Source organism: Carex rostrata, chromosome 7 (genome assembly GCF_964058835.1).
Source record: "Carex rostrata chromosome 7, lpCarRost1.2, whole genome shotgun sequence".
NCBI lineage: Eukaryota > Viridiplantae > Streptophyta > Magnoliopsida > Poales > Cyperaceae > Carex > Carex rostrata.
The window spans coordinates 5,489,941-5,606,205 of NC_135924.1; the positions used below are offsets into that span (position 1 = coordinate 5,489,941).

Genomic DNA, 116,265 nt, shown 5'->3' on the forward strand with positions numbered 1-116,265 from the left:
ACTAACGATTTTAGTTATTGCGTTTAAAATCCATATAACGACAAGTGGTTTATTGGGTCGTACACTGTACGGTATGTCAGTCACAAACAGAATCGGAGTGCGTATCCTCTGAGATATCTCAACTTTTGCGTGACGGACGTGTCCGGTGCCTATTCGGGAGTGATGTAGGGGGTCAGTATTATGTGTGCTTTGAGATTCGTGCGTATTTAAACCGTTGGGATTTTCCATAAAGTCACGCAAAGCTTGAGATATCTCAGAGGATACGAATTCATAGAATCGGCTACGAAATTTTAAAACAAAATCGATCGAGTTTACATGGAGAAACAAATCAATAAGACTGACTGACCGTAAACCAAATCCAAAAGATGAAACATAACACTAACGATTCCATTACATTCCAAGAAATGAAACGATCTAAATGAATATCATATAGAAAACTGACTGACTCTAAACCAAATCCAAAAGATGAAACATAACACTAGCGATGCCATTACATTCCAAGAAATGAAACGATCTAAATGAATATCATATAGAAAGACTGACTCTAAACCAAATCCAAAAGATGAAACATAACACTAGCGATTCCATTACATTCCAAGAAATGAAACGATCTAAATGAAATACAAAATGAAATATACGAAAATGTGATGAAATAAAAAACTGATTTAAATGGAACCGATCAGACAACCCCTTCCTTCCCCTTTTCGATCACCTTGGTTTCTTCCATCATCTTGCTCTCTGCAAGCACCTTCTCAAGTACAGCCTTGATGAACTCTACCTTGCTCTTATCGAGAGCTTTCTGAACCACATTTTTTATCAAATCTTGCTTCCTGTCTGCTGCAACATAACCACACGCGAAGCCACCCATAAAGGTCGTAGTAAGTACACTTATCCCTAGCAAAGGAAAACAAAGACTTGTTAGAGTTTTTCGATGTAAACTGAAGCATTCGCACAAGGAAAAAAATTACATAACAAAGACTGTTTTCGGGTCTGAGTGGACTGATTCGTCTGATGGGTTAGATGGGGCACCTACTCCTGAGACTGGGACATCTGTAGAAGAGAACTGGCATGACAATGCCCTAAACCAGTGTTGAATTAGTAAAGATTTTGATTTCGGCTCAAGCTAGTCTGCTGTTCTTGGACCCTTGTTTCTTTTGTCATTTTGTAATAAGGATTTAGCTGTGAGGTACGGATGTTTGTTCTAAAAAAAAATGATTCTTTTTAATTTCTTGTGTTCTTGATATATTTTATTTTTGTTTACTTTTTTTGGTTGATGGATGATATGTTTCTTTTGTTCTTGATACTCTGTGCAGGAGGAGCCAGTTACAACAGAAGTCAAGTTATCCATTAATAAATGAACTAAATTAATATATTTTATTTTATTGGTAGTTCCAAAATAACTAGAAAGCTATCCTTTAGTAATCTCCAATAACTCCCACAAAAAATTTTTGTCATATGACATCAATTCTCAAACTTAATGGATAGATTTCAAATGACTAATCTAAGACATTCAAACCCATTTACTTTATAAGTGATGCATTTAAATGCAAAAAAAATATTTTTTCGAGTCATTTTAATATCAAGTCAATAGGTCAAAAATGTTGAAAATGAATGTTTTAAAATTAACTCAAAAACTCCCACATTTGACTGCTTGACTTAATACTGAATAAATTTTACATTTAAATGCACTACTAATAAAGTTGATTGATTTGAACGATTTGAATTCACCATCTGAAGTCGATTCAATAGATTTTAAAGTTAATGTTATATAGGCTGGAATGGCACTCATGTGATACTAACCAGAATTGATGTACATATTTCAAGCTACAGAGGACGAAGAGCACTGCCAAACTTGTAGGTTACAATATAAATCAAATTATTAAAAATGAAGAAGACAAAAGATGAAGGTTTAATTAATTCAAATTTTAATATTCATAAAAATAAATTCGAATCAGATTATAAATGTATGACCTCGCACATAATTCTCATGACGACATGTTTTTGTTGCTTAAAATATTTAGCTTTCATTTGAATTATATGACAATTAATTAATATAGAGTGAAATGCATGCAAATTTAATGACCCAAACAAATAAAAAAGGCTGTAAATTTCATAGTTAGCATGCATTAGGAGCTTATTCATGCATCACTTTGCTCTTCTAAGGTGGATAATTACCTTCCAACTTTTTTTTATTAAAATATATTATTCAAAATGTTTGAGTTATTGGAGATTACTAAAGGATAGCTTTCTAGGTATTTTGGAACTACCAATAAAATAAAATATATTTAGTTCATTTATTAATGGCCAACTTGACTTCTGTTGTGACTGGCTCCTCCTGCACAGTATCAAGAACACAAGAAACATATCATCCATCAACAAAAAAAAAATAAACAAAAGAAACATATCAAAAACACAAGAAATTAAAAAGAATCATTTTTTTAGGACAAACATCCGTACCTCACAGCTAAATCCTTATTACAAAGATCGATGCAAGAAAGGCTCAGCAACCTTATTACAAAGATCGATGCAAGAAAGGCTCAGCAACCTAGGATCACACAAGTTAACCCGTCCCTCAATGTGAACATGCCGAAGCTGAAGCCTGGCCTACCTGCCAAACTCTCGATCGGTGAGCGTGTCTCTGTAAACTTGTTGATTGTTCGAATGCTTCAGTTTACATCGAAAAACTCAATAAGTCTTTTTTTCCTTTGCTATTGCTAGGCATAAGTGTGCTTAGTACGACCTTCGCGTGTGGCTATGTTGCTGGCTTCGCGTGTGGCTATGTTGCTGCCGTCAGGAAGCAAGATTTCATAAAAAATGTGGTTCAGAAGGCTCAGGATGAGAGCAAGGCAGAGTTGATCAAAGCTGTACTTGAGAAGGTGCTCGCAGCGATGTAAGAAACCAAGGCCAAGGCGATGGAAGAAACCAAGGTGGCCGGAAATAGGAAGTAAGGAAGGTGTTGTCCGATCGGTTCCATTTTTAAAGCATTAGTTTTATATTTTATCACATTTTCGTATATTTCATTTTGTTTTCAGATCGTTTCATTTCTTGGAATGTAATGGAATCGATTTGGTTTACAGTCAGTCAATTTGTTTTCATGTACTCAATCGTTTGATCGCTTTTGTTTTAAAATTAGCTATCCGATTCTGTTTGTGACTGACATACCGTACAGTGTACGACCTAACAAAGCCACTTGTCATTAAATGGATTTTAAAACGCAATAACTAAAATCGTTAGTAATTAAAATTGCCCAGTGAAAATCAATGAATTATAAAGGGAAGATTGTAAATTACGCAGATCTAAAAATATTGTTGTAAAAATACTTTAAATTTTAAGGAAAATCCATGAATATTGTAAAAATATTGTAAAATATTTTCACAATAATCCTTGAAATTTACTATATTTTAAAAATATTGTGAAAATATTGTAAATTTACAATATTTTAAGGATTTTACAATATTTTAAGGAATTTTGTAAATTTCAACTGTTGTAGAAATATTGTAAATTTTTTCTTAATTTTTCGCAAGGTTCTAAATAGCATTTATAGCAGAATAGCGGGGAGATTGTATATAGCGTTTGTACCGGTTTTAGAAATGATTTTGGAACCATTTAGTCTAACTAATTTACTTACAAGTAAAATTATTATAACACCATTTTTTTTTAACCAAACTATCCATCAGCACTGTTACACAAACCTTTAGTGAAATACTTAATTTTCATATTGTATGGGCATTCATTTTTAGGCTAATTTTTTTTTTCCTGACAATAGATAACATAGGAAAATTATTCTCACTCCTGTTAAATTCACTTTTACTATTAGCTGAGGTGTTTTTTTTTCTAGCATAAGATTAGGAGCGTGGTTACGGTACGTACCATGTGTGACCATGTCCATACCGGTTATTAAATTAACAAGATATGTGTTTTATCATGATTCGACATTGTCAGAAATAAAAATTTCTATGTGATATTAGATTAAGAATCATTGACTTGTACCGGCTTTAGAAATGATTTTGGAACCATAACTGATTAATTACTTACAAGTAAAATTATTAAAATACGGCATTTTTTTCTAAGCATCGAGTACAAAATTCAGTCTCAGAAATGTCTAAATTAAACTTTACCATCAATAGCAAGAACAAGAAGAGATCAAACAATAGCAAACCCTACATTCAACCATTGATCGCTATTCCAACTCTACCATCAAACACACACATAAACGAATCTACGTAGAAAATGTAATGAATATATACATTGTAGAGATAGTACCTTGATGATGAAGGAAGACTACATATGCCACCATTGCTCAAGCTCTATTAATTTTCATAATTTTGTGCGATACAGAAGTGGTTTTAAGTAAGGATTTGAGAAGTGGAGAAACTCGGGAGGGGAGGTTTTAGATAACCAACGACTCAACAAGGAATTGTATCACCCATGGTAACAGAATATTTCAATTTAGATCTCGACCATCAAATCGGAATCCGCACGATTATTAAAGCATACAGATCCCATCGGACGGTACTTATCTAAAAGGAAATATTTTGTTACCTCAGAGGATACGGATACAACAGGGAGGGGTTTTGGCTAATTATAACTGCTTGCACCGAAATAAAAACTGAGACCGATATTTGTCTTTCGGTGTACACATTAACTATTGAACCAGACTAAATTAAATCACGGCAATGGAGATGGAGATGTAAGTTATTAGTTGTAAAACAATTCAAAAAGTTATTAATCAATTTTCAAAAATGAAGAAAGTTAAATATCACTAGCATTTTTCACATGAAAAACTTAAATGTTATTAGTGCTTTAAATAACAATGGGACATGAGTTGCATGATAATATCATCCCAATGTGTTGAGGCATTGCTTGTTAAATATCATTTATAAAAAAATATTTTAATGAAAAATAAATTTTATATAACATAAAATAAGACATTTTATTATTTTATTTAACATGTAAATTTTGTGCTATAATGTTTTCTATTTTTTTTTCCTTTTGTGGTTTCACTGGTTTATTTTATTGTTAAATTAAATTCAAAAACTAATATTAAACCGCAACAAACATTTTTTTTTGTAAAATACACATGATAAAATAGGGATTTAATACGTATCAAAAAAAGAAATTAATTAATTTTTTGACGTACATGATTAAAATTTTAAGAATTATAAGAATTGACTTAATCATCCCACGCCCTTCTAAATCCGTCTCTTACTATAATGCACAACAAAAACTAGACATTATGTAACAGGAAACAAGTGATTTGGCGTTATAGTGGTTATTATTTGCTTTTTTAAATTTAATCACTTAACTATTTTTATATATATTCTACATGATAAAATAGAAAGCAATTAAATGCAAATTAATTTGTATATTGCTTATAATAGTGCAATAGTTGGAGGAGGCCGCGCCCTTCACCCAAGAAGAAAAAAAAAGTAGAAAAAAAAGGAGAAATCTTAGCCGTCACTGTTCTCTTCTTCATATTCCACTTTTTTCTATTTCATTCCTTCCATTTCTAGTTTTCTTCTCCGGCATATTGATATCCTTCTCTCTCTCTCTCATATGGAGAAGAGAATGAGGGATAGGGGAGGGAGCCGAGCCGAGCGGAGTCGATTGGAGTCGAAAATAACAAAAGAATGCTTCATTAATTTAATTTGATCTCAATCACTATCAAATGAAAATGACAAAAGCTAATTTACGTACCGTTTTGTTTCTTAATTAATGCAGGTGCCGAGAAGAGAGAAATGGTAATTTCATCCCTTTGTAATTTGAAAAGACAATTAATTATGTTTTCCTATATATGTTTCTTTTTTTAATAAATACCAACGTTCTAAATAGGTAACTATAGCTGTGCTATAGTTTTTTCGGACCTTAAAAACTATAACGCAATTAACCACTTTCTTCCTATCAGAGTTCTAAATAGCTATAGGTGCGCAATAGTTGCGCTATAGTTTTTTCGGACCTTAAAAGCTATAGCGCTATTAATGTTATTTAGAACCTTGATTAATACTGTATTAATTTTATTCTATCTTCATTTTAATTTTGATAATAGACAAGAACTCCAAGCAAGTTATCAGCACTATTCAGTGGAACCCAAGACAAATGCTCAACCTGTAAAAAGACTGTGTATCCCTTGGAAAAGGTATATATTTCATTCATTCCATTAATTAGTTTCAATCTAAATTTACAATGCTCAATTCATTAAGTGTTTGATCTAAAAAACTTCGCAGTTGAGCGTGGAGGGAGAGCAATACCACAAGACGTGCTTCAAATGCTCTCACGGCGGTTGTCTCCTGACGACCTCGAACTATGCAGCGCTCCAAGGCACCCTCTACTGCAAGATTCATTTCGCCCAGTTGTTTAAGGAGAAGGGTTGCTACAACCACCTTCTCAAATGCGTTTCCAAGAAAGAAATGATCGTCTCAACTGAAGAGGTTACACAAGTGGTGTCAGAGCCATTAGCTGCTTAATTGAGGGGATTAATTAATTAATTTCATTTGATAATTCGTCGTAATGAGTATCTTTGTATTATTTAGAAATCTATCCAATAAAATATCTGATATTTTATAAAGGCGTTATAGCATCGTGTCTGTGTGTAGCGAGTATGTGTGGCGAGTACGTTATATTATAAATGTCATATTAAATGACAAGTAATATTTCTTAAATGATATACAAAATATAAAGAAAAGAAGATATGATGAATCAATTATCAATCAATTTTAAAAAAATTAAATGATATTTAAAAAAAATAGAATGAAATCATGACCAATCAGAAAGATGACACAATTTACATAAAAAAAAGTATGTGTGGTGAGTACGTGTCTAAATAAATTTAGAATTTTACACGTAAAACAACATAAAAAAATGCATAGAATTAGAATATTTAATCGGATGGTTGATATTCAATTCGAATTTTTATCTTTTAATCAAAATTGTAACCAAATCAAGATATTTACGTGCTTAATATAAGAATGGAGATGTGTTACTATTAATCATTATTTCACATTAGAAACCAATCAACAAAAATGTCATCCGTTTTTCTCCAACATAAGATGCAAGAATAATATATTGGATATAGATACAAATTAATATTGTGTTAGTTATGATACAGATACTTACAACATTCATAATTCAAAAGTATATAATATACATTATATTATTCAATAATTCCATTTATCCCTCTTTTACCTAATTTTTTGACGTACATACGATTCCAGGAGCTGATATAAAATTACAACAAAATTTATTATTATAACACAAACGCTATTAAAATTACAACAAAATTTATTATTATAACACAAACATTATTAAAATTTTGTCGTGATTGACACTATTGTATTTTCGGCTTCGCTCGGCTCGTCTCCCTCCCCTCTTCCTCATTCTCTTCTCCGTTTGAGGAGATAGAGATGAGAGAGAGGGAAGGATATCAATATGCTGGAGAAGAAAACTAGAAGTGAGAGGAATGAAATGGAGAAAAGCGGAAGAGAAAGAAGAGAACAACTTTTTTTTTCCTCCTCTTTTTTTCTTCTTGGGTGAAGGGCGCAGCCTCCTCCAACTATTACTCTATTATAAGCAATATACAAATTAATTTGCGTTTAATTGCTTCCTATTTTATCATGTAGAATACATATAAAAATAGTTAAGTGCTTAAATTTTAAAAAGCAAATAATAACCACTATAACGCCCAATCACTTGTTTCCTGTTACATAATGTCTAGTTTTTGACGTGCATTATAGTAAGAGACGAATTTAGAAGGACGTGGGATGATTAAGTCAATTCTTATAATTCTTAAAATTTTAATCATGTACGTCAAAAAATTAATTAATTTCTTTTTTTGATACGTATTAAATCCCTATTTTATCATGTGTATTTTACAAAAAAAAAAATTTTGTTGCGTTTTAATATTAGTTTTTGAATTTAATTTAACAATAAAACAAACCAATGAAACCACAAAAGGAAAAAAAATTAGAAAACATTATAGCACAAAATTTACATATAAAATAAAATAATAAAATGTCTTATTTTATATTATATAAAATTTATTTTTCATTAAAGTATTTTTTTAGAAATGATATTTAACAACAATGCCTCAACACATTGGGATGATATTATCATGCAACTCATGTCCCATTGTTATTTAAAGCACTAATAACATTTAAGTTTTTCATGTGAAAAATGCTAGTGATATTTAACTTTCTTCATCTTTGAAAATTGATTAATAACTTTTTGAATTGTTTTACAACTAATAACTTACATCTCCATTGCCGTGATTTAATTTAGTCTGGTTCAATAATTAATGTGTACACCGAAAGACAAATATCAGTCTCAGTTTTTATTTCGGTGCAGGCGGTTATAATGAGCCAAAACCCCTCCCTGTTGTAACAAAATATTTCCTTTTAGATAAATACCGTCCGATGGGATCTGTGTGCTTTAATAATCGTGCGGATTCCGATTTGATGGTCGAGATCTAAATTGAAATATTCTGTTACCATGGGTGATACAATTCCTTGTTGAGTCGTTGGTTATCTAAAACCTCCTCTCCAGTTTCTCCACTTCTCAAATCCTTACTTAAAACCACTTCTGTATCGCACAAAATTATGAAAATAGAGCTTGAGCAATGGTGGCATATGTAGTCTTCCTTCATCAATCATCATCAAGGTACTATCTCTACAATGTATATATTCATTACATTTTCTATGTAGATTCGTTTATGTGTGTGTTTGATGGTAGAGTTGGAATAGCGATCAATGGTTGAATGTAGGGTTTGCTATTGTTTGATCTCTTCTTGTTCTTGCTTTTGATGGTAAAGTTTAATTTAGACATTTCTGAGACTGAATTTTGTACTCGATGCTTATAACAATGAAGAGGTAAATTTATTGAATTTTGTACGTACTCGATGCTTAGAAGAAAATGCCGTGTTTTAATAATTTTTCAAAATCATTTCTAAAGCCGGTACAAGTCAATGATTCTTAATCTAATATCACATAGAAATTTTTATTTCTGACAATTTCGAATAATGATAAAACACATACGATAGTGTGGGAAAAATGGCACGGTGGAGCCGGCTCCGTCACGGAACGGCATGGTTACGGCACGGCACGTGTTACTATTCCGTACCGTGACTCGCGTGACATTTTGGTCACGGCACGGCACGACACGTATTCACGCGAGTCACGTATAATTAGGACCATTATATATGTCTTAATCAAATGATGAATCATGAATAAACTAACTTAAATTATGAAAAATAGTTAAACGTGAGAAACGTGACCGGTTGCGTTTGGACACGGCACGTGAGTCACGCCATGACTCGCTTGCCGTGACCACCCCTTAACATTTTGATCACGGCACGGATCACTGTTCACTTGGTTACGGCACGGCACGTTTTTTCCACACTACACATATCTTGTTAATTTAATAACCGGTATGGACATCAGGACATGGTCACATGGTACGTACCGTAACCACGCTCATGCTAGAAAAAACAAAAACACCTCAGCTAATAGTAAAAGTGAATTTAACGGAGTGATAATAATTTTCCTATGTTATCTATTGTCAGGAAAAAAAATGAGCCTAAAAATGAATGCCCATACAATATGAAAATTAAGTATTTCACTACAAAGGTTTGTGTAACAGTACTGCTGATGGACAGTTTGGTTAAAAAAAAAATGATGTGTTTTAATAATTTTACTTGTAAGTAAATCAGTTATACTAAATGGTTCCAAAATCATTTCTAAAGCCGGTACAAAAGCTATTTAATTAGAATCTCCCCGCTATATATGCCTCTATAAATACTATTTAGAACCTTGCGAAAAATTAAGAAAAAATTTACAATATTTTTACAACAGTTGAAATTTACAAAATTCCTCAAAATATTATAAAATCCTTAAAATATTGTAAATTTACAATATTTTAAAAATATTGTAAATATTAAGGATTATTGTGAAAATATTTTACAATATTTTTACAATATTCATGAATTTTCCTTAAAATGTATAGTATTTTTACAACAATATTTTTAGAACTGCGTGATTTACTATTTTTCCATTAAAATTCATTGATTTTCACTGCGCAATTTTAATTACTAACGATTTTAGTTATTGCGTTTAAAATCCATATAACGACAAGTGGTTTATTGGGTCGTACACTGTACGGTATGTCAGTCACAAACAGAATCGGAGTGCGTATCCTCTGAGATATCTCAACTTTTGCGTGACGGACGTGTCCGGTGCCTATTCGGGAGTGATGTAGGGGGTCAGTATTATGTGTGCTTTGAGATTCGTGCGTATTTAAACCGTTGGGATTTTCCATAAAGTCACGCAAAGCTTGAGATATCTCAGAGGATACGAATTCATAGAATCGGCTACGAAATTTTAAAACAAAATCGATCGAGTTTACATGGAGAAACAAATCAATAAGACTGACTGACCGTAAACCAAATCCAAAAGATGAAACATAACACTAACGATTCCATTACATTCCAAGAAATGAAACGATCTAAATGAATATCATATAGAAAACTGACTGACTCTAAACCAAATCCAAAAGATGAAACATAACACTAGCGATGCCATTACATTCCAAGAAATGAAACGATCTAAATGAATATCATATGGAAAGTCGACTGACTCTAAACCAAATCCAAAAGATGAAACATAACACTAGCGATTCCATTACATTCCAAGAAATGAAACGATCTAAATGAAATACAAAATGAAATATACGAAAATGTGATGAAATAAAAAACTGATTTAAATGGAACCGATCGGACAACCCCTTCCTTACTTCCTATTTGAACCGATGGAACCGATCGGACAACCCCTTCCTTTCCCTTTTCGATCACCTTGGTTTCTTCCATCATCTTGCTCTCTGCGAGCACCTTCTCAAGTACAGCCTTGATGAACTCTACCTTGCTCTCATCCAGAGCTTTCTGAACCACATTTTTTATCAAATCTTGCTGCCTGACTGCTGCAACATAACCACACGCGAAGCCACCCATAAAGGTCATAGTAAGTACACTTATCCCTAGCAAAGGAAAACAAAGACTTGTTAGAGTTTTTCGATGTAAACTGAAGCATTCGCACAAGGAAAAAAATTACATAACAAAGACTGTTTTCGGGTCTGAGTGGACTGATTCGTCTGATGGGTTAGATGGGGCACCTACTCCTGAGACTGGGACATCTGTAGAAGAGAACTGGCATGACAATGCCCTAAACCAGTGTTGAATTAGTAAAGATTTTGATTTCGGCTCAAGCTAGTCTGCTGTTCTTGGACCCTTGTTTCTTTTGTCATTTTTTAATAAGGATTTAGCTGTGAGGTACGGATGTTTGTTCTAAAAAAAATGATTTTTTTTAATTTCTTGTGTTCTTGATATATTTCTTTTGTTTACTTTTTTTGGTTGATGGATGATATGTTTTTTTTGTTCTTGATACTCTGTGCAGGAGCCAGTCACAACAGAAGTCAAGTTGGCCATTAATAAATGAACTAAATATATTTTATTTTATTAGTAGTTCCAAAATACCTACAAAGTTATCCTTTAGTAATCTCCAATAACTCAAACATTTTGAATAATATATTTTAATAAAAAAAGTTGGAAGGTAATCGGACTTAGAAGAGCAAAGTGATGCATGAATAAGCTCTGCATGCTAACTATGAAATTTACAGCCTTTTTATTTGTTTGGGTCATTAAATTTGCATGCATTTCACTCTATATTAATTAATTGTCATATAATTGAAATGAAAGCTAAATATTTTAAGCAACAAAAACATGTCGTCATGAGAATTATGTGCGTCATACATTTAAAATCTGATTCGAATTTATTTTTATGAATATTAAAATTTGAATTAATTAAACCTTCATCTTTTGTCTTCTTCTTTTTTAATAATTTGATTTAGGGATCGACTAACAGTCCCCCTACTTCAGTCCCCTATCTGTCCCCCGCACTAAAAGACAAAAAAAATAGTTAAAACGTGCTAACTACCACCAAAGAGCAAGATTAATGCTATTTTATTAATAGTCAAAACGTATAGTATTCATACCTACGAATTTATAGTATTCATACTTATTATCAGAACCATTTGTCATATGTAAACACAAGCTAGAGGGGACCAGTAACAACCAGGGGGACCGCTGACGTCTTGTGACAGCCTGGATTGGGGACCGCAATCGTCTGAAAGCGACATTTGCCAAGATTGGGGACCACTACAGCGAAACTATATATTATTCATATCTAAATAAAGAAGTATTCATATCTAAACAAATGAAGTATTCATACTGACGATTATGAAGTATTCATACATGTTTGAAATAATTTATACAATTCAAAATTCAAAGTCAGATTCATCTCTCACCCCACCTCTTCCAAGAAGTATTCATACATGTTCAAAATAATTTATACAATTCAAAATTCATTGTCAAATTCATCTTTGTTACCCACCTCTTCCAAGAAGTATTCATATCTAACATGAAGTATGCATATCTAACAAATGAAGTATTCATATCTAACTAATGAAGTACTCAATATATAACAAATGAAATATTCATATATATAACTATTCATATCTAACTAATAAAGTATTCACACATGACACTAACAATATTAACATCTGACACTAATAATATTCACACCTGCCCAGATTGGGACCAAGAAATATTCTCAACAGACTAGTATGCATATCTAAAACAATGAAGTATTCATATCTAACTGAAGAATTATTCATACTGACGATTACGAAGTATTCATACATGTTCGAAATAATTTATACAATTCAAAATTCAAAGTCAGATTCATCTCTCTCATCCCACCTCTTCCAAGAAGTATTCATATGTAACATGAAGTACGCATATCTAACAACTGAAGTATTCATATCTAACTAATGAAGTATTCATATGTTGCATTGTGACAACCTTTGTTGGGCTAGCATGGACCCCCTCCAATGGTGCACCACGCTCTCCCCGCCAAATCTTGACGGTGCACCATGCTCTCCTCGTCAGATCTCGACGGTGCACCACGCTCTCCTCGCCGGATCTCAACGGTGCACCACGCTCTCCTCGCCACGTGAGAAGATTGAAGATTGAAGAGGGTGGGTTTTGACCACGTGAGGGAACAAAAAAGGAAAGTTGTTAGGGGGATAGATAGGGGACAGATTCAAGGGGGACAACATCTTTACTCTTTGATTTATATTGTAACCTACAAGTTTGGCAGTGCTCTTCGTCCTCTGTAGTTTGAAATATGTACATCAAGTCTGGTTAGTATCACATGATTGCCATTCCAGCTTATATAACATTAACTTTAAAATCTATTGAATCGACTTCAAATGGTGAATTCAAATCGTTCAAACCAATCAACTTTATTAGTAGTGCATTTAAATGTAAAATTTATTGAGTATTAAGTCAAGCAGTCAAATGTGGGAGTTTTGAGTTAATTTTAAAACATTCATTTTCAACATTTTTGACCTATTGACTTGATACTAAAACGACTTGAAAAAATATTTTTTTTTTGCATTTAAATGCATCACTTGTAAAGTAAATGGGTTTGAATGTTTTAGATTAGTCATTTGAAATCTATCCATTAAGTTTGAGAATTGATGTCATATGACACCGATATCATATGTCGCTTGATACAGTTGTCTTTTCAGTATTGAGAATCCATGCAAGAATTCCTATCTGTGCAAGAACATGGATGAGCAGGGATGGATGCCTATTTCTCTGATTGCTAGCTTCAATCAGGCTGGTTCTGTTTATCCTATCACATTCTTACATTAAAGCTCACAATATTCATAAACACCTACTTTCTCATAAGTCAACACATGTAGATCAATACTTGCTTGAGTTTATATTGATGCACAAATTAATTTTTGGGTTTTTTTTTTTTTTGAGTAAGAATACGAGTCATGCTCCTATTTTATTAACCGCAATTGGTTACATGGTTTCAAGGGCTTTGAGAAATAGCCCTTTGGTTTATATTCATTCTTTTTTGTTGCAATGAACGATATTTAGTATAAAGTTATATTGGAGGGAACAACCAATAAAATTGAATTCAAAGGGAACATATATCTTTTGTAAACATCATTTGAATAATTGGAACCATTAAGCTTAAACTTTCTGGTGGCCATCAGTCTTTGGACACGTATCCTCTGCATTAACGTACCGTTTGAGTTAATTTCTGAACTGTACGATCAGAATTCAGGCCAATCTGGCCCAAGCCTAATTGACCCGATCCTCCAAATGAACACTAACCTTTTAACATGCAGTAATGGCCATAGGGTACCAACCATAGTGACAAATGAATTATTCGGGTTCAGTTCGAAGGGGTCAAAAATTTGTGATTCGGGAATAATTCGGATATAATTCATGAATGATTCGGAATTACCTAGACCAGAGATCTCAATCCCGCAAGGGAGGGAGCCAAAAAAGAAATATATATTTTGGGAAAAAATCACGATTATGCTCTGATGCAAACTAATGTTGTAACATCTCGAACAGGGGCCTATCGTGAGGCATGTATTTGAGTCGGGCAAACCAGAAGCCCTCCTACACCACCTACGCAAAATAGTGAAAAATAAGGAAACCGAGATAGAGGAGCTGTGTAAGCTTCACCATGAAGAGTTCATTCTTGCAGTTGACGAATTAAGAGGGGGTTTTGATTGATGCTGACAATTTGAAAAGCAACTTGACTTTAGAGATCGAATTCCAGGTTGGAAGATATCGGCATCGGCCTTCTTGCGAAGCTCGAAGAGCTGATTGAGTTGTACTCAGTGAAGAGGAATGTTGCTGAGGCCATACTCGCCTTGAAGGTGATACAAGCTTGCTGCCTGTACAGGAACTTTACTAAATTGTACAATGCTTGGTTAAATACGAAGCTTTGTTGTGTACAATAAATATAGCACAACATAAATATACAACTTTGTTTCTTGTGAGAGGTGGAAGACAGGCTAGTTTTGGTTAGATTAAGTCATGTTTTATTTGCTTATTGGGCTACCAGGTTTTGTCCATTTTAGGTGTCTGGTTATTGGTTTTCAACTTTGGAGCTAATTTTTATTTTGGTTTTATCAGGTTTTGGTTCAATAGGATTCTGATGTGAATTGTTCATATCATGCACTAAGGATTTTAGTGGGAAGCTAGGGCTTGGGTTTACCAAGTGCACTACACCATTTTCATGGTCGGGCAACCAAATTTTTGGTTGCAATATGCATAATTTGGTTGTAATAAAATAATTTTGCAACGGACGAAATTGGTTGCCAGTTGTTGCAATAGGTTCCGTTGCAATATATTAGCAACCAATTTTTTATTGCAATAATGTTTATTTATTGCAACTATATTTCCGTTGCAAAATTACCGTAGCAATAAGATATTGCAACCAAATAAGCGGTTGTTATTGCAAATCTAACACAACAAAGAAATGGTAGTAATAAGGTAGTGTATTGCAACAAAATTCATTGTTGCAATTTATTGAATAAATGCAACCAAATTTTAGTTGTAAGAAATGCGTAGCAATAATTTGTTGCAACCAAATAAATGGTTGTTATTTAACATTTAACGCAACAAAAAAATAGTAGTAATAAGATAGCATATTGCAACAAAATTCATGGTTGCAATTTGTTAATTAAATGCAACTAAATTTTAGTTGTAAGAAATGCGTAGCAATAATTTGTTGCAACCAAATAAATGGTTGTTATTAAACATCTAACACAACCGACAAATGGTAGTAATAATATAGTGTATCGGAACAATTTTTTTTCAAAATTACATATCAAAATCTATTGCAACCATATGAAAAATCTATTGCAACCATTGATATTATTTCAATTAATAAATCTAACACAATGATAAAATATTTTAATGAAATTGGTATACTCACGTAATTAATCTATTTTCGTTCAATATATTGTTGCAATTAGCCATTCAAACATTAAATAACATTTTTTTAATATAAATAATAAATATTCTCGTATTTATAATATAAAATAAAAATACACAATTCAAAGAAAGCTTCATATAACATTATATTTATCTTTCAATTTTACATTAATAACAAATATGTCACCTCAAGATACATATTTCGGTATTTTACTTCTATAAACTAACTTTAACCGATCCATCATTCTCGCGTTTATTTCGCCCAACATATCTACCAACTGCTCTAGCTTGTATTTGCTTGCAGTATTGTCATCTGAAAAATAGAAGAAAAACAATAAATGAATTACGACATTCATAAAATTCTCATATCATGTCAAATTATATATTTTTGAGAAAAAATAAAATACCTAACTGAAAAAAAAATTTGTGAAAAGATGAGCGAGTCTTGGTCAATTGCGAAATGCCACTAAAAGCTTCATTAAGCAGCCCACAAGCAACGCTGCACATGCATAAACAAAAAAATAGTTAGTCTTCTATTTGTCTTTTTCGTTCAATAAATGAAATTATTTATTTTTAAAAAATAGCACAAAAAACTGTCCGCCAATAAATAGTTTTAACATAGAATTAAAAAAAATTACATGAAAACCGAGTTTATGAAATTGCAAAATGTGCTAGCAAAAACGACAGAAAAAAAAAATCTATAGTCCGAATTACCTCAATAACCTTTCTCTTTGTTAGGCAGAGAAACCATATGAAGCAAAGTTAAAAACTTTTTAGGTCCCATGGAGCGGTGAAATGGATTTTAGATGAATTTTTTTTATAAGCAGAGAAGCAACAATGAGAGGCACCAGGGGAGGCATATTAAAAGGACACAACAAAAATAAATAATTGGAAAGATATCATGGCCCGGGTGTCATTCCAATGGAAAATACTTAAATCATCTTTAATTCATTGCAAAAAAAATAGAAAGTATGTCAATTCAGGAAAATAATTGATCCCTACTTTTGCTGTCTTCCAAAATTGCCGTGGTAGAAAAGAAAAGAAAATTAACTATGCAATCCCAACAACCAATCAAATAATAGGGCATATAATGATGTTTCCAGAAATTAATGATTTGTTTCCAGTAATTTTGATAATACTATATCTGATTTATAAACCTAGAATGAGTGGAAGATCAAAGATCATACATCTTAACCAAATAAGATATTACTTACATATAATCCAGTCATATATCTTATTTTATGGTAAATAAGATCATATGCATGTCGTGACCTGTAACAATGTGTATATTAGCAAAGTAAAATTGTACCATGTAAAAATAATATTAAATAATATAATAAATAATTAATTAAATAAATAAATAGGTTATTATGGATGGTAATTTTAATTATTGACAATTATGAATGCTGACTAAATAGTTTTCTAAGTAATAAAAATAGAAAAACTAGAGTAACTTTCAATCTCACCACCTTCCTTGGAAATCTTAACTCCAAAATATATGAAATTGATTTTAAATGATGATTCTAAGTTGTTGAATTTGATCTCCTTCATGAATAATGTGTCTATATATTAAATTTATCAGTTTTTAAATTAATCTAGTATATGTCTTGTGGTAAAGAAAGTAGATAACTTAATTTTAATACGTTCATGTTTCATACATTCTCTATAAAATTAAAATTGCCCTCGTATCAACCATAACATCTTATGGGTCTTGAAACCCTCAATGAAAAATTTATATTTTTTTAATTGATCATAGTAACAAGTCGAGCAGTATAAAAATAATAAATTTTTTATTATAATATAGTTTTTAGTTATAAATTTTGTAAAAAAAATTATTAAAACCTTGTTGTTTGGTACAGACGAACATTATTTTTTTATCATTGTCAATACCTTACCTTAAGTATATTCCATATTCTAAAATGTTAAGGGAGAAAAATAAATTGAAGTATGTTCTGATTGAATGTATGCATTCCAAGGTTGTAAATAGTGATTATCACGTTATTGTGGAAAGGCTAAAAAAAAAAGCTATCGCGAATAGCGTAGTTATAATTAATGAAAGCTATCATACATAAAAATTTTTGTTTAAAAAATTATATTTTATATTTTTACTAATTATCAACATTATCTAAAGTCTCATAGAACAATAAGTAACACAAAATTGATTAAGGAATTAGAATATTCATATTGAACCTGTATAAAATCCAAATTGTTATTCGAACTATCCCTAATAATATCATAAATGGGCTATCTTTTTCTATTCAAAATAACCTTAGTATGCTCAAACTGTCCAATGATGAAGTATGCTCAAAGTGTACTTAATTATCTTTTTGAAACGTAAGATTCATGACTATATTGTTGTTTTATCAAGTATATTGAAAAAATGTCTAATTATTTGAGAATTTGATTACCAAGTTATGTATATTTCTAACATCATATACTATATTTTTTAATTATCAATATTATTAAATTAATTTGATTTGACAAATAATTATCAGATATTGTTAATACTGTAAAATAATATTACTTTTGACAAATAATTCTTAGATATATTCAGAATATTTCTCTAAAACCTTTGAGCTTCATACATCTCAGTATTTAATAGCATCATCTTCATATTAACAATAAACTTTTTTGTTATAGAGTAGGGTTAAAATGTCTCATGTCTTTCATACTTCATCGTGTCTCATCATTTCCTTTATCTATGTTTTCAAAGACTGAACAATCGATCCAAATATATTTGAATAGTAAAAGGTATTTAACTATTTAAAAATAATTGTTTTTAGACTATCCTAAACTAATGATTTTGTATCTACTGTTAAAAAATAGTGCAAAATTTCCAAAAAATTATAAACTTGGTCTCCAAGCATATTTTAATATAAAAATAATGTTGAGCGGTTCAGATTAATTGTTTGAACTTTGAAAAATGAATACATTAATTAATATGTACAAAAATATATAGGTAGATTTGCTCAGCCCTATCAAGTTTTGAATAAGACTTCGTTCATATTTTTGTTGTTATCAAGTAAATTTATACTCTAATAAAAAATCTAAGCTACTTGTACGCATCATTTAATAATAATAGAAACATAGATCCACAAAATATTTCTTTCGAAAGAAATAAATTCATCTTGGCGCGAATGAAATATATATTGTGCGCCAAGGCGCGCGATTGGTGCTAATAGAAACATAGTATCCCAAAATTTTCTTTCCAAACAGAGATAAATTCTCCATGGCGCGAAGGAAATATATATTCGCGCGAAATAGATAAATTCAGCTTATAATAGGACAAATTTTATTAAAACCAATGTGATGAAATCTATTGTCCCGGTTTTAATTTCTTTACCTGTGTGAATTTGATTAAAATTAGAAATATCCCAAATTCATTCAGGACCCCTTAAACGCCTCTCTCTCTCTCTCTCTATTTCATTTATAACCCCTTTAACGCCTCTCTGAGAAATTCGAGTCGACCCTCTAACGGCGCGCCCGTGCTCAACCCTCTAGCGGCGCCCCGTGCTCGACCCTCTAGCGGCGCCCTGTGCTCCATCTCTCTCAACCTGTTTAGGGTTTCTTGGTGTTCGGTGTTCCTCGGTGCTTGCTTGAGCTTGTGAGAACAGCAGCCAATCGGAAGCGAAGTGGGACCAATTGTCGTACCAACTTGAAGTACACTCTGGTAATTTACTAATTCTTTCCTTTCCATTTCTTTGGATTCTTGATTCTCCGTTTAGGGTTTTTCATGCATGAGGGCTGTGAGTGGGGTCAAATTATCTTTTAATTGTGGTACATGTGCATGGATGTTTGTTTAAAATCTCTTAATTAGGTGTCAGATTCTCTAGTACATTGTTTTCGACTAGGTTGTTTGCTGAAATGTTTAAAATTGTATATTTCACTGATGAATGACGATTTTACCCTTGGCTAAAGAACCTTAATTTGTATGAAATTGGCTGTTTAGACCGACAACTGGGAATCTGTTTTGGGTCTGATAAAGTCAATTTCGAATTACTTTTGGGTCTGCCAATTCAGATGTAGAATTTAGTAGCAGCAGTTTCAACATAATTAATTTTTTTGATACGACACATACCACCGTATTTGAGACTTTTTTCTCAATATGCAGAATTTACGAGAAATAAATTCTTTATTGCAGGTCACTAAGAAGTACATTATGATGGATAAGAGTTGGTTGCAGCTTGATAGAAGAAGCGCTGGTTATGTAAAAGGCATGAAGGATTTTGTTGCATTGGCTTTCTCTAAGGTAGCTCAAGCAAACACAATTCGTTGTCCTTGTACTGTGTGTAGAAATTGTCTTTTTAAGAAACGTGGTGAGGTAGAGTTTCATTTGGTTAAAAATGGTATGGATGAGAGCTGGTCTTTTTAAGAAACGTCGTTGTCCTCGAACTGAGCCGCCATTTGACTTAGGTCTGTTTGGCTCGGTGGAAGGTGACCAACAGGGCTTTCAGCTGGTCACACTTGGCAATGAGGAGCTAAATCAGATTCACTATTATGTGTTAACTAATTGTGATGGAATGTCGTATTGGATAAAGTAAGTCAAGTTATTTATGTTGATTTTCATACACTAGCACTTATTTTGCTTCTTAGTACTTTTTAATGTAATTGTACTTTTTTTGTTATATTCAGCAAACATAAGCAAGAACTTAATAATGTGAACTCACGCAATATAGAAAAACGACACATGGAAGCCTTTGCTAAATGGTTTCAGAACCAAGTAAGTTGAGTTGCTCAACCAATTTTCCAACATATAATAATATTTTAATAGATAACAGACTAATGATTTGTATGTTTTAATTGTGATAGGTCCCATTATTGCAAAATAACCATGATGGACAAGTAACTGACCACATGATTTCGTTAGCTTGTGGCCCAGATCCTCGAGTACGTATTTATAATCGATATTTAATCAATGGATTTTTATTTCGAACAAAAGATGCCGAGGAAAATTTGACTACACAAAATAGCGGTGTTGTTGTGAGTAGTGATGCATCCTCTGGCTCCGTAGATTGGTACGGTGTAATTAAAAAAATTATTGTTTTGGAGTACACGGGGAAAAGAGTAGTAGTTCTGTTCAAGTGTGACTGGTTTGAGAAGCAACCGCAAGGCAGGTACAAGAGTAGAAGCTACAAAATAGATGAATATGGTTATGTGAACATTGATGTGTCACGTCATTATTACCAAAATGAACCCTACATCTTAGGCAATCAGGCACAACAAGTTTATTACACCAAGGATGCTAAAAAACCCAACTGGTGTACAGTTGTGAGAACAAAACCGAGAAATTTATATGCTATGCCTACTCAAGATGTAGCACAAACCGGGGAGATGGGAGACGATAGAGATGATGGTGCTGGAGATATTGTGAATTGGACTAGAGATGATATTGCAAGAGTGAGTGTGGATGAGGATGCTGTAGCTTGTATCATTCGAGATGTCAATCAAAGCTCTAGTGACAATGAAAGTGATACTGACAGCGATGGCCTAATTTATTCTGATGACGACTCCATACTAAGTCTTTTTCCTCTTACTTATTTTTTCTTGTTTGATTTACAAGCTATTCTTTTTGGTACTATTTGACACTCTTTTTCTTGAAATTACAGACTTGTAGCATTTGCAACCTATGAAGGCTCATTTCAATTGATACTGGTACTGATTCTTTGCTGTGGTGAATGCAAGACTTTTGTTTGTTTTATTGTTTTTATAGGGTCTATTAGCTTTATTGTATGATGTTGTTCATGTTTTCTGATTCTGCTACTGTTTTAGATTGGCTACTTCATGCCCTTTTGTGTGCTAGGATATTTTTGCAACTTTAGGGGCTTCTCTGCAAAAACTGATATTGTTGTCAGTTTAGATAGCTACTTGGTGGTTGTTCTTGTGTTGTTTATTTAGTTAATTGATGCATGTAATTCAATTAAAGTTGATAATATCTGATTTGTTGCTATCTGTTGAATGTTATTATATGTTTTAGCAAGTTTTGAATATTTTTAAGTTCCCTTTGTCAAGTACCAAATATTTTGCTGTCATTTATTAATTATTTTTATTACATTCAATTATATTCAATTTCTGGAGCCGAACTATTTATATTCACCATTAAAAATAGAAACACATATAGCATCCACCGAAATACTTTTGACACAGAAATCTAGAAGGAAAATTATTACCGGAATATGTACCTCTTTACTACCATAACATAATATTTCTTTATTTTCCAACCAAGTGAATTTTGGCGCAACTTATTTTGACGCAGAGGGAATTTTGCCGCGTGAATTTTTTTTTTTTTGCAACATATGTCCGTTGCCATATCAAATAATTTTGTTGCAAAAAGTATTTTTCGGGCAACAATCTAATTTAGTTGCAAAAAAAATAATTGGTTGCAATATTTAACATTTATTGCAACAAATTAATTTCGTTGCAAAAACCTTAATTTATTGCTACTAATTCTTTTACCGTTGCAATAAGTTGTTGCAAATAGTCTATTTTGGTGTAGTGGTGAGAGAGAGAGAAAAGTGACAGATAACACTAGAAGAAGATAGGAAGAGGCACACCTGCACAAAAGATTCCCCAAAGAGAATGCTTTTTTTGTTTTGTTTTTTAACTGAGTTATATATAACTTGTCAAGTTATCCATAACATCGGAACCCTAAATAGACTTAAAAGCACTTGGGCAGCAACGAAATTGCCTAAAAAGTAAATATCCAGAAAGATGTGAAGCAAGCTTTATGAAATTGGAAAAGATACCTTGACAAACTTAACTAATTTGGCCCTATCTTAATAATGTCATCAAATCAGCACCATTTCTATTTTCTACCTAATGTTTTGTGATCATAATAATCTGAAAGAGTTTAATTTTGACACACATTTTTGACCAATGATTTGACTGAATGGACTAACCAAGAGTAAAGTTTGACTCAGTTTTGAGTATGCAATCTTATATTGAAGCACTGTAGAGAGTCAAGTTTGTAAGTAAACACGTTTCAGCAAGCAGCAATTGGTACCATCCACCAGGCACTGCTGTATCACTACAGAGTTGTTTAGAAATTGATTAAGTCTGGTGCATTAGTTTAGTATATTCATGAAAAATGATAAATTTGTTCTTGGTCTGGTAGGGGTAGGTGTCTTTACCAAATTTTGTCCAAAGGGTTACATTGCAAAGATGTCGTGCTGTATTACCAGTTCCTGGACTTGTACCAGTTAGCTCGCAATAGTTCTGGAACTAGCTAAACCTATCTCATTATATCCATTATAGTACTTACTTTTTTTTATAACCACAGGTATGTGTGCATGTGACCAGCTTGTGTCTTTCATGCAACGGTGACGTGTCCGAAGGCCGCTTCTACCCTGCATTGAAAACCCTAGACATTATCCAGAAAGATTACATCCATTCTATACCTGTTAAAACACTCCGACGGGTCATCTCACAGCAACTGCCTGCTATAAAGCTTAACATTGAGAAGAAAGTATGTGGGGAGTTCAATGACTGGCTAGTCTATATCAGAACCACCGCCAGGGAGATAGGACAGCTTTCAATCCGTCAGACTGCCACATCACGGCAGCGTGACGAGGAGATGCCGTCCCGTCAGAGAGAGGCTGAGGAACAGTCTTGCACTGGGTCCACTGCATTTAATGAATATGTCTACTCCTTAGACTCAACTGAACAAGCTGAGGAGGATGTCGTGTTGGATTTCAACCTATCCTCAGTGCACCATGCATATCACGTCTACTCATGCCTGGGGATCGGTGAAAAGTTTTGTGATTACTAGCACAAAAATCGGCTGGTGCAACTACAACTTGACCTACAAGTGTCAACCATGCAACCTTTTCTAGAATCGCACCAGCCTTTCCTTGCACAAGTTGCAGGCTTTTTTATTGTAGAGGATAGGGTATTGCGCGCAGCTGGTGGATTGCTAACAGAGGTGCAGGTCGAATCCACTTGGGACACAGCCATTGCAAAGATTACTGCCATCCTAGAGGATCAATTTACTTGGCTAGACACAGCCAGTCACCTGTTACTCATAAAGGACTATGTGAGCCTCCTAGGTGCGGCTTTGAAGAGATGATTACCGTGTGGATCCTCTGATGAATATACTTGATAAATCCCGGGATAAGTACCATGAATTACTTCTTACTGAGTGTAGGAAGCAAATTAGCGACATCCTTACTAACAATTCCTATGAGCAAATGGTTCTAAAAAAGGAATACGAATTTAGTATGAACGTGGTATCTTTCAATTTACAAGCTATGGATATGATTCCAGATTTTCCATATGTGGCATCCTTTTCTTCATCAGTACCAGACGTTTGCCGGATCATAAGGTCCTTTATAGAGGACTCGGTTAGTTATATGTCGTATGGTGGGGGCCTTATTGTCAATTTCTACGAGGTTGTGAAAAAGCACCTTGACAAACTATTGATTGCGGTTTTGAACAATACTTTATTAAATATAATACATGGGCCTTTGGTGTGCCCCAAGCAATGCAAATCGGGTCTAACATATCAGTTTTTGAACGGGCCTGTGACAGTTTCTTTCTCTGGCAAGCAGGACAGCTTTGTGGTGTTCCAAAACGGATTGTAGAGAGGCCACATTCAGGTCTGACGGCCAAGGCTGTACTAAAGGCAACACAAAATGTATCATATAGTAAACTCCTATACCTTGTTAATGACAAATTAGACAGCATAATGGGACAGATGTCCAACATTAATTGGACAGCAGAAGAGGTATCTGAACATGCAAATGACTACATGAATGAGGTTTTGGTATATCTCGACTCAGTTGTGTCAGCTGCACAAAAAATACTACCTCTAGAGGCGCTTTACAAAGTCGCAATTGGTGCACTATGCCATGTTTCAGATTATATCATGACAGCTTTTTGAGTGACAGTTTGAAACGTTTCAATGTCAATGCCGTGGCTGGTATCGACAATGATTTGAAGTTGCTTGAATCTTTTGCTAAGAACAGCTACAACAGTACAGGTGTTAAGAAAATTGGTAATGAGGCAACTTTTACGGATTGCTTGGTGGAGGTGAGGCAGTTGGTGAATCTATTGTTGAGTGACCAGCCAGAAAATTACATAAATCCAGTTATTAGAGTGAAGAATTATGGCGCTTTGGATCATAAGAAGGTGGCAATTATTTGCGATAGGTATAAAGATGCACCAGATCGGCTGTTTGGTAGCCTCTCAAATAGAAACACAAAACAGAGTGCGAGGAAGAAGTCGATGGATGTTCTGAAGAGAAGGTTGAAGGATATGAGTTGAATATTTAGGCTTTTCGGACTAATTGAATTTTGTTTCCATCTGATTTTTTTTTTTTTTTATATAATTGGAGGACATTTTTGCAAGGATAGGATTATGTGTAGCTATGGTAAAGAGGGCTTCTGTTTCTTCCCTCGTACTGGATCATATTTTGACATAATGCTGGTAGATTTGCATTTTGTTAATATTAATATCCTAGTTGGTACTTGGTTTTTTTTTTATGTGAAAATTTATTTTTAGGTCATTTATTTTTGCCTTATTGCAGAAATAAATGTATCCTGCTATTGTTGCTCGTTGCTTTTGCATATAGCAACACGGAATACATACAAGCTTGAAGAGCATTTCACAGGCTAATTTTGAGACTAACAGCTCCTTTAAAATTATTAGTTTTCTAGACTTTCAGTTAGGTTTACTGTAATGGGTTTTTAATATTTGAGTTTGTCATTATTAGTTCTGGCAATAATTAAAATGAAGTGGTTATGAAGCTTGATGTGTTAGTTCAGCCGTTTGCTCTGAGCAGTGTTGTAAAAAACTGTCGTTTAGGCCGATTAATCATTGGTAGTGATCAAATCGTTACAGATTTTTTCAAATAATTAGCCAATTAATTGTTTGGTGGTACGTCCATCCGACAAGTGCATACCATTATTTAAAACATTGGCTTTGGCTTTGATAATTGAACTAAGGTCATGGTGGTTTTGTAGATATAATTGAATTAAGAGTGAGGTTGTGGTAATATGTATAGCGCATATTAATCTGTATCATAAATAAATATTTCTATTTTTAAAATTGAAACAATGAACTGTTCAATATAATTTTTACATGAAATATACTTATAGATCAAAATTTATATTCTTTAGGATTTACTATCTTTTAAATAGGTAAAAATTTAGAAAATAAATCTGTTGTTATTCCAATGGAACTGCAAGTTCTGTTTAACATTTGAAGTGATTCTTCTAGCCGTTGTCAGTATCCTAAAGCAATCACTAGTACAAAAAACCCCTTCACCGACCCTTAATCACTGACTATTTTAAGCAAAGCATCAGTGTTGCTCATACTACACTGACTCTTTTATTAAATAACAGTCAGTGTTGCAGTTCAACACTGACGCTTTAAAAACAGTCAGTGTTTGTTATCAACACTGACTGTTTTTCAAAAAAGAGTCAGTGAAGAACACCAACACTGACTGTTTTAAAGCATCAGTGTTGGTACTCAACACTGACGCTTGAAAAAGAGTCAGTGTTGGTGTTCAACACTGACTGTTTTCTAAAAACAGTCAGTGTAGGTACTCAACACTTACTGTTTTCTAAAAACAGTCAGTGTAGGTACTCAACACTGACTGTTTTCAAAAAGAGTCAGTGTTGATACCAACATTGACTCTTTTGAGAAAACAGTCAGTGTTGAACACCAACACTGACTGTTTTTCAAGCGTCAGTGTTGAGTACCAACACTGACTGTTTTTCAAGCGTCGGTGTTGAGTACCAACACTGACTGTTTTTGGAAAACCGTCAGTGTTGATAATTTAGTGTAAGAATTCAGTTTAAAGTATGAGATTCATCGTTTATTTATCTAAATAGCAATGCAGTAAGAATATATTATTTTGTTTTGAACATAAATAGCAATACGATAATTTAGTGTAAGAATTCAGTTTAAAGTATGAGATTCATTGTTTTTTTTCAAATATCATAATTAAAAATATATTATTTTGTTTTGAGCATTTCATTGAACACATGTAATACATCAATTTATTTAATAATATCAAGTTAAAACTTAAAATCTTTCAAGTTTTTACAAATACGAATTTAATAATCACAAGATAATACAAGAAGACGGAGAATCCTAAAGAAAATCACGAGTTAATTATATGAAATGTGATTTCAACCGGGTTTTTGCTTTCATTGACAAATTTGATAACGGAATCCAATTAAGTAATTTGTGGATATTTTACAATACAATTAAGTCTTCCAAAATTTATAATATATTTTTAAACTTTGATTAGTTGTTAAGAAAGTATGTACATAAATAAATAATATGATAATATAGTTTATGTTGAAGAAAAAAAAATAAAAATATGTTAATTAGAAACTTAGAATTTTGTAAATTTAAATTGTAAATTTAAAAATAAATTGTTAAATAATTTTGACACATTAAATTATACAGCATTACATGCATGTTGCATATATGAATTTTGCATAAATTAAGGTACATTATTCTAAATTCAATTTAATTCTAACTTCAAATTTTGCATAAAATTATTCTAATGTTGTGTATATATTTATTGCAGAAAAAATTAGATTCACCCTAAAGGGAAGGCAACAGTTGAAATTATGTTAAACACAAGTAAAACAGAGAGCATATGTTAAGCCAGCACCAAATTTTCTGTCTGATCCCAGTATCCCACATACATGAGCCATGTATAAAGGGCATATTTGGTTACTTCTTTAGTTAAAATGGCTTAAATAATTACTCTTATTATTTGATAGAAATTTGTTACGCAGGTCATAAATTATTGTTTTTAATTGAAACACATTAATAAAGTCAGAGGTGGATTAACACTGACTGTTTTAAGGAAAACAGTCAGTGCTGGCAGTCAATACTGACTATTTTTTAAAAATAGTCAGTGTTAGCTAGCAACACTGATTGTTTTTTCAAAAAGCGTCAGTGTTGGTTATCAGCACTGACGGTTTTTAAACCGTCAGTCAGTGTTAATCACCAACACTGACCCTGTAAATTTACTGATTGTTTGTTTCGGAACCGTCAGTGCTAAGTTATTTACTGACTGTTTTGTTTGAACCGTCAGTGATTTTGTTTCCTTTTCCTATAACAGTTTAGGTTAGCCGCTTGTAAATTTCATTTCGCGGGTTTGTAACTCAAAATTTCGATCAGCCGCGAAGTATTTCTCCTCCTAATTTTGATTTTCCTTCTAAAAACCCCGAAACAATCGCACAACTCTAAATTTTCAGCTTCTTTGCTCTCCGCCTCAGCTTCTCAAGAAACGGTAAGGAACTCCGCCTAAGCTTCAGCTTCCCTTGCTCTCCGCCTTGCTGTCTCTCCCCCGCCTCAGCCTCCCTCGCCCGGAGCTCAAACCCTACCCCGCCTCAACCTCCCTCGCCCCGAGCACAAGCCCTACCCTGCCACAGCCTCCCTCTCCCCGAGCACATACTAGGCCCTGTCCCGCCTCACCTCTGGATACATGAGTACTAAGCACGCAGTTGTGCTCTTCAACCGATATTCAACTACACGTCAACTCTGAGCTTCTCAAGGTAATTAATTTCATTAATTGACAGGGCGTGGGGACAAGAAAGTAATTACAAACACTAATTTGGTCCGGGGTACTGGTACTGGTTTCATTGGATACTGGTACTGGTACTGGTTTCTTCTAGCCACTAATTTTTCCCTTTTGGATGCTGGTACTGGTTTCTTCTCAACACTAATTTTTCCCTTTTGGATACTGGTACTGGTTTCATTGGGTCATGGGTACTGTTTTCTTCTAGCCACTGGTACGGCTACTGGTACTGGTTTCACTGTTATTCCATATTGTACTGGTTTCACTGTTACTGTTACTGGTTTCATTGGGTCGTGGGGTGTAGCCACTGGTACTGGTTTCACTGTTATTCCATATTGTACTGTCATATTGAGAAATTGGTTTTTCCTAGATGCAAATTCAGATAGGTTGTTGTACGTTATTTCGGGATCCATATTGAGAAATTGGTTTTTCCATATTGTACTGTCACAGAATCCATTGCTGACCTTCTACAAGAGGGTGGTGAGCGGGATCCAAAGATCCTTGAACAGGTTTGACCTTCTGGTTTGACACATTGTGAAATAAAAAAGATATGTACCAGAATGGAAATGACTCCTTAGTTATGTACCAGAATGCATTGTTAAATGCATTTGTTCCTCTTGATTTTAATCTATGGATTTATGTAAGCTAGTAAAATTGTTGCTTTCAGATACTTAAGTTGACTACATCTCATATTTGCCCTTACCTCATACTAGCTTTTCTCATTTGTTAAATCCATATGCTTATTTTTTTTTTTCCTTAAAAAATGATAATATGAGTTGGGCTGTCTAAAACCTGTACATAATTTATTTATATTCTGTTTGTTCATTTCATTTTATTTTACTTTATGCTGTTGTATAGGTTCTTCTTTGTTACTGGTATGCTCTCATTTGGGGAAAACCGCCCAAATTGGTTGGTGGAAAGTTGCTTGCTTCTGGTTACTGGTATGATGTTTGACTTGATCATAATTTTTTTTTGTGAAATATTATGTTTCCCTTCCTAATAGAACAAAACACATCTCAACTGCACTAAAATTATATTTGCACTCTGTACCTTGTATTTTTATTGAATTTGAAAAATAATAATTAACTTTTGAGTAGGCTTCTGTCACGACATGTTCTTTTTCTTTCCTTTTTTGGTAATAGCTGGGGGTTTCCAAGCCTGCTTAATTAAAAAAAAAAAAACACACACACACACACACTATACTGAATTTCAATCTCCTACAACTTTGTTTATTCCTAAATCTATAGGTTCCCTATCCTTAACAATTCCTTTTAAGAAAGGAAAAAAAATCTCCTTGATTGATTCTATTTTTATTGTTTGATCGAATTATATTTTTCCGACATCCCTGAACTGAGAGAAATCAGTCCGTATGACTCACCTTTTTCCTAGCAATGCTTATTCATTAGTTCCAAACTAAAAGTCCTAATCCTCCCTGATTTGTTCTTCTACACCAATAGTAGGCCTTATTTCATTATAATAGTAATGAATCAATAACCAGTGGGCTGTATATTGCGTGAAATGCTTAGTCCTTTCCAAATTTCAGTGTGGATATTTGGAGGTGATTAATGACATTCTGTTAATACAGGTTGTGCAAAGGAGGTCAACTGCTTGATCGTATCCTTGCAAGGTACCTTTCAAAATTGCTGAGTTTGTTGTCAAAGCACACATGAAGTAAGCCTCTCTTGTCAAGCGATAATTGGAGCAATTTTGGGTAATTAGACTTCTCGTGTCCTTGCTTAGTCCAGTCAACTACAAGAATTGTATATTTTTCTTGGACAACTTCTAACCTATTTACAAGAAATACAATGTTGTTAATTTCAGTTGCATATTTTGTTTTTATGGGTTATGTAAATTTTGCTATAGTGTGGTTTTTTGTGAATGAATATGTTATGTTGTTAAATTGTGTTGCCTTTTATTTATGTTGTCTACATTATTTGCATGATATTCTATTTAATGTCAATGAATGTCGAATAGTTATATGGCTACCAAAATATGGAGGCTAGCCTCGATACAAGCGGAATCGTGCCAAAAATTTTATGCCAACACTGACTGTTTTTAGGACCTACACTGACTCTTTTTTAAGCGTCAGTGTTAAATACCAACACTGACTCTTTTTAGAGCGTCAGTGTTGGTGTTCAACACTGACGCTTGAAAAAGAGTCGGTGTTGAACACCAACACTGATTGTTTTTAGAGCGTCAGTGTTGGTGTTCAACACTGACGCTTTAAAAAGAGTCGGTGTTGAACACCAACACTGATTGTTTTTAGAGCGTCAGTGTTGGTGTTCAACACTGACGCTTTAAAAAGAGTCGGTGTTGAACACCAACACTGACACTCTAAAAACAGTCAGTGTTGTGTTCAACACTGACTCTTTTTCAAGCGTCAGTAAAAGGTAACTTTCACTGGTGCCGGCTTTACTGACGCCGCTATAACAGTTGGTGTAGGGGTATTTGAACAGTCGGTGAAGAAGTTTTTTGTACTAGTGAATATCCATTCAGAGTAGAATTTTTTTTAGAAACCATAAATAAGATTCTATCAAATTGTCATTTTGGTCCCTTTTTTTGTGACCGAATTGCTATTGAGGTCCCAGTCGTTTTCACAGATTTTGAGAAAAAAAAAATACGTTGAAAAATTGTGAAAATACTTCGGACCGAATTGCTATTTCGCCCCCCCCCCCCCCCCCCCCCCCCCCCCCCAAAAAAAAAAAAAAATCAGGACTGAAATGGTATTTCAGTTCTTATGGTTTTTGTAAAAAAAAAAAAAGTAATTATGTTGGTTTCAAAAAAATTGTTTTTTTAATTATGATTTATAAAAAAAAAAATTTCCAGAGAGTAGATACCAAAGTTTCTAAGTTTTCAACTTTTTTCTTTCTTTTATATTTGCCAATTAGTTGCATATGTGAAAACATCCACACCGCACAATCAAAATTCCTTTGAATTGGAAATAATTGCAAAAGGTGTATTTTGTGGGGCTTAGGTATAAAACATATGATATTTGATTTTGTAAAATTGTGAAAATCAAACTAGAGTCAGGTCCGTCTCGACTTCACGAGTCGGTATTGTTAACCCGCAACAAAAGCGTGAGTCGGCTCAGCTTGGTTAGTTACCGTAATTGCACTTGTAACAACATAATATTCGAAGCACAATCTAAAATAAAATAGCTTGGAAAATAAACCATATGTTATGGACAACAGGGTTGTAAAAAACGGTATGCGCTCGTCAGACGGACATGACACCGTCAAGTGATTAATCGGAAATAATCGAGAATAATTGATTATAATCAGTCGATTAGTCAGAAAAAATCCCTGATGACTTGATCATTGCCAACGACTAATCGGCCGATTAACCAGTCTAAACGACCGTTTTTAACAACACGAATGGACAATTTAAGCCAACTAGCTAACCTAGCTAGACTTAATGCCTTCCCTAATAGTCAACCACATTTATGATTTATATATGTCCCAATTCCTGAAAGGGCACCTTTTGTAATATTTTCTGGAATTAATACAATCGGGCTTTCGACAAAAAAAAAAAAAAATCCTATGATCATAATTCATAAACCAAGAGGCAAGAACAAATGATATAATGAAGCCAACATAAATCCTATCCGAATACTAAAAATAAAAGACAATTTCATTATGGTAGTATACCAGCCGCCAGTTCCAATCGGAGCATATAGATCCGTAAATAGATTTGTATGTATAGCCACTTCAGTTGTGCTCCTCGTTTCTCGAATGGAAAAAAAAGTATCTTCTTTCTGGGAACATGGTAAACCAGAAATTCTTATGTTCGTGATTCTTCATCCACCGATAAAAAGGAAGGTACTTTTTGGGCTATTTGTAACATTCTGAAAAATTGAGTCATTATTAATTATGTTTACAATTTTTTTTCATAATATAATAAAGGTTATAATTTCTTTTGAGAACATATATTAGTTATAATTATATTACTTTAAAGAAAAATACAAACATATAATCATATAGTTATTTTTTTTATATATTCTAAATTATTGATTTGACTAACTTCATTTCAATTTTTATTTGATTCTTAGGTCATTAATTTGTGTATTTAATTAGCCCTCTGATTCCTTCACACGATACACATTACTTATATGACAGTTACCATAAATTTTTATTAATTAAACTACTATAAATTCTCCTCATTAATTTACTATAAATATTAAAGGAAAAAAAAAAGGAAACGACGCCTTGTAAAAGGCGGTCATGCATGGTAACCTTCTTAATTATTTTTTTTTGTCTTCCTTTTGTTTCGCTAAGATTAATTATAACCGCCCTGTTGAGTTATAAAACCCCCTCCATTCGTACCCAAGATTCACATCATTCTTCTATGAAAATTCTTTTGGCTTTATCTATATCTACTTAGAATATCAACTACAATTGATTTATTCATCTTATATCATCAAAATCAACCACACCATAATCAGCCCCGAAAAAGAAGAGAAAAATGAGAGAAAGAGAAGAAATATTTTGTTTTCATATCAATTACCATATGCCCGTTTTGAAATCCTACTACGTCGCAGTGATTCTAAGTTATCATTGCAATTTGGTTTGAAATGCCGAATGTCTCACTATCAGGTAACCGGACTTCTCTATAATTGTGTTTTCGTTTTGTATGGTTGATTTGAATATTGGTGTTGCATATTGAATTATGATGGCATATTTAACGGAATAGCGGGTCTAAGGTTGGAATTTGATATGTGATTGTAGCCTCTCACTGTTGGTTGGATTTCCCAATGGGTTGGCAGTTTGAGGAATTGTGTTATGAGAATGTGGGAATCGCCTGTGACAGGGATTTCACATTTGTGAATATGATGTGACTTGTTTTATGGATAACCTAGACCGACGTGCTATCGCCGATTAAATATGCGTGCATAATTTGATGTGAATTTGTGTGGATTGATCCAGCCTATTTTAAATGGTTGTTAAATTAAGCTAATTATAGAGAAGCGCGTCGTTAAATAACCGGTTACTGAGCTTTGTAGCTGACTCCGTTTTGCTATTTTGTTTTCATTTCTGTTGGCGACGTAAGTTGACGGGCCAAGAAAAGATGTGAAAATGCTTATATAATCACGCTCCGGATGGTAAAAATCTGGGGTGTGACAGTATTCAAGTTAAAAGGGACGCCACTTTGGACTTTCAATGCTGATAAACCACAAATTCAAGTTTTGTATATTATGGCCTCGAAGAAAAATAAAATAATTTGTTGCTTCTTATATACTTGGTGTCTAGTGAGTTTTACTTGTCTTAATTGCAAGAAAACCAGGAATTACATGGGCTATCTGCACGCTTTTTGTAAGACAACAAATTATTTACCAATATGCATGATGAGTAGGGTTAAAAAGTTTCATTGGTTGTGTCCCATCATATCCAATGTCAGTATCTCTATTTTTAAAGTTTAAACAGTTGATCTGAACTGTTCAATATGATTTTCACACTAAAATGTGTTTGAATACAAAATTTTATATTATTTGAAACTTTTTTGTTATTTTTTGTCTTACCATATAACTATTAATTTCACATTTATCTCCTTACAGTTCGGACCATATATGCTATATTAATTTCATATGATCCACATAATTACCAACGAAAGAAAAAAGCTAACAGAAAATAAACAAATTAATATATATACATGACAAGAAAACAACTATGTACTTTTTTTTTATTAATAAACTTGTAAATTTCAGCAATCAACCTCTTTTGATCATATTCGGTCGATCCGAATCGCGGTTTGAGCCACTCCGAGGTATCCGCTTAGTACAATAAACCTCCAGTCCGTTTGATGTAGAAAATGCACTTCCTAAATGCTAGCTAAGCCCAAGCAACATGGCATTGGCATACGCATGTCGGAGTATCCGCTTAGTACAATAAACCTCCAGTCCGTTTGATGTAGAAAATGCACTTCCTAAATGCTAGCTAAGCCCAAGCAACATGGCATTGGCATACGCATGTCGGAGTCAGGCCAGTATCTTGATTGGAGACGAGATCAGAATCCGGCAAATCTTGAAAACCTGTCTCTTTGTCTACTGTTTTCGACCAAACATCATATTCAGTTGGAAGTCGGAATAGGTCATGTAGATGCAAGAGATGTTAAGGCCTTAAAGGTTGAGATGTGTTAATATTTTCAAAATACAAAAAAAAACTTAGCAGGATTTTATTGAAGATGTATATTGTTGCCTGTAATTAATTTCATACGATTTGAATATATTCAAATCTGTCTTATAGAAGGTCTGATAGAGTGTCTTATATGGTGTTTATTGAATAATTTGTGGTATGATTCTCCTACTTGAGTTCTTTTGTATTCATTAATAAAAAAAATTCAGTTCTAACAAATTCTTAATTTCAATTTTTCAGCGGGTAGACAAGGATCAAACCGAGCAATAGTGCTATTTTGGGCGGCAATAAATGAAAGAGATTGAGTCGACATTGCGTTAAAAGATATGGCCATAGTGATGAAGCAGCAGAATCGAGCTGAAGAAACAATCGATGCCATCAAGTCTCTCAGAAATCGCTGCTCTGATCAGGCCCAAGATTCCCTTGACAACATCATCTTGGATCTCTACAAGGTAATTCCTTCCCTGACATTTTTCTGAATTCTTACTGATCTCTACAGAGTATTAGACAAAATTCCCTTGGATTATTATAATGTGCTTTTATTGATGGCAAGATTTCACAAAAAAATGATGAATTAGAACTGGTATGATCTAGTAACAGTCTGGAATTTGTGGTTTGTATTTCGATATAACAGCAACAAATAATAGCAAATACTTTTGACTAAAAGTTTGGTCTACACCAGTTCGTAATTGTACACAGAATTACTATTTACTACATAAATTTAATGTGTGCATTTGTATGATTGATCTTGTGTAATTTTTTTTGTTTTTATTTGATTACGAAGATGTCCATATTATCATCTAAGATAAGATACCTCACTTGATTGCAGATACATGAAACAAGAAAAAAATTAAAGAAGTGGCAAGAGAGACAAGATCAAGTGTCTGGCACTAAACATTACTTGTTAGTAAGTTGTTTATTTAAGTTGATTGTGTCCTCAGGTTTTTTCCTCTAAAGATGATAACTATTTATATACTGGACACACATTGATTAGTTGAGTTGTAAATGTTGAAATTATCAATATGGATTTTGACCCAGGAAGTTCTACTGGCAAGGGGTCGCACTACAAAATTTCTGACAAGGGGGACGGGTATTTGCAAATTGTAGATTTCAACATACGATCAAAAACCAGCAATTAATAGTTGAGGTTTGGGGCTTCAGTGGGACAGGGTTGTGCGATTGCATTTCCTGAAGTATGATATGGGCATCCGGGACATAGGGTTATGGTGCTAAAAGAATAAGTGGACGTTCTTGGGGGATACTACCACTGGGAGGGGGCTCATACATGAAATGGTTACGACAATGTACTTAGACCTTATGAAAGGAGAAACAGGGGGTAGTTGCTTCAATGGATATTGTCATTCTGTATTTTTATCGCAGTGTTGTTCTCCTTGTAAATAATTTCAGTTTGTTTTTGTTGTACTGGTATTAGTTTTAAGTTTAGGTTAAGATAAAATGTATAGGCTTGTAAATAATTCCATGACCTCATTTTCTATATACCCCTAAAGTCATCTCCAATTTCTTATTTACCCCTCAAGAGTTGCATTTATCTTTTTTACCACTTAACTCTTCCAACCATTTCTTATTTACCCACCACTTAACTAAATCAAAATTATCTCTTATTAAATTATAAAAAATCCTAATTAACCCTTGATTAAGAAAAAACCCTGTATTAACAGTTGAATACACCCTGTATTAACCCTTCATTTTCATTTTACATTTACGTTGAGATCTATTGAGAGCAAAGATCCTGGTAAAACTCTTCGTCTCTTCCTGTCACCAAAGAAAAAAGAACATCAATTAATGGCCGCAACTCATCGTCTCTTGGGAGCAAGTGCTGTTGGAGTTTAGTAAAGAGAGAATCATGAAAATATTTTATTAATTGAACAGTAGAATGAAGCAAGGCCATGCATGGAAAGTCCCAATCATGAATGGACGTTGGAATTGGTCAGCCTTGATGCCTTCATCAGAATTCAGAAACGATGTACCCCAACCAAATATGGAAGTTATAAATTGTTTTCTTTTGTAACACGAAGAGACGAATTAAGAGTCTCAGCTTAAATTGAAAATGAAAGGTTAATTCAGGGGTTTTTCTTAATCAAAGGTTAATCAACATTTACATAATTTACTAAGAGGTAATGTTGATTTAATTAAGTGGAGGGTAAATAAGAAATAGTTGTAAGAGTCAAGTGGTAAAAAAGATAAATTCAACTCTTGAGGGGTAAATAAGAAATTGGAGATGTCTTTAGGGGCATATAGAAAATTAACCCTTTTATTTAAAAAAGAAAGAGCTGACATTGCTTCTTTTTTATTGCCTCTTATTCTAGTAATTGGAGATGGAAGCATACAAGGAAATTGACAAATTGACAAATTGTCAAATTACGAAGAAAAATTGTAGATGGATTTTTTTACATTTTTCTTGTTTTGAGAAAAATTGTAGGTGGATTTTTTACACTGATTGGATTTTTACTGATCATAGATATATGAAATTGTGTGTTGAATAATGAAATATTTTGAATTTGTAAATATGACACTTGGATATTATAATATTATTATTGTGTTATTTAGTAATATTTTTATATAATTTAGTATGATTAATGGAATTGTGGGTGTTATTGTACTAGTCTTATTGTTATGATTTATTATTTTCATCATTCAAAGGGGTATCTCAAATAAACAAAAATGTTTCTGTCTCCAGGAACTAAACTTTTTCAACGGTAGCATCATGGAAATATTATGTCTAACTATAAAATAATATAAACTGAATCAATAAAATATTTCCAAAGATGTGCTCCAGCATTTCCATGGGCCTCAGCATAAAATAATATAAACTGAATTAACAAAATATTTCCAAGGGTATTGTGCTCCATGATTTTCATGTGCCTCACTATAAAATAATATAAACAGACTTACCAAAATATTTCCAAGGGTAGTCCCTTGAAAATAATATGAGTTCTCAATAAAATATAGTATTCGTTCTGTTTAGCGGGTCATGGGTCGTGCAAAAGTATTTTCAAGAATGGATAACAAGCATTTCCAAGGGTTGGCATCAGGGATTTTCATGCGCTACTATTTCCAAGGGTCTACCCTTGAAAATGGTTAGATGTGTCAGCAAACTCAATTTTATTTCTAAGGGCCCCTCCTCCCCTTGGAAATACAAATGCTACCCTTGAAAAAAACAGAAATTCTAGTAATGAAAATTTGAGATTTCTGGTGAATAAACACAAGTATTATTCTCACTTTAAATAGTATTATACAAATTAAACTTGTAAATTAAAGAGAGCACACCAGCATGAAATATAGTAAATGCATTGAATAATTTTCCTACAAAATTGTTGTTCTTGAGAAGTACTAATATTGAATGCACGCAACAAATGGGCAACGTTACGTGGGTCTCAGCCACCTGCTGGTATTTATGGAAATAGAGAAACCTCAGAATATTTGAGGGAAAGGAGACACCACCTGATGTAATTGTGGCTTGGATAGTGCATGAAGCTACGATGTAGGAGAGATTTTGTAAAATCAAATTAGATGATAATAATAGTAGAGTCATAGCATAGAGGTGAGATAGGGGCTGTAGTAGGTTTTTCTGTTACTTCGCTGGTACTGGTGTCCTTATACTGGTATGAGAGTCTAGACAGGAAGTTAAACGATGTACTCTATCTCTATTTTATAAATAAATAGCATCAGAGTCTGCCTGATTTTGATAAAAAAAAAACGAGTACTAATATTGAATCTTCCTGAAGGACCTCAGCACACAAGGACCTCAACTCAGTTCTACTCCCTTTTTAGATTATCTATGCAGAAACCAATAATCATTTCTCAAACTCATATACGACAGCAAATCCCATGGCAAATTGAAAACTAAAAGCAACACAGAAAGAAGATAAATATCATACCTCGTTATTCAACCAAAAATCGTGAAATATATTGATAGTTTGTTTTTTTTGTTATTTAAGAATAAAGGTTTGTTAATTTCCAGCTAATATAGCTCCATGATGAGATCAAGATCTCTATAATAAGGGTGTCCATCAACAATGTTATATATTTAACAAAAACTTTTCCGTATATCATGTCACACTATATAAATATAGACTAATTTGGAACAAAATTAATTCAAGTTCTATTATTCGAAGGAAAATTGAAAATTTGTTACCTTTGGGCAATATTCTTTTAAACATTCTAATTGAGATTCTATCTCATCTTACTGTGCGAAGAATGAAAAGAAACTTTATATTCCTACGGGCCGGCTTGTTCAAAAAATATATATATATATATATATATATATTATGGTAATAAATATATAGTTTGTTTAATATGGAGTACAGATATATCATATTAAATGTATGTAAGTTTCTCATAAGGAGCGTTGAGAGTGAACTAACTAGCTGCAAAAGTATTATTCTTATTTTCTCAGAATTAATTTTCTGTAATCTTTTAGTACTCTTAATTAATTATAATTTTTTAAAAAAATAAGCACAGTTTATTGTTTCATATTGATTAGATTCAATGAAATCATGAGTAATAAATTAAATGTTTTATTTTTTTTTAGATAATTGTTTCTGAGGGAGGCTTATTGCGTTGTGCGGATCGGCCCCTATCATTGATATATGTCTTTGTTTTCAAAACTCAAGCAATCAATGTCTTTGTTTTTCACCGATTTCTAATTATAGATATGAAATAATCTTAAGAAATTAGTACTCACCTCTCCCTTTGGCCTGTCATCTGCTCTTCTTTGTAGCAGATTGATTTGGCAAAAATTTACAAGAAAACAAAAGGAGAAGATCAAAATTAAAGCTCTCCTAATTCCAATTAGCCATTTTAATTAAATAATTTTAATTCTTGGCATAATTTGGAATTGGGTTTGTTAATTCTTTTGTATAAAAAGAAAAAAAAAATGTCGTTCAGCGGTACAATGGACAAGTGCACGACTTGCGACAAGACGGTGCATTTCGTCGATCTTCTTTCCGCCGATGGCGTGCCTTACCACAAGACCTGCTTCAAGTGCAGCCATTGCAAAGGCACACTTTCGGTACGTAATCCACATTACATTGCATGATTGATGACATTCATGATATTATAGTTCTGGCTTCGGTAGCAGAATCACTAAGAGGCAATAGGGGTCAGTTGACCCCCATTTATTTTTTTAATTTCTATGTTTACAGAGCGGAGGTAGTAGTGTAGAATGGGGGTTCAATTGACCCCGATTTTTTTTTTTTTCAAAAACTAGTAATGAAATAGACTTTTGTTCTATAATTAGTAGTAAAATATTACATGTACAAGAAATTGACCCCATATTTTTTGTGAAATTTTATACTATTAACCACATTCTTTAAAAAAAAAGAATGATTTGTGTATAATTTGAGAGATTTCTAGCATTTTAGAACCTTTTTTAGTAAAAAAAAAAAAAAATCAAAAGCTCGCATATGACATTTCTTATTTTATATTATCTCTCTTACTCACCATTCTTATTAAAAGAAATTTTGTTGACCCCCATTCAAATAATTCCTGCTTCCACCCCTGTATGTTTATATGTAATTTTTTATATAGTTTTGGATAAAATACTATGGATAATGTAAAATTAACCTGCATAGTTTGAAAGTCTGACTCTCGGTATGTTGTATGTAAATGCAAAATGACCCGAGTCAATATATATCAATTTCATATCTTCTCTTTTACCCTTAATTGAGGATTTATATTTCGGAAGATAATTTTATTTGGACAAAGCATTTTTTTCTCATTATTTCTCATTTCCTGGGTGTTAATTAATACTACAGATGTGCAACTACTCTTCAATGAAAGGGGTGTTGTACTGCAAACCACACTTTGAGCAGCTCTTCAAGGAGACTGGTTCTTTCACCAAAAAGTTCCTTTCAGGTTCAACAACTGTTCCTTTCAAAATAACAAAAGAATGCTTCATTAATTTAATTTGATCTCAATCACTATCAAATGAAAATGACAAAAGCTAATTTATGTACCGTTTTGTTTCTTAATTAATGCAGGTGCCGAGAAGAGAGATGGTAATTTCATCCCTTTGTAATTTGAAAAGACAATTAATTATGTTTTCCTATATATGTTTCTTTTTTTAACGAATACCGGCGTTCTAAATAGCTAGCTATAGCTGTGCTATAGCTTTTTCGGACCTTAAAAACTATAACGCAATTAACCGCTTTCTTTCTATAAGAGTTCTAAATATATAGCTATAGGTGCACAATAGCTGCGCTATAGTTTTTTCGGATCTTAAAAGCTATAGCGCTATTAATGTTATTTAGAATCTTGATTAATACTGTATTTATTTTATTCTATCTTCATTTTAATTTTGATAATAGACAAGAACTCCAAGCAAGTTATCAGCACTATTCAGTATTTCAGTGGAACCCAAGACAAATGCTCAACCTGTAAAAAGACTGTCACTAGTGGAGAACTTGGAATTAGTGTCGGCTGTTTATGGGTATTAGTGTCGGATATTGGGCGACACTAATGGAGCTGATACTAATACTTTGTAAATGACCGACACTAAAAGTAAGGCATTAGTGTCGGCTATTTATTAAATGGCCGACACTAATAAGTATTAGTGTCGGTCATTTAACAAATAGCCGACACTAATAAGTATTAGTGTCAGCCATCAATAAATAGCCGACACTAATGCCTTACTTTTAGTGTCGGCTATTTAATAAATAGCCTACACTAAAGGTTTTTTTTAAAAATAAATAAATTTCAAAAATTCACTATAAATCTTAGAAAATTCCAAAAATGGAAATTTTTGTTCTGGGATGCTCATTGGAGTGTTGTTTATATGCATGTGCATTGGCTTGGCTTACTTCAACTTGGAACCATAATTTCTATCTCAAAAATGTTTACAGCTTACAAATAAGCCTCACTTTACCCCAACGTACAAATTTGATACTAAGTCACTTTACCCCAACTAACAAATTTCTATCCCATGCCAGCTGATAACAGAACAATGAAAAAATTATAAAACACAATATAGTGTCACTGCTGAGAACTGTTTACCCCAATCTAAAATTCAGTCCACAAAAGCAATCGAGCAATTAACTAGTTCAATCCTCATTTATAGGGACCTATTAACAGTCATTTATGTTGTTTGCTTCAGACAAACCAGTCATTTATGCAGATCAGTATCGCAACAGTAAATTAAAAAAAAAATCTCAACTTAGCCAAAATGGTGAACCAGATCAGTGGCCAGAGATGGAGATGCTGAATTGCTGAATCAAGGGACAATACACGTCTTTAGTATGCAATGTCCTGCAACAAATATAAGAAATCATAGAAAATTATATTGTGTCATGCGCTTAACTAGTGCTTGTGTCAATTTAAAAATATAAAATTATAGCCCAACATGCAAAGTATATATTTTTCGTACATTTTCATGTTCTGACAAAATCAACCTACCTATATGCTTAAGTTGTACAACATTAAGTTAACCAGAACTATAATATGCCTACTAGTAAAGTTATAAAACAAGCTTACGCCATCAGTTCTTCTCACGTGCAAGACTCAACGTTAAGTTGCTCTTTGTGACAACGGAAGACTCATCATGGTCCTTGGGTTTGATCGAAACCTATTTTGCAAAGTAAATCTTTATCATTCGAATAAAAATAATAGTTCCTATCAAGAACTCTTGAATTACACAATTGATAAAAAAAAAAATCATATGACCATCAAATAATGTTAAGCACATACCTCAAGGGAAATGTCATAGTTTTCATGTGTCTTTTCTGCCAAGTAAGGCAATGGCACAGGATCCTACATATATATATATATATGCCATATTAAAACCAAATATATATATAAAAAGAAATTTAACTTTTGCAACAGCATATGTGCAAGTACAAAATCTCAAAGGACCTGAGTTGGAGCTTCACAAGCAAATGGTTCAAGCGCATCTAAAGTAACAATCCATGGTGATACTGTGGTACATAAGATTATATAATGTTGCAAACCAACAATCAATATGACAATATCTTAATTAATTATTGATACATATTTTTTAAGGTTAACTATGCAAAAAGGTCTCTACCACTCCAATCATTTATTAAATTATATTAAAGGCAATACAAAACAAGAAAAAGATAAGCACAAGTAAGTTGTGTTTAAACCTGTTGGGTTCAGACCTGTGTGTAAACTTTAAACATGCTTTATAAATACAATAAAGATGAAAGAGTAATTCACTTGACGAGTAAAACAACTAATAATAAAGAAAATACTTCTGATGTCTCAGCATTGACCTCATATTTACCCTAATAAAAGATAAAATAAAGAGTAATTTACTTGATGAAATTCAATTAGGAGGTTGTTCGAAACCAAATATCTCTCAACTGACAAAGCAGCAATACATCCTGAACCAGCTCCATTGCAGCCTGCCTCCACTCATGATCCTATCATTTTGTATGAAAAGAAGTCAAATTAACAATGCTTCATATCAAGGAATTCAATCCTATACACATTCCAAATATAAAATCAAATGGTCCTGTTTTAACAAAACCAAACCACAATTAAGCCTCAATTGTGCAATTAAGCCTCCATTTAACCCAATTTTGCCTCAACTATCCCAGTACTCAAGTTTAATTTGACACAATTTACTCAATTTTACATGAGCCGTGAAATTGAGCATTAAATCAAGCCAATTATTTCACTGCTACCCTTGATACATCTGTCAAGAGCATTAAATCAAGCCAATTAAATCAAGCCGTGAAATTTCAAAAATCAGTGAGAACTATTTACTTACGAGGAGAGAGGAGGTTTGACTACGATTACCTTCCTCCAGTGATACATCTAACAAGAGCGACCTTCTCCTGAGTCTCCAGCTCAACTGCAATGCGAGAGATGAGAGGTCGGTGTCATCAAAATCGTCAGCGAAGGAGTTGAGCGACGGAGGGAGTAAACCCTAAGGTGAGCACCGGAGATACGCTAAGGTGAGCGGGAGAAAGAGCTGTGCGGAGGGAGAAAGAAGCGGTTTTGAAAAACCCTAGAGATGCGTGGGAGAGAGAGAGATGCGTGTTTTGATGAGTGAAAAATGGTGCGTGGGAGAGAGAGAGATCGGCGGGACTGAAAATAAAAATGGTGCTCAGTTTATTTGCAAAAATTTGTAGACGTAAAAAAATTAGTGTCGGCTATTTTTAAAAGTCCGACACTAATATATAACAATTAGTATCAGTCAATTATAAATAACCGACACTGAGTATTAGTGTCGACTTTTTATAAATGGCCGACACTAATTGTTTGTTATTAGTGTCAGCTAATTATAAAAGGCCGACACTAAAGTATTAGTGTCGGCTATTTATAAAAAGCCGACACTAATTATTAGTTATTAGTGTCAGCTATTTATAAACAGCCGACACTAATTGTATTAGTGTCGGTTTTTTGTAATCGACCGATACTAAGGTATTAGTGTCGGCTTTTTGAGGCGACACTAATTGTACGTTCTCCACTAGTGTGTGTATCTCTTAGAAAATGTACATATTCATCCATTCCATTAATTAATTAGTTTCAATCTAAATTTACAATTAATGCTCAATATATCCATTAAGTGTTCGATCTAAAAAACTTGGCAGTTGAGCGTGGAGGGAGAGCAATACCACAAGACGTGCTTCAAATGCTCTCACGGCGGTTGTCTTCTGACAACCTCGAACTAGTGCAGCGCTCCAAGGCACCCTCTACTGCAAGATTCATTTCTCCCAGTTGTTTAAGGAGAAGGGTTGCTACAACCACCTTCTCAAATGCGTTTCCAAGAAAGAAATGATCGTCTCAACCGAAGAGGCCCGTGTGGCTGCACCGGTTGAGACCGAGGCACCCGAGGTGGCCCCTGTATTGGGGGTGGCACCAGAGGTTACACAAGTGGTGGCAGAGCCATTAGCTGCTTAATTGAGGGAATTAATTAATTAATTTCATTTGATAATTCGTCGTAATGAGTATCTTTGTATTATTTAGAAATCTATCCAATAAAATATCTGACATTTTATTAAGGCGTTATTTCTTTATTGTTTTGATCCATATCAATGGACTAGTATCGTGTCTGTGTGTAGTGAGTATGTGTGGCGAGTACGTTATATTATAAATGTCATATTAAATGACAAGTAACATTTTCTTAAATGATATACAAAATATAAAGAAAAGAAGATATGATGAATCAATTATCAATCAATTTAAAAAATTTTAAATGATATTAAAAAAAATAGAATGAAATCATGACCAATCAGAAAAATGACACAATTTGCATAAAAAGAGTATGTGTGGTGAGTACGTGTCTAAATAAATTTAGACTTCTACACGTAAAACAACATAAAAAATGCATAGAATTAGAATATTTAATCGGATGGTTGATATTCAATTCAAATTTTTATCTTTTAATCAAAATTGTAACCAAATCAAGACATTTTCGTGCTTAATATAAGAATGGAGATGTGTTACTATTAATCATTATTTCACATTAGAAACCAATCAACAAAAATGTCATCCGTTTTTTTCCAACATATATAAGATGCAAGAATAATATATTGCATATAGATACAAATTAATATTGTGTTAGTTATGATACAGATACTTACAACATTCATAATTCAAAAGTATATAATATACATTATATTATTCAATAATTTCATTTATCCCTCTTTTACCTCATTTTTGCCATATATACGATTCCGGGAGCTAATATAAAAACAACAAAATTTATTATTATAACACAAACACTATTAAAATTACAACAAAATTTATTATTATAACACAAACACTATTAAAATGTTGTCGTGATGGACACTATTGCATTTTCAGTTTTGCTCGGCTCGACTCCCTCCCCTCTTCCTCATTCTCTTCTCCGTTGGAGGAGATAGAGATGAGAGAGAGAGAAGGATATCAATATGCTGAAGAAGAAAACTAGAAGTGGGAGGAATGAAATGGAGAAAAGTGAAAGAGAAAGAAGAGAACAGCGACAGCTAAGATTTCTCTCTTTTTTTTCTCCTCTTTTTTTCTTCTTGGGTGAAGGGCGCGGCCTCCTCCAACTATTGCTCTATTATAAGCAATATACAAATTAATTTGCGTTTAATTGCTTCCTATTTTATCATGTAGAATATATATAAAAATAGTTAAGTGCTTAAATTTTAAAAAGCAAATAATAACCACTATAACGCCCCATCACTTGTTTCCTGTTACATAATGTCGAGTTTTTGACGTGCATTATAGTAAGAGACGAATTTAGAAGGACGTGGGATGATTAAGTCAATTCTTATAATTCTTAAAATTTTAATCATGTATGTCAAAAAATTAATTAATTTCTTTTTTGATACGTATTAAATCCCTATTTTATCATCTGTATTTTACAAAAAAAAAATGTTTGTTGCGGTTTAATATTAGTTTTTTAATTTAATTTAACAATAAAACAAACCAGTGAAACCACAAAACGAAAAGCTATCCTTTAGTAATCTCCAAAGCAATATAACTCAAACATTTTGAATAATATATTTTAATAAAAAAAAGTTGGAAGGTAATCCGACTTAGAAGAGCAAAGTGGTGCATGAATAAGCTCCTAATGCATGCTAACTATGAAATTTACAGCCTTTTTATTTGTTTGGGTCATTAAATTTGCATGCATTTCACTCTATATTAATTCATTGTCATATAATTGAAATGAAAGCTAGATATTTTAAGCAACAAAAACATGTCGTCATGAGAATTATGTGCGAGGTCATACATTTAAAATCTGATTCGAATTTATTTTTATGAATATTAAAATTTGAATTAATTAAACCTTCATCTTTTGTCTTCTTCTTTTTTAATAATTTGATTTATATTGTAACCTACAAGTTTGGCAGTGTCCGATGGGTCTCAGATCTACTTTTGAGTCCAATAAGCTCCAATACCGTCTGATCTGTATTAAAATATGTGCATGGAAATTTAAGCAAATTTGCACGGATTTAAAGCAGAGTGTCCACATCTTAATACAAATCGAACCATAATTGAGCCCATCAAACAAAAGTAGGTCCGATGGGCATTGAACCCACTACGAATTCAAAATTAAATTGTACTTGATAATTAATTACCAATCTCGATATGATCAACACTCAAAAACTAAGTGAAGAGTACTATAACCTCTGTAATAAGAAAAAAGAAAACATTTACATTAAATTTAAGTGTAATTTATCTAATTTTTGAGGTCTGGTGACAAATGATAAGAAAGTGTCTTTTTATTTGACAAGTAGGTACAAGAACAACAATAAACGGCATATTGACCCAGAAAAGGTATTTTCGAAATGTGTGGATCCTCTGCTGCTCTATCCGTGCGATGCACAACGTATAGATGGATGGATGTTTAAGAAAGCTTTCAAGATTTGAGTTGCACGAATCTCAAAACGATCATGAATCGAATTATGTATAGTCAATTCGTCATGCTTTACACAATTCTTATCTAGAAGAAAATATAAAAGTGGTGGCTAATGTTGGAAGTACCCTGAACATAAAAGCTATATATATATATAGAGGAGGGTTCAAATGCCTCCATGTTTTTGTGTCTTTATCATGCCTCCATTTTTTTCCATCATTTTCAAAGTTCAAACAGTCGATCTGAACCGCTCAACCTAACCTCCATACTAAAATATGTTTGGAGACCAAATTTTATATTTTTTTAAAAAAATTTACTATTTTTTTAGATAGGTACAAAAATACTGTTTTTAGATGGTTCAGATTTACTGATTTTGTACCTATCTAAAAAAATAGTAAAAAAATTCCTAAAAATATAAAATTTGGTCTCCAAACATATTTTAGTATGGAGGTTAGGTTGAGCGGTTCGGATCGACTGATTGAACTTTGAAAATGATGAAGAGAGATGGAGGCATGATGGAGGCACAAAAACATGAAGGCATTTGAACCCTCCTCATATATATATATCATTGACTATGTGGCTTGGAGATTTCATCTACGTTTAAGCCCAATGAATTAGGTGTTTGGTACAAGATGCCATTACGTACCAACCAGTAAATCTTTTTTTCTATGATCGATCGATATAGCATTTAATTAGAGTAATTTTGCAATATTACATTAAACGTGGTATAAAAATAGAGTAAATGAGATATTTGCAACTCTTTTAAAGTGTAGAAATGCAAAAGGGTGTTTTTTTTTTTTTTGTTTCTTACATGGCCCGTAGGCCTGTTACAATTCCTCGATACAAAATACTTGTTCCTCAGTACCGGTTCTATTAAAAATAGAACCGAACTGAACCGAATTAGCATTGCAACTGAACCGAACTTGGCAAACTAAAGTTCGGTTTACAAAATGCCTTTGTCATCGGTTTTTGAGTAGGGGTGTTCATCGTTAGGGAATAAATGTATTTTTAAATCTTTGTTCAATTTGAAGTATCGATTCTCCTCCATCCAATTAATATCAATTATTTTAGAAATTACAAGTAATTGTTTTAGTAATTTTGACATCAATTAGTAATTTAAAAATTACAACCGACTCGATAGGCAGAGATGCAATTTGGTAGGCGGGTGGAGGCGAGAAGAGAATTATGGAGGCGATTAGAATCCAAATCCGTTCAAAAAAAAAATCTGAACCCGATTTCCGCCTACTCCTGACTCAAATCCTGGCTAAGCCACTGATTGTATTATTGTATCAATATGATCGTTGATCCGGACGAACACCTTCCACAATTTATTTATTGATAAATCAACTCAAAGCAAAAATAATGCAACGTGAACATCGTACTTTCAACCTAAAAATGCATTTTTCGAAGATTTTTCTATTTCTGACACTCCAGGCAGTGTCCCAAGAGCCCAAATTAGAATACGTACGCCAGTTGTTAACAGATCAAGACATGACCTTTCAAATAAATTTAGACTTTTATACGTAAGACAACATAAAATAAAATGATGCATAGAATTAGAATATTTAATCGGAGGGTTCATATTCAATCCGAATTTTTATCTTTTAATCAAGTTATTAACAGATCAAGACATCTAAGTGGTTAATATAAGAATGGTATTAAGATTTGGAGAATCAAGAGAATCAGGCAAGATATATGGTGTGCACATGTTAGCTGGAATGTTCTGATTTTTTCCTTCTTTTGAATTATTTCAATTAGTTTTCCTTCTTTGATAATTTGTTTGTATATAAGATGTACCAGAGCATTGTAAATTTCGAGATGAATAAACATAATTATAATTCCCAATTTTACATGGTATCAGAGCATCTTTTCTGAACCTGTGCAACTCGAAACTTGGTTTGACCATGGCACTTCAAGATGATCCAGAAAAAACATCAGAAAAACAACCACCAATCATCACCACCATTGAACCATCTTCACCGTACTATGTACACCCATCAAACAATCCAGGCATAATTCTTGTGCCTCAAATCCTGACAGGAGACAACTATGCAACTTGGAAGAGATCCATGACTGTTGCACTAGGAGCAAAGAACAAACTTGGCTTCATTGACGGGTCATTTCTAAAGCCCTCTAAACCAACAGATCTAGTGAAAGCTTGGGAGAGATGCAACCATATGGTCTTCTCTTGGTTGATAAACGCGTTGAGCAAAGACCTACGAGAGAGCGTGGTATTTGTTGACACGGCTCAAGATCTCTGGGCAGAACTTGAAGAAAGATTTTCTCAAGGTAATGGACCACGAATTTATGAAATTAGGTGTGTTATTGCCAATACCCGTCAAGAACAACTTAGTGTTGCTGCATACTTCTCAAAACTGAAGCAAAATTGGGACGAGTTAAACTCTTACTCAGCTGTACCGACTTGTACGTGTGGTACTGTGAAAGAGATATTGAAAGAAAAACAAACCGAACAAATTTACCAGTTCCTCATGGGGTTAAACGATGTATTTAGCACCATTCGTACCCAGATTATTGCCATGGAACCGTTGCCAGGCTTGGCAAAGGTCTACTCTCTTGTTCAACAGGAAGAGAAGCATCTGGGGATGCGGGCAAACCAAAGTTTGGAGAGCACCGCACTTGCTGCCAAGGATGGTGGCACTAGTCAAACTAGAGATGGCAAGCCAAACATGGGAAAACCAAAGCAGCGTCCAACTTGTGACCATTGCGGCAAGTTAGGACACATCAAGGCTCGGTGTTATGAGATTGTTGGTTACCCACCTGGAGACCGGCGGCGCGGTTACCCGGTTTCAAACACACAAATGTCGGGTACAAATGGGAATTTTTCCGGACAACGACAACAGTCTAAGAGCAGCCCGACAGGAAATGAGTCAGATAGATATGTTAAGGTGTTTGGAGCATCTGGCAATCAATCTCACAGAGAGGACTCCTTACCTTCCCTTACTTCTCAGCAATACAAGCAGCTGCTCTCTCTTTTAAATTCTGATGCACACAATTCAGCAGCAAACTTTGCTGGTAATGTCTCCTCTCACAATTTAAATAGAGCAAAACTTGATTGGGCAATAGATTCTGGTGACCACCCAAGCTAGATGATTATGTATGTACTAATGCCAATTTAAAATCACCCAAACAGAGCCGACTCCAACCAACTTCTAATTTGTCAGATACAGCTCATGCATTAAGTTTAGTCTTGTCTTATGACAATTTTTCACCTGCACATCGGACCTTCTTGTCCAGTATCACCTCCAACACTGAACCAAAAGGTTATTCTGAAGCTGTTCGGGATCCGAATTGGAGGAAAGCCATTGCAGATGAACTTCATGCACTTGAACTGAACAATACTTGGACTGTACAATCTTTACCACCTGGTAAGCGCCCAATAGGTTGCAAATGGGTGTTCAAAGTTAAGTACCTTTCAGATGGGAGTATTGAACGGTACAAAGCACAACTCGTGGCCAAAGGATATACCCAAGAAGAGGGTTTTGATTATCATGAAACATTTGCGCCGGTTGCTAAACTCACTACTATCCGCTGTCTTCTAGCCGTAGCTGCTGTTCGAAAATGGTATTTATGTCAACTGGATGTAAATAATGCATTTTTGCATGGAGACCTCGATGAGGAGGTATATATGCGAATACCTCCAGGTCTTGATTGTAAGGGGGAGAATCTGGTTTGTCGGTTGCGCAAGTCCTTATATGGACTTAAGCAAGCATTACGGAATTGGTTTCAGAAATTTTCCATGTCTCTCAAATCTGTTGGATATAAGCAATCTTTGGCTGATTACTCTCTCTTCACAAGGTGAACTAGTGCTGGTTTTGTAGCAGTACTAGTGTATGTTGATTATGTTATTATTGCTGGAGATGATCATGCATCTATTGAATGGCTGAAGAGGTACTTGCACTCATCTTTTCATATAAAAGATTTAGGCCGCCTCAAATATTTCTTTGAAATAGAGGTTGTTCATTCACCTGAAGGTCTGTTCCTTAGCCAGCGAAAATATGCACTAGACATCTTGAATGAAACTGGCATGATTGGTGCCAAGCCATATGGGTTTCCTATGGAACAAAACCACAAGCTCTCAACTGGTATGGGAGAACTACTTGATGACCCAGGTGCATATCGACGCTTAGTTGGGCGTCTCATTTATCTGACCATTACGAGGCCTGATATCACCTACTCAGTACATGTGCTCAGCCAATTCATGCAAAATCCGCGTAAGGGACATTTAGAAGCGGCTTATCGAGTCCTTCGCTATCTAAAAGGTTCACCAGGTCATGGAATTGTATTCTCTCGTACTTCTCCTTTATCTGTTCGAGCCTATTGTGATTCAGATTGGGCTGGCTGCCCAATGACTCGGCGATCTACTAGTGGATATGTAACCTTTATTGGCACAAGTCCTGTCTCTTGGCGCACAAAAAGACAAAGTGTAGTTTCACGATCATCAGCTGAGGCTGAATACCGCTCCATGGCCAATGCAGCATGCGAGTTAACTTGGCTTCGATCTCTTTTTGATGAATTGGAGGTTCCTCAGTCGGGACCTATGATGCTTTACTGTGATAATCAAGCTGCGCTACACATTGCTTCCAATCCGGTATTTCATGAGCGAACGAAGCATATTGAGCTAGATTGTCATTTCATTCGAGAAAAGATACAATCTGGTATCATTGCTACAGCATACGTACCAACCTCAAGACAATTGGCAGATATTGTTACCAAGGCATTAGGCAAATCTCAATTTCAAGCGATATTATATAAGCTAGGTGTTATGGCATTGCATACACCTGCTTAAGGGGGAGTATTAAGATTTGGAGAATCAAGAGAATCAGGCAAGATATATGGTGTGCACATGTTAGCTGGAATGTTCTGATTCTTTCCTTCTTTGATAATTTGTTTGTATATAAGATGTACCAGAGCATTGTAAATGTCGAGATGAATAAACATAATTATAATTCCCAATTTTACAAATGGAGATGTATTACTATTAATCATTATTTCACATTAGAAATCAATCAACAAAAATGTTATCCGTTCTTTCCAACATAAGATTCAAGTTATGCAAAGATAATATATAGCATATAGATACAAATTAATATCGTGTCATTCATAATTCAAAAGTATATAATATACATTAAATATCATTCAATTCAATCTATCCCTCTTTTACCTATATTTTTTTTTGGACATATATACGATTCCGGGAGAAGATATAAAAACAACGAAATTTATTATTAACACAAACGCAATTAAAATTTTGGAGTGGATGGACCCTATTGCTCTTTTATAAGCAATTACTTCTCTTGCTCCACTAATTATAGTAAATTTTAATGACCCTGCTTTTTCTATGTACTATGAACTCCTTAGTCTATTGGCCGAAATTTTTATTTATATCATTTCTTTTTTAAAAAATCACGTTTTATGTGGAATTCCAAAAACACTAGGGCCGGTAATTCATTGTGCGGCTTCATTCTTGGGAGGCCACATATTGAATTGAAAGCCCGCCAAAAACTAAAAAATGCAGTGTAATATACTTATATTTAGATTTTTGAGAGGCCTTCAATTCAATCTGCCCCCCCCCCCTCCCCCCCCCCCCCCCAAAAAAAAAAAAAAAATAGAAATGAGGCTGCATATTGAATTGGTGGCCCTGGTGTTTTTAAAATTCTCCAATTTCAAAGGTTTTTGATTTTTTTTAAATGGTATTAATAAAAATTTCGGGTCAATTGGTAACATTCTTATATTTAGGTTTTAATTTGAGAGGCTTCTAATTCAATTTGCGCTCCTCCCCCCTCCCCTAAGAATGAGACCATAGATTGAATTGGCGACCCAGGTGTTTTTGAAATTCTCTAATTTCAGAGGTGTTTTAATTTTTTTTTTTTTTTTTGGGAATGGTATTAATAAAAATTTCGGGTCTATTGGTAACCTTCTTCATGAAGAAAAAAAAAACGAATTTACATAACTTTTTGTAGCTCTTTAATGATTAATCTAATCAAGCTTACAATTATTTATTATTTTTTTTTTCTGAACAGATTAAGTAATATTGCATTAGTTTGTATATACGTATAAAAGTCAATTAATGATTGAATATTAACCCTCCGATTAAATATTAGTTTGCATAAAAATTTAGACTTTTTTCGTTCATTAATTGACATTTTTTCTGAACAGATTAAGTAATATTGCATTAACGGGTAATTGTTTATGGAAAGTAAAAATGTCAATTAATGAACGAAATATTGTATTTTTATCGGAAAACGTGGGTAGGAAAATCATGTCCATTGAGTCCATATGTTTATAACTGAACGGTCACAATTAAAATATGACTTTTTTTTTCAAAATTCAAATATTGTATATGTTTTTATTATGACCGTTCAGTTATGAACAATCGATAGTTATATAAATCAATAGTTCCCGGTGAAATTTTGAAGTTCATCGAGTGATTCTATCATATTGAAATTGCGAACTCTTACGGACCTTTTAAATCATATATTTTTATTAGAAAATTCAACTAAGGTAAAACCAAATCTCCTCAAATCACGGCAAAGAGATTTACAATTTTTATATTTTGAGTTTTTCCAAAAAAATGAGTGTATATGTTCCAAATATTTTCATATTTTCTCATTTCCTTTCAAGAAAATATTTCATTTATTCTCAGCTATATGTAGCATTAGTTTCTACTTTCTCATTTCCTAACCGCCTCTTTCTCTTTCTTTCTTATACTCTCTTCTTTGTTGCTGAATTGAAAACTATTTTCTCTCTTTTTAGACAGTTTCATTAAGGTAACCGGACTGCTCTATAATCTGTGTTTTCTATTTGTATGATTAAATTTGGATTTTTCCATAGAGTATTGAATTATGATGACATATTTGACATGTTAGGAAAAAGTTCGAAGATATTATTATAATCACGCTCCGAAGTATCGAAATACAATAGTATGACACTAATAAAGAGAGGTATTCAAATTTAAACAAAAATGATTAATGAGAAATAAAGTTGTCCACATAATTTAAAATTCTAGAGATGCTTTGTTAATAAGTATAACAGTACTAATACCAAACTTATGATAGTTACCAACTTAAATTATAAATTATATCTCCATTCTTATATTATGCACGTAGTTGTCCTGATCCGCCAACGACTGAGATTGAAAAATGAATTTTCGAATTAAATATTAACCATTCAATCACATAATTTATCTTCTTTTGATTAAATACATCTATCTTATGTGTAGAAGTTTAAATACATCTATCACATAATTTGTCTTCTTTTGATTAAAAATATACTCGCCACACAGATTGCTACATAGTTTATTACATTAATTGAATAAATCTCTAGCGATCCGTTTCCTTATTTCTCATTACAGCTATCTTTGATTCTTGCAATTAAATTATTTCCTTATTTCTCCATTTCCTCTGTTTCATTTCTCCTCTTTCTCTATAGTTTCAACAATGAAAATGGAAACAATCATATATTTCCAATTTTTATTTAGGGCAAATGTATCTTTGTGAATAGATGAATAGTATATCTTTTACTGATGGAAACAATCATATCTTAGATTTGGAGAGAAAATGAAGAATATCTAGAATTTTTGTGTAGAGAAATTTTCATTAAGAATATATATGTAGAGAAAATCCTTATTTGAAGCATTTAATTATATCTTTTCTAATTTTGTTTCTTTACAAATCATTTCTCCTCTAAATCGTTTAATGACCTATCTTGCTTGTAGAGAAAATTAGATATTAAATCGCAATTATACTTTAAGAATTTTTTTCATGTTATATTTGATTCTTTTTTTCATTTGTTGTTGTTTCTTTTATTATTATTTATTATTTGTATTTTCTTTTCTTTTTTCATTTAATTTTTTTATTTATTTTGTGTGAATGTCAAACCAAAAAATCTTTTCATATTCTATTCAATCTTATATTATGTCTCTGTTGTAACGCACTAGCACGATACTAGCATTCATAGATGAGTATAACATTTATTCATATTTAGGGACGGATATAGTAGGAGACTCAAGTTACAAAGTCATCCTCATAATTTTTGAAATCTTATTCATGTATATTAAAATTTAATTAATTTTTCCTTTTATATGTACCAGCTTCCTGTTTTATCACATAGAATATATAAATATAGTTCGGCTTAAGTGCTTAAATTAAAAAATAAAAACTAATAACCACCATAACGCCCCCATCACTTGTTTCCTGTTACATAATGTTAGTTTTTCACGTGCATTATATTTAGTCATATTTAGACACGAATTCAGTAGGACGTGGGATGATTAAGTCAATTCTCATAATTTTTAAAATTTTAATCATTCAAGTTAAAAATTTAATTAATTTAATTTTTTATACGTATTAGGTGATTAGGTCCCTATTTTATCATGTAGCTTATAAAAAAAATAAAACAATGTTGTTGGGGTTTAATATTAGTTTTTAATTTAATTTGAACAAAAAATAGAAAATATTATAGCACAAAATTTACATATAAAATCAAATAATTAATATCTTATTTTATGTTATATAAATTTTAATTTTCGTTAAAATCTTTTTTTAGAAATGATATTTAACAAGCAATACCTCAACACATTGGGATGATATTATCATGCAAGTCATGTCCATTGTTATTTAAAGCACCAATAACATTTATGTTTTTCATGTGAAAAATGTTAGTGATATTTAACCTTCTTCACCTTTGTAAATTTATTAATAACTTTTTGAATTGTTTTACAACTAATTAATAACTATCTCCATCTCCGCCGTGATTTTATCTAGTCTGGTTCAATAATTAACGTGTACACCGAAAGGCAAATCTCAGTCTCAGTGCTTTTTCGGTGCAAGCGGTTATAATGAGCCAAAACCCCTCCTTGCTGAATCAATCTCTGAAGTAACAAAATATTTCTGTTTAGATCAAGACCGTCAGATTGGAATATGTCTGGTTTAATAGTCGTGTGGATTTTAATTGAACGCTCAAGATCTAAATATAAATATTCTGTTACCTTAGGTGATACGAATTCCTCGTTTATCTAAAACCTTCCCTCCAGTTTCTCCACTTCTCAAATCCTTAAAGCCACTTTTGTAACGCCAAAATTAAGCGAAATAGAGCTTGAGCAATGGTGGCATAGACTTCCTTCATCATCAAGGTAGTATCTCTACTCTCTATTCTTTGTTGTTATTTTCTATGTAGATTAGTTAATGTGTGTGTTTGATGGCGGTAGAGTTGGAATAGCGATAATGTAGGGTTTGCTATTGTTTTGTCTCTTCTTTTTCTTGTTGTTTGTTTAGATCTGATGTAGCTAGACCTAAACTAACTTGATCAGAACTGTATTTTGAATTTATTGCCATAAAACTTCAGATCTGTAGTTGTTTTGGTTTTTTGTTTAGGGATCTTGCACTTGTAGCTTGGTACTAGATTAATCCAATAACTAATCCTTTTGTTTTTGTTTGAGATTGGGATAAAGTGAAAAAATGGAACTCTTACTAAGTAAGAGTAGAGATAAGAATTATTTTCTCATACCTTACTTTATCTCACTCCAAAACATGATCCTGATTCTTATCTAGGAGACAATACCACTTTCTGAAAGAACTAGTGTTTAATTTAGTTCGATTGTTGCTCCCTTGTGAAGCACAGTTATAGGTTACAAATTGACAAGTCTTGGTTGGTTATGTTTAACAAGGAGAAAAGTTTTGCACAATTTTTAATGCCACAAGTTATTGTCTTTTTTTTTTACAATACTTTTTCAAAATAAGAAGAATTCAAAATGTTGGTGTTAATATTCACTGTGAGAGTGGTGACGTGTTCAGGTTAAAAAAAATGTTGTGGAATGAACTAAAAAATATATAAATTTTGAAGTGCATGCAGCTTTTTTTTATGAAGGTTGATATAAACATATCTGTTTCCTTGTTTGAACTTTCTATTTTGACATAAAAAAAGGTGGTGGCAAATTTATGGCATACACAAAGTTGTGGCTCCTTTTACAAAAAAAAAAAAAAAAAAACAGCTTGTGATTTTGTTCTAACGTATTGGAGTCGTTGTTTGCTATTGTTTTAACTCCTGTTTATTTCTCTTGCAGCACAATTAATACTAGGTCTTCTTTCTATTTAGCCGAGATAGAATGGACGAAGCGGTCATGAAGGAGCTGTCACACAAGTTTTCTGACGTACCATTGGCTAAAAATCTGAAGCGAAAGTCGATATCAGTAGGAGAGCCTCTTGTTGTCGAGGGGCAAAACAGTAAATCTTTATTAGAGAATGATGGTGCGTTTGATCGGTGGTGGATGAGCTCAAAGGTGTACCCACCTCCTAAGAGAAGGACCATTTCTGCAATTCGTCGGTACCCACAGTGCTGTGGTCGAGATCTAGGTTTCACTGTGGCTGGTTTCGGTAGTAAAAGAGAACAATGTGAAAAGATTAATGGCATGAATGGAAACAGTAAGGAGGTTGGGATCAAGCACAACAAGGTGGTGAAACCAATTGAGTTAAAACTTCGGTGTAAGGAGAAAAAAGAAGAAGCATCTAAAACAATTGTACCATCTGTTAAGAGACCAAGTGAAAGAGCCAAGGAAAGAACAGGCATCAATAACCAACTCCCAAGCAAAAAGTCTCTCGTGAAAGTCATCTCTAAGAAACGGGTTGGCATCAAGCACAACCCCAATTTTCCCCGTATGTATAGGCATGAATCAGGGAATGAGGATCTGGAGGAGTATGGTAGGCGTGCCATTCGACAATCCCGAAATTTCTCCTCTAGGATCTCAGCGAAGAAATCTTTTTCAGCATTGTATCGTCATGTTCTATCAAACATCAAGCACCATCAGAGGATTGCTAAGAAAAGCACTACCTATTTTGGACCTAAGAAGGATGATAGACCGACAGACCCAAGAGCAAAGGTGAAAAGGTGCTTGCAGCTATTTCAAATAATATCCCGGCAACTGTTGCGAGAGGTTGAATCTGGTAAGCCTACAGATATTAAAAGAAACCGAATTGACCTGAGAACTTTCACTATCTTGAAAGAACAAAATGAGACACTAAACAGAGACAAACCAGTTGTTGGTGCTGTGCCAGGGGTTGAGGTCGGAGATGAGTACCGCTACCGGGCCGAGTTCTCTGTTTTGGGACTCCACCTGCCTCTCCGAGGTGGCATTGGCTGCACATTGTGGAATGGCATACACATAGCCACTAGTATTGTCGCTTCTGGCGGTTATTCAGATGATATAGAGAGTGAAAATGTGTTGATTTATACTGGTGCTGGAGGGAAGCCGACTGGGAAGCCCGGTCATACCGAGTATGAAGATCAGAAGCTAAGGGGGGTCAATCTCGCCCTCAAAAACAGCATAAAGACGAAAACACCAGTACGGGTCATACATGGGCAGAACATTGGCAACTCACGCAAGGAGACTTATACTTATGACGGACTTTATGAGGTCGAGACGTACTGGCCTGAGAATGTGACTCATATGGTTAAAGGAGGAGTACCAAAGACTGTAGTTGAGTTCCGGTTTCGGCTGAAGCGGCTGGAAGGGCAACCCGAACTGAACTGGAGCAAGTTGAAAAAGGTGCAGAGGAAGAAGGTGCGGGAAGGGTTGTGCTCAAAGGATATATCCCTGGGCCGAGAAAAACTTCCTATCAGTGTTATAAACACCATTGACACCGACAATTTACAACAGTTCCAGTACATCACCAAAACAGTACACCGGCCCTGGTTCCAGAAAAGCCGACCCAAGGGATGCAATTGCAATGGTCTGTGCTCTAATGCGAAAACCTGCTCCTGTGTGTCTAAGAACGGGGGCCAGATCCCGTTCAACTTCAACGGAGCTATTGTCCAGCCAAAGACGCTGATATATGAGTGTGGGCCCATGTGTGGGTGCCCTCCCTCATGCTACAACCGGGTCAGCCAGCACGGCATCAAGTTCCCGTTGGAAGTATTCAAGACCAAGAGGCGGGGCTGGGGAGTGCGTTCTCTGAGCTCGATCCCTTCAGGCAGTTTTGTGTGTGAGTACATAGGGGAGCTGTTGCATGACCAGGTGGCAGAGAAGAGGAAGAATGACGAGTACCGTTTCAACATCGGGTGGCCTAGCACTGACGAGGGGGGCAGCTTGTCAGAGGGGTACAGTATAGATGCTTTGGAGATGGGGAACGTGGGTCGGTTCATAAACCACAGTTGTTCTCCTAATCTGTATGTGCAAAACGTGTTGTTTGATCATGATGACAAGAAGATGCCACACATTATGTTCTTCGCGCATGAGAATATCCCTCCTCTGAAGGAGCTGACTTATGACTACAACTACGGCATAGGGGCGGCCTGTTACTCTGACGGCTTTGTGAAGGCTAAAGAGTGTTATTGTGGTGCGTCAGAGTGCAAGGGTAGGCTCTATTAGTTTGGTAGGTTCTGCTGTTCCCTTTTGTGTTTTCTCAGTTGGTGTTTGGAATATAATAGGTGTTAGAAATATGGCTAATATTATGTTTACTTTTTGTTATCTGTTGCTGTTACTTTTGCTAACTCTGACCCAATATATGTTGTTAACAGTAAATTGGTCTGTTGAACTTGTTTTTAGTTCTCTAGAATAGCCAGGAAGCACTTGAACAATAGCAAGTGTTCTTTGGCCTAATCCATTGTTTATTGGAACAATTGCATATTTGATGGAAACAATGTATTCTGATAATATTTTAAAATGGAAAGCAGGTGGTCATGCTTATAGGTAAAACATGTTAAATTAATCATTTAAATATATTATATACATCAATATCATAAATTCAGATATTTTATTTTGATTATGAAATCTTCGAATTAAACACAAAGTGTTTGTTTGTATCATATTTTAGGGAACCCTGCTCAGTATCAAAAAGCAATGTGATGTGATTATCAAACGTTAAGATATAATTTGCTTTGCCTTTCATAATATTAAAAAGAGGATGCACAGGCAATTTTTTTAGTTATAGTTAGTACCCTTTTGCACTATTTTAAATCCTTTAAATATAAAATTTTTCTACTAATACATGAATTTTCTCAAAAAATATTTATAAAATACACAAGGACTGTATTTTTTTTTTTTTTTTCAATTTGTGGAGCACAGTTGTATTATCTTTTGTCCGTAGAAGAGAGAGGGCCCGGGTCTCTAAAAATTAAAATTTTGAGTTTGAATTTGAATTCAGACCATCTGATAAGAATCCGAACAAATCAAGATAAATTTAAAAAAATCATAGGACCCTTTAATATTTCTGCCAAAGCTGATCAGATGATACATATTTAAATTCAATATTTAAGCTACCTTAGGGGATTTTAAGGTCTAAATTCATTTTAACATTTAAATCTCGTGATGCAATTTTGGTGCAAATTTAAGGCTATATGGGAGAGCTTGTTTGTTATTAATTCATGCTTGTAAACTATTTCAGTTTTAGAGAATAATCCCCTGACTTTGATTTAGAAAAAAAAATAGTTCAAATTTAAGGCACTAGTTATCTATAATATTGGCAAGTCCAAACGGATTTCCTCTTTTGCTAAGAAAGTAGGGCTATATTTTTTTTGGGCTTTGAACCATCCGATCTGAATTGAACGGATCAGATTCACATCCATCACAATCATTTTAAATTGGATGGTTCAAACTAAAAGATCAGGGTCCTTTTCATGCTTGAATGATAGGAAACGTAGTCACACAGACGCAAGTCATAAGTCCAACTACTAAATATTTCAAATGGATACAAAATTCTAACATAAATCAATGTACAGTAGACAGAGAAAGGGCCTGTTCGGCTACCACTGTGTCCATGGGGAAAAAAAATTCACTCAAAGTGAACTTTTTTTTCCCACGCGCATAATGTTTCGGCCATTCAAATAAGATCCGAATCCAAGCCCATTTTCATTCCCACCTGGCAACCGGACATACCCTAAAGGATGTATATATGTTTTGTGATTAGTCACGTCGTGACTTAGATTATGTGGGAAATGAATCAGTAGTACAATTGGCTAGAAAAAAAAATTCTAGAACTGTAGTTACTCAAAAGTCGAGAGTTCGAACTCCACTCACAACTTTACAGCTTCTACAAAACTTTTCAAAAAAATCAGATCACGTGCCGTGTCGTGATTGACATTTGCCAAAAAAAAAAAAAAATCAAATAACTGAATCAAAAAAGCAATGTCCACTTAATCGAATAGCAAGATAAGCAATGCATAATTGCTCATACTTAATTAATCAGTATTTCCACTTTCCCGAAACACCTTCAGCTTGTGCTTTAAGATTTATGCAGGTTTTATTTGCCTCAACTTAATTTATTGTCCCCCCTTAAAATCAACCCCTCCCCTTTATTAAACCAACTTATTAATTAAAGGTGTTTATTATGATTTATGAGCTCTGAATTATTGAACAATTCTAAAGTGAAGATTGTGGTTTTACTTTAGCTGCACTAGAACGGACACAGGAGGTACTTGACATCTCCAAGCCCAATAAAATCAGCTAGCTCAAATGGGCCCATTGGGTGGTTGATACCCAATTTCATGCCAGTGTCTGTCTTCTTTTATGGCAACACCTGTGAAAAGTGTATAGAAGGCTTCATCGATCATTGGCATCAGGATTCGATTGACAATGAAAGTGACCAGGGAAATTTTGCGAGCATATAACAATCTTTCCCATCCTACAAATGCAGAATAATATTCATATTAACAAATTGAACATGATATAAAGGGTCTAAAGAGATTGTGTTATTAGGATGTAAATTCTCTTTGAATTAACCAATATTGACTAGGAATAAATCATTAGAGGCCCTGAAAAATATCATACTCTTATTGAGAAATATATAATCACTATCGCTACTAACCTAATTTATGCCAAAATACCCATAATACCCTTCAAAGGAAAAAGGGCAATGTTAGCATCATCAAACAAAGCATATCGGTAACAAAGGAAAAATATAGGATATACTTTTATATTTTATACATTTATTCATAGTATATTTAATTCTGGACTGGTATTGCAGAATATTTATTAATGTTTCCCTGATCAAATTCCTAGGAGCAATTAAATAAATCATTCTGATTACTACTGGCAAGTGGGCCCCAAATGATATTACTGTGACAAACTAGCAAAAAAAATGACAGAGACAAACTTTTGACTAAGTTTGGCAGATGTTCTTATAATCTCGTAAATTACCTTTCAGATAAGCATTTAATTGTAGCATAGACCTCGTCTAACTGCTTTCGTACAATCTTCAGGCAGAATTGACACTACACGACAGTAAGAGGCTGACCTATAAAAAGCTCAGATTTGGCCGAAAAGAGGGTTCACAAATTTACACAGCACAAGGTGTCTAGAAATTGAGCCCGAACACCTTACACTCATTCCTCTCTACATCTCAAGCCAGCCTCGGGACGGTACGGCCTGTCACCCCAGGACATGACGTATCAGGTAGGGAAAAAAAACACAAGAACAGAGCAAATTTACTTTCTGAGTTCAGAATCATATGATTTTAGCAACATAACAAGATTGGCAACAGTAACCATTGTAATTCATTCAGTATTATCGAGTATGGCTAATATAACATCATTGTCATTTCAGTCTATATAACACCAACTTTAAAACCTATCAAATCAAGTTCAATTGGTGAATCCAAACCGTTCAAATTAATTTACTTTATGAGTGCTGCGTTTACATGCAAACTTTTTATATTTTCGAGTTATTTTAGTAACAAATCAAGCGGCAAAAAAATTCAAAAATGAATGTATTAAAATTAACTTAAAAACTTAAACATTTGACCACTTGACTTGATACAAAATAAACTCAAAAACTTATAAATTTTACATGTAAACGCACAACTAATGAAGTAAATCGGTTTGAACGGTTTGGATTCACCATTTGAACTCGATTTGACAGGTTTTAAAGTTGGTGTTATATAGACTGAAATGACACTCATATTATAAGTGGACTCTTCCAAGTCAGAAACCTACAAGTCAAAGGCATAGCAATTCGACTAAGCATGCTTCGACAATATTGACTCGACAACCCCTTGAGCGATGGGATGGTAGCAGTTGCGCGACTCAGCATATATCCCACGGGCCAGCATCCTGCCTTCATCAGAGCACTTGGCTAGAGCAGTGTAAAGCAGCCTCAGGTATCTCATCCTCCCCACTTGTTTCAGTGACCTCTCCGCCTCCGCATAGTACTCCTTGCACCCAGCTGAGATCGCCAACTGGAGGAACGCCACCTTCACCCCCCAATCCCTGCTCTCTGATAGCCTGTACCGTTCATCCAGTGCCACTACCTAAAAGGAGAAAGATAATAGCATTTTGGTGGGAGAGTGCAGGTAGTAAAAATTTTCAATGATTCTTTTACAATTGAAACAAAACCCACTACCAGTACCAGTACCAGTACCATTACCAGTAACTATTATGGCAGGCATATTAGAAAGGTCAATAATAAATAAAAACAAAACAAACAAAAATATGGAACCTGGGAAGGCTCAACATCAGAAGACAAGCTCTCCAAGTAAAGCTCCCACTCCTGGCCATTCCACTGGGCCACCTCATCCTCTCTCAGCATCTTCCCGGTTTTGAACTCCGAGGCCAGAGTTTTAATCTTGTTGTAGATATCCGAGACTGGTTCCATGGCATCAGGTGGGATTCCAGTTCCTTCGATCCACAAGCGAAGGTCAATCTGGTTCTCTATTCCCGGCACGTTGGCTTTGAGAAAGTCGATAAATGTTTCAGTGTCGATGGACTGGAATTTGAAGGTTGAGATGTACTTCTTGGTAAACTCGTCAAATGCTGGCCTCCCGATCTATAAAAATGTCTCACATGAGCAATTGTAAGACATGACGGTGTCACTAAATATGCAATAAATGATAAATACCTGGCGTTCAATGCGCCAGAGGAACTGGAAGCCTTTCTCGTAGGGGATCTGGGAGTAGACGTCGTCGGGGTCGACCCCTTGCATGCAAGGCTTGAGTTTGGTGAACTCCAAGTTGTCCTGAAATCTCTCCACCGTGCGGTTCAGTCCCCTCCATCCGATGCCCATGTTCAGTGCAGCCCTCTCTTCTCCCTGCACCACCTCCACTATCCTCCTCTCCGCATACATTGTGAATCCCTACCCCACCATGCAGTAGCATAATTAATTAATAATTAATATCTACGTTGTATTGTGTTGATGATAAATTCAAAATCAAGTATGAACTAATTGATGCAAACCTCATTGAGCCAGAAATCCTCATTGGTCTTGTTGGTAATTAGATTGCCTGTCCAGCTATGTGCAAGCTCATGGGCCACAACCTGAGCCCCCGAAGCATCCCCTTTGATTACAGTCGGTGTTAGGAACACCATCCTGGGGTTCTCCATGCCAGCGTAAGGGAAGCTCATGGGCAGTACCAACAAATCAAACCTCTCCCACTCGTACGGCCCAAAGAGCTTCTCTCCGGCCCGGATCATCTCCTCAGTCCCGGCAAACTCACTAGCAGCCTCGTCGACGATGGAAGGCCCCGCATAGACCCTGGTTCTAGGGCCGATGTCACGGTAGACAATCTCCCCAACAGCGAACGCGAATAGGTAAGGAGGGATGGGCTGATCCATGACGAACTGCTCGACAACACGGCCAGGAGCGCACCAGAGGGAATCAGGGCAGGCAACACCGGCTTCAGCAGGGAGGGGATCATGGTGGGAGACGTGGCGAGCGGCCATGACGGCAGAGAGGGAGGTTGGAATATTAAGAAGGGCAGAGAACCGGATGCGAGCAGCAGGGGTGTCATGGCAAGGAAAGAGTGAGCGAGCATGGATAGAGTGACACTGAGTGTAAGCATAAGGGAGAGAGGAGGCAGCCTGAGAGGGGGAGAGGAAGTGAAGAGCGGAGGATTTGGTGGTGGAGAAGGAAATAAGGATTGAAGAGGTGAGAGAAGGGAGGGAAAGGGAAAGGCAGGAGCCTAAGACGGTATCAGGAGGAGAGAGGGAGAAGGGAAGAGGGGAAGAGGATGAAGGATCGAGAGCGGAATGAATGGTGAGAGAGCGAGTGTCGAGGGAAAGAGAACCGATGTGGGGAGCGGAAAGGGTGAGAAGGGCAGAGCCGTGGAGAGAATAGGTGGCGAAGTCAAGGAAGAGAGTGAGCGCCACGTGGGTCACCAGCGGCGTGTCCCCGTCAGTGTACGAGTGTGGATCCACCGGAGCCATGGTTGCGATCTCGCCGCTGCTGGATCTGGTTCGAGAGGGGTCTGATTTATTCAACTGTTCGAAGTTTGCCCCCTCTGTATCGCGTTTCAGCCTTTAGGAATCATTGTTCTCTTTCCCCCTCTCTTTTTTTTTATTCTTTTGGAAAGAAAGGAAAAAATAGTGTTTAATTGGTCCTTTTGTGTAATTTTCGAATCTAGTCAGAAAGGTCATATTATGAGATAAACCAGTTTCACTGTATTCTATTTGGGATTGGAACTGATAGATAACATTTTCAGGGCCTGTTCAGCGTGCATGTAGAAATGAAAATAAGAATAGAAATATCAAATTTTTAAATTGATTTTTACTGTTTATGTGAAAGAAAAAAATTTAGTCTCAGTGAATTTTATTTTACCTATGTAAACAGTAATTTTCGAACAGGTTCTCATTATGCAAATGCTAATCTATTTGATACAATAAATCTTGTGATAAGAATAAGATAGAACAAACTTCTTTAAAAAAAAAAAAAATAAGATAGAACAAAGTCAACAAACCATATTGAGAAATGGACTATTAATTGCAATGAAGTCCACAAAAGTTACAAAAGAATTAAAATGTAAAAAGATAATTATTGCTTAAGACTCTTCCAGTAAAAACTAAATAAGAATTCATATTTTATTAGAATGTTAATTTGAACATTGAGAAATTTGGTAAACTAACACAACAGTGAAAACATCAGCACCCTAGTAAAAACAAATATAATTTGTTTTACTAGTGCACTACATCGGTACACTAGTAAAAACATCAATACTCACCACCAGCACCACAAATGCTAACTTGTAATTCTTCAAACAAAAAATATTAAAGTCTCTATATTATGTCATGTTATTTATACTTTTTAATTAACCGTTTTATTTCTGTTTTCTTATCCTATATTATTCTTATCTCTTCTTATTCAAATGAAATGTATGTGATGTGTCTAAGTTATAATATAATTATTAAAATAATATATTTTCTTTGTGTTCATCAGCTTTAATTATCGTGCGACTGTTTATCATTATAAATGTTTTTTTAGTATGTCAATGCACATGGGGATGTATATTTTGAAAAAAAAATTATAAAATTTATGAAATAATAAAATTTTACAGAAAATTTTAGTTGTAAATAAAAGAATTCAATTAGTACTAAAAGAATTTAAGATTTATTGAATGATAAAGTCAATATTAAAAATATGATGCATCATCCCTCTCTGTCATGCCTCCGATCCATAAATAATAGAATCGTTCTCCTTGTCTACGATCTTACTATATTGGTTGAAAACGAGATACACTTTCTGTTTCCCACGCGCACAATATTTCGGCCATTCAAATAAGATCCGAATCCAAGCCCATTTTCGTTTCCGCCGGACATGCCCTAAAGGATGTATGTGTTTTGTGATTAGTCACGTCGTGACTTAGGTTATGTGGGAAATGAATCAGTAGTGTAGTTGGCTAGAAAAAAAAAAATTTTAGAAATGTAGTTACTCAACAAAAGTCGAGAGTTCGAACTCTACTCACAACTTTATAGCTTCTGCAAAACTTTTCAAAAAAAAAAAAATTCGGATCACGTGCCTTGTCGTGATTGACATTTGCCAAAAAAAAAAAAATCAAATAACTAAATCAACAAAAGAGCAATGTCCACTTAATCACATAGGAAGATAAGCAATGCATAATTGCTCATACTTAATTAATCAGTATTTCCACTTTCCCGAAACACCTTCAGCTTGTGCTTTAAGATTTATGCAGGTTTTATTTGCCTCAACTTAATTTATTGTCCCCCCTTAAAATCAACCCCTCCCCTTTATTAAACCAACTTATTAATTAAAGGTGTTTATTATGATTTATGAGCTCTGAATTATTGAACAATTCTAAAGTGAAGATTGTGGTTTTACTTTAGCTGCACTAGAACGGACACAGGAGGTACTTGACATCTCCAAGCCCATTATGGAGCACTGTTAGTATAGAAAGACACATCCAACCCAATAAAATCAGCTAGCTCCAATGGGCCCATTGGGTGGTTAGTACCCAATTTCATGCCAGTGTCTGTCTTCTTTTATGGCCACACCTGTGTAAAGTGTATAGAAGGCTTCATTGATCATTGGCATCAGGATTCGATTGACAAATTGAACATGATATAAAGGGTCTAAAGAGATTGTGTTATTAGGATGTAAATTCTCTTTAAATTAACCAATATTGACTAGGAATAAATCATTAGAGGCCCTGAAAAATATCATACTCTTATTGAGAAATATATAATCACTATCGCTACTAACCTAATTTATGCCAAAATACCCATAATACCCTTCAAAGGAAAAAGGGCAATGTTAGCATCATCAAACAAAGCATATCGGTAACAAAGGAAAAATATAGGATACTTTTTATATTTTATACATTTATTCACAGTATATTTAATTCTTGACTGGTATTGCAGAATATTTATTAATGTTTCCCCGATCAAATTCCTAGGAGCAATTAAATAAATCATTCTGATTACTACTGGCAAGTGGGCCCCAAATGATATTACTGTGACAAACTAGCAAAAGAAATGACAAAGACAAACTTTTGACTAAGTTTGGCAGATGTTCTTATAATCTCGTAAATTACCTTTCAGATAAGCATTTAATTGTAGCATAGACCTCGTCTAACTGCTTTCGTACAATCTTCAGGCAGAATTGACACTACATTGTCGTAAGAGGCTGGCCTATTACCAATACCCCCTAAAATAAGGATCTTCATGTGGTTAGTTTCCCACAATTTAATTCTGACCAAAGATAACCTTACTAAAAAAGGTTGGACAGGTGACACTCGATGCCATTTATGTGGTCAGCTTGAAACAGTAGATCATTTATTCTTACAATGTGATTTAGCTCAACAGATTTGGTTTTGGCTAGGGAAAAGTCAAGAGGTAATGCACCTCTGGCACAACTGGGATAGTTTGATTCAGTTTGCTTACTCCCTTACTCTTGTGAATCGAATAGGTTTTCTAATTGTTTTAAGTGCTGTTACATGGTCTCTTTGGAAAAATAGAAATGAAATGTGTTTTAATAATATTCCAGCTAAAACAGCTAGAACAATTATTATGCTGATAAAATCTTTATGCTTGTATTGGATAGGTATGCTGAAGAAGAAGACCAAAGAATCGGTTGAAGAGTGGCTCCCCATCGTTGAGGATGCCATTCCAATTAGTCAGTTCATGCCTCTCTCCATGGTAGTGCTCCAACCTCCTGCTGAGGGCTCCGAGGCCACTTGATGGCAGATGAAGAAAGATTCACCATTTTGCTCTACTTATCTAGTTTACCTTAGCCCCCTTATGAGTGGCTTAGTTTTAGCTAATCTGAAATATTTTTGGACTTTAGCTCTAGTTTTATTATGGTTGTTGTATGAACTATTTGCTGTTTTTGTGGCTTGATATTATCTACTCTCAGTTGAGGTGTTCCCTGTTTGGAGGGTACACTAAAACTAATTTTGTAATTATCCAATTTCAGTAATATGAAATGGGCTTCTGCCTTAAAAAAAAAAAAAAAAAAAAAAAAAAGAGGCTGGCCTATAAAAAGCTCAGATTTGGCCGAAAAGGGAGTTCACAAATTTACACAGCACAAGGAGTCTAGAAATTAGAGTCCGAACACCTTACACTTAGTGTTTGGTAAATGCCCCGGGGCTCAACCCGGACCGGTCCGTCCGTGCCCGAGGCACGGGTACACGGGCACGGATATTAAACGGGCCGGACCCGGTTTTTTGAAAAAAAAAACCCGTGAGAACCCGGACCCCCATACCCTTGAACTCATATCCGTGAGTCCGTACCCGTGCCCGTGAACCCGTGACAGTTTTTTTTTTTTTTTTTTTTTTTTACTTTTTTACTTTTGGTTTAAAATTCAAATTTTAAACCAAAATCCCCCCCCCCCATTCCCTACTTGGACCCGGACCCCTACTCGTTTTTTTTTTAAATAATGGTTTTTATTTATGTTTTTTAAATTCTGTTTTTTTATTTCTGTTTTTTAAATTCTGTTTTTTTTTATTTCTGTTTTGTAAGTTCTGTTTTTTTTATTTCTGTTTTTTAAAGAGAGATTATATTTCTCTTCTTTTTCCTATATTGTACAACTTTTTCTTAACTGAATATGTTGTGTATTATTCTTAATTACTCTGCTAATGTGAACTAACCTAACAGTAGATACTTCCCTTAAAAAAAATTATGGTGGGGGATTCCTTGACAACATATTAATTTGACAATGTTCACAATTATAGAATATTATTTATAGTTTTCAAATATGACAAATACAATATAATATGTACTTAATACATATCACATATATGAAAAATGATGAAATTTAATATAAGTTTTGCAGCTCATCAAATAAATATAAAATTAACAATGATTCATATATACATATAGAGGAGGGATCGAGTTACAACAATTCTGAGTTACAACATTTTGACACTATTTATTGACCTTTGGATCTGCTTTAAAAATGATGCACATCTATGAAAATTTGTCGCTGAAATTCATCTCTCTATGGTCTGGACACGTCCAGTTAAATAAACACCCCCCAAACCTCACTCTAACATCCAGTTAATGAAACTCCGGACCCCTCTCTCTCTCTCGCGAAAACTCCCAAGTAGCGAAAACCTAGACGGTGCGCCCTGTCCTCTCCACCCCGACCCAATCCTCTCCTCCACGACCTCGCCTCTCCTCTCTCGGCACCGCACCGAACCCTCCTCTCTCTTCCACGACCTCGCCTCTCCTCCGCTTACTTTTCTCTTGCCTCCGCGCCTCATCTGTCTCTCTGCCGTCGGAGGTGTCAAACGCACTTCGGTTGGAAATTTCTGTGCTGGAACAAAAGAACCTTTATTTGCTCCAAACCGTTGTTGATAAGGTATTGGTTTTTTCGAGTAACTTTGTTGTTTAATTTTATGTGGTAATATTTGGCATCAATTGTTGAAAATTTCACATACTTATGGTGATTTGAGCATGCACATTTTATATATTTGTTCATGTAGGATGTAATGAACTCAATTTACAATTGAGTTTTGATAGCTGAATTTTTGCAAAAGAAATGAGAAGAAAAGGGTAAAAGAGAAAATTTTGGATTAAAATGCATAATAAGATAGAAAATAGGGTTTCTTTGGTTCTGTAACAACAATGGTAAGCAAATTGCAGAAAAACAGCTTATTGGAAGAAATGCAACTAGCAATAATTGAAAGAAATGCAAAGTAACAAGAATGATGAGTTGATACCTAAATATACAGTGCTCCAAATATAAATTTTATTATCATAGTTGCACAATTCAAGTAGTGCATACTTTAATTTTACCTAATGGTAGTTCTGAATAATACCAATATATCGGTAATTCATTAATTATTATGACTATGTACCAATCTGATTTGGAAACCCTAGTAGAGGGGATGACTTTGTTACTGCTTTTTAACACTGTTGAAACTTATCTCTTGTGAGTTCGGGTAATTACACCTCTAAATCAATCTATAAAATGCTCACAGGAGGAAGGATTACTTGCAATTTTAGAGAAGTGTGGCAGGCCAAAGCACCAACCGTGCGAATTGTCAGATACACCATCTTAAAAGAAAAAATTATGACAAGAGATGTTCTTCGGAAAAGAAAAGTGGCTTGCGAGTTGGATTGGGTAATGTATGATGATCAGAGGGAGGAGTCAGCGTTGCGTCTCATGTACACCTGCTCATATGCACGCGGTCTAGAGCTATGGATCTAGGGTTCTTGAGAGGGACCATGATATAAATTTTCCTTGACTGCCACTGTTAAGTTATTTTTTGGAGATGTAGAAATATGCCAACATATTTGAGGGATGAGATGATGAATTTGAATGCGGATGATATAGAAGAATCACATAAAGGCTAACAACTTGTGATGTTTATATGATAACTAAAGTTTTTTGTATAGTTCTTATGTAAAATTGTTTATATGACAACTTGTGATGTTTCTATTGTGTTGTTATTTTTTTGTGTTATATTTTTTTTGTTATGCTTAGATGTTGTAATTAAGCTTATTACTTTTTAGGATATGGATTCTTTTGAGATGTAATTTTTCAATATGAAGTTGTTAAATGGAAGTAAATTTGATCTTTATATGCCCTTTTAATTTATGTTTCTAACTGATGTCTGATTTTGGTTTGTTCTGCGTATCAGTTTTTGTATTTCCAAAAGCTGATCTTTGAATCTTCACCAAAAATTGTAGAAAAATTCAAAAAATGTAAAACTTGTTTCTATGTACTCATGGGGAAGTCCTCTATTAGCTGGTAAAACAGTTTCACTAAATTTGATCTCTAGATGCCCTTTTAATTTATGTTTCTAACTGATGTCTGATTTTCGTTTTTTCTGCATGCGTACCAGTTTTTGTATTTTCAAAAGCTGAACTTTGAATCTTCACAAAAAATTGTAGAAAAATCCAAAAAATGTGAAACTTGTTTCTATGTACTCATGGCGATGTCCTCTATTAGCTTGTGAAACAGTTTCACTAAATTTGATCTCTAGATGTCCTTTTAATTTATGTTTCTAATTGATGTCTGATTTTCGTTTTTTTTGCGTATCAGTTTTTGTATTTTCAAAAGCTGAACTTTGAACCTTCACCAAAAATTGTAAAAAAATCCAAAAAATGTGAAACTTGTTTCTATGTACTCATGGCGATGTCTTCTATTACCTTGTGAAATATTTTCACTAAATTTGATCTCTAGATGCCCTTTTAATTTATGTTTCTAACTGATGTCTGATTTTTTTTTTTCTGTGTACCAGTTTTTGTATTTTCAAAAGCTGAAATCAGAAAAATAGAATCACAACAAAAGAAGTCATGCTCAAATCAGTAAATTAGAATAACAACACAAGTACAACAATAATAATATAACAAAATATATTAACTTTAGCATTCACTTAAGTATTCATACAAAATCTATTAAAAGCAATACAGTCAATCAAGATGCAATTTTAGGAGAATAGATGTTTCTTGCGTCTGTCATCAATAGAAGGAATTTATTAAGTATACTACCTGCGAAATTTCTACTAGATAGCGTGAGGTCAGAGAGAGAGAGCGAAGGGTTGGAATCCAAATCGTGTCGGAGAGATTACACCAAGGTTTTCAAATTGCGTCATCCAGTTCGCGTCGGAGAGAGTATTTTCAAATTGCGTTGGAGAGAGAAAGGGGAAATACAGTTCGCATAAAAAAAATATAGCGGGGGAATTGGCAACTGGACGGTCCAGTTCCGAGATAGCGCCAGCGAAATTTGTAAATTGATCTGGGCCATTTGATTATAATAGATCCAATGGTTTAGAAATAGTGTAAGATGTAACTCAAAATTGTTGTTGTAAGTGGATCCCTCCTCATATATATATATATAGGGGAAATTGGTTCCATGCCACTCCAAAATAGTGAATTTAGAACAATGCCACTCTAAAATTTCGGTTTTGTTAAATGCCACTCCAAATTTTATTTATTAAGAAAAATGCCACATTAAATAGTTAATGACTAAAACGCCCTCCTCCTCTTCTCCAGCAAAACACACACCCCCTCTCTCTCTCTCACGCAACCCAGCTCTGGCGCCACCTCGAACGATGAACTTTCTCTCGGCGCCACCATCTTCCCGATCCTCTCCTTCTCCAGCGACCTCTGTCCTCTCGGCACCACCTGACTCACTAAAAGTCCAAGCTATAATTTTTGACGTCAAAGATAGAGAATCACTCGGTGGATCAGCATATGGGGGTCAACGGAAGTTCACAAATGCACTCAGTGTCACCATTGTGTTATTTGTTGCATGGATTTGTTATGAGGTACTGGTCTTCTCTTTAATGCAACTAAAAAAAATCAAATTTATTTTTTGTATGGACAAGTTCTTTCAAGTGGTCAACTTATCCCAGCATAATCAATGGTGTGACAGTTACCCACAATTCAATCAAATGCTAAATAAGAAATAAAAGTGTTTGCAAGAAAAAAGAAAAGTAAAGAAAATTGCAAGAAAAAAGAGATTTTTCCCCCTTCCTTGGTGCTGCAGCCACTTGGTACCAGTATCCTCCTCGGTAACAGTACTGTGATTGGTACGCTGGTTGTGCTGCTCCAGTGGGATAGTGTATGCCCCATACTTTTATTTGAGATTATTAATTGACTCATGTTAATTAATTTTGATTTTTCTGCTGCATAGTGTATGCCCCATACTAGTCAGCTAAATTAAGAAATATCTTTGTTTTTAGTGAGCTCAAGTTATTTTATTGATTTTCTGTTCCTGGTTTCAGGTCAGGTGCAGGGACGAGTGTTGAGCCTTCTGTACTTGTCAATTCATCAAGCCACAAAACTGATGCCGGGAGGGTGGGAGTTGATTTGTTCATGTTATGAGAAATTTTAAGCTGGAAATTTGAGAATTTTGTATTTAGATGATAAATGAGTTTATATTTTGTCAAGTGTTCCCTTTTTTTGTTTATGCATCTTTTCCTATGTTTTTTGTATTTAGATGATAAATCAATTTCTTTCATGTTTTTTGATATGCATATATCTGGAACAATAATGCATAATTTTCATGAAGAATAACTAATCAATTTCTTCAAAAATGCGGCGAGAGTCAGATCTGCTTCTGTTTCTGCGCTAAAGCTGTTGCACAGTGAGATTATAGGGCGCATATCCTATTTAATTAAGCTCTTTCAAGTTTTTGAAGCTGTGTGCATTTTGCTGGAGAAGAAGAGGAGGTGTGTGTTTTGCTAGAGAAGAAGAGGAGGGCGTTTTAGTCATTAACTATTTAATGTGGCATTTTTCTTAATAAATGAGATTTGGAGTGGCATTTAACAAAACTGAAATTTTGGAGTGGCATTTTTCTAAATTCACAATTTTGGAGTGGCATGGAACCAATTTCCCCATATATATATGTGAAGATTTATTGAGGTGATTTCAAATGATAATGAAATAGTATATAAATTGATACACTAGTAATCTATAATGAAAATAGCATGTTAACTTATTCAATTTTTTTTGTTATCTGATTTAAGATAGTGTTGTTAAGAATATTGTCAAGATAAACCGTTGTTAGTGGATATCCACCTTTAATTTTTTTTTAATTTGATATTATTTGTAATAAGTTAGAATTGTGGTCTTTGTTGTAATTGAAAGATGTGCAAAGTCTTTGTCAAATATTTCAAAAATTGAATACCTTTGGAAAATTAATGCTCTGTGAATTAGGCTCTGCTTGGCTTGTATGTATGATACTTATTTGAGAGATTCAAACAGATCAAGACTGCTTATTTAAATAAAACAACATCCAATTTCATATCCTATTATTAAGGAATAATGATGGATATATAATTATTAGTGTGCTATTTATTAATATTATTTGAAGCTACATATAAAATGTGAGTTAGTGTGCTATTTATATTAGTTGAAACTACAGATAAAATGTTAGAAGATCCGTATTGTGTTATTTAAATTAATCAACACTAAAGGGACCTTGTAAACTCGAATCTGGAATTTCCAAGACAATCAAATGCATCTCAAGTATTACTGGATACTAGCTAACTCAAGTAACAAACTGAGATGCATTATCAACTACTGGCAGGGGTTACAACGGCAGCAAAGCAGCCATTGATTACACCAATTACAAAATAAAATAAAAAATTGAGCTTATATACAAATTCTAATTAATAAGATTACTGTAAAACTAGAGCAACAAGCGCAGTATGAAGCTACTAAAACTTCAAACTTAATTTCTAAAAAACTGACTGGGGTCATTTCTACACTGTGTGGCACCATACTGTCATCAGAAAAAAAAAAAAAAACAGAAAAAAAAACGAAAAAAAAATAGAAACAGAAAAAAAAAAAAAAAAAAAACCGGTCCGGACCCGGACCGGACCGCCCGGCCCCCCGTACCCGGACCGTCCTGCCCCCGAACCCGTGACGGGCACGGGTATTAAACGGGCAGGGCAGGATTTTTGAAAAAAAAAAACCATGATGCCCGGCCCGTTGTACCCGTGTGCCCGTGACGCCCGTGACTGTGGCTACCCGTGTCCGTGCCCGGGTTTTGCCCGGCCCGTTTACCAATCACTACTTACACTCATTCCTCTCTCCATCTCAAGCCAGCCTCGAGACGGTACGGCCTGTCACCCCAGGACATGACGTATCAGGTAGGGAAAAAAAAACACAAGAACAGTGCAAATTTACTTTCTGAGTTCAGAATCATATGATTTTAGCAACATAACAAGATTGGCAACAGTAACCATTGTAATTCATTCAGTATTATCTATTTCTACAAGAAATGATAGAGAAGACAAAAGGCCTTTTTGAAGGGCATATATGCATGATGCAAATTTCAGCCTTTTCATAGCCTCATCAGGTACAGCCTGATAATCCAAATAGAAAATTTAACTGATCTACTCAGTTTGATAGTAGATTCTGTTGTATGATTTTATTGATATAAAATATGATGTTTCAATTATAAACTTTGACTGGTCAAGTGCATTAAAAGGATGATTAAATATGAATCATTTCCATTGATCTTCATTGCATCAGTTTGAGAATCACGGGACATTTGGCCTTTAAAATGGGTAGGCGAATAAGGAAAGGTAAGGAATGTGGCAATATATGCACCAGAGATATTAAATTCCCATTGTCTATGTACTCCATAGCAGCAGTGTTGTAAAACACGGCCATTTAAGCCGATTAATCGGCCAATTAATTGTTGGTGGTGACACAAACTGTCACAAATTTTCCCAATTTATCGGCCAATTATTTCCGATTAATCACTTAGCAGTACCATATCCATCCGACAAGTGCATACCGTTATTTACAACACTGCTCCATAGTACCCCCTTTGCTTAATTAAGAAAAATGCCATGTCAGTGACAATGGTTAAATTTATAATGGATCTCAGCAGCGAATCTTGTAAGAGCTGATACCTAACCTTTAACATCATTCATCAGTAATCAATACTACACTATATATTACAGAGAATCAGCATTTCAATAACTTGTTCCATCGTGGTTAAAATTAATATATGTTTACTCATAAGAGTCTTTTAACTGCTCCAAGAAGCATCAAATTTACTTTTGAACATTATTATTACAAAAACGAGACAACACTGTGTGAGGTATGGAGAAAGGAGATCTAATTGGCATGTTCCCTACCATATCAATCCAAAAACCGATACCTAAGTGGACTCTTCCAAGTCAGAAACCTACAAGTCAAAGGCATAGCAATTCGACTAAGCATGCTTCGACAATATCGACTCGACAACCCCTTGAGCGATGGGATGGTAGCAGTTGCGCGACTCAGCATATATCCCACGGGCCAGCATCCTGCCTTCGTCAGAGCACTTGGCTAGAGCAGTGTAAAGCGGCCTCAGGTATTTCATCCTCCCCACTTGTTTCAGCGACCTCTCCGCCTCCGCATAGTACTCCTTGCACCCAGCTGAGATCGCCAACTGGAGGAACGCCACCTTCACCTCCCAATCCCTGCTCTCTGATAGCCTGTACCGTTCATCCAGTGCCACTACCTAAAAGGAGAAAGATAATAGCATTTTGGTGTGAGAGTGCAGGTAGTAAAAATTTTCAATGATTCTTTTACAATTGAAACAAAACCCACTACCAGTAACAATTATGGCAGGCATATTAGAAAGGTCAATAATAAATAAAAAAACAAAACAAACAAAAATATGGAACCTGGGAAGGCTCAACATCAGAAGACAAGCTCTCCAAGTAAAGCTCCCACTCCTGGCCATTCCACTGGGCCACCTCATCCTCTCTCGGCATCTTCCCAGTTTTGAACTCCGAGGCCAGAGTTTTAATCTTGTTGTAGATATCCGAGACCGGTTCCATAGCGTCAGGTGGGATTCCAGTTCCTTCGATCCACAAGCGAAGGTCAATCTGGTTCTCTATTCCCGGCACGTTGGCTTTGAGAAAGTCGATAAATGTTTCAGTGTCGATGGACTGGAATTTGAAGGTTGAGATGTACTTCTTGGTAAACTCGTCAAATGCTGACCTCCCGATCTATAAAAATGTCTCACATGAGCAATTGTAAGACATGACGGTGTCACTAAATATGCAATAAATGATAAATACCTGACGTTCAATGCGCCAGAGGAACTGGAAGCCTTTCTCGTAGGGGATCTCGGAGTAGACGTCATCGGGGTCGACCCCTTGCATGCAAGGCTTGAGTTTGGTGAACTCCAAGTTGTCCTGAAATCTCTCCACCGTGCGGTTCAGTCCCCTCCATCCGATGCCCATGTTCAGTGCAGCCCTCTCTTCTCCCTGCACCACCTCCACTATCCTCCTCTCCGCATACGTCGTGAATCCCTACCCCACCATGCAGTAGCATAATTAATTAATAATTAATATCTACATTGTATTGTGTTGATGATAAATTCAAAATCAAGTATGAACTAATTGATACAAACCTCATTGAGCCAGAAATCCTCATTAGTCTTGTTGGTAATTAGATTGCCTGTCCAGCTATGCGCAAGCTCATGGGCCACAACCTGAGCCCCCGCAGCATCCCCTTTGATTACAGTCGGTGTTAGGAACACCATCCTGGGGTTCTCCATGCCACCGTAAGGGAAGCTCATAGGCAGTACCAACAAATCAAACCTCTCCCACTCGTACGGCCCAAAGAGCTTCTCTCCGGCCCGGATCATCTCCTCAGTCCCGGCAAACTCACTAGCAGCCTCGTCGACGATGGAAGGCCCCGCATAGACCCTGGTTCTAGGGCCGATGTCACGGTAGACAATCTCCCCAACAGCGAACGCAAATAGGTAAGGAGGGATGGGCTGATCCATGACGAACTGCTCAACAACACGGCCAGGAGCGCACCAGAGGGAATCAGGGCAGGCAACACCGGCTTCAGCAGGGAGGGGATCATGGCGGGAGACGTGGCGAGCGGCCATGACGGCAGAGAGGGAGGTTGGAATATTAAGAAGGGCAGAGAACCGGATGCGAGCAGCAGGGGTGTCATGGCAAGGAAAGAGTGAGCGAGCATGGACAGACTGACACTGAGTGTAAGCGTAAGGGAGAGAGGAGGCAGCCTGAGAGGGGGAGAGGAAGTGGAGAGCGGAGGATTTGGTGGTGGAGAAGGAAATAAGGATTGAAGAGGTGAGAGAAGGGAGGGAAAGGGAAAGGCGGGAACCTAAGACGGTATCAGGAGGAGAGAGGGAGAAGGGAAGAGGGGAAGAGGATGAAGGATCGAGAGCGGAATGAATGGTGAGAGAGCGAGTGTCGAGGGAAAGAGAACCGATGTGGGGAGCGGAAAGTGTGAGAAGGGCAGAGCCGTGGAGAGAACAGGTGGCAAAGTCGAGGAAGAGAGTGAGCGCCACGTGGGTCACCAGCGGCGTGTCCCCGTCAGTGTACGAGTGTGGATCCACCGGAGCCATGGTTGCGATCTCGCCGCTGCTGGATCTGGTTCGAGAGGGGTCTGATTTATTCAACTGTTCGAAGTTTGCCCCCTCTGTATCGTGTTTCAGCCTTTAGGAATCATTGTTCTCTTTCCCCCTCTCTTTTTTTTATTCTTTTGGAAAGAAAGGAAAAAATAGTGTTTAATTGGTCCTTTTGTGTAATTTTTGAATCTAGTCAGAAAGGTCATATTATGCATAATAAGCTATTATTTAAATTTTTTTTTGTAGATGGATGATGAGATAAACCAGTTTCACTTTATTCTTTTTGGGATTGGAACTGATAGATAACATTTTCAGGGCCTGTTGCGTGCACGTAGGAATGAGAATACGAAAAGAAATATCAAATTTTTAAACTGATTTTTATTGTTTATGTGAGAAAAAAAAATTCAATCAGAGTGAATTTTATTTTTCCTACGTGAACAGTAATTTCTGAACGGACTCTCATTATGCAAATGTTAATCTATTTGATACAATAAATCTTGTGATAAGATAGAACAAACTTCTTTCAAAAAAACAAAAAAAGAGAGATAAGATAGAACAAACCATATTGAGAAATGGACTATTAATTGCAATGAAGTCCACAAAAGTTACAAAAGAATTAAAACGTAAAAAGATAATTATTGCTTAAGACTCTTCCAGTAAAAACTAAATAAGAATTCATGTTTTATTAGAATGTTAATTTGAACATTGAGAAATTTGGTAAATTAACACAACAGTGAAAACATCAGCACCCTAGTAAAAACAAATATAAACAAATATAATTTGTTTTACTAGTGCACTACATCAGTACACTAGTAAAAACATCAATACTCACCACCAGCACCACAAATGCTAACTTGTAATTCTTCAAACAAAAAATATTAAAGTCTCTATATTATGTGATCATGTTATTTATACTTTTTAACCGTTTTATTTCTGTTTTCTTATCGTATAGTATTCTTATCTCTTCTTATTCAAATGAAATGTATGTGATGTGTCTAAGTTATAATATAATTATTAAAATAATATATTTTCTTTGTGTTCATCAGCTTTAATTATCGTGCGACTGTTTATCATTATAAATGTTTTTTTAGTATGTCAATGCACATGGGGATGTATATTTTGAAAAAAAATTTATAAAATTTATGAAATAATAAAATTTTACAGAAAATTTTAGTTGTAAATAAAAGAATGCAATAAGTACTAAAAGAATTTAAGATTTATTGAATGATAAAGTCAATATTAAAAATATGATGCATCATCCCTCTCTATCACGCCTCCGATCCATAAATAATTGGATCGTTCTCCTTGTCTACGATCTTACTATATTGATTGAAAATAAGGTACTCTTTCTGTTTCCGTACACCTGAGATTTAAATAGGATGCCAGCCACCCTATAGTGCAAATGTTACAATTTTTATTTACATTTTCTTTCACTTAAAAAAGTTCCATAGGTCGTCATTCCTATATACAATAAATTTACGTATTTTAAATAATAAATCTGCTTCATTATAATTATATTTTACTTCTTATCAAATTATCCTCCCTTGTATAACTTATATATAACTTATATAATAAATTTTACGAGGAGGGCTCAAATGCCTAATTGCTTCATGCTCCAATCGTATTTCAACATCTTTATCTTCGATTTTAAAGTTCAAACAAAAGATCTGAACCGCTCAACATAATATCCATGTTTAAATGTGCTTAGAGATCAAATTGTATATTTTTGAAATTTTTTACTATATTTTTTAAGATATGTTTATGTACAAATCATTGTTTTTATATGATTCACAATTTTCTGAAAAACAATAATTTTGTATCTATCTTAAAAAATAGTAAATTTTTTTCAAAAACTATAAAATTTGATCTCTAAACACATTTTAACGTGGTTATCATTTTAGCAGTTCAGTGATTTTGTACATATCTTAAAAAATAGTAAAAAAAATCTAAAAAATAGAAAATTTGATCTATGAACTTATTTTATCGTAGATGTCATTTAAACGGTTCAGATATTTTATTTAAATTTTAAAAAAAATAAAAATATTATAATATAATTAAGACATGAAACAATGTGACGGGCCCTCAAATTTTATTTCCGCCCATAAAACCATACAATTACAAACAGCACAAACATTATACGCACCGCCACCGTAATTTTAAAATCTAAAATAAGAGTGATGCTTCTATGGACATAAGGACCTATTTGTAAAATGAACATATTTTTATTTTCAAAGTTCAAACAGTCGATCCGAACCGTTCATCTTGTTCTCCATATTAATATGTGCTTGGAGACCAAATTTTACATTTTTCTGAATTTTTTTACTATTTATTAAGATGGGTACAAAAAATATCAAATTCAGACCATTGAATTTTGTACCCATCTTAATAAATATTAAAAAAATTCAGAAAAATGTAAACTTTGGTCTCCAAGCACATATTAATATGGAGAACAAGATGAACGGTTCGGATCGACTGTTTGAACTTTAAAAATAAAAATATGTTCATTTTACAAATAGGTCCTTATGTCCATAGAAGCCTTTGCCCTAAAAATAATGGGTCCAGTTCAGTCCGACATGTCCAGCTGCACTTTCAAATTATTTCTTTTCAATTTGAGGAGGGACACCCTATCGGAAAAAAGTATTGACAGAGTGATTTTTACTTTATGAAACGCACAAGTCATCTGCAAATCTGTTTCGGCTTTATTTTTCGTCCGCTGCACGAAGCAAAAGATACTCTGTCAATATCTATACCCTCCTAATCCGGGCCTTGGATCCAGTGTGGACGATGCTGTACTCCTACCGAATAGAATGAGATCTGTATCGTTCCTTTTAACCCGACACGAATCTCAAACCAACGCCCTCTAATTTAAGCAAAGGTGTTTCCAACATTCTCATTCTACCTAGTGCGGTACCCCTAATCCAAATCGCAAGGAATTCACATCCTCCCCGGTACCGTAAAAGGGAATCTTTTAGAATAAGTGGATCCGGAACGTTATATTGACATTGAACGAATCTCAAAGCCCAAATAATACTGCCCCTGCGCTAGCCCGAATCTCAAAGTGGATGAGAGTAATCTGAAACCGTCAAGTGAAGGAAACCTTTTACAAATATTGGAGAGGAAACTCTCAAATCTTAAGTGAGGGTACTTTTCGTTAAATTGGAAACGGTAAGGACGAAACTGCAAAAGTATTAGCTTACCAGTCAGTGAGGCTGATTAAGCCGACCTTCCTTTTTTATTTGTATTGTATGGAGCAAAGCATGTGATGATGTCAATTAGTTAGCAAAGCTGTAAGTCACGAGCAAGAGTAGAGTAGTTCTAGTCTTCTAGCCTCTAGCTACTGTCTCCATTAGATCAGGTTGATGCTTCTTCTCTTCGGCTCTTTATCTAGTTCATTCCCAGCTTAAACAATCGAAAATTTCCCTAGATCTCTCTCTGTCTCAGTAGCACTAGCACCTGATAGAGACGAAAAATGAGCACCAGTACAAGCATCTTTGTAATTAGGTGGATCAACTTTTTCACCATGATATTAGCGTTAGCTGTGATTGGTTTTGGGATTTGGATGAGTTCGCACGAAGATGAGTGCAAGAGATCGTTGACAATCCCAGTCATGGGGCTTGGCGGTTTGATTCTTCTCATGTAAGCATTTTCAATAAATAATTAATTACTGGTAGTCTGACACTGAGTTGGTCTCCTGTTGTTGAACTTGAATTGATTTTATACCAGTCTGACTAATAGTTGACCACAGGCTTCTGTTTTTTTATTTTTTTTCAGGGGGTGATTTGAGTTTATGTAGCTTTATATATTGGCAAAATTGAGGGTAAATTTATGCAAATTTTAGTTAAATCAAGTGCCAAATGTAGAATTGAGGGTTTCGCGGTTTGATTCTTCTCAAGCATTTTAATAAATAATTATCAAGTTTAATGATTTGTTAATTAATTACTGGTAGTCTGACACTGTTTGGTCTCCTGTAATTGAATTGATTTTATACCAGTCTGACTAATAGTTGGCCACAGACTTCTGTTTTTTTATTTTTTTTTCAAGGGGTGATTTGAGTATATGTAGCTATATGTTGCCAAAATTGAGGGTAAATTTATGCAAATTTTAGTTAAATCAAGTGCCAAATGTAGAATTGAGGATGTTTGAGGCTAAATTGCCTTTTTTTTTTACCAGTACTTTTTACTATCTACCAGCATTGCATAGATCAGTAAGGACACAGTAACTGCCATTTCAATTCTAGCAGTAGATTTTGTATAGTAAAATTGGATTAAGCATAAATTAAATAAATTCTAAATAAATTTCCAAATCTGGCCTACATGTAACGTGCATGCATGCAGCATGAACCAGTTAATTAATACCTAGTTGTATATTTCTTTATTTATAATGTTAAGTATGAATTGTGTATATTTCAGATCTTTCATCGGGTTTCTGGGTGCTTGGAAGAATATCTCACTGTTGCTTTGGACAGTATCCTTTAATCTTTTTATGATACATCATTTTTATTTTTAGCACAATTTCTTCAAATTATTGCTTTTCAGTTTTGAAGTACCTTGACACTGTTCTTATAGTATCTCGTGTTGTTGTTCGTTGTTTTGGTAACCATCATGGTTTTCACCGTGCTAGCGTAAGTGTTGTGTAGTTGTGCAAAACTTTGTTATTATCATATGATAAGCTTTAAAGCTTATAATATTAAGTGAGACTATGGTACTATGCATAGCGCATATTGGTGGTCTGTACTATAGATCAATGCCTCCATTTTAAAGTTTAAACGATCTGAACCGTTCAACATGACCTCCGTATGAAAATGTACTTATAAATCAAATTTTATATTTTTTAAATAGGTAGAAAATCACTTGATCAAAATGTTCTAGACCATTCAAAAGTAGTGATTTTCTTTTTAGCTAAAAAATAGTAATAAAATTCTTTAAAATATAAAATTTAGTATGCAAGTACATTTTCATATGGAGATTGTGTCGAGCTATCCGGATTGACTGTTTGGACTTTGAAAATTGAAATATTGATTCATAGTATGGACCAATCTGCGGTATGCATAGTACCATAGCCTCATTCTATAATATTAATTGAGTTTTTCATTTCTTAAAAAAAAGATCGTTGATTCTCACAAATGAGTATATATAATAGAAAATCAATCTTGATAAACATGATTTTTTTTTTTCAGGTTTATTATAACAAACACAGGATCTGGTCATACTGCTCCTGGACTTAGGTAGGGGAATACAAATTGTAATGCAATTCTCAATATCTTTACCACCAATTAATATTTTGCTTAGTTCTGTTCTTTCTTTGTTAGGTACAAAGAGTATCATCTTGAAGACTATAGTTCTTGGTTCATTAAGCAGGTGAGCACTGCCACACGTTCATATTTCTTGTGAGATTACCGTGACATCATTCTAAACTTACATTTTATTTTAACTAAAGCTAAACAACACTGATAATTGGAGTCACTTGAGAAGTTGCCTTGTCAAGTCGGATGACTGCAATGGCTTGTCCAAGAGATACAAGGTCAGTTTTACATAAATGTTAGTTACTATCTTACTAAATATGCACTGGTATTTTCTTGACAATAATTCATTACAATTACGCAACGCTATTTTTTCTTTTGATTTTTTTAGTCTTGATGGAGTTAAATATCTGTACAGTTCTTGAAGGAATATAGGCATGCTGAACTTAGCCCTATTGAGGCAGGTTGTTGTCGGCCACCATCAGAGTAGGTATCTACTTGTAATTATTTGTTTATGGAAATAATACTAAGAATGGTTGATTAATCTTGCTAGATAAGAACTTTACTTAAAATATTAATGTTTATCTTCTGTGTAAAATAGACGTCCAAACAATGCCTAGTTCCCTTCCTTTTAGGCACAATTTCATGCATGCCTCCAGAAAACATCAAAACTAGATATTATTCTCTCCAAAATTTATATCATATATAACTTTCAAAATTAGAAAAACACTATATTTACCTAATTAGTCATCTTCTATATATAATTTACATTTTGCCCTTGTGGTCCTTCAAAAACTAAAGGTTATCATTTTAGTTTCAACATAGTTAATTTGAGATTTGGGTATATTTACTAAATATCTTAAAATTCTATTGGATAAATTTGAAAGTTCCTCTAATTTAGAAAGATAAATATGATATAATAGATTTTACTTGTAAATAATTTTAAAATTTTTTGAAGGGCATACACGAAATCTTGTATTTCTTAAATAAGATGTAATATTTACCACTAAACCTGAGTGACAGTAAATAAAGCATGGCCAACACTAGCTCAAATGCATCTTCATTGGTCTATATACGATTTGCCACCTCATATAATTTTGTGAAGTTTAGGTGCGATATTATATACCATAAAAACATGGTTATACACTGGTACCATTTTCGTCATGACATAACATCATTAGGTCTAATATAAATGTTTGGTACAGTTTTTAAAATGGTTTTTTTTTTCTATGGACATTCTGGAATTCATCACCTAAGGTAACCAAAATTTTGAGTTTGGATCTGGACCGTCGGGTCTGCTTTGGCACAAATATTATAGGGACCCAGATTCTGATCAGACGGTCCATCAAAATTGCAACTTGGAACACTGAATTTTTTTATTTTAAAATTTGATCGCTTTAGCTCAAAAGTTGCATTACATATATATATTTTTTTTTTCAGGTGTGGATACCCAATGATCAATGCATCCTACTATGACTTGAGCTACAAACCAGTGAGCTCAAATAAAGATTGCAAGCTTTACAAGAACGACAAATCCATTAAATGCTACGATTGTAATTCTTGCAAGTAAGAACCAATCCTTAAAAATGAACAATGCATTTATCTTATCTCTCAGTTGTAAACTTATAATCATTGTTTTTTTTTTTTTTAATATCAGAGCTGGAGTAGCACAATACATGAAAGTCGAGTGGCGAGTTGTTGCTATCTTCAATCTCATCTTATTTGTTATCTTGGTATTAAAAAAAACCAGTAAATTATAACTTTCTGGTACAGAAGTAATCAAAACCTGGAGAGAATACTGTTTAGATGGCAATAACTAATTAATTCATCTCTGCATTTGTTTTCACTTTTCAGTCATTTGTATATTTCGTTGGCTGTTGTGCCAGAAGGAATGCTGCAAGGAGCGACCCGTCAAAAGTACGCGGTAGATAAATTTGTCTGGCAGAAAAAAGAGATGAATTCCGACTGGATCGAGAAAGCAGCATTGCTCTCGTGTTGTTGCCATTCCCTTTATGATATCTCGAAATTTTCCAATTTTTCTAGAGAATGCCTTTATTCTTTTGTTAAGTTGACATGTAATTTAACATTCTCGTAAAATACCGATAAAAAAATCAGATGGCTATCAATCTTTTTCAAGGTAGTTCTCATATTTGTATTGGGTAGCACAATTTTTTGGAGATAATGTATTTACGAGTTTGTTCACATGCGTGCAACCTCATGGTTTGACATGAGATAAATCATAAGATACCTCTCCTACTATTGAATGGCAAAAATCATGTCCCATTTCATAGGCACTGACAAATAAAAAATCGTGTAGCAATTATGTCAAGGAGATGCAAATTGCAGATACTTGTTCACTTTTCATGAACCAAAGGGCTGTAAATTGGGAACCACATATTGCGAGCGACGTACTCAATTATCTCTCGCTGAAAAAAAAAACAATGAAAGAACAAACCTTGGTTAATAACTTAGTATACTAAACCAATGCCAGTACCAGTATATTCAGGAACTTTTGAAGGCTTAAGTGATTATTAAAGTATAAAGGAAGTGTTTATCAGTGTTGCAACATTTAGTTGCTTTAACTTCATAAATGGGTCGTCAAAAGATAAATACAAGCAAATGATAAATTTTCACCTCTGACATGTTGTCCAGCTCCTTCAAACCAACGTCACCGTGCCCCTCAGCGAGTTTTTCTGAAATGGCAGTATTAATAACTGCTGCTGCTACCTGTGTAGTTATATTCCGAATGCTGCATTATAAGAAAACCCATATTATTCTCTCTTTTTTTAATCTTAATGTCATATTACTGAACAGAAATACAGTCGAAATCAATTTACCTAGAAATAGAAGGGAAGAGGATCCCTTTTTTAATTTCTTCATCTGTAATATATGATGCCAAACTACAGAAAACAAGAAAAAGAACAATTGATGCATATCTACGCAAACGTCATATGCAATAAACGAATAATATACATAGATAAATAAGGTGTATACCACTCAGCAGCTGCTTGGAGCATGCCATCAGAAATTTGTCGCGCACCAGAAAGAAGGGCTCCTAGACCAATTCTATATGTTGGAAAATATCATCCAAAAATTAGATCATAAATAATTGCATCGGCTAATAGATTAAATCAAACAGATCAGAAAGGACATAAGCTTGTACCCGGGAAACAGGTACATATTGTTTGCTTGGTTTACATATCCCATTTTACCATCCTCTGTTTCACATTAAAAGAGAGAGAGAGAGACAGATTACATGTGTGAATATACAAAAATTATTATATAAAGAGATGTGGAGATATCATACCCAAAAGGACATTATTGAAAGGGCTTCCACTCGCAAATATTGCATGTTCCCCAACGTACTTAAATACATCACCAGGGGTGCATTCAGCTGATTCGAAGCAACATAGATCAGTTTGTAAATATAATTAAAAGTTACCATTTTTTTTTTTGGATATGACAATGTATCAGTTAGGCAAACCGTTAGTAGTTGGATTTGACATGGCGAAGACTGCAGGCTTCGGAGAATCAGATTCTTTCATCGCCCTAAGTACCTGTTTTAGTATTATTTAATCCAAATGTGATCATTAAATCCATGCAATGTAACAAAAATATAGTATATAGTAAAAAAAATGCAACATAGTTATTATCCTTACATCCTCCGTAAAAATCCCTCCAACTCCAGAGAGACCCAAAAGCACATGGGGCTTCACCTTCTTGACCTAATTAGTCAATAATTAACAGCTAGTAATTCAATTTACACTCTTTAAAGTCTAAAGTAAGAACTAGAGATAAGAAGCATAGACAATTTTTATTTGTATACCACTTCTAGTAGAGAAGACCCTTCTCGAAGCCCTTCGATCTCCTCTGTACCAAAGCCTCTAGCAAAAGGAACGGCTGTTGGGTCAAGATTTTTTCTTTCTTTTGTGATAAGACCCTGAGAGGAATAACAGTAATATCAATACATTTTTTCCTCAAAAAATTTGGTACCATGCAGTACATAATCAAATTGTTGCATAAACTGACAAGATGGCCTTTGTTGGTGGGTCCAACTTTTTGATTGAATAATTGGCAAAAACTATATATTACAAAATGAAAGTATCAAGCCCAACTTCAAGGAAAACCTAATAGAACAAAGCAAAATGGATGGACCCAAAACCAACTGACGACATGCTGATACCATGAAAACCTCGATAGAACAAAGAAAATACAACAAGGAGAAAGAAAGAAATTACATCTTTATCAAGAAGCCAGAACTGGCAATTGGGTTCAGTTGCTGGATCAGTGCCAAGCATTCTGGCAACAGCTTGTTTGGCCATGTTTAGCACTCCTATACCCGCACTGAATTTTGAAAAAGAATACCATTAGAATTAAAGGGGAATTTCATGTATACCCCTCAAAAACTATGAAATTATGTATTTATCCTTCTAAATTTCAAAAACACACAAATTTACCCATTTCGATGCTCATAGATACCATTTTACCCTTTATTAAGAAAATAAAAAATATGTAGCATGTTTCAGATAAATATCAATCTTCTAATTGGTCGGTTTCCAAGGGCAAATGGTCATTTCTATCCTTCTGACTCTTACACAAGCATGTACCTAAATGTCATTGTGTATGTAGAGAAATGACCCATCTGCCCTTGGAAACATACCAATTAGGAGACTTACATTCTTTCTGTTTTGGAGAGGGAATAAATAGTTTGTTGCTTAATTTCAGTAACAAGATAAACTGAGGCTAAATTGGGTAAAAATTGATTGTTAATGGGGATAACTCAAGTTAACTGATGTAATTGCATGAATGAAGATAATTTGAGGATTGCTTGGAACAAAATTGGGTTGGAAATGAGGGACGATTGGGCTATATGTTGCCCATATTTGACAATTAGGGGTGATAGGCAAAGACTAGAGATACCTTCCAGCGCCTACAACAACTATTTTCTGCTTTACAATGTCCTTCAAAGGTAGGCCTTGTGCTCTTACAGCCCCAAATAGTCCCGCTAGAGCAACACCAGCAGTTCCCTATTACATAAGAAAAAGAATTGGGAGATTACTGTAGCGTAGTTGATTTAATGTAATTTATAAAGACAAAATATTGGTAGTTGATTGCCATTTATGATAAAAATAGGAGTGAATACTCGTAAAAGAATAAAAATTCACTAACTTGGATGTCATCATTAAACATGCAAAATTTTTGACGGTATCTCTGTAGGGTCTCAAATGCCCACTTCATTTGGAAGTCTTCAAACTGCAGTATTACCAGAAAAATCAAAATAAATCTATAATTCCAACACAACAATTATATTTTCAAAACTGAAACATTAAACCAAATGTTTCAGCTTATTGGCAAATAACAAAGAACATGTTGGTTTGTGTTTGACTTGGAACCAAGTGTCCAAATGCTATGTTAAACAAAGAAAAATGACCAAATTGCCCTTCCTGCATGAAGACCCTTTTCATCAGTTAATGAGGGAATCCACTGTTGGATAAAATCTGTTACTTGCTTAATTTTTACTTTGATTTCGGTTTCCCCCAACAGATAAAGAAAACATCTAATCAGGAACAAATTTGTCGATTATACTACTCCAACAGTTAGGCGTTAGGCGAAAATAATAGAGAAAATGGGTTATTAACTTATTATCCAAAAAGCTCTTTTAGTTAAAAAAAAATTTATACCTGGACAACCGCTTTGGGCCAGCGTGCATTCACGGCTTCCATAAATTCATCAACTATCTCCAAGTATTCATCTCCTTCCAACCTAGGTTGCCTTAATCCCAAATCTAAAAAGAAAGCATTACACCATTAGTGGTTGATCCAAGGATTTCCAATTTGTGAAATGCTTTAGGCGGTACTCTTACTCACAGAGCTTATCTTCTAGAAGCTTTTGGTTGTTGGTCCCCACATCCAGCATTACCGGAAGCACCTGCAAAATAGAAAACAATGAGGAAAACAAAGCCTGTCTCAGCAAAAATAAAAATAAAAATTCAGTTGCTGTACAGGAAACAATAAAAACAAGTTTGATTTGATTTACCTTTTGTGGATTGATACCAGCTGCTGCCACATAAATGTCGAGCTTACCAATTGGAATGCCTATACCTTGTACACCAAGGTCACCTAAACCCAAAATCCGACTACCATCTGTTACCACAACCAAATCCACCTGTGAACAAACCAAAATTCACAAAGTCAGTTCAAATTTCTTTGATTTTAGCTTGCTAAATCATAGAGTTAAATTATAGTGAGGAAATAAAATAAGCATACATGTTGAGCAGGCCAATTGTAAATCATAGACATCATCTCTCCTTTATCCTTGGCACTAAAATACATGCCACGTGGGCGCCTGAATAGACCTCCATAGTTCTGACAAACGAGGCCCACAGTTGGTGTGTATATTATTGGAGCAAAATCTTTTATGTTATCAATAAGAACCTGAAATAGAAAAATAAATAATAATTAATTATTATTATTATTTATAGAAGATTGCCAAATTAAGCCATGATTCCAAAGCAAATAAACATAAACTAAACATGAACAACCAAAGGGTATTTTCGGAAAAACGGGTATGGCATCATCGGTACTGTACCGGTACCGGTACCTTACCCTGTAATAAAGTGTCTCATTTCTGTCATGCAGCCTATTCAGGATTCGCCATTTCGCCAACGAAACAACAGATTCTGGTTCGCCTTGAGTGTTGTGCTTCAGTGATCGATAAGAATTCACTAAATACCAAAACAATCAGCAAAAAAAAAAAAAAAATTGCAGTACAATTTCAGCTAACGATACAAATCTTAAATTGAATATGAAAGATTTCTCACTGAATCGCTCATATTGTTGCTCAAATGACATAACTCGAGGCGGCAGGAGACCTCGAAGCCCCAGGCGATCTCTCTCTGTCAAAGGAAATGCCGTGTCCTGAGAAAAATCATACATATATTATACTAATTATGAAGAAAAAAATTTCTCGATCAAGGTAAAAACTAACAGTTCAAGTAGAAGAATCTTTTCAGTTCATAAACAAACAAATGGATTTTCAAACAATTGAAGTGAAACATGCTTTAGTTTCACTTCAATTTCTAGCTAAATTAAGAAGAATCAGCAGAAAAAACCAGAAAAAATGGAGAAAAAATGAGGAAAAAAGAAGAAAAAAAATGTTACTTTGTTGAACCAGGGATCGTGGAGTATATCGGTGCCTCGCTTGTGAACTATACATGGGCCAGGGATGGCCGCCGACAGCCATCGGATCTGCCTCAAATTACACGTGGCACGAACTAGGTGCCTTAGATTCCACATTGCCAGAACCTTTCTTCCTTCTCTCCTTCTCTCCTTCTTTCCGTCCAAGATCAAAGGAGAAGTGTGGAAAAATGAATAAGAAAAGCTTCTCTTTCGAGAGCTTTCCCTGGTTAATGTTTTGCTCTTTCACAACTCTGTATTTATTATCTTTCTATCAGGGGACGACAGAAAGTTGTATAGCCTGAGGTACATCAAATTTTAAGTTTGTATTACGACCGTTCGATCTTCTTTTAAACGAATATGGAAGTCATGATTCTGATCGGACTGTTCAGATTTAAAAGTAAATTTGAGTTACTTCAGAGGAATCGGATTCGTGCTCCATAAGGGGGTACAGACTACAGAGGAAAAAATGTTGAAATACTTTTTTCACCGTGAAGTTTCACGGCAATGTACAAAGAGCGACTTTTATTGTTGATGGGAGGGCATGCTGACTTTGTCGGTTTAGTAAGAAAATGTGAAATACTAGTTACGAGATTTCGTGTTGTTTCAAGTTCAGGAAACCAATTTAATTATTAGAAATTAAAAATAACGAATGTTATAAATTTTATTATTTCACAAGCTATTAAATTAGTTTCAAATAATCATTAGGAAATTTTATGTCTAAAATGTAAATAAAAAAATAGGTATAACAAGACTTGCAAAATTACTTTTCATTTCATCCTAAGAATATGTCAGGTATAATATAGAGAATTTTTTTTGTTATGCGTCATTTCAACAACAAAGAGTTATTATTATCAATAACTTTATATCTAGAAAAAAAAAATGATACGCATACATATCTTTTTCATGTGTCTAGTGTAATGAATAATAATAATAAGTTAAAAAAAAAAAAAGGATTTTGCTGAACTTGACCTGCTACACGTTTTATATGTTTGTTGGTATCATAGAAAATCTTTAGATTAAAATCATAAGAGGAATTAGAGAGGACAGAGAGTGTGCACCGGACTAATAAGAATTGACGGATTCTGGTTACTCGCGGTGTGGGTAACCAATGAAAAAGACCAATAGGAAGCACTTGTTCTGCTTCTGCACAGAAAGGCAAGCAATAAAGCAAGAGATCTGCTGCTGGCTCAAACCCTACTGGCACAGTGTCAAAACTCAAAACAAAAGAAATATATGCTGTTCAGGTTCGCCGCGTCGGCACAGATAAAGTTACCAACAAAGGATTTAAAGCTTTTTATAGACAGATGGACTAAATTAGATCCAGAGTTTACTATACAGTACTTGATAACAAGTTGAATTTAAGTAAACAAATTATTTACCTACAAAATAAGAAATTATAAATTATTAGAATCAGGAGCGGATATATATAAAGTAAATTAGAGGTCCGAGGTGGACCTACGGATCAGGATTCTCTTAGGGGCAAAAAAATTATCAAATTGGGTTTAAATAGTTAATTGAGTTTAAATTCATTAATTAATTGGATATTTTATAAAAAAATAATGCTTTGACTTATATTTTTCAATACTCCAACTTGTAATTTCTGATGCTCTAACTTATAATTTTAATTATCAATCATAATTTAAGAAATTTATTTTGATTTTAACTCTAAATTTAACCTGAATTAAAATCTACAGAGAGCCAAAAAATTTCCAGAAAATGGCAAAGTCGATCGAAACTGATAAATCACCACTAAAACTCAAAATCCAGGGCTGTCCCCCCTCGCATTTTCTTATACTCGAGATTAAATTTATTGTAAGGGAATGATTCTCTCCATTGGACCACGCTGCAAATGGCAATTTTGTTCTTTGCTCATGGCCGGATGTGAAATAATTTTGTTTTCGTTTATTTTGAAAATGCATTCGATGAAGGCCCCTTAGATTGTTTTGAAGATCAATTCAACGTGAATAATTGCATTTCGTTTTCGTTATATTAAATTTCTTTGTTTCGGTTTAAAGAATAATTAGATTTCAAAAACAGGTTTAGTTTTTTAGCATGGAAAAACAAAATTTAGTTAATTTTGAAATTTAAAAGGCTTTAGATGTAGAGATGATTGGTTTTAGAGTGAAACTGTAATATGGAATTTTATTCGGACCCTGGTGAATAAAGTTGTCTCTATAATCAAATTTGGTTAAATCAATTTTTAAATAAATAGAATTATAGACCTACAGAGGCCGAAAGGAAACTTATATGAGTGATGAGTGTGCTATCTTCATCAAGAAATAATAACAAATTCGTTTAATAATTTAGTATATTAATTTTGATAATAATAAAAAAATAAATTAAAATATGACAAAAAAAAATATAATATATACTTTATATAGAGTAAGTCTAGCATGTGCTATATTCACCAAGAGAACTTAGTAAAACTTTAAAATTTATCAAATTGGTTTCAAACGAAAAACTGAAACATATCTACTCAAGTGAGCACAAACTAAATTTTGAAATTGTGAACTTTATTTAGTATAAAATCAAGTGCTAAAAAAAATGAAATATTATAAGTTATTTTAACACATTTATTTTTTATCATATTTAACTGTATGTACATGAGTACATCCATCGTTCATGAAATAGATCAATTCTAATTCGTTGTTTGAAGTCAGTCCAATAAATTTTAGAATTATATTCACTAAGCTCTCTTGGTGAGTATTGATACGGCCTAAGTCGGGGTAAGACTCGAGGTCCGTAATGGGTTTTATCACTGGATGTGTACATGTGTGTGTGTGGCGCCCCATCCCGAGGGGACGGTCCGAGTTGTATAAGTCGAGATTAAGAACTCGATGGGAATTGTGAGACACTATCAATCTACCCTATATCGTGTCTCGAGGAGTAAGAGTGTCCACCTCGATTCAATCTAACTGTTCACCTTAAATAGCCTTCGCCAGTTCTGACATCCCACGTTGTCAGAATTGTTAGAGGGGATCGCATAAGAGTGACCAAGCTTGCGTGAAACGTGGTGGCACCCGCATATGCATAATGCAGGAGTCGCATAATGAGCGGTGACATCCGCATAGAAGGTGGTGACTAAGTCGCACCCGCCCTGTACGGACGACTACCGGAGGTGATCCTAAGCCGACTCTGGACCGGACTTTGGATCGGGATGCTCCCGTCTCGGGTTGGGCCGCCTGTGTATCCAATCCTTCTTGGGCCTTTTGCTTGTTCTTGGGTTGAGTTCATCAAGGTAGTTTTCAACCCAAGCTATTCTTTGCGACCCAATATTTATTTTATAAGGGCCTTGGGCACATGGCCCTATCAAGTATAATACAAGCTAGATTTGCCGAGTATTTTAAAAATACTCATTTTTTTAAATATTTTATTAAAAATAACCAGGGTTCAGCTGGAATTTAAAAAATGCCCAACCCATGAAAAAAATTCACGGTCCGGATATTTTTTATTTTTTATTTTTTGCATTTTGAACTATAAATAGGGTTTGGAGAAAGAAAATATCCACGGTTTGGGTTTTTTTTTTATAATATATGTATAATATATGTGTATATAATATAATATATGTATATGTATATATAATATAATATAGGAATGGGCTACGCTACTCCATGGAGTAAAATGAGTTGGTGCTCCACGCCGCTATATTTTTATTTTGAAAATCCAAATCGTCAATCCAAACCGTTAGATGTGATCTCTACAATAAAATGTGCTTGGAAACCAAATTTTACATTTTTTGAAATTTTTTTACTATTTATTAAGATGGGTACAAAATTCAATGGTATGAATTTGACTAGTTTTTGTACCCATCTTAATAAATAGTAAAAAAAATTCAAAAAATGTAAAATTTGGTCTCCAAGCACATTTTATTGTAGAGATCAAATCTAACGGTTTGGATCGACGATTTGGACTTTGAAAATGTAGAAAATGCTTGTTGTAACTCAAAAATTGTTGTAACTTGATCCCTTCTCATTATACATACATACATACATACATATACATATATTATATATATACATATACATATATTATACATATATTATAAAAAAATGTCCGGACCGTGGATTTTTTCCACGGATTGGACATTTTTAAAATTCCACCTGAACCTTGGTTATTTTTAATTAAATATTTTAAAAAATGAGTATTTAAAAAAAAAAACCGGCTAGATTTGCTCTGTAAAAAAGCATGTATTATATTTCTTTTGTCAGGTTTTAAAATATAAACTATTTTATACGGTTGTCAAAATTATCATACTAAAATAATAAACGAATTTGTTATTAGTTTTTTTTTCTAATTAAAACACCTGATATATAATAATTCAACAATAAAGAAACCTAGTGGGACCCAACAGTTTCCTTTCGGCCTCTGTTTGTATACATACAGCACTGTAATTAGGGGTGTCAATGATACCCTTTTAGCCGTTTACCCGACCCGTACCGTATTCGATAAGGTGGGTGTGGATAAGGAATTTTTTCGTTAGCTTATTGGGTATGGGTATGGGTAAGGATTTTTTTTCGTTAGCTAAATGGGTAAGGGTACGGGTAAAAACTATTTCGTACCCATTACCCTATAGGGTAATTATATAAAATATAATAATATGATAATATTTGAGTAATAATTAATTAGTACTTTTATTATTTAGTATATAACTTTTGTTGTAAGAAAAATATTAAACATATTATTTTTATTTGTATGTTTTGTTCTTTAATTAAATAATTAATTTTTTTCGAAAGATATATTTTTGTTTTTGAATTTTCTTGTTTTATAAAAAAATATAATTTAGTTGAAATTGATTGCACAATTATTTTTATTTTTATTTTTTATTAGTAATATCATTGTATATGTGCGAAATAAATGAGTTTTGATGTTCTATTTGTAAAATATAATAAAACTAATTATTATAGTCGTATTATCCGTTATTCACCCGTTACCGTTTCGTTACCCGATAATTTTAACGGGTAAGGGTAGGGTAGGGTAAGGTCAAATCTTAATGGGTAAGGGTAGGGTATGGGTAAGATCATTCTTAGTGGGTATGGGTATGAAAATGCTCCCATCCTACCCGTATCGTGCCCATTGACACCCCTAACTGTAATTCAAGGCGTAGGCACAAGTGCACAACTTACCAAGGCTAAGCTTCCAGTGCGCAACGCTACAGGCTAAAGTGGCTTGGAGAAAACAGAGGAAATCGAAAGAGCATTAGGGTATCCATTTCGGCATTTTCATCATAAGTGACAAATAAATTATTTGTTTGGTGGGATTAAAAATTGTAATTCGAAAATGATTTGAAATTATATATTGAGTCTGAATAAGAAATTTCAGTCGTACAAGGGAGTAAAAAGAAATCACGAATTATTTGTAAAATTCGAGAAAAATTCGCAAAAAATTCGGTCAACTGAATAATTCACCGTTTGGTTCGCCGACGCCAGAAAAGCGAATAATTCACGAATCTTATCACTATAGTCACAATCAGAGAGGGAATCTGAATCCGAAAGTAACTCAAATTTTGAGTTTAGATCCGGACCGTCTAACCAGAATTCGAACTAATTCAACCCGAAGTGAAATGTCCCTTTAATATTTGTGCATAATATATTGAACTTTTCATATCTAAGTTCAAAATTTGAGTTACTTCTGAGAATCTAATTCTGATCGGATGCACATGAATTTAATGGGGTCAATTGACTTTCGTTTATTTAGAAAAAAATGTATTTATACACATATTAATATGGAGAACAAGATGAACGGTTCGGATCGACCATTAGGATTTTGAAAACTCGAATATTGAGACATAGCACGGACCAACCCGTGATATGCATAGTACCATAGACTCACTCTTTATTTTTTTTTTTATCATATTTAACTGTATGTAAATGCATCGTTCGTGAAATAGATCAATTATAATTCGTTGTTTGAAGTCAGTCCAATAAATTTTAGAATTATATTCACTAAGCTCTCTTGATGAGTATAATACAAGCCAGATTTGCTCTATATAAAGCATCTATTACATTTCTTTTGTCAGGTTTTAAAATATAAACTATTTTATACGGTTGTCAAAACTATCATACTAAAATATTAAACGAATTTGTTATTAGTTTTTTATTTATTTAAAACACCTGATATATAATTCAACAATAAAGAAACCTAGTGGGACTCAACAGTTTCCTTTCGGCCTATGTTTGTATACATACAGCATTGCAATTGAAGGCGTAGGCACAACTTACCAAGGCTAAGCAGCTAAGCTGCCGGTGCGCAAGGCTACAGGCTAAAGTGGCTTGGAGAAAACAGAGGATTTTTTTTTTTTTTAAAAAGTCAAAAACAGAGGAAATCGAAAGAGCATTAGGGCATCCATTTCGGCATTTTCACTGTGCTCACGATCATAACTGACAAATAAATTATTTGTATTCAGTTCGGAATTAAAAATTATAATTTGAAAATGATTCGAAATTATATATTGAGTCTGAATTGGAGATTTTAGTTCTAGAAGAGAGCATAAAGAAATCGTAAATTATTCACGAATAATTTGTAAAATTCGAGAAAAATTCATGAAAAGTTCGATCAACCGAATAATTCGCCATTCGGTTCACCGACGCTAGAAAAACGAATAATTCACGAATCTTATAACTATAGTAAATCCTAAAGTAACTCAAATTTTGAGTTTAGATCCGGACCGTCCGACCAGAATTCGGACTAATTCAACCCGAAGTGAAATGCGCTAGGTCCCTTTAATATTTGTGCCATAACATATTGAACGTTTCATATCCAAATTCAAAATTTGAGTTACTGCCGAAAATCTGATTCTGATCAGAGGCGGATACATATGAATTTAATGGGGTCAATTAATCTTCGTTTATTTTTAAAATTTTTGTATTTATACACTATTTTTCAGTTCATCCTAAGCATATTTAAGATATAATATTTGCATCATTTCAATAAACGCCAAAAGGCTATTATTTTCAATAATTATATATCTAAAGAAATGATATGCATATAATTTGTTTTCATGTTTATAATGTAACGAATATCAATAGTAAGTTATAGCCTTTAACATCTTAATTTTTTTTTTAGAAAAAAAAAACAATCGCCAAAACAAAAGTTCCTGAATTTACCTACTACATGTTTTCTATGTTTGTCCGTGCCATAGAAAATCACAAGATTAAAATCAGAAAAAAATTAAATGAATAAAAAACAAGGACGGCTGATAGCAACTCAGCAAGACTTTATTATTGGTTGGCATAAAGCACGGACTTGTTCTGGTTACTCGCGGTGCAGGTAACCAATGAAGGGACCAATACGAAGCACTTGTTCTGCACAGAAAGGTAAGCAGTAAAGCAACTAAGCAAGAGATGCACTGAAATATCAAATACACACTGCTCAAAGCTCGAACCCTACTGGCACGGTGCAAAAACCAAAGGGCCTGTTCGGCAAGCTATGGAATAGCAAGAGAATAGAGGAGAATAAAAGAATTATGAAATTGAGAATTGATCACTCTTCTAGAATATTCCACTATTCCATTATTATGTTCGGCAAAGTTGATATTGGAATTGTGAGAATATAAAATTATTAAATATGAACATCAATAGAAAATGACTATTATAACCTTATTGATTTTTTTTTCTGGATTTTTATACATCAGTGTTTCTGACATTTATTTCATTAGAGTTTTGAAACATACTTGGTTTCTTTACCTAAATTTAATGTAGCAATGAAAAACTTTAATTAGAAGAAAAAAACAAAAGATAAACAAAGTGAGACAAAGATATTTGAATAAATTTAATGTACTCTGTTGCTGAGAGAACATACACCAGTTTGGAGATAACATCTCAAAATTTAATAGGCCAAATATCTACATTATATTTCGTTTTTTTTTTTCAATTTTTGTAATGTAGCTAATGGGACAAGAGAGAAGGATGAGTTTGGGGAAATACATCAGCTCAAATTCTAAATATATTTCTAAAAACAGAGGTATTTGTGCTCCATATTTTCTAATTCTGATTCGCAAAAAAAACCTAATATACGATAATTTAAGTAACAGTCAGACCCAATACAAAATAATCGAATTGAACTCATTAACTCAGTCAAAACATGTAGAAGCATGGACCATGAAGACATTGAACGGAGAAGGCAGTGGTGAACTGGTGGCCGAGGTAGAGGCATAAAAGTAGTAGCGGCGAACTAGTCATCGCACATGACCGTCATGAAGCTACCGGTAAGGCACAGTTAGAAACGCCTCAGAGAGATGGAAGAAGAAACTAGGGCTTGAGGGATCTCATTTGAAAGACCAATTTGCATTCATTTCACTCGCAGTCTTAATTTCGTAAATCTCTCGACGGATTGTTGAAAAAATTCGTCTGAGTAAATGGAGGAAAAATAATTTCTCCTCTGGAAGCGTGTAGGAAGAAGAAGAGGGAAAGAGTATTAAAATGAGAAAAAGGTGCCACATCACCAAAGTAAAGGGTAAAAATGGTCCGTTTCTCACTTTTTTTCAGCTCAATTCTCAATTCCAGCTCCTCCTTGGAATTAAGAATACGGGAAGAGTCCTCTATTCTGACCTTCTATTCCAGCTCATTTAATTTCTGTTCAGCAGGAATAGAAGCTTAATTCCATTCAATTCCACTATTCTGCTAGTGCCGAACAGACCCAAAGGGAAAGAAACAAAAGAAGTGGAAAACAGGGAAATATATGCTGCTCAGGTTCGCCGCGGCGAGAGAAAATTTTTATTCATAAAAATTATTAAATCCAAACATAGAAAAAATAAAAAATGTATTATTTTTAACAAATATAGAAATTACTGATTCATTGAATCGATTCAAAATAGATGAAGATCTAAATATTATATTTTTTTTTTGAGATCATCTGTGGACCAGGTTGATTTTCCTCTAATTGGATGGTCTGGATTCAAACTTAAAAAAAAAAAAAATCTGAATCATTGAGTCTGATCAATAATATATAAATCGAATTTAATGAGTCAGATCTTTCTAAATTTATTGAAAACAATACATTCTTTCTATTTTCGTACATCTTAATTTTAATAATTTCTACGGATAATAATATTACCTACATTGGATTTAAAGCTTTTTATAGACACCTAGTCTTGGACCTAAAATATTAGATCCAGAATTTACTATACAAGTGGCTTTAACTTAAAACAATTTTTGCCTACAAAATTAAGTTGTAAAATTATTATTTATTTCGGATAAATTTAGTTGGATTGTTCATTGATTTCTTTTATTTACCTGCTTGTGTACTCGAGATTAAATTTACTGTGAGGGGGAGATTCTCGAATTCATAATACAGAGGCACTGTTCTATAGAGTGAGATTATTTGGACTATTCTTTTAACTTTGCACGAATCTCAAAGCACAAATAATAATGACCCTGTGCTAGACTGAATAGGTACTGTTTTTAAGTTCATATGAAATCGTAAAATAGCAAACTCCACCGTGCGGTACTACAGGGAATACGTGAATAATTGCATTTCGTTTTCGTTATATTAAATTTCTTTGTTTCGGTTTAACGAATAATTGCATTTCGGTTTCATTATTTGTCTCACTTCTCACCTTTCAAAAACAGGTGAGTTGTCTTTGAAATCAAATTTGGTTAAGTCAATTTTTAAATTAAATGGACCTATATTAAATTTTATATGATCTGAAGTACTCTAATAAAAAAATATCATGTTTATCATATTTTTTTTTTTATAATTTGTTAACATGAAAAGAGCAACTTATTTAACAAATATTGAATAAAAGGAAAATCACCACCTAAGTTTGAGAAACATGTGACAAATTACGTTACTTTAAATTATCTAATTCAATTCATTGCTTTAGAATATTTGATTCTATATGTCAGGAATAATTCTAGTATACATGAATTTGAATGGTCCATCTCTTTGAATTTCTTTTAATGAATATAATTGAAAACGACTTTAAAATTTAAAAACTTTAAATTTGAATGGTCTTTCGTTACCAAATCAAGAAAACTAAACTTTTGATTCTTTTAAATTATTTAATTAATGGCCAAACATATTTAAAAAAATATATACAAGATTTCAAAAAAAATTAATGACCAAACATTTTTCTAACTAAACCAATATTACACATTTTATCTAAACGATAAAAAAATGCAATTATATTTCTGTATTTTAATGCCATTGTCAATCATAACAATTAATGTACACCAAAAATATTATAAAATTCTGAAAATTTTTATAGATAAAGGACACTTGACAATACCTATTTTTGATAAATATTCGATCAAATTTGAAGGAATGTTCTATATACAAAGTATGTATTAATTTTTTCTTTCTGTCAGAGTTTAAAAATATAAATTATTTTTTACGAGTGTCAAAATTACTATACTAAATTATTAAACGAATCTGTTATTATTTTTTTAAAATTAAACATTATATTTAAGAAAGCTAGTGGGACCTAACAATTCAAGGGCGGACCCACATTCACACGGGGAGCAATTGCCCCTTCTGAATTTCAAATTTCATAAAATTTAGTGGAAACTTTTCGAAAGTTTGAACTTTTGGCCTCTCTGAAATGGATTTTTCCTTCCCTGGCCCTCCTCCCCCCTCCCCTCGACAAAAATCCTGCATTTGCTCCTGCAACAGTTTCATTTTAGCCTCTATTGGTGTACAACATTGCAATTCTAGGCGTAGGCACGATTTATCATTTACCAATGCTAAGCACTTAAGGGTACATTTGGATGGGAACTATAATAACTAGAATAACGAAATTTGAGAATAGTAAATAAGAATAGAGAAAAAATAGTGATTTTTTGATTAGTGTGAAAATGATACTATTCAGATTAGTAAAAATGTTGTTTGGATTGTACATTTGGAATAGTGAATAGTTGTAACCGATAAATAATAGTGTTAACAATGTGCTAATTAAGAGGAGATATAGGCAAGTGAGATCTTAAACGAATTGTCACAACGTGGAGATAACATAAAGTAGTGACAATTATGTCATTTTGGAACTGTGTTGATGAAAATCCGAGAAATAATCATTCTTCTTTTCACATTTTCGAATAGTAGCTATTCCAACATTTACAAGAAATAAAAAATAGCAGTTATTCTAACTATTTCAAATAGCAAAAATGTTGTTTGAATGCACATTACTATTCCGAATAGCCGCTATTCTAAAATAGCTTCTATTCTTAACACATCCAAACATACCCGGGCGAAAAGCTACAAGTTGAAGTGTCTTGTATAGCACTATAACTAGAGTGCAATGCAATGTATTAAGGCTGTGATTTAGAAAAAAATGAGAAGAACAAAGATAAGAGAGTAGAACAGTGTAAAGAGTTAACATTCTCTACACTTTCTCTTCATTTCTCCCCACTCTTTTATCCTTCAAAATTTACTATTCTAAAGGAAGTCAACACAGACATTGTCAACCCTTCTCTCTTCTACGGTTCTACCCTCTTTTGGAGCACAACCCAGGCTATCAAACATCATGTTGTAACATTCTTGTCAAGCCTGAGTCAATTCCAGCCGAATTTTAAAAAAAAAAAAAAAAATCTGTCTTAAATACACGGAGATATTGAAAATTCGTATCGGATCAAAATAAACAATCAAAATCTCATTATACTAGGTCGGAAGCCAATATGCTCCTTTTCTTGAGAAAAGGAGGACCCTCATAATCTCCAATCCGAACTGTTCAACATCGATCAAACGGCTTCAATTTCTTTTTAACATAACATGAATCTCAAAGCACAAATAAATCAGATGTAATTGAAGCCGTTTGATCGATTTTAAATGGTTTGAATTAAAGAATAGAAGGGTCCTCCTTTTATCGAAAGGAGCAGATTTCATTCCCTTACCTTTCATAGAAGGCGTCAAAGCACATCCAATTGACAAGAATTTAAGAATATGGACAGGACAAGTATAGATCGATAGTCATGGCGCATATTCAACTTAATTGGAAGAACCAGATGCTGTGATTGGAATCCTGTAACTTCACAGAGACCAAAGAGCGGCCGTGGTGACGCGGCGATGAGATATGAACCTGATGCTGCCATGCTGGCACATTTGTCGAACGGCGTCGAACAAAATTTGTTATAGCATCCGAGCATCGAATAAAGCACACATTTGAATGTTTTTTTGTGTGCATTATTGGACTGAATGGACCCTACATCGAGACCCATCAATTTTTACTATATTTTACTAAACATGGTCCAAAAAAAGGTTCAGATATTTGAAAAAGAACACAAAGAATTAATGCGTGGTTGAAAAATATTCACAAGAGCGACTGCACGAGACAGTTACTTGGACCTGGTCCGTGGAAGCGGTCTTGACTTTTCCTTTACAAATTAAATCCACTAATTAAGGGAACAACAAGAAGGATTTTTTATTTGATATAGCTCTTTAATTTTTTTTCTAGGCCCAAACAACCCAGTTAAAACCAAAGCAAACGTTGGGAATTTAATTTGGGCCAGCGGTGCTCGGCCTGCTATTTTACATTGCCGATTAATGCTCAATCGGAGACGGTTTGATAATAGGTATCAAATCAAATTCGGTCTAATATTATATCAAAGTTATCCGATTCAAATTAAGATTCACACAGTCAATTTTAAAATTATACAGATCAAATATGCACAAATCTTGATATATAAGCTAATTAAGTGTATATGATTAAAATAGACTTCAAAAAGACCGATTCTACTAATATTTTTCAGATTTTAAAAAGTGAAAGAGAGGAAAATGATCCCAAAAAAAATATATACTTCAAAGGAATCTAAGAATATCTTTATCAATGAAATTATAAAAAAAATATTTGTTACATCAACAATTTGATAATTATTTTACGTAATACCAGATGTTTCTTTCCTATAATTTCAATTTCGCTTATGTTAATAAAAAATAATTTGAAATTGCTAAAATAACTATCATTGTTGACTTCACAATTGCTTCATATTCTCAAAATTAAAATTAAAATTATCACATCAGCAGTTATATTTTTTTTTGGGAGATGATATGAGTACCTGCACTCTCATCCTCCATTATCCCCCCAATTTTATTTGTTCAATCTCGTTCACATTTCTCATGATCTATAAGAAATTTTGTGAATCTAAAATCACGAACGTCTTCTACACAATTTTATCTTTCAAATGAGATCCATGATGACATACTTTCGAGCTCGTCATCACACAAGTATTTATACCTCGTCATTTAAGTATTTATACATAGTATTTTTCACATATGACACTGCTGACATTTAAAAGTATTAATATCAAGTATTACAAGTATTTATATCTATGCACTGAAGTATTTATACCTATGTGGTCAACTATTTTTGTTAGAGAAAGGTTGACGCAGGGACGATTAGGAAAATGTGATGCGGAGATGCGGGGTCCACGATTGGGGATAAATACTTACAAGTATAGGTATAAATACTTGTATGATGCGGTATAAATACTTGTACGATGCGGTATAAATACTTGCACAACGAGGTATAAATACTTGTGTGACAATGAATCCGAAAGTACGTCATCATGGATCTCATTTGAAAGATAAAATTGCGTAGAATACATTCGTGGTTTTAGATTCGCAAAATTTCTCATAGAACGTGAGAAATGTGGAAGATATTGAAAAAAAAACCCACCTCTAAAAACGTGTATGATTCTTCTCCCCATGTAGTTTGAGTGGTCTCTCCATATAGTTATACATGCAAGTATTAATATCTTAATTTGCAAGCATTAATTTATTATCTTCCAAGTATTTATACTAGCGTTTTGAATAAATTTAATTAAATTAGTTAGTTAAATTAGTTTATGGGAAGTTAAAATCTGTTTAAGAGATGGGGGTATAATGCGGGTACTGGAGTGTGGGGATTGAAATAATTATTCTTTTTTTTTTTTTTACAAATAAGATGAAAATGATCTAAGTCTCAATTTGTAATATTCGCTTTATTCGTAACATTTTTTTTTATTCGTAATTATAGCCTTACTTAATTTGACCGCATAATAATGCGGTCATTGTTACTAAAAAAATAAATAAAAATAAAGCAATCATTGTAAATAACATAACAAAGTGAATAATAAAACCCTCAACACAAATAATAAATGTCATACTTTAGTATTAGTTTGTATGCTTTATTGCTCAATTCAAAAGTTTTAGTATTTACTTTAATGCTTTAATATTTAATCTTTTTACTCTTCATTTAAAAAACTTTACAAATTCTTAGCCTACGTTATAATTACTCGTTCTAAAAAAAAAAAAAAAAAAATCAGATTTACTCTTTAAAATTTCATTTTATTTTTACAAATTTACCAAATTTATTGTCTTTTGTATTAAAGAGTAAATATGATATTTTAAATTTAGAATGAGAAACACGTAATTTAAAGTTTTTGAAGGATATACATCAAAACTCATTTTAAAACTATAAAGCTCCATTTTACTTTATTAAAAAAAGAATATGCATCATTTGTTAGAGAAATGTTCAAATTTTCTAATTGGCCGGTTTGTGAATGCAAATGATTCGTTTCAATATGTGTGACACATACACAGTGACATTTAAATATGGTTTTATGTAGGAATCACAATTAAGATAATAAATTATTTGTTTTTACAAACTGATCTATTAGAAGTCAGAATATTTTCTTACACATGCTATATATTTTTACTTTTATAATGGTTAAATAACTTTCAATAGAAATTTACAATAATTTGGATTATTTGTAAGTTTTTTAAAATTTAGAAGGATAAATATGATATTATAAATTTTACAAGTAGTAACCGCCATTTCAGAATTTTCAAAGGTTGTATATAAAAATTTCCCTTTATATTATAGTGCAAGATGCGGTGTAATTTAATCCCGTGTGGGTCCTCCAAATAAAGTTTTCACCCACCTCTCGGGTAAATATATCAACACAGTGATTTTCACTTGATACAGCGCACCAATCATAGACAAAATTACTTTGGACTTATATAATTCGTGTGCTGCAGAGAGCAAAACCTCCTCTGTTAATTATTTACTCATCTCTCGGGTAAATATTTTAACAGTAATTTTGATCTCATGCAGCGCACGAATATATGGAGAACTATTCTTGACTTCTAAAGTCCAGTAGTCCACGCGGCATAAAGCCAAAACTGCTCTGTCAAATTAACCCCACCTCTCCTTCTCTGTTTCTCCAATTCAACAGTGAATTATTTCTAAAGTTTTGACCCACCTCTTCGTCTCCTTCTTATCGTTTCAATTTCGCGTGCTCAGGCGAATCAATTGAGGAGCAGCACGAATGCCGCAGCAAGGTATCGTCTTTCTCTTCCTCTCCTTCGCGCACGATCTTGCTAAATCCTGGGTCACCATCTCTTTTACCTGTTGATTGATCTCTTTGTCAATTTCTTTCCATCTCCAATTGTTGCAGAGATCCGCCTATTGGTCTCCGATTGATGTATTTTGAAGCTTCCCAATTGAAGATTTCTGCTGATTAGGGTTTCTTTCTTTTCTTTGGTTTCAGGTTAGCCGCTAATTCTTATTTGGTTGAGCAATTTGAACTAAATTTAGATAAGTAGAGAGGTTATGAATTTATGTACCAGATTTTTTCTATCAATTTGTATTTACTCAAAAAGAATCAAAACCTTGCAAGTACCAAATTCTCAATTATTTTTATTTTGGTTTTGATCAGGCTAGGATGGGAGATGCTAAAACAGTTTGTAAAAAATGGGATGATATGGACATAGATGTACTGGTAAAAATTTTCAAGCTACTGAACATGGTGGAGATGGGGCCTGTTTCGCAGGTGTGCCGGCTGTGGCGGTCCACGTGTTCTGACCCTCTCATATGGAAAACCATTGATCTTAGTCGACTCAAGTCTAATTTCATACAAATTAGGGTTTCCCCCTATATTTGGGTTGACGATCGGTCTGACAAACGTCTTTTCCGGATCTTAAAGCTCGCCATGGCACTTTCACGTGGAAATGTGTCCTCTATGATTTTCCATTATTATTTGTACATGAAGGATGAGCATCTCAGCTACATTACTGAGAGGTAACTTGTGATACATTTTAAGCAAAACCATGACAGAAAAAATAAGTAAAAAAAAACAGTACTTTACTGGTGCCCTAGAAACTGGTACCTAATGATACGATTGTGGTCATTGCATTGATCTAGAGGTGCCAAAAATTACATATTTGATTGAGTCTAGCTATTACGTTTCTGGTCCAAAACCCATCAGGTCAGTTTCGAACGACGAATGCTAACCGTTCAAACCTTTTATCAAGTCAAGAGGTAAAAAAATGAAGGTTTTTCAGAAAAATAATTCATTAAGATGCGCACAAAAATCTTGCTAAGTGGCAAGAATTTACATTGCCTGTTAACAACCAAGCAATTCTAATAGATCTGATACTGTCTGGTGTGATCTTGTGTTGGACTCGACCAGTCCTGTACCAGTGAGTCATCTAACCGTCAGTCAACTTTTAAATCCTAATCAGGTCACCATATCTAAAACGGCTTGTGATGCCGGCATGGGACTGCATATCAAAGAACGGCATATGCCAGGCAATCCGGCATTGGCCGCACCTTGAGTCACTTACCATGCCAACCATTGGGCACCCGCCTTACATAATCCAAGAAATCGGCCATCACTGCAAAAAATTATCCGAGCTTAAAATCATGGGCACCTTTGACCGCCTCTTTGCCTCCTCCATAATCTCGTACCTACCCAAACTCAAGATCCTCAGTCTCCGTTGCTCGTGCCTCAAACGAGATGCACTCCTGATGCTGCTCAACTTTGCCGAAACACTTGAAGTGCTTAACATCTCTCACTGCCTGATACTTGAAATGGTCGGAAGGAAGCAGGTGGTACGTGAGATCGATGCAAGTATTTTGGAGGCAGGATCCCGGATGAAGGTCCTAATATGTCAGAACAATGGGTGTCTAACATGTCAGAGGATGGTCAGTGATGAGGGACTCATGCGGTGGTACCGGTATGAGGAGGAGTTCTGGCGGTACGATGAGGTCGCCTCCCTTGACCTGGGTGAGGATTCTGGTAAACTATTTGATGCTGAGTGTGAGAAGCTTACTTCTTGTTAAGTATTATTAGGGTTTTTTTTTCTTGTCAGTGTGAGTGTTGCATTATGACTATTTTTTTTTTTCGACCTCTGAGACATCGGTTCTTTGTTATTGGTACTGTAGAGTTGTTAGTGTATATAGTAATGGTAGGTTATATGCTTATTATTGGTTTGATTTAGACATGATTAAAATCATGTGTATTTAAACAAAAGAATAATGTGTTTTTACTTTTTTCTTTATTGTTTTCATCGTGCGTTTTTGCTGATCATGTTGATGTCTTTTTGTTTATGTGAATTCAAATGGCTTATATGAAATCTACAAGTCATTTTAACTCAAAGCTAGTGCAAAATCTTCTAGATCTGCACAATTGTATTAGCATAATCTTTCAGATTTGAAGTTTGAACAAATGCAACTCATCTTCCTTTTTTCAACATTGACTGCTAGTGCAAAATCTATTCTAGTCAAATCAAAATTATCTTGTATGTTAATTCTTCTTCTGAATTACCAATCACGATGGAATAACTGTAAATATTGTTTGAATTTTCTTCTTCTTCTTCTTTTCTTCTTCTGCTTATCATGATTTTTTGAATATAATAAAATAATATTTCAGTTTTAAATATTTGATGACTTTATATTTATTTTTTAATTACATGCGTTCATGACTTTTTAGCTATCAAATATCATCATGGAGACCAAGTTTTATATATTTTCAGATTTTTTTTTTTTTTACTATTTGTTTAGATGGGTAGAAACTAGAAAATCAATAGATTTAAAGATTTGAACCATTCAAAATTTTAACAAAAAGTATGGTGTTCAATCACATAAAATATTCACAAAAAATATGAATATCAATTTTATAGTTTTCATAACATTTTAGTCTAAATTATACAACAAAATCATGTCTTAAGTACGAAAATTTTGAAAATAAATGAGGACCGCCACAGAGCACTCCCAATCACAACGCATGTTTGTACCTTTTAACACTTGGATCGGCTTTCTATAAAATTGTTAATAAATTTAATTACCTTCCAAACAATTTAATTATAATAATTAATATGCGGCCATTTTTATTAATACCCAAAAAAAAAAACATTTTTACAATAATAACCTGACAATTTTTTTTTTTTTAAATCTGACCAGACCGCCGGTAATTGGGGCGGTCCGATTCCATACCAGACCGCCAGGACCCTGGGCGGTCCAGTAGGGACCAGACCGCCGGTAATTGGGGCGGTCCACTATGCTGCCATATAGCAGCTCTGTCTGCTGTCTCTCTAGCACAGTATCATTTATTAAACCACAGAGAAGAAAGAGAGAGCGATTTTGAAGCGATTTTAAGCGATTTAGAGGCGATTGCTACAGGTATATTATTTTTTATTTAATTATTTTATGTTTAATTTTTAATTAATAATTATTATACCCGCAGTCTGTAAAAACTATAAATTAGGCTTTAAGTAATATTATAATTAACTTTTAAATTCCAAAAAATAATGAATCTATTATACTGTAATTCTTATGAATGTTTTTTTTTAAATGTAGTTTGTTAAGGACAAAATGCTGGTTGCACTGTACGTGGGCGGTAGGCTAATTAAGGGTGCAGATGGCGTGTATTACTCGAAAGATGCCTCATTCGGCTTGCAGGTTAATGAAAGAACCACATTTATTGAACTTAAGCAACTAGTATATGAAAAGACTGGTGTGAACCCCGACCGGTATGAATTAGAATTGGCTACCCGAATTGACACACAACGGGCTGGGGCGGGTAGACCTTACTTTGTGAGTTTTCCTATAACAGATGAGGAGTTGTGGAAGGCTGTGTACCAACAATTTGAGTCTAGGGGGGTCGCTATGATAGACTTATATTCCAGGAGGGTTCCCCAGGCCGGGGCTAGACCTTTTAGTGCGGCTGGGGCTGGACCTTCTAGGGCTCCCCCTGCTGGACCTTCAGGTTATGACAATTCGGCTTATGACAGCCAGGGGTACCACCACTCCCCTCATGACAGCCAGGGGTACCACCACTCCCCTCATGACAGTCAGGGGTACCACCACTCCCCTCATGACAACCAGGGGTACCACAGTCCCTGTTATGACAACCCGGGGTACCATAACTCCCGTGAGTTTACTGAAGTTGTACCACCACCACCACCACCGCCCAGACAGACACCCATAATCCCTACATTTCCAGCTATACCAGAGTCATTACCGATACAGTTATCCGTTAATCCAAATGATACTAATATTGATGTTGATGCTATTGATGCCATACCGGAAAGAGAAATGGAAACCGGAGATGAATACTAAGGAATTTGGGAATCTGATGACTTATCAGATGGTGATGCAAATGTACCAGGTTTGTCCAGGGAAGAAAAATTCCCAATCAGGGGTCGAGGGAATAGGCATCCTGTCGCCACATTCAACGATACCACAGCTTTTGAAGAGGCTGACATTAGTTTCTTTGGTCCTCGTGTTGTATACAATCGTGAACTTGCCCCAGGGCAAGTCTATACCAACATAGATGAACTTGTAAAGAAAATCTATGAGACTCACGTTCACGGCAACTGGGAATGTATATTAGAAAAAAGAGAATCAAAAAGATTGGTTGTGATATGCAAAAATGCCCCTCGTTGTGAGTTTCGCCTTTATGCAACCCCTGCGGGTTCGGGGGAAGCATGGATAATTAAAAAGTGTGAACCACCTCATACATGCAAGTCTGCGTCCACAAGGACAGACCATTCAAACCTGACAGCATCACTAATTGCCGATGCAATTGAGGCAGACATTAAGTTGGACCCATCGATGAGCATCAAGGCGGTGGCTATGGCCGTCAGACACAAATACATACATGTAATCCCAAAATATAACAGGTTGTGGAGAGGTCGTGAACTTGCGATTTGCAGAATATTCGGTAGTTGGAAGGATTCATACAACTATCTGACACCATTGCTCCAGGCTATGGCAAGTACAAATCCCGGCACTGTATTTCAGCGGTGGCATGGCCCCATTTATGATAAGAATGGAGTACTAATAGAGGGAGTTCAACAATTCAAGGGCATTGCATGGGCTTTTGGTCCTTGTATCCAAGCTGTGCCATTCATCAGACCCGTTATCAGCATTGATGCATGCTTCATGTCTGGCCGTTACGAGGGGAGGCTACTGATAGCATGTGCATATGATGCTGAGAACCAGCTGTTGCCTTTGGCGTTTGCAATTGTTCGGAAAGAGGATGGTGAGAACTGGGGATTCTTTATGCAATTTTTAAGAAGACGGGTGGTTGGGCCAACAAAGTTTTTCTCTGTAATATCAGACCAGCACAAAGGAATAAAATATGTTTTTGATCATGAAGAATACGGTTGGTCAACACATACTGGCGAGTGTGTGCACAGGTTGTGTATGCAACACGTTGCGGAGAACCTTAGCAAGGCAACCGGAAACAATAGCTGGGTCCTAGAAACATTCAGACGTAATTGCAAAAAGAAGAAGCCAAGAAGGGTGGAAGAGATGAGTAGAGAATTTGCAAAGGTATGTGTTTGTTGATTGTTTACATGTCTTATTGTACTTTGTTAACATATTTTTATTTTAATTGTTTACTTATATTATTTTATTTCCTTATTTATATGTAGTATATGCCGAAAGCAAATCTGTACTTAATGAAGGTGGGCAAAAATAACCCCAGAGATGTCCAAGAGCCACCAGCATACGAGAAAATATTTCAAGCACGTGATGGAGGTTACCGTTGGGGAATTATGACCACCAACGGCTCTGAATCGCTGAATGCAGTCTTCAAGGAGAGCCGGACGTTGCCGGTGGCTGCAGTTGTAGAAGACACTTTCTACAAGTTAAATACATGGTTTCAGGAACGGCGTGCTAAGGCCGCAGAATTAATAAGGATGAACCAGTCATTTTCAACAAGGGTGGAGGAGAAACTAAAAAAACACAGGAATAAAGGTGCAACTATGACCGTGATCCCGATGGGTAATGACGGTACAGAATTCGAAGTGCACAATCCAAATGAGTACGTTCCTTCCAGCCGTAGACCAGATGGCACTATGGAGTTTGTGAAGAGGGCTTTCAAGTACGTAGTGCAATTCGGAGAGGCAAGAGAGGTGACCTGTACATGCCAAGGACCCCAACTAGCTGGAATACCTTGTAGTCACGTGATGGCGGTATGCCGAGTGAGAAACTTCTGCGAGGATCACTATGTCGCCGACATGTATCGTACCGATTACCTTGCTTCTACTTGGGGTGGATCTTTCCATTCTTATCCCAACCAGCATGAGTGGCCTGCGTATGTCGGTGATAGAATACTCCCTTCAGAAGGATGGATAAGGAAGGGGAGGAGGAGACACAAACGTGCTATAATGACCATGGACGAGATGGGTGGTAGGAGGCCATCGGGAAATCAGGCTCGCCGTTCCGTTTCTGACAGGCGCAGGGCAGGTAGGTAGCATTTTTCAGAATTAATTTATGTTTTTATTATATTGATAACTGAACTCTGTTGTTATGTTCAGATGCCATAAACGAACACAATGAAAGAGAAAATGCGAGAGTTGTTGCTGAAGCAACTGGTAGAAGACAACCACCTCCTGCGACCCAATCATCTAGTAGCCAAGGGTCTACAAGTACTGCTGCACCTGCAGCTGGCACCAGAAAATCTTCCCGTCTATTGGGTCTATTCCGACGTCGTGAAAGATGAACTTATTATTTTGCTTGGGAGAACTTATTTTGTTTGGTTTGAACTAACTTATGAATATTGGTGAACTTCAGTTGTATCATTGAACTTTAATTGTATTCGTGGACTTTACTTGTTAGACTATGTTAGACTACTTCCGAACTACAGTTATATTATCTAGCATATTCAATAATTAATTCAGAGATAACTGATAAATTGTCTGACAAGATGATAAAATACATCAAGAAACATCTCACAACGAAAAAACCAAATTGACGAATTTAAAATCCTATTTCTTAGCAGTCGGCTTCTTACTAACTGACTTCGTAGCAGCCGAATTCTTAACAGCCGTATTCTTAGCCGCCGGCTTCTGATTGGTGACACCCGACGATGTGCTCGCCGAATTTTTTTTCATACCATATCCATATGGATTTTCCACAAAGTCATCGTCTGAAAGGGGTGGATTTTCAATGGGACATTTGACACCAACTCTTTTCAAAAGAAGTATTGCATCACAGTGACATTTGGTAGCATGAGTACATCTTTCGCTATTGTCCATCCTGTTGAACAGAACCACAAACGTAGACTAATTGTACAGTAAACATAGACTAATTATAAAATAAAAAAAAATACCTGCGGATTTAGTAGTGGAGAAAATCGTCTGAAATCGCCGAAACAATCGTCTGCGCTCTCTTTCTCCTTCTTTGTAGTGTGTGTTGGAGAGAGAAAATGCTGATTTTGTAGGACAGCTAGTGGACCGCCAGGGATACCAGCGGTCTGGTCCGTAGCAGCTGATTTTGTATTCGTGAACTTCACTTGTTAGACTATGGTAGACTATAATTATAAGTGGTGTCATAACTCTTTATAAGTTTGATGTAATTTGATTTGATAATGCACATATTTTTGGGCGATTTTGAGGCGATTGCTACAGGTATAAGACCGTTTCGATGAAATTGCTTAGTTTTAACACTTGATTACTTATAATTTGACGAAACAGATATGTTGTAGTTTCATAAGACCGTTTCGATGTAAAGTAGAAAAAACATAAAAACCATGGATCAACATAAAATAAAACTGCAATCATAATAATACTACAGTCCAAAATACATCATAAAAAACTGCAATCATAATAAAAACATCATTAAAAACTGCAATCATCTCTTATGCTTCTTCCCCGAGGGACTGAACCTAGCAGCTGCTTTGCCTTTGAGCTCCCTGTCCGGCTGCACACGCCTCGGTATCTGCTGGGAGTGAGGACTCATATCTCCTAAGTCCTCCTCTCCACCCTGACTCTCATCACCAGTGAGGTCAACCTCCCCCGGGCCCTGTGTATACATGTACGGCGTACCCGTATCGGCTCCCCATGGATCAAATGGAATGACTGATCTGGAATCGGTGGTCTGCGTACGCATCTCCCATGGATCCTCAGCCCAGCTAGGTGCATAGGTGGCAGGAGGCGGTGCGCCAAATAATGCAGATACAAATCCATCTGTGGTCTGAGATGCACTCCCACCAGACTCATAGTCGTGCTGCATCGTATCTCTGTATCTCGGTCTCGAAGAGGCAATCACCTCGTCATCTGTATCCTCACAGGGAAGGTCGTTCGTGCTAAAACCGAGGGGGTCTTGCCGAGCAGGTACTCCATCCTAAATTTAAATAAGGTCAGATCTAATATATACAAAAAAAACTCTGCTATAGAATGTAGAAAGCTGACATACCGGGCCAATCTCCACCGGAACTCCATATTTATTGTAGTAAGCGTCCCATCCTTGGGTATTCAGAATCCACTCGTGGAATGCCCAACCTGAGTCATCAGCTGCATAATTGAAAGTTAACTTAATTAGAACCGAGAATTCGAGGAAAATGAAATGATTATGTGTGTCCTACTTGTAATATTAAATTGTAATCACCTGCAGGAGGTGGCGGCATCTCGGAGGCGTAGATAGGGACTGGTGGCTCATCCGGATTTCGCCTGGTAGTCTTGATCGCCTCCCGCCAATTGATGTTCTCTCCAGCAATTTTTACAATTTTTACAATTTTTACAATTTTTACAATTTTTACAATGTTCTCTCCGCTAATTAATTAAAAGAAATATTTACAATTTTTACAAATAATTAAAAGAAATATTTAAAAAATAATTAACTAAATAACATACTTACAATTTTTAAATTTCTAAATTCAAACAACAATGTTGCATAATATAAAAAAAAATTATGATTTTCCTAAGAATATTCGGAACCATTATATTAAATGATATAATATATTAATATTTGTATTTAAGTGGTCAATCCAAGCTACAAATAGTAGGGTCCTCATATCAGATATATAAGGCTTAAAATTATAAGTATAACCAATTACAAGTGCATAAATAGAATAATAGATACATAAATAGTTATTAAAGGAGAAGCTTCCATAAACATACAATTTAACAGAGTTATGACTTATAATTCCTAATCAATTCTTACAAATTCTTAAAAATTATCAATTTTGTTCTTAAAACCCTAAACTATCAATTTGAGTTTTTATCCGTAAACCCTAACCATAAATTTTTATTAATAACCCAAATTTTAACCAATTCGACAAATTCGACCACAATTTTACAATTCTAAAGCCGATATCCAACTAATTTTATTCAAATATAGCCCAACAACAAAGTCATGGCCCCAATTCCATACAAATTCAACCAACAACAATCTTACGAACTAAACCAATTAATTTACAGATTCAACCGATTAATTTACAAAACCAACCAATTAACACAATTCATTTACAAATTTAACCAATTAACCCAAACCCTAAACCCTAATCGGGTCGCCTTCCGGGAAAATCAACAACCCGGGAAGGTCACAAGCAATTCGGAACAACCAATTCATAACGAGTTTTGATTTAGATAATTACCTGAGATAGCTTGAACACACAACGAGTCAGCGGGTTGCGGTCGGTTTCGAGATCCTTCGCTTCGCCTCCAAACCTTCCCAAAAGCACCAAATCACGATCAATGTACCACAAAGACACCCCTACGAGAGAGAGAGGGGCAAAAATATTCAAAATTGGTTAGAGAGAGAGAGAGGGAGAGTGAGGCAGAAAGAGAGAGAGAGGGAGAGAGAGAGGCAGAAGAGAGAGAGAGGGGCAGCAGAGAGAGAGAGTGCACCTGGCGGAGCCGAGCGGCGGGCGTGGCGGAGCTGGGCGGGCGTGGCGGAGCTGGGCGGGGTGGGGGGCGCGGCGCTGCGCTTTTCTTTTTTTTTTTCGTTCTGGTTCGGTAAACAGAGAAAGGAAGAAGGGGAGGGGGGGCTAACGGGTCGGGTATCTGGCAGCATAGTGGACCGCCCCAATTACCGGCGGTCTGGTCCCTACTGGACCGCCCAGGGTCCTGGCGGTCTGGTATGGAATCGGACCGCCCCAATTACCGGCGGTCTGGTCAGATTTAAAAAAAAAAAAATTGTCAGGTTATTATTGTAAAAATGTTTTTTTTTTTGGGTATTAATAAAAATGGCCGATTAATATGTTAACAACTTACAATGAATTCATGGTCTGTAAATATATACCCTCTTCAAATGTGAGAGAATAAAATACATTCACAGTTGTCAAATAATTTGAATGTTAACATAAATCTCTCTTCTACAAAATGGGAAATGATTAATCTAAGCCGTTAGCAAACAAATCAGCTCAGTGAAATCAACGGTCAGGATTTAGAGACAAGGCTGCTGTTATCAACAGAAGAAAGGAGAGCGACGACAACAATACGATACAACGCCAGGCTTCAAGCAAAATCTCGGGATAAAATTATTAACAGAGTAAT

The 116,265-nt window shown here is 34.5% G+C and overlaps 10 protein-coding genes, 1 long non-coding RNA gene and 3 pseudogenes across 20 annotated transcripts; 10 read left to right on the top strand and 4 right to left on the bottom strand.

Annotated features, from left to right (window-relative positions):
• The first annotated feature begins 13,672 nt into the window (after window positions 1-13,672).
• Window positions 13,673-25,244, top strand: LOC144557093 (exocyst complex component SEC15A pseudogene; annotated as a pseudogene). The gene is made up of 3 exons (XR_013512547.1): window positions 13,673-13,732; window positions 14,480-14,790; window positions 23,130-25,244. The product of XR_013512547.1 is annotated as an exocyst complex component SEC15A pseudogene (transcript).
• LOC144557217 (uncharacterized) lies at window positions 19,253-21,796 on the top strand. 3 transcript variants are annotated; one of them, XM_078305757.1, is made up of 5 exons: window positions 19,254-19,523; window positions 19,995-20,390; window positions 20,486-20,573; window positions 20,663-21,371; window positions 21,460-21,796. In XM_078305757.1, the coding sequence occupies exons 2-5, from the start codon at window positions 20,197-20,199 to the stop codon at window positions 21,465-21,467; spliced, it is 999 nt and encodes a 332-aa protein (XP_078161883.1). In that variant the 5' UTR covers window positions 19,254-19,523; window positions 19,995-20,196; the 3' UTR covers window positions 21,468-21,796. The 3 variants fall into 3 exon arrangements, with proteins under 3 accessions (XP_078161881.1, XP_078161883.1, XP_078161884.1); XM_078305758.1 differs by having other exon boundaries at window positions 19,995-20,102; window positions 20,267-20,390; window positions 20,663-21,796; XM_078305755.1 differs by having other exon boundaries at window positions 19,253-19,523; window positions 20,663-21,796.
• A 3,054-nt stretch (window positions 25,245-28,298) lies between the features above and the next one.
• On the top strand, window positions 28,299-30,348 carry LOC144557094 (uncharacterized). The gene is made up of 4 exons (XM_078305632.1): window positions 28,299-28,302; window positions 28,393-28,900; window positions 29,250-29,332; window positions 29,977-30,348. Exons 1-4 carry the CDS (start codon window positions 28,299-28,301, stop codon window positions 30,036-30,038), a joined length of 657 nt encoding a protein of 218 aa, XP_078161758.1. The 3' UTR covers window positions 30,039-30,348.
• Window positions 30,349-39,330: 8,982 nt separating this feature from the next.
• Window positions 39,331-44,478, top strand: LOC144557506 (LIM domain-containing protein PLIM2b-like; annotated as a pseudogene). Its single transcript, XR_013512678.1, has 5 exons — window positions 39,331-39,551; window positions 40,297-40,407; window positions 40,849-40,928; window positions 43,975-43,995; window positions 44,095-44,478. The product of XR_013512678.1 is annotated as an LIM domain-containing protein PLIM2b-like (transcript).
• Window positions 42,041-42,494, bottom strand: LOC144557507 (uncharacterized). The gene is made up of 3 exons (XR_013512679.1): window positions 42,389-42,494; window positions 42,224-42,286; window positions 42,041-42,101 (listed from the first exon to the last, which is right to left on the bottom strand). It is a non-coding gene; the product is annotated as an uncharacterized LOC144557507 (long non-coding RNA).
• An 11,453-nt stretch (window positions 44,479-55,931) lies between the features above and the next one.
• LOC144556375 (histone-lysine N-methyltransferase, H3 lysine-9 specific SUVH6 pseudogene) lies at window positions 55,932-59,343 on the top strand (annotated as a pseudogene). Its single transcript, XR_013512356.1, has 2 exons — window positions 55,932-56,004; window positions 56,935-59,343. The product of XR_013512356.1 is annotated as a histone-lysine N-methyltransferase, H3 lysine-9 specific SUVH6 pseudogene (transcript).
• A 1,629-nt stretch (window positions 59,344-60,972) lies between these two features.
• Window positions 60,973-65,107, bottom strand: LOC144556613 (leucine aminopeptidase-like). 2 transcript variants are annotated; one of them, XR_013512484.1, is made up of 6 exons: window positions 64,032-65,107; window positions 63,697-63,930; window positions 63,298-63,624; window positions 62,796-63,109; window positions 62,002-62,229; window positions 60,973-61,486 (listed from the first exon to the last, which is right to left on the bottom strand). XR_013512484.1 is itself a non-coding variant. In XM_078304993.1 (4 exons), the coding sequence occupies exons 1-4, from the start codon at window positions 64,998-65,000 to the stop codon at window positions 62,819-62,821; spliced, it is 1,821 nt and encodes a 606-aa protein (XP_078161119.1). In that variant the 5' UTR covers window positions 65,001-65,107; the 3' UTR covers window positions 62,281-62,818. The 2 variants fall into 2 exon arrangements, 1 of the variants encoding a protein (XP_078161119.1); XM_078304993.1 differs by lacking the exons at window positions 60,973-61,486; window positions 62,002-62,229 and having other exon boundaries at window positions 62,281-63,109.
• Window positions 65,108-75,950: 10,843 nt separating this feature from the next.
• Window positions 75,951-78,442, bottom strand: LOC144556612 (leucine aminopeptidase-like). Its single transcript, XM_078304992.1, has 4 exons — window positions 77,401-78,442; window positions 77,066-77,299; window positions 76,667-76,993; window positions 75,951-76,500 (listed from the first exon to the last, which is right to left on the bottom strand). The coding sequence occupies exons 1-4, from the start codon at window positions 78,367-78,369 to the stop codon at window positions 76,210-76,212; spliced, it is 1,821 nt and encodes a 606-aa protein (XP_078161118.1). The 5' UTR covers window positions 78,370-78,442; the 3' UTR covers window positions 75,951-76,209.
• A 3,145-nt stretch (window positions 78,443-81,587) lies between these two features.
• On the top strand, window positions 81,588-85,848 carry TET10 (tetraspanin10). The gene is made up of 11 exons (XM_078306093.1): window positions 81,588-81,727; window positions 81,814-82,008; window positions 82,782-82,836; window positions 82,938-82,993; window positions 83,549-83,596; window positions 83,681-83,729; window positions 83,809-83,892; window positions 84,030-84,097; window positions 85,052-85,177; window positions 85,269-85,344; window positions 85,466-85,848. The coding sequence occupies exons 2-11, from the start codon at window positions 81,842-81,844 to the stop codon at window positions 85,541-85,543; spliced, it is 807 nt and encodes a 268-aa protein (XP_078162219.1). The 5' UTR covers window positions 81,588-81,727; window positions 81,814-81,841; the 3' UTR covers window positions 85,544-85,848.
• On the bottom strand, window positions 85,740-91,306 carry NAD-ME2 (NAD-dependent malic enzyme 2). 2 transcript variants are annotated; one of them, XM_078306091.1, is made up of 19 exons: window positions 90,772-91,306; window positions 90,432-90,528; window positions 90,217-90,335; window positions 89,878-90,045; window positions 89,648-89,776; window positions 89,479-89,539; window positions 89,293-89,396; window positions 88,781-88,864; window positions 88,532-88,638; window positions 87,850-87,955; window positions 87,438-87,551; window positions 87,271-87,336; window positions 87,096-87,168; window positions 86,919-87,005; window positions 86,775-86,829; window positions 86,606-86,677; window positions 86,449-86,511; window positions 86,246-86,360; window positions 85,740-86,037 (listed from the first exon to the last, which is right to left on the bottom strand). In XM_078306091.1, exons 1-19 carry the CDS (start codon window positions 90,904-90,906, stop codon window positions 85,966-85,968), a joined length of 1,827 nt encoding a protein of 608 aa, XP_078162217.1. In that variant the 5' UTR covers window positions 90,907-91,306; the 3' UTR covers window positions 85,740-85,965. The 2 variants fall into 2 exon arrangements, with proteins under 2 accessions (XP_078162217.1, XP_078162218.1); XM_078306092.1 differs by lacking the exon at window positions 90,217-90,335 and having other exon boundaries at window positions 90,772-91,019.
• A 14,625-nt stretch (window positions 91,307-105,931) lies between these two features.
• LOC144557580 (F-box/LRR-repeat protein At3g48880-like) lies at window positions 105,932-108,026 on the top strand. Of its 3 annotated transcripts, none has more exons than XM_078306173.1 (4): window positions 105,932-106,038; window positions 106,155-106,247; window positions 106,416-106,777; window positions 107,221-108,026. In XM_078306173.1, the coding sequence occupies exons 3-4, from the start codon at window positions 106,422-106,424 to the stop codon at window positions 107,819-107,821; spliced, it is 957 nt and encodes a 318-aa protein (XP_078162299.1). In that variant the 5' UTR covers window positions 105,932-106,038; window positions 106,155-106,247; window positions 106,416-106,421; the 3' UTR covers window positions 107,822-108,026. The 3 variants fall into 3 exon arrangements, with proteins under 3 accessions (XP_078162299.1, XP_078162298.1, XP_078162300.1); XM_078306172.1 differs by having other exon boundaries at window positions 106,155-106,222; XM_078306174.1 differs by lacking the exon at window positions 106,155-106,247 and having other exon boundaries at window positions 105,966-106,038.
• A 957-nt stretch (window positions 108,027-108,983) lies between these two features.
• Window positions 108,984-110,098, top strand: LOC144557095 (uncharacterized). The gene is made up of 2 exons (XM_078305633.1): window positions 108,984-109,159; window positions 109,337-110,098. The coding sequence occupies exon 2, from the start codon at window positions 109,352-109,354 to the stop codon at window positions 110,096-110,098; it is 747 nt and encodes a 248-aa protein (XP_078161759.1). The 5' UTR covers window positions 108,984-109,159; window positions 109,337-109,351.
• A 70-nt stretch (window positions 110,099-110,168) lies between these two features.
• LOC144557096 (uncharacterized) lies at window positions 110,169-111,637 on the top strand. The gene is made up of 3 exons (XM_078305634.1): window positions 110,169-111,316; window positions 111,418-111,593; window positions 111,634-111,637. The coding sequence occupies exons 1-3, from the start codon at window positions 110,594-110,596 to the stop codon at window positions 111,635-111,637; spliced, it is 903 nt and encodes a 300-aa protein (XP_078161760.1). The 5' UTR covers window positions 110,169-110,593.
• A 19-nt stretch (window positions 111,638-111,656) lies between these two features.
• LOC144556440 (uncharacterized) lies at window positions 111,657-112,599 on the top strand. Its single transcript, XM_078304794.1, has 2 exons — window positions 111,657-112,234; window positions 112,306-112,599. The coding sequence occupies exons 1-2, from the start codon at window positions 111,685-111,687 to the stop codon at window positions 112,488-112,490; spliced, it is 735 nt and encodes a 244-aa protein (XP_078160920.1). The 5' UTR covers window positions 111,657-111,684; the 3' UTR covers window positions 112,491-112,599.
• Window positions 112,600-116,265: the final 3,666 nt, after the last annotated feature.

Coding starts and splice junctions, on each gene's coding strand:
- TET10 (XM_078306093.1), top strand. CDS start 81,842: ATGAGCACCAGTACAAGCATCTTTGTAATTAGGTGGATCAACTTTTTC. Junction 82,837..82,937: donor TCTCACTGTTGCTTTGGACA/GTATCCTTTAAT, acceptor CTGTTCTTATAG/TATCTCGTGTTGTTGTTCGT. Junction 82,994..83,548: donor ATGGTTTTCACCGTGCTAGC/GTAAGTGTTGTG, acceptor TTTTTTTTTCAG/GTTTATTATAACAAACACAG.
- NAD-ME2 (XM_078306091.1), bottom strand. CDS start 90,906: ATGTGGAATCTAAGGCACCTAGTTCGTGCCACGTGTAATTTGAGGCAG. Junction 88,865..89,292: donor GGCCCAAAGCGGTTGTCCAG/GTATAAATTTTT, acceptor GTAATACTGCAG/TTTGAAGACTTCCAAATGAA. Junction 86,361..86,448: donor CTCTTCCCTTCTATTTCTAG/GTAAATTGATTT, acceptor CTTATAATGCAG/CATTCGGAATATAACTACAC.
- LOC144556440 (XM_078304794.1), top strand. CDS start 111,685: ATGAACCAGTCATTTTCAACAAGGGTGGAGGAGAAACTAAAAAAACAC. Junction 112,235..112,305: donor TTCTGACAGGCGCAGGGCAG/GTAGGTAGCATT, acceptor TGTTATGTTCAG/ATGCCATAAACGAACACAAT.
- LOC144557217 (XM_078305755.1), top strand. CDS start 20,197: ATGGTATGGATGAGAGCTGGTCTTTTTAAGAAACGTCGTTGTCCTCGA. Junction 20,391..20,485: donor GGAATGTCGTATTGGATAAA/GTAAGTCAAGTT, acceptor TGTTATATTCAG/CAAACATAAGCAAGAACTTA. Junction 20,574..20,662: donor CTAAATGGTTTCAGAACCAA/GTAAGTTGAGTT, acceptor TAATTGTGATAG/GTCCCATTATTGCAAAATAA.
- LOC144557580 (XM_078306173.1), top strand. CDS start 106,422: ATGGGAGATGCTAAAACAGTTTGTAAAAAATGGGATGATATGGACATA. Junction 106,778..107,220: donor CTCAGCTACATTACTGAGAG/GTAACTTGTGAT, acceptor AATCCTAATCAG/GTCACCATATCTAAAACGGC.
- LOC144556613 (XM_078304993.1), bottom strand. CDS start 65,000: ATGGCTCCGGTGGATCCACACTCGTACACTGACGGGGACACGCCGCTG. Junction 63,931..64,031: donor AGGATTTCTGGCTCAATGAG/GTTTGCATCAAT, acceptor ATGGTGGGGTAG/GGATTCACAATGTATGCGGA. Junction 63,110..63,297: donor CTGATGTTGAGCCTTCCCAG/GTTCCATATTTT, acceptor TTCTCCTTTTAG/GTAGTGGCACTGGATGAACG.
- LOC144556612 (XM_078304992.1), bottom strand. CDS start 78,369: ATGGCTCCGGTGGATCCACACTCGTACACTGACGGGGACACGCCGCTG. Junction 77,300..77,400: donor AGGATTTCTGGCTCAATGAG/GTTTGTATCAAT, acceptor ATGGTGGGGTAG/GGATTCACGACGTATGCGGA. Junction 76,994..77,065: donor TCTGGCGCATTGAACGTCAG/GTATTTATCATT, acceptor ACATTTTTATAG/ATCGGGAGGTCAGCATTTGA.
- LOC144557094 (XM_078305632.1), top strand. Junction 28,901..29,249: donor ATCCAAAGATCCTTGAACAG/GTTTGACCTTCT, acceptor GCTGTTGTATAG/GTTCTTCTTTGTTACTGGTA. Junction 29,333..29,976: donor TTGCTTGCTTCTGGTTACTG/GTATGATGTTTG, acceptor CTGTTAATACAG/GTTGTGCAAAGGAGGTCAAC.
- LOC144557096 (XM_078305634.1), top strand. CDS start 110,594: ATGAGCATCAAGGCGGTGGCTATGGCCGTCAGACACAAATACATACAT. Junction 111,317..111,417: donor TGAGTAGAGAATTTGCAAAG/GTATGTGTTTGT, acceptor ATTTATATGTAG/TATATGCCGAAAGCAAATCT.
- LOC144557095 (XM_078305633.1), top strand. CDS start 109,352: ATGCTGGTTGCACTGTACGTGGGCGGTAGGCTAATTAAGGGTGCAGAT.